At 36.3% G+C, this 127,923-nt stretch overlaps 6 protein-coding genes across 9 annotated transcripts; 4 read left to right on the forward strand and 2 right to left on the reverse strand.

Moving 5' to 3' along the window:
• Window positions 1-9,553: 9,553 nt before the first annotated feature.
• On the reverse strand, window positions 9,554-54,981 carry LOC129360692 (polycomb group RING finger protein 3). Its single transcript, XM_055031052.1, has 10 exons — window positions 54,896-54,981; window positions 36,622-36,731; window positions 34,391-34,508; window positions 31,171-31,267; window positions 25,872-25,927; window positions 25,550-25,657; window positions 21,919-22,007; window positions 17,953-18,090; window positions 16,531-16,611; window positions 9,554-15,950 (listed from the first exon to the last, which is right to left on the reverse strand). The coding sequence occupies exons 2-10, from the start codon at window positions 36,634-36,636 to the stop codon at window positions 15,903-15,905; spliced, it is 750 nt and encodes a 249-aa protein (XP_054887027.1). The 5' UTR covers window positions 36,637-36,731; window positions 54,896-54,981; the 3' UTR covers window positions 9,554-15,902.
• A 1,136-nt stretch (window positions 54,982-56,117) lies between these two features.
• On the forward strand, window positions 56,118-67,956 carry LOC129360262 (solute carrier family 49 member A3-like). The gene is made up of 10 exons (XM_055030366.1): window positions 56,118-56,514; window positions 59,062-59,220; window positions 59,315-59,531; window positions 60,774-60,850; window positions 61,047-61,184; window positions 62,578-62,694; window positions 63,657-63,809; window positions 63,880-64,037; window positions 65,067-65,170; window positions 66,260-67,956. Exons 1-10 carry the CDS (start codon window positions 56,368-56,370, stop codon window positions 66,418-66,420), a joined length of 1,431 nt encoding a protein of 476 aa, XP_054886341.1. The 5' UTR covers window positions 56,118-56,367; the 3' UTR covers window positions 66,421-67,956.
• Window positions 67,957-68,935: 979 nt separating this feature from the next.
• LOC129360649 (nuclear cap-binding protein subunit 1) lies at window positions 68,936-78,704 on the reverse strand. Of its 2 annotated transcripts, none has more exons than XM_055030974.1 (23): window positions 78,478-78,704; window positions 77,066-77,154; window positions 76,837-76,937; window positions 76,598-76,754; window positions 76,408-76,515; window positions 76,014-76,135; window positions 75,837-75,906; window positions 74,895-75,110; window positions 74,727-74,824; window positions 74,122-74,185; window positions 73,927-74,037; window positions 73,565-73,629; window positions 73,016-73,078; window positions 72,848-72,922; window positions 72,604-72,704; window positions 72,376-72,498; window positions 72,027-72,129; window positions 71,379-71,472; window positions 71,197-71,300; window positions 71,002-71,119; window positions 70,683-70,826; window positions 69,668-69,781; window positions 68,936-69,502 (listed from the first exon to the last, which is right to left on the reverse strand). In XM_055030974.1, the coding sequence occupies exons 1-23, from the start codon at window positions 78,509-78,511 to the stop codon at window positions 69,389-69,391; spliced, it is 2,388 nt and encodes a 795-aa protein (XP_054886949.1). In that variant the 5' UTR covers window positions 78,512-78,704; the 3' UTR covers window positions 68,936-69,388. The 2 variants fall into 2 exon arrangements, with proteins under 2 accessions (XP_054886949.1, XP_054886948.1); XM_055030973.1 differs by having other exon boundaries at window positions 72,601-72,704.
• A 49-nt stretch (window positions 78,705-78,753) lies between these two features.
• Window positions 78,754-83,816, forward strand: LOC129360650 (thiosulfate sulfurtransferase/rhodanese-like domain-containing protein 2). Its single transcript, XM_055030975.1, has 9 exons — window positions 78,754-79,034; window positions 79,845-80,128; window positions 80,221-80,329; window positions 80,434-80,553; window positions 80,670-80,775; window positions 81,894-82,009; window positions 82,154-82,312; window positions 82,687-82,825; window positions 82,947-83,816. Exons 1-9 carry the CDS (start codon window positions 78,903-78,905, stop codon window positions 83,174-83,176), a joined length of 1,395 nt encoding a protein of 464 aa, XP_054886950.1. The 5' UTR covers window positions 78,754-78,902; the 3' UTR covers window positions 83,177-83,816.
• A 776-nt stretch (window positions 83,817-84,592) lies between these two features.
• On the forward strand, window positions 84,593-106,767 carry LOC129360462 (protein transport protein Sec24B-like). 3 transcript variants are annotated; one of them, XM_055030703.1, is made up of 24 exons: window positions 84,593-84,884; window positions 87,158-87,817; window positions 88,285-88,440; window positions 90,229-90,360; window positions 94,716-94,799; window positions 95,457-95,620; window positions 95,699-95,883; window positions 95,961-96,063; window positions 96,518-96,644; window positions 96,732-96,841; window positions 96,993-97,105; window positions 97,331-97,449; window positions 98,317-98,372; window positions 98,478-98,684; window positions 99,673-99,796; window positions 100,186-100,344; window positions 100,430-100,603; window positions 100,698-100,808; window positions 101,374-101,549; window positions 102,030-102,167; window positions 102,394-102,498; window positions 102,771-102,863; window positions 103,348-103,451; window positions 105,904-106,767. In XM_055030703.1, the coding sequence occupies exons 1-24, from the start codon at window positions 84,791-84,793 to the stop codon at window positions 106,016-106,018; spliced, it is 3,609 nt and encodes a 1,202-aa protein (XP_054886678.1). In that variant the 5' UTR covers window positions 84,593-84,790; the 3' UTR covers window positions 106,019-106,767. The 3 variants fall into 3 exon arrangements, with proteins under 3 accessions (XP_054886678.1, XP_054886679.1, XP_054886680.1); XM_055030704.1 differs by having other exon boundaries at window positions 96,521-96,644; XM_055030705.1 differs by lacking the exon at window positions 90,229-90,360.
• Window positions 106,768-116,213: 9,446 nt separating this feature from the next.
• Window positions 116,214-121,210, forward strand: LOC129360463 (homeodomain-only protein-like). The gene is made up of 2 exons (XM_055030707.1): window positions 116,214-116,555; window positions 120,540-121,210. The coding sequence occupies exons 1-2, from the start codon at window positions 116,409-116,411 to the stop codon at window positions 120,615-120,617; spliced, it is 225 nt and encodes a 74-aa protein (XP_054886682.1). The 5' UTR covers window positions 116,214-116,408; the 3' UTR covers window positions 120,618-121,210.
• The last annotated feature ends 6,713 nt before the right edge of the window (window positions 121,211-127,923 follow it).

A 127,923-nucleotide genomic window follows, 5' to 3' on the forward strand; every position in this document is an offset into this window, starting at 1 on the left:
TGACAATCAAAGTCTGTGTTTCCAGGCTGCGCTTGGTACTTCAGGGAGGTGATGCAACCATAAGGACTCACTGAGTCGACTGTGGATGCTGTCAACTTCTGAAGAAACGACCATGAAATCAGCGCTGTGCACGGCTTTTTGTTCTTTGCTCACCATGAAGAACATTTCCATTTTCTGCTGCATGAAACAAAACTGATTCTGATATTTGGGATTTTCTGGCAGCTTATTTAGACAGCTTACAAGAGGAATAAAAGTTTTGTTTGTTTCTTTCATAACATTTCTTTCCTGTGTAGTCTCTCTATAAGTCAGAGATTCAAAAATGCTGAAATTCAGCTTTTTGATAATTCAAAAGATGACACGGCAGCGAGGAACATGATGAGGTGAAAGCACAGCAGAGCAGAGCCTTAGAAAATAATACTTAAAAAATGAAATGCGGAGTAATTACCTCCCTGGCGTTTGTTTTTTAGGCTGTGCTGTAAATTAGTTTTGTTGGTTCACTGCTCATGGGAAAGTCCCATGAAGTAATTTAATTGAACTGCTGCTGGCTAATAACCAAGAAATAGTTTCTTTCTATGGTGCATCATCTTCTGATAGCTTTTTCTGTGTCTATTTTACACCAGAGTAACATTTAAGGATTTTAAAGACTATATAACAACTGCTACCAGGAAGAAATGACCTATTTGGTGTGATAATCTATTTATTAGATGCATCAACTGCAAATCAGACAATGGCATGTTTGCAATTTTATGTCTTTAGTACAGAAGCTAAGAGTAGACAAACTTTGTTTTGCCATGATAAACTTTTCATTATGAGAAGACCACCGGGAAAAAAAATATGCAAAAAGTGGAAAATTAGCTCATTATCTCAAGAAATCCATTGGGAAATTAACTCGTTATTTTGAGAAAACAGGAAATTAAGATGCTATTTAGAAAGAAAACATTTTGTTTTTGAGTCTGTATCTGGAGTAAACAGCCATTTTCTTCAGAAACCATCATGAAATTATCTTGTTATGTGAAAAAATCCACAAAACTTATCTGGAGAAAACATAAAATTAGGTCATTTTGTCAAGAAAACCATCAGATATTGAGAAATCCATTGGGAATAATTATATGCAGAAAACAGAAAACTAAGTATTTATCTTGAGAGAACTGTTATGAAATTAATTCATTAACTTTATAAAATGTGAATTTAAGGCATTAACTTGAGTAAACTATCTGGAAAAAGCTTGTGCTGAAAACATCCACTCTTGGCTTCTATAATTTAGTCATCTAGATACGGTGAAGATAACTTGCTAACGTTCAAATCAAGTATTAACTTGATTATTATTTCCAGCTATGCTAATCTACTAGGATTTTCACACAACCTTCTCAGAGCAGAAGGACACAGTGTACCATTCGTGTTAACTAGCAGAGAAAACTGAAGCTACAATTTAAACAGGCTCAGCAAAACTGAACAGCAACAGATGGGAAACATGTTGCCATGTTTGATGAAGCATCCTCTAATCGTCACGGCCTCCCTGAGTTTAGCTGCTGATTGTGTCTGTCTCATTACGACCACAGCTAACCCAGCCAGATTGCTGGGTTCTATTTTCAGGAATAATCAATGATCTTGCTTCAAAGTGCAGGCTTCTTGTGTGGGAAATGCTACAATGTTGAGGTTAGCATTTAGAAATTTGACCAGGATCCCACCCATGTTTGTCCAGTCAGCCAATCAGAGAGAATAAATCCAGCTGATGGAAAGCTTTGTCTGCTCCTCTGTTGTCATGGCTGCAGGCGTTTTGCTTCTGAGAGGTTTCACTCTGACATTTTGACATCCTGCAGAAACAGCAATATTTCTTTCTTTTTATCCAGTCAGCAATGTGCAGCTCTTTATGCCAAATGCACGGATTTTATTAGTTATATGTGTATCTTATTATTCTGCCACAATTATGGAGAAAAAAACACTAAATGTGGTTTTACAATAGCTGGAAAAGTTGTGGGAGAACAATTACTTAATTTTGCCTTTTTGAAAATCTTTTTCAGTGAAGAAAATTCTATGGAATTGCATTTTTATAGAGTGCTTTAACTTTTTTTTACAAACATTTTAAAATATATTTATGTTTATGTTTGTAATATAGCAAAATGCAATTATAATCACTTGTGAATAAGTTTCTTCATGCAATCAGTCATTAGAAATCATGCTGTGCCTCACCCTCCGACCACTTCCTGTAGCCTTCTTTGTGGTTTCTGCCAGTAGTAACATCTGGTTGTCGATCATGTGACTTGAATGATGCAAAAAAGTGCTTCCTTTGCAGCTGAAAGCATTTTAATGAAAAATGTTTGTTGTTTTTTTTTTATTGCTGTGTTTTCATTAAACTAATTTATTATTGTAGTTCAAATTTGTGCATTTCTATGGCATTTAAATATATATTTTTTTTTTATTAGAAATGTTTTGGCTTCTTTGCTCCATTCCACATTGAGTCAAAGTTAGTTCCTAATATCTAGCAGTCAAACACAAGTCAACATTTACACTCATTTAAAAATGACTGCAAACAGATTTGCCATTATACAACTTTGAAAAGCAGAAGTTGAGGCTTCTCCACAACCAAAAAGAATACAACAAGTGGCATGATCCTAAAGAAGAACTAAAGAAGAGCTACTTGCTTCCCTAGTTTATCAGCATTCAGTCTTTCAGCTCTTGGTAAGAAATTAATTTTTTTCTCAGTTTTATCAAAAACATGACTCAGTTTACCAGAAAATCTAAAGTACATTGATTAGGATGCTTCTTGATAAATGGAGAATGACTATTTTAATTAGAGTTGTGGCTTTTATCATGGTTGGCTTTTCCATGATGTCAGGAATTCATCAATGCATTTAAACTGGTTTACTGTCAAAATGTCTTTGAATATATTGTAGAAAAGAACATTTAAACAAATGCAACAAGTGGGAGATTTTTTCTAGTAAATAACATTTTATAACACCAGAAAGTATGTTTAAAGTTTAAAGATTAGGAAAAGTTTTAGTTATAGTAGCTTCAGAAACTACTGTTATTATAGTTTTTCTTCTTCAAATTGCAGACAATTTTCTTCTGAGAATTGTAAATATTACATTTTCTTTTCTTTGGAAAAAGCAGCTGTCACAACAAGTGGCATAAAAACTGAAGGTTTCAATGAAACATCAACATTTTGCATGATTGATCATTTTTCTGTTGTGTTTGCTGAATCATACAAACACAGATAATCAAATTTTTCATGCAACGTAAACTTATTCCAGTAATTTCTTAAAAACTGGAGATTTACATCTGTATATTATGGATATTAAAATAACTTGAGTTGTTTGTTTGATCCTAACATATAGATTGGTGTTTATTCACTAAAATATGTAATTCCCTCCTCAATTTGAGAAAAAAAAGATGTTGACTTGAAGCTGTTAAGGGGAATCAAGTGATAAATGCTGTCATTTTCTGCCATTTTGAGACTGTAATTTAGGCTCTGAGTCACTGCTAAGAAAGAATTCAGCTCAGTCTCCCAACTTATGTCTGTTATGTGGTACAGCTAAAAACTGCTCATCAAAATGGCAGCAAAGATGAACGTTTGTTGGTCCAGGGTGCAAATCTAATTGGACTAAAGCAGAGATGAAGTGGGTCAGGTGAGGTCAAACAGTCAACCACAACTCAATGTTGGTACTCACACATGAAAATGGCTGCAAACCTGTGCATTTATACAACCGTACAACTTTGAAAAGCAGAAGTGGAGCCTCCTGAACAACCAAAAAGAATGGTTTCTGGATAGTATGTCCGCCATGGTACAGAACATGTAGCAGTAAAATCAGCCGACCAAACAACCTGGAGTGCCGATTGGTTACTGTGCCCATCAGTTGTGGCAGTCGGGACATTTTTGAATCTAGAAAATCAGCTCTTTTTCTAGAATAAGTTAAAAATCATCAACTTACTCCCAAAAAAACAGCTGAGTGTTTTCTTAAAGGCTTGGGCTGTTTTTAGAAACAGTTGGGAAAAAACCGGAAGTAAAAGAAAAATGTGCGAAATGTGAATTTAATTAATATGTCCGTTAATGGTACTTTAGAGGGAATTTGAGGTACCAATTCCTCAAAAGGTGTTGCCAAAAAGAGATTAAGTTTAATTTTTATAAAGTTTCCAGTGTTAGTGTTTTGAATAACAGAAAAGGAGGAAGTTCAAATTGTCTCTTGTGTCTATCAGGATGGGCAAGAATCCCCTACTCCAACATCTTTCTCCCCGGTTTCTCATCATACGGACAGACTAAGATTTAAAAAGGTGCGTCCAACGAAGCCAATAGTAGTCCAGATATTGAACCAATAGTAGTATGTAACAACTGTGATATAGCAACAAAGCCTCAGAGGCTTCATTAGATTCGTTGAGAGACTGACTGCTACTGGAGAACACTGAGTATTTTAGAATGGATGCAAATTTAATTTATGAAGGAAAGTTTGAGCAGTAGCAGAGGTCAAAGAGTGAAATCTCCTGGACTCCTGGGATGATGCATGAGCAGCAGAGACTTTGAGTGAAAATCCTGCTGTGTTGGTCAATGTCTCCTGCGTTCGGCGCCGTTAGAGGTTGGTTTGCTCATGTTCTGTCGACATCAGCCTCAGGGAAAATACTAATGTTTACACAGATTCACACAGCTTTGCTCCTGTGAACAACTCTGTGCTACTGATAATTGGTTCAAAGGCAAACAAAGCTATTCTTTCCTTCATAATATGTGTGTAATACATGTTTTTCATTGGGACTGAGGTCAACAGGATGTGGTCTGCCCCTCTAACTCTTATTACTTCCAGGTCAATGTTTTTCACCATCTGTAGTCTCTTAAGGATCAAAGCCAGTCGATTTTATATCTCTGCACGACAAGGTTATTATAGTTAACAAAAACAAACAAAATAACAAAATAGTTTCATTAGCTGAAATAAATCAAATGTATTTAAAATGTATACTGTCATCATACAAGTAATATTCTTCCTTTTTGTGTTTATTAATCTATTTATTAGCCTTTCAAACTGATGTAAAATTTATTTTCTTTTCCCCACACAAGCAGTTTACGTCTGCTGTCGGCAAATTACGACACTGCATAATCCGCCTGACTTATGCAGATTCATGGGGACAGAAAAAAATGGGAGAAAACACTATAATCAGTAAAACTACTACAAACTAGAACCAAGCAATATTTAACCAATAAAATATAGCCAACACATTGTAAAAACTAACTGTAATGAAAAACTCAAACCCGTCATAACCCTGCTGCACACAGCTGATTCTTCTGTTTGCATTTTTATAAGAATATTCTCAAAGTTTGAGAGGAAAAGTCTCATTTCTTAAGTTAAACTAATCTGATGAGTCACAGCATTACGTGGGAGTCTTTGTATGTTTTTTGTATGCAGCTGCATAACGTCAAGCTCGAGCTTCGTGAGCTAAACTGCAAATACAAGAAAAATGGTAATAAAACAGAAAAGCATGAATAAAGAAACCCTCAATAACAAACCTCTCCCACACACCTTCAGTGTCGTAGCCCTCTAAGGCTTTATTTTAGCTGACAGCCTAATAACTACAATGATCTAGTTTTCAAAATGACATATTTAACAAATGAAGATAAAAATGTCACATTCATAACAGATTGGGACTTATTTCTAAAGTTGTAATTTTATGACTTTATTCTCACAATTTATTTATCATTTTTATTTTCTTAGTGTGTCCCTAATACTTTTTGCAAGTTTCTACTAACAATATGATCAATTATCTTTTATTATGAGCTCTACGTGTTTGAGGTAGACACGCCATCACCCTAATCTTTAACTTCCCCCATAGATTTAATTGAAATTATATATATTTCACTTGAAAAAGCATTAAAAGATGTTTACATTATTCCAAAATCATGCTTGTAGGTTTAATTGTAAGATTTGTACTTCAAATGTGTTTTAAATCTGAAATTTTGGGGAAATTTGCATTCCTAGGCTGATATTAAACATTGTAAACAGAATAATCATCACATTCTACTTCTAGTCCTTTATGTGACCAAAGGTCTGTATCATTACTGTAGAAAATCTAATTTCCCTTTTAACTACTATTGGTTATCAAATCTTCACTAATATGATTCAATGGATTGTCAAGGGGAAACAAAGATCAAACAATAAAACTGAAACATGCACATAAATTTATGCAAAAATACATAAGACAATGCAATGAAAACATGCAATGCAGCCAAACTATGTGATAAATACACATGCAGAGGTGCACAGCAGTAGAATTTAGATTTAAGTTTTATTATCTCCACTCAAACCCGTCAAAGTCTATTATAAGTAGCAGGTTATTGGAAGGGAAGTAGACGATAAACCCAACGCTGAGACTCAGCAGGGGAAACATTTCAACTAGATTTTATGACCCAAAATTAAATGCAAAATGTCAAAATTACTCAAAAACTTACTTGCACACGTTATAAACTCCAACATTTGCTTTCATTGACTTTCCAATGTTTGAAATAACAATGGAAAGTCACTCAGTGTTGCTATTGTTACAATCACATACAAAATTCAAACCGTATATTTTTTAAATGACTAAAAGAAAAAAACTTCTTTTTGTTCTTCGAGCCTCCAGAAGAGCTTTCTCTGTATAAGAAAAGAAAGTATTTTTATTGCCACATTTTTGTCATGAGCTATTGACCTTTATTTCCCCGCTGCTTTCTCTGACCTGCAATACAGAGGAGTAATAACCTGAAGCAACGGTATCAGCAAACCCATGAAGGGTGTGGATTGGAAGTAAATGAAAAGAAATAAATAAGAAGAAACGCATCAATAAAAGTCAGGAGGTTTACACCTCTACCGCTCTGCAATGCTTTTCAGCTCTTCCTATAATTCAAAGGCCCCATTTGGAGGTAGAATATATTCTCAAAGGCTTAGACTCATTTACACGTAAATGTTTTTTTTTTTGTTTTTTTTTTTTTTTAACTCTCTATGCAAATATAATCCAGAGTCCAATCCTTCATCAGCTGGTCATGAACTTGTGAAATACAATCATATAGGAAAAATAAAATGCATCTATGTATAAATAAATACAATATGTAACAATGAAAAAAAAAAAATGAGTTATGTTCATGGCATAAAAAGACAGGACTGTCTTTTACAAAAAAAGTAATTTTGTAAAATAAATTTACAGTTATTAATACTTGCAAAAGTATTAATAAATCTTTCTTCCACATCAATGTGAATCAGCTCACATGACAAATATTATTTATTAAAGGTTTATATGTGAGCAACATGTTATTACTGCCAGGGCCACAAAGATGGCTTTTTATTCGTCAATACCCTGAACTGGTTTGAAATCACGCCGTTACATCATCCGAGCACCATTATTTCAGCATCACATGTTGATGAACAGCAGCGGATCTGATTCCTGTTGCCCCTGCTGTGTAATAACTACGCCATGTGGCAAAACACCAGCAACAAACACCAAAAACGCCAGCCCCTCTATCTGCACGGCCGACTTGGTTAATGAGCCGACAATGTGATTTTCCCTCTTCTCATTTTACACATCTGAACACGCCGCCCACAGAAGACGACTGAAATAGCTGCAATCTAATGGTCCTGAGAAAACAAACATCTCGCCGCTTCCCGTCGTTTCCTGAGAATAATTCCTCTACGAGCGACGATTGATAAAAACTGCAAAGGAGCAGTCTCTGATTTTAAATAATGTCTGTCTTTTCATGAGAAGGATCACTGGGACATTTGTAAAAATAAAAAGTGAAATATTTAAAACCTTAATAACACTTTTAAAGAAGACAAAAACAGCTTGATATTCTCCAAAGTGTAGTAAACCAGTTCTTACGACTAAGAACTTCCACAATTTATGGTAGGGTAGGTACAGTATACAAAACACGTTCATTACATTTTTTGCCCAAAATTATTCTTAGAACATGAGACTTTTGAGACTTTTCTGCTCAGTTCTGCCCATTTCAAGCTGCTTTAGGGCCTCGTGTCGCCATGCTCAACACTCACACGTAAAAATAACTGCAGACAATTATACAATCATACGTCTCTGAAAAGCAGAAGTGGAGCGTCCTGCACAACCAACAAGAATCTTGCAAGCGGTTTCTGGATGGTAAATCAACAACCAAACAGTAAAACCAGACAGTGGATCTCAGCTTGGGTTGCTAGGTGACGGGCTGGGCTCCGCCGGGGTTGCTAGGAAACGCGCAATGCCTCTTTGGGCTTTTGAAATGGCTAATTTTCCTGATCCCAAAAAACGTCAACATATTGCCAAAATGACAACTGGGTGTTTTTTTAAAGCACTTTGGGCTGTTCACAGAAGCAGCTGAGACCCAAGTGGAATTTTAAATCACTTTCTTTTACTTCCATAAGTAACTAATTGTTTGTATTGAAAGTTTTGCTGCATTTAAACACTTCTCTGCCATTTTTAAAGTGCTTCCCCTACATTGACTGAGTTGGCATTAGGTTTCTAACAATAAACTTCACCAATGTTTGTCTTTGCAGGATGAAGTCCAGCAGATGATGCAGCTGCAGTGTGAGCAGATGGAAACTGGAGGCTTTGCCACCAAACGCCTGACATTTAACATCTGTCGCTGTGCTGAAAGGCATCTGCTGGTGACAAATCCTTCTTTAGGCTGATAGTTTCTTTTTTTGGTAAAATAAAAACTTACTACCACTCAACAGTTGCCTAGTGGGAGTATGTTCACCATGATTTTATTCTGCATTGTAAGGAAGGATCATTCCTTCCTTATTCCGCCCTCTATTTATTTGGTATAAATACATTTATTTGGTATAAATAGAGGACGACACTTTGGAAGCACAAAAACTTTTTCAGTCAGATCCAGACTTAAATTTGGCTCATCAAAGCAAACTTACGTCAACATCATTTTAATTTAAAGCTATGTTGTGATAATTATATAATTTATTAAATACAGTAAATTTTATCCGGGTCACACTGTCAATAAAATGTGTTTTGAGATTTAAGTTTTCGCTTTAAGGGTCAGTGGAGTGTTTAAAAATTTCAGTCAGAGGTTTAAGAGGGTATCTAAAAATAAAATGTATTTCTGATATGTCAAAACTTTATCAAGGCTGGCAGGGGACAAGAGAGCAAGACTTTTAGTGGACAAAAATTCGGCTTTTCTGGAGACACTGAGCATCTTAAAGGAAATCTAATATGCATAATTCACATTTTTAAAATATTTTTTCTTCCATTTTGGTTTCTATTGCTTCTAAAACCAGCCCAAGAGCTTGGAAAAACACCCAGCTGTTTATTTTGGAAATAAATTAATGTTTAGAAAGTGAGTTGTTTCAAAGACCTTCAGAGTGTTAAGTCACACTGCACCGTTAACTAGCAACCCCAGGTGAGCTCCAGCATATTTGATTAGTTGGTTTTACTGCCGCATGTGCCGTACAACGAAGACACTATTGTTGACTTACAATTCATTTTTTTTTACATCATTACTGGTAAAATAAAAAAAAAAAAATTCCAAAACCCCCAAAATATCATCATAAAATCTGCAGCAGACATTTCCTATAACTATTTAATTAAGAAAATAAATCAGCAGATATACTTTTAAAAGGCATTTATTGATGAAATACACATTTATGATTTGACAAAAGCTTCTGTAGGTTTGTATGTAAGAAATTCCAGCCCAGTCCTAAACCGCGATACATTTTGTGTTTAAGTGTAAACCAGATCATAAAATGTGCAATAAATAATACAAGGACAAGGACACCAAATAAGTGCCTGAGTTAACCTGCAGGAGGAAAAGGAAACGAGAGTGAAATAAAATCCAGTCCAAATCCATGTTTGTGTATTGGGTGGATTAGTGTCAGATTTCCTGATCAGCGTGAGGAACCAGAAGGCATTTAGAGACCTGAGGAGCTGGCTGCAACAAACTAAACACAAAACAGACAATGGGGCTGAAACAGTCTGGAAAAGGTATATTGCACACTTTGTTTGCAAATAGAATAAACCACGTTCTTTTTCTGCGCTCACAAAGGGAAAATTTTGTTAACATTAAAACACTACGGGAAAATTCAGACGCAAAGAAACAAACTAAACATGTCAAGTTAGAAATTTCTCCTTCAGCAGAGAAAGATTTTAAAACGGATCAAATTTAGAAAAAAACCTCCAGATCTGGAAGGATTTTTGTGTAATTTGAAAACAACAAAACTGCTGCCTAATTCTCTTTTGACCAAGAATTTATAGTGATGTGAAAATGACAAATCTCAAAGATTTATTTTTTGACTTAAATGTTTCAGAAAATCTAACCAGTTTTAATATCTGACAAAAACATTATAGAAAATGCAGTTTTCAAATTATGATTTCCTTTATTGAGTTTATAAAGTATTAGGACCACACAAAGAAAATCATAACGAGAATTAAATATTTCAATTATAAAGTTTTAAGATCACAATAATAATGTAAAGAAAATGTACTAAAACTACAAGAATTCAAAATAATGTAAGAATAATGTCATAGTAATACAAGATTATTTTTATGAATTTATCTTTGAAATATTAAACTACTCTTAAAATATTACGACTTTATTCTCATTATTTCAATTTCACTCTTGTAATTTTAGTTTTTTATATATTCTTATTATGGTCCTAATATTCTGTCTTTTTTAAATAAATGTTAATGAATTATTGACCTAAAATAAGCTCATGCATCTTGCTGAAAAGTTATCTGTAAGTTAATTTTGTGTAATTTTAATCACACTAATATATAAAACCATTCAGTCTGTGACACAGCAGAAAGTCCAGATCGGAGTGACTGATTAAACAAAACAAAACAAAAAGGGGATTGGGGGAGAGGGAATGAGGGTGGAGTGTCCTAGTCAAAGTGTGGACTTCAAATGAACTGAAATATGGCAATGAGGCTAAATAAAATGATTTATGAAATGTAAGCTCGTAACTGCAATGCTTTCTGGTAATGAGGAAACTAAAGGTTTATGAGTCAGTCAGCTTTAGATAGGACTTTTAAAATAATACATCATAGTTTGAAAACTGATTTTCTCAGCAACAGCTAAACAAAACCTTCCACACTTTCAAAGTGGACACTTACTTAACAGCAGAGTCTGTTTAAGAGTTCAGTCTGCAGCCAGAATCATTGAGGAAATGTTGTTTAATGCAAGAGCGACAGCAGAATAACCTTATAGAAGACCTTTTATTAAACTGTTTATCTGCAGCTGAGCTTGCTCTGCCATGAACCTCTGACAAGCAGCATGTCTTAATGTTGGTCCCAATAAAGAGCTAAACATCGATCCGTTCCAGTGAGCTGGGAGTGAAAACCTTACTCAGCAGAATCCATAAAAAATAATAATTCAGAAAGTCTGGGCTATTAAAACCAGCAAGTTTCAATCTGACTGAGAGGCGCAAACATCTCACACCAAAGAACCCCATAATAAGTGTGATTTCGATTTGAGCCATGAAATTGGTGCCAGCACATCCAATTTCTCACCACTTTACTTTTAGTTCTCACAGAATCCACCTCATCGGGCCTCAACTTGTTTAAAATTCCCTTGGTTTTCAATTGCATCAGCTGGTAAAGCAGACAAATCAATAAGGAGGAACGAGGGAGGGGAACAGCACCTTTATCTGCACAGAGAGGCAGAACCGACGAGAAACGACACCAGAAACAAAAACCAACAGGCGACGTTTCGCACAGCGCCTTTTCGTCACGGACTGGATTTGTGCAGGAAAACTTGGAGATGAGGGAATGTTAGCACCTTAGAAAGCACCAGAGATGAAGTCTGACCGTCACTGCGAGGGAAAACTCCACCTTTTCCATCAGCAATGAACAAAAAAACTGTTTTTGTCCACAAATTATTTTTCAATCTACTGCATAATCTAAAGCTGTTTAGTCTTAAATATTTCAGATGCACCACATTGAAATAATTATTCCACCTGACAACCGTTAACTTCTCAAACTGAGTTCCCTCAATTACAGCAGAAACAGCAGGAATAAATGGGCAAGTGAGGCATTTGTGGTACATTATCACTGCATAAAGATAAAATTGACCCAAGTAGCTTTAGTCTACTTTCTAGCGCAAATATATGATGGTGTCCAAAAGCAACTATAGATAAAAAGACAGAAAGAGGGAAAAACGTTCCACCAAAAAACATTTTAAGATTACTACCAGAAGTTTTCTAGAAATAATTTGGAAATTTCTAAACTACAGAAGCTATATATGTACATATACATATAAATAGCAATTTTTTGTCTTTCAGAGCTCAGATATTTTCAGGTTTCTTCTAGAAAACTTTTGAAATTAATCTAAAAATTTCTGAATTTTTGGTTGGAAATTTATTCCTCCATTTTTCTATCTTTAACAGTTTTAAAATCTCTTAGTGTTCTTGTAATTAGAAAACTAAACTATAATAGTTTCACTTGAAACATGTGAAACATGGGAAAATGTCTTGTTACAGGTAAAATATTTAGTCATTATTGACCTGAAACAAACTCTTATATCTTAAATAGTTTTGTCTTATTTCAAGTGAGCCAAGATATTTGCACTAGAAAGTAGAAAGAAATAGTTGGTAATAATTTGTGTTCTTGCAGTGTTTGTGAGATTTTTCTTGTTTTCTAGTCACAGCAGCACCATGTTGGGTGTTTACAGCTTCTTCACCTGAAGAGCTGATGTACGTCAAAGAAAACAGAAAACGTTCAGCACAAACCAACAAAGACAAGCAGAAGCTGGAATAAACAAAACAAATATTTAAAACCCCACAGTCGACAAACTGAAGAGTTTTATCGTTTAACAAAATTAATGTGGAAATCAAGCAGCTGTGATGCAAAAAGTTTCAATTAAAATCAGGAAGAAAAAAGTGTTTTATCAAGAAAAAGAAAAATAGTCCTGTTAGCTCATTGTTTTAGGTTTTTAAGCCATTTTAAGAATAACTTTTTCTGATTAAATATATTCCTCCAAGTCTATTAAAAATATGTGAAACCTAATTTCATAACTGAGTTTCGCACAAAATAACATAAAATGTAAAGTTTGTCGCTGTTCTTAATCTTAATCAATTTTTCCAAAAAGTGAAAACAGTAAATAAAGAACCTTTAAATACAGAATTTTTACTGTTTTACTGATGTTATATTCTGTGTTCAGTAAAAAATCAGAACAGGTTTAAGAAGAAATTCCACAGAATATTATTGCTGGAGCAGCTTAAGAAATTAAATAAGTTTTCATGAGTTGTATATTAAAAAAGATCAGACAAAAGACATGAAAACATCAGCACAAATGTAATTAATCTAAAGTTACATAGATAGACTTATTTATTGAGATGCACCTGGACGGACATTAATGGAAAGTAAAGTGGAAGGAAAAAGTCTGGCAAGAAGATGCACATAAGGGCTATTTTTCAAAGTCAAAGCTCCTAAATATTGTTTAACAACATACTTTAATAACTATAATAATAAAAGTAAATTGATGCATTTCTAATAAAATGGCTTCACAGAAACCAAAAACAATGAGCAGCTATGCTGTCAGGGCTTTAATTCTGCAGGTGTTTCAGCTGCGTTTGTCTGGATTTGTTGCCACAGAGACACAGTGCATGTCAGTGAGTGGGATTATTATTGAAATAATAAAAATATATTCATTCATAAATGAATGAATATATCGCCACTTTCAAAAAGTGAAAATATTGTGCAAGTTGTAATCCTTAAAAAGAAATAGTTTCACTTCTGGAATGATTTTAAATAACGTTTCAGTTATTCCACATCATGAAGAAGCCTCTAAATAAAACGTTTCACATGTGAAAAGGTGACAGTTCTGCATTTGCTTGGGAAAAACAGAAAAGTAAGAAACTTTTCTAAGATCTGGGGATGTAAAAGAAGAGCTTTAGCAGATTTGCTGCATCACACAGTTAAGAACCGCATGTGGTTACAGAAGAAACCTCCTCAATAATACAAACGCACATTTAAAAAGCACCAAACGACCCAGCTGTGGTCATTTTATTCTCAATTTCAATATTAAAATGCTTTAAGTAACGCCTCAGCCCCTGCTAAACCTGAATTTGTGTTCTTGAACGTTGCCTGTCCTGCAAAAAACAAACTAAAAATAAAAAATCCGAATACAGAAACAAAAACTGAAATGACAAATACATTTTTCAGGAATGAACTTGAAGACTGTGCAGCTTCTTCAGCTGGGAGTGAGAATAAACAATGTGACAGCGAGAAGACCGTGTTTCTCATTTTAAATGCCTTTTCTCCAAATTTGTCCACAATTAAACATCATAAAGCTGCAAGTGGAGCTGATGAGTCCAGATTATAAAAATCCTTAGAACTGAAGTTTCTACAGAAGAGGATTAGGGACACTGAAAAAAACAAAAAATTATTTTGACTTTTCAAAATTGTGAATTTCTTTCCTCAAAATTTTTCCTTTTTTTCTTCAAAATCCCAATTTTAGTCTCCAATTTCTGACTTTAATCTCAGAATTTCAACTTTAATGTCATAATTGAGATTTTTTTACTTAGAATTCTGACTTTAATTTTATAATTTTGACTTTAACGTGAGACTTCTGACCTTTTCTTATCACTGACTTTAATCAAAAGTTACAAATATCTATTATTTTTTATCTATTTATGTAAAAAGTCAACCATCTGATATTTTTGACTTTCGTAGATTTTAGATTTTTTGATTCTTCTCTCAGATTTTTGACTTTTCTTTGAGCATGTTTTGGACTTCAATCTCATATTCCTGGCCTCTTTCTCAGAATTCTGACTTTTTCTCTGATTTTTTTCCTTTGGATTTCTGAATTCAATTTTCTGAGTTCATAAATCACAATGATTATATTTTATTATTATTATCCAGTGGCCCTAATCCTCCTCCATAAGTTTCTGCTGCTAAAAAAAGTGCAGGAACACGAGGACGGATATTAAGGACTGCTTAGAGTGAGGAAAACAAAATTTAAATGGCTTCAATCTGCCTAAACGACGATATCTTAAACGTCTTATTCTCTATATGAGCTTGAAGCTGGGGACAGTTTTCCTCCTTAAAGTCAATTCACATATTCAGAACCCACATAAATGGTTGCAGATTTGATATAAGCTGTTTTGTGTCTTTCTCAGACAACATAAAGATGCTTTCATATAATCTGATACTGATAGCAAGTCTGTCTTTATCACCATATAGATAGCACTTCAGGGATCCACTCTCTCTTTTCTATTTAACAGTCTAAAGTCTCTCTTCAATCTCTCTGTAATGACATTTTATGTACAATATCAGCATATCGAACATAAATTACTACATACAAAAAAAAAAGCCTATTCACAATTGACAATCATTAGAAATCCAAATCAGACATAATGGAAATAAAATAATAAAAAAAACAATTCAGAGGAAATTGATTTATCAGCTTAAAATTGATGGATGTTATATAACTTTTCCATAAACTTTCTGTGCTCCCAGAACATGTTGTGTTGTGAAAAGACGCCTTTTTATGTATATTCTTACTTATATATAAAAAAGACCTTCCTCTCCAGTCAGTCGTCGTCTGAGGAGGATGAAGCTCAAAAACATGTTCAGATGACTCCCGACATCTTGTTTGTGTGTAAACAGAGCACCAGTAGTGTCTTGGTTCATGTCTTTTCTGTACAAAAGTATAAATATATGCTTTTCTCTCCTTTTTTTTTTTCATTTTTCTCTTTTTGTTCACATATGTAGGATGTAGCAGACGAAGAAAAAGGTTGTTTTAGTTTGTAAAACCACGCCGGTGTTGCAGGTCCTGTGCCAGTTTTTGTCTCATTAGATGTCGAATTGCTGGCTTTTGTTGATGTCAGGTGTTTGCTTGGTATTGATCGTCTTTGCATAAATAATAATAAGAAAAAGAAAACAAAGAAGAAGAAAGTTTCACTGCGGCGAAGAAGCCAACCAAAAGGATCCAAATAAAACAACCATTGTGTCCGTTGTAGCTACAGCAGGTCCATCTTCGGTCTGTAATGGAGCAGGAGTGGAGATTTCTGGAATGGACAACAACATTTTGAAAGTTTTACCAAGTATTTTTTCCTAGTCTGTTGTTCAAATATCTTTGTGCAAAAAAGATAATCTGCCAGTTGATCTTATACTTTTTCAGCAAAACTATTATTATTTCCTTAAAACAAGCTCTCATATCTTGCTTAAAAGGCACTTTTGAGTTAGTTTTGTCTAATTTAAACAGTATCAAGATATTTGCTCTAGAAACCAAGCAAAAAATCTTGGTAAGATTTTGTGTTTTTGCAGTGCTGGACTCTCTTACGTTGTTGATCGTGTGACTAGTGCGACGCAAAAAAGTGTTGCAGTTTTGCCAAATGCACAAATTTTGATATAACCTTTTTTATCCTCTTCACAACTGTTGTTTCAATTAATCAAATTTATTTTCGTAACTCCAATCTGTGCAGTTATGTGGATTATGGAAACACAACTAGTGAAGGGAGACGAAACCAATTATTGATTAGAATAGTGTTTAGTTTGACAACATGCAACAGGATTAAGTCAATCAAAACATTTCATAACTCAGCTGGAATTCATGTTTATTTCCTCAAAACTGCCAGAATTAGTTACCTTAAATCTCCATCTTGTCACAACAACAAATTTCAAAGTGTGGTCCTTTCCCAGGATTTCCTCGTTGCATAAAATATCCAGCTGTGAAAAGAAGCAAAAAAAAAAATTATTTATTTACCAGAGAGATCGAAGGAGAAAAATAAAATGTTTTTTCCCCACAGAAAGCAGACTGGATGAGGATTTCTGCTGCTAGTTTTATCTGTGCACAATGATGATGATGATGAAGTTTGTGGTGAAATCTCAGTGAACGACAGAAGGAACCGGACGGCCGAGGTTCGATAGCGAACACGCGGCTGGCTCGATGAATCTATTCCCACCGTGAAGCAGTATTGATATTCTACAGAGCGCCGTCTGCAGGTCAATACTGAGACAGAGAGGGAGGCCGTGCGTCACAGCGGCACCTGCTGGTTCACTGCTGCACACTCATCAGGTCACAACAAAACTCAAAAATATAAGACATAAATCACTGTCATACTTATTCTGAAATACATATTTTAAATGCCTGCATCTCTTTATGTTGACTTGAAAATATAAAATTCTGATTTTAAAAATTGTTTTAGTAACAATGTAGAGAGTTTAAGCTATAAACTTCCCACAAATTACACAAATTAACAACAGCACGTCTCAACAAATGGTAATTGTTGTAATCAATATGGACTTCAAACTGTGTCTCAATATCTTACAATGATGACACAAATCATCTGGTAGGATTATTTTTGAGCATCTCCCTTCTTGGTTTCTATGTAAACTTTAACGTTCCTATTCTTCTTGAATTGTTAAGCATCAGACGTCCTGCAGATAAATTTAAACGGGTGTGTTTATGCTCTCGCTTTTAAAATCCGGAGTCGTTTCAAGCATCTTTTCACAGTCAGTGAAAGCCACAACAATAGCCGGAGGGGTAAAGCGCGGCCGACGCTTCAGAGCCGCGCGATGCAAGCCGACGATCTAATGGAGCCGACCCACTCATCTGTGTGACAGCCAAAATATTAAAAGACACGAAGGAAAAACGGGAAAAATAGGCAACGAGAAGGCGATTGTGGCGATTTCTCACAGCCATCTAAAAATCCATCTGTCAGAATATCGCCCACTCTTGCCTACCCCTGCTGCTCTGCACGGGGCGGAGAAGACAATAAATAGAAAAATTAGATATCATGGGGGCTTGTTTTCATGCAAATTATACCAAACACAAAGGGCACAAATGAGTCACAGCATAAAAAGGAAGAACGTTATTTTAATCATGTAAAACAATCATGATTAATCTCACGTTTTCCTTCTACTCAACTTTGCAATATACCGCTGTGTGTATCACAAAGACATATAATTTAGATTCTATGGAGAAGTGCAGAAATAAATAAGTATTTCAGTGATCTTGTGACTCGGTGAGACTCAGCCATCCAGCCTGAAGTGTGTTGCTTTCTGTACCTCGTTGAACGATGTCAGGTTAAGCTTTTTGGCGATGAACTTTTTGAGGTGGAGGACGGTGGCTTGTGCTGAGCAGCGGATCCATTTGCGTTTCAGACCTCGAAGTTTGCTGCTGTTGCACTCCAGGCAGATGCTGACCTTTTGGACAAAAGAAAAATCATGATTATAGGATCTGCGCCAACTCCACAGATATAAATGTTCAATCAATCAATTTACAGAAGTGCTAAAAGCGTTGCAGCATTGTGATCATTGCTTTCAGTACCTGTGGAAGTAGCACTGAAATAATCTGATAAATTATGACAAATCGATTGTTAATCAACTAACTTACTTATTGATTAGTCATTAACTAACGTACACTAAAATATCTAAAAAAGAACAAAAGTTATCGTTCCAGTACCATCATTACTGCACAACGGTGTAGATCTACTGTAGGCAGAATTTGCTTGTAGGACTGAAACGATTAATCGTTATTAATCAGAGTAATTAAAATAATTGTCAACTAATTTGATCATCATTAACTGGAGTATGCAAGAGAATACAGTCAAAGCAGTAATTAAGTATAAATAAATACATTATATTGCATTTTAGACAAAGAAGTGTATTTTTTATTTGCACATTTTACAGTATTTCTAATATTGTATACAAAAAGGCTTAAGTATTTAAAAATCCTCATGGTGCCATTTTTTATCTGATTCATCAATTAATCATCAGAAAATGGATTAATCGATTAATAAAATAACTAATTAACTTCGTTGCAGCGGATTCTCTATTCTGCTTTCATAAGCAAAGTTGGCGAAATCAGCGATGTTAATCTGCTATTGGCTTCCTGAATGTCACTGATTTTCCCTGCCACTGGCCTGTGAATTTGTTTTGCCCCCTCAGGTGAAACGGAGCGTGGTCAGAAACCATTATCATGACTGGGACTCACACATCAAGAGACAAAACAGGAGAGAAGCAAAGCTCTTCATGTGCGACTGTCCTTCTGTCTCTTTTTATTCCTCTTTTTGGAGATAGGAGGCGACAACAACCCCCCTGTTTAAACATCCTCAAATAAACAGTGGCAGTGCTTTGCCGAACAGTCTGCCCTTCAATAAGCAAAGACCAACATCTCAGTGTGTCTGGTTTCCAGTGGCGCTGGCAGTGAGGGGAAGCTCATAATGTAAAATAAAAGCCTTGCTGGTGATCAGGACTCTGCGGCGGCTCGGTGGCGGCCTGCGAGGCACTTTTATAACATTATAGTACATTACCGACGGGTCCGCGGAGCCAAGGAGGGCTCCTGCAGCTAAACACACAAATGCACTGATGCAAGAGAGAGGAGAGCAAAGAAAACACTGAGTGTGCTTTGTGAGGCGCGCATAAAAAGCTTCAGGCTCATTACAGAGCTGTTGCAGAGCTCTGACGCAACTTTTTCATGTTGAATATTTGCTCGAGCTTCGACTTTGGACAACCGAGGCCTCAAGTGGCGTCAATAAGAAAATTTACAGCTATTTTCTAAATACACAAATGCAATTCTTGACCTTAAATCTAAGCAATATCTGATTTCTTGAGTTTGTTTGTGTGTGAAGCTTTTGGTAAAGAAGTCTACTCAACTACTGAGTAACTGATCAAATTATCAATCTATTTTAAAAAATGTAAGTTACATCATCAGAAGGACTAAAATATAAAATTTTATGGAAATTTTGGTATTTTAAGGACCAAACTCAGTAATTTATGTAAGTAACAAAAAAAATAACAAAATAAGGCAAAAGAAAAATTTTTGAAATCATTTTTTTTCAATATAAAACTTTAACAACCTGCATCTGTGTGTCTTTTTATGATGAATTTTTGGTTAAAATATTTGTTTTTTATTGAGTGAATAGAAAATTCAGAAATTTTACTCATGTAAGAGTAGCGATAAAATTACTCAAAGAACAGTGAAGTAAAAATAGTCCTAAAAATTACTCCTGTAAATGTAACTGGTTACAGCCCAACTCTGGTCAGAGGTTTCATTAGTTTTCTCAGGCAGCGCCACAAGGTTACGCTCTGAAAGGTCGTCCAGGAGGCAGCTGGAGGTCGTCCATGCGTGGCGGCTCGCCTGTCGATTCTTACACCTGACTGAACCGGGAGAGGAAGAGGGATTCGTCTTCCTCATCCTACCTGCCCAGAAACGCTGCTGTGAATCTTCTGAAGCTTTTTCTAAACTCTTTCTGTGTTTTAAACTCGCAAAAATCTGAGTAAACAGAAACAAAATTACTATTTAATTCATAAAATGAAAAAAAATATGCACTGCTGGTGTTATAAAGGGGAAAATTTACATTTTGGACATTTTTTGTACTTCCACTTAAAAAAAAAAAAACTTTTGGCATCAAGTTCTTTGGTTACCTAGCAACTAAAGCCAAACCCTTCCCGTTGCCCAGCAACCCAGCACATTTGGTAAGCCGCTTTTGGAGATTTTGAAATATTCACATTTTAAAACCAATCCATGCATAAATTACTGTGCAGACATTTGAGGAATATAAAACCAACACAAAACCTGAAGCAGAACATTATCCAAACTGTAACTGACTATTTTCATTCCACTAATCAATTATTTCTTACATCAATACATTCAAATGTTATGATTTAGTTGAGCTCAGATCAGTTTTATGTACAAACTACATAATAAACTCTTCATAAGGTGTACATAAAAGTGATTTGAAATTAAAGAAAAACTGTGAATTAAAGCTGAAGGTCAGGAAGAATAATTAAAGCAGCTTTTATTTAATTATTGTGTTGAGCTAAAATGCCCTAAATAACAAAATGAAAGTAAATAAATGTGAAGTAATTAGCTAAATAAATACAATAATACTTGATTATGTTTTCATTTATGAGTTTGTCTACAGTCTTAAATGTAATTTTTTGGAGATATAATTTATAAAAATATACAGGACATATTGAGCTGATTTGATTTTGTGATGTTATGTATAACAAAGTGAAGGTAAAATTAGCTTGAACTTTTTAATCTCTAAGAACACTGTCGAGCTGAAAGGAATTGAAAGTAATCTTTTTCTCTTTTGATTTCTATATAGAAAGGTTCAAATTTACTGAAAAATAAACAGCAATGGTTTGTGAAAAAGTCTAAAATAAAGAAGCATTTGACACCCTTCTGTCTCTACAGGTAAAAAAAAATATTTCAACAGTCTGGATGAAACGTCGTTTAATGTCAGCTTTCATTTCTGTTTTCTCCTGAAAGCTCTAAAACACCTTCTCATCTTTTCCCATCACTCTCTTCCCCTTCCTCCAACATCATCGTTTTCTTCCGATACCCCTCTGCTCCTTCTTTCCTTTCTCCTCCTCCGACAAGCTTCAGTCACCGAGGCTGAAGCTGGGTGACTGAAGCTACTCTCAAACACAAAAATCCTGCAAATGAAATTCTGCAATTTCATGATCACCTCATCACCCTTGTTACTGTCAGCAGCCATTTTGGCCTCTCAATCCTGCAATTTCCTGCAATTTCTCCCTCTTTTATATGTCATCTTGTATTTCCCGGCTCTCTCCCTCTCCACCTCTCGGTGACATTTCACATCACTGCGTTCAGACTGCAGTATTAGCTATTCTGTGGGCATTTCTGCATCGCTGCTGAATTTACAGAAGGCCAAGATCTTCACCCACGTCAGGACAGAATACCCCTCCCACATCCAGGGGAGGGAGAGCTTCTTCGGAGATGAAGGGCTTGATTTTCACTGTTTTTTGGTATGAAAAAAAATTTCCGCCTGTGCATCAGTATGCAGGAGAGATGCTTCATGCTGCAGAGAGTCTGTATGGCAACAATGACAACTCAAATCTCCACAGTTTTTTAGCCTGACTGGTTGTGTTGTTCATGCCTTTAAGACTGTTACCAGAAATTGAAGTTTTGACAGGAAACAGAACCAATTTCTCCTTAAAAGTTAAAAAAATTATATATATATATATGTCCATTTGTTCAGAATGAATAAGCAGAATAATAACCTGCTCGTCACTGCGGTGATAGTCGTTGTCCTCCTCTGGCTTCTCCTCTCCGGCCTCCTTATTCGCTGTGTCTTCTAACTTTGTGTCGCCTGTTTGAGAAAAAGAAAAAACTATGATAATCTAAAAAAAATGATACATAAATGCAGATATAAAAAGTACAAATAAATGCAAAGTTTATGAGCCACAGGGTACTTCAACACATTTCATAATTATCCAGAGTTAAATTAATAGATTTTGCCTTTTTGTATTTAGTACAAGACATTAGTAGATATTTTTGAGGTCTGTCTTTAAATATATGAGGTTGATTGGAGATAGATGGATGGATAAGTAGGAGGAGGTTCTGGAAACTAGAACATTGCAACATTGGAGTGCCGCTCCAATGTTGCAATAATACATTAAAGGTTATAAGGCTGATTTTTGAATATGATATGCTGGAATGTACTTTAAGTTTTAATGTATCCAAAAGTTTTAATTTTCTGCATCCTATATTTAAATAAATATATAAATATCATTGAGATGGAAAAATGTAAGTTGGATCAGTTTTCAGTTGCTAGAATAGACAGGATCTGTTTCTTTTTGAGTCTGAATGATGAAGTTACTTTATCCTGGTGATGTCAATGTTGCCTCCTCACAACCTGACAAGACAGATGGCAAACAAACCATCCATCTCCAGCTTTTAATACAGTATATAATTCATTTGAGCTGAGGGGAAAGCCAACCAGAACAGGTTCAGTTGAAGGGCGCTCCCTCACCGCAGGAGAGAGTCCTCATCCATCTGATAAAAGCTCCACGAACAAGCAGCACCAGCTGATCAAGTTAGAGTACACATCTTTTATGAATTTTCCTGTTGCCTGTGATATTGTTGCAGTATTGAATTTTTAGCTGTAAAACTTGGTTATCGAAGTCTAAATTGCGTTGCGGTGACAGGAACAGCAGTGCAGATGGGTTTTGCTTTCCAGTAACCTTTAGAAACAAAGAAATTCAGTCTGTTCCAGGATTCAGCGGAGGTAATAACTGTGTTTATGTGAGTCTCAGACTGTAGATACGCTCTGTCCTCTGTGAGTATTTTCCGTCTGGGCCAACTGTCGCTATCCCTCTGAGGAACATTAAGCTTGTCCGGTGTTTGTCTCCAGCGTTAGCCTCACTTATTGCTCATCAGGAGGGCCATGCTTTAGTTAAAGTCTCATATCACGCCAATTCCTGCGTCTTGTGCTGTGTCTTTTCATCTCCCCTGTTACCGTCAGCTAATGATCTTCTGTCTTTTTTATGATTTATGGCACATCTTCCCAACGCTAAAGTCCCACAGGCGTGCACAATGACGTTTTCAGGCTAGCTTGTGAGAGATGGAGTGAGCCATCTGTGTGTGTTGGTGTGGGAGTTTAGATTGTCATGAAAGCAAAAGTGTACTCTGCAGACTCGATGCGTCCCCAAGTGACCCAGTCTTCTTGGGTTAAGTGCTCAGAAAAGCTGGTAATTTAGAAAAATGAGTCTGTGTGCCGGTGGAAACAGCTTTTGTTTTGGCTGGTGTCAAGCAGTCCTCCAGAACTTAGTGTTTCCATATGACAGCAAACAGATTTAACGCGTTAAAGGGGATTGATTATGAGAAAGTCATATTTGGACATTTTTATGCTTCCAGTTGGGTCGCAATGGCTTCTAAAATTAGCTGAAGCGCTTAAAAAGACCCACCCGCTCTTTGGTGTCTGGAAAATTAGTCGCTTCAAAAACCTCTTTATTATTAAGTCACAATCAACAGGAACTGAGCCGTTACCAGCAACCAAACCAGAGCTCCTGCACGTTTGGTTTTACTGCTGAACAATGGCTGCTGGAAAGGACAAGTGTTTTGTTGTTGACTTCCTGTTCATTAAAGCAGTGGCTGAATTGTTGCTGGTTGTGCAGGAGCTTCCACTTTTGCTTTTCAAAGATGTACGGTTGTATGATTGTGAATCTATTTGTGATCATTTTCATGTGTGAGTGTAAAAAAAAGTATTAGACCAGATATAAACAGTTGTGGTTCAAAGCTGTGGTCTTTTAACTTTTAAAAATCTTTCTAGTGGCAGCAATAAATGCAAAGTGAATGTAAATACAGTGATTAATAATTTTTTTTTACATTCTCTGAGGTTACAACAGATCAAATCAGAATGACATATTGATTTTAAAAGAAAACCTGTTCTAAACACTCATTAGCTAACGCAAATATCAGCAATCGGGGCAATTTATTTCAACCTGCTACGACTTCAAGTTCCTTTCAAACACTGAACTCTGCACGACTGCATAGTTTGAAAAATATCCTGCAAGATCTGAAAAATCAACTTAAAATTAACCCAGTGCTGCTAAATCAGATACTGGCCATATTTACATAAATCTACAGATATTATCACTGCCTGAGGCAGAGGAATAATATTTAAATTTTAATCTCCTGCATGCAGATGATGCTGGATTAAAGTCCAGAACTTCCTTTGTTTTAATTTTCTTTCTGAATGGGTTTCTCTACGTTCTCGCTTCAGCCACAAGTGACTTCGAGGAACAGAACCAGAGCAGTTCCTCTCCCATTTGAGCCTTAATTACCAAAATCAGAGAGGGGGATTAAGCGAACGATTAGGTCTGCCAGCATGACAGCCCTCTGGACACACATTCACACCAACATGCAGCAGAGAGCCGGTTTAGAAAAACGACTGTGCACAAAAACCAAACCATCAACTCACTCTGGTTGGCTAAATTGCCTTCATCTGTGCTGTTTAATGGCTTCTGCTGTTCCTCATGGTTGTGCTGCTAATGTTAGTCATTACTGGTTGAGGGGGGTTCATTCTTTACATAGGCTAATAAGAGCAGTGACACACTGCTGAGGTGAAAGACATTTAAAACCTTTAAACATTAAAACATGTAAAAACTATTTTTATTTTATTGCCCTGGGAGATTAAAGGGGTTTTCAAACATGTATGAAACAAGACATCACTTTAGGTGTTGTCTTCTCTCATGAAACATGTTGAATTTTCCATATTTGGCTTTTTCTGGTGCATGATTATGACAAATATGCCAAGTCAGTGATGTAAAACCTGAATTAAATGTGGCATGATGAATGTGGGACAAACAAGACACATATCCGATTTAGTACCACATCTGGATCTGGCTCAAATTGGATTTTTATTTGGGTGTCCTCCATTCATAAATATAGACAGATGATGTTTGGTGATGCATCTCCAAACTAAACAAGTTACCATTTCTGGTTTTGGTGCATTAAGTAAACAGAAAAGGAAGTGTCTGAATAGAAAAACCAGCAATTAGAACCATTCAGGAGAAAATGGTCTATTTCAATCATTGGCTGCCTGGATGGTGCAGCTTATTGTTGCTTTTGTTTGGAGACACATTGAAATTTATAAATTTTTCTTGCAATCCTACCTTTGCAATAAAAAAAAAATAATCAAAATGTTTAAGTGTTTGTCAGCCTAGATTGAAAAAAAGCAACTCCAGAATAAATACACAAAACCTTCAAAACTAGAAACAACCAACTCAATGCTGTTGCTGCTTTCAGTCCCCGTGGGGAAAAAGTTTAACAAATAGCAACTACATGAAATAGTGTGTGCAAAATGGTAGCTGTATTTCTGAAGCCTGTGCATAAAGGGTGTGTTTGTACCATTTCGCTGATCTAGATGAGTCTTCATGTTGCACAGCTCTCCTTTAATGTCCCCAGGCACCTCCATGCCCAGTTTCTGATAGAAATCCCTCTGCTTCTTTATCTCCGCTGCACAAGAGGCAAACACGACAAATAAAAGGGGATTTCTCAAGTGTCTGATTACATCTGTGGTAAAAGCTCCTCGGGTCTAGAAAACAATCCACAAATGAAGGATGAGCTGTAAAAGTGCGCGCATATTTTAACGTTGTAAAACCAGCCAGATAGAGATAAACAACATGGTTGAAGCTGAAAACCATTTCTGATAAAAGAGGGTGACTCTTACCCTCTTGAAGTCCCGGTACCAGCTTGTAGACGATGTCTTGCATTGTTCGGTCATGGCTAAAACAGATGAAGGAAATGGTTAGCAAACCTAACGCAAAGAACTGTACACAAAATATTAATCCAACATGTTTATTTCTACATTTCAGAACCACGATTAATCAGTCTCTAGTTAAAATTTAAAGTACCCTGCACTGCAAGGTGATTAATTCCCAAACACTTCCTTGGTATTTAGTTTGATGAACCAATAGATATTAGTATATAACTGTGAAGAAAAATATTTAAAAGATTTGTAAATAATCAATCTGTAAAAAATTGACACTTTTTGCCATTAAAGTTCACTCTCTTTATAGCAGCTGTAGCTCAGTCTGATTACAGTCTGATTTAGGTCTGAACTTTGACTGGGCCATTCTAACACATGAGAATGCACTGCAAAAACACAAAATTATATGAAGTATTTTGGTCCAGTCAGTTTTCATCAAAATAATTGATTATTGACTTTTAAAAAATCTAGAAACTAAACTTTGATTTTGTGTTTTTATAGTGCACAATTTTAAGACAGTTGGACAGGGAATAACATGTGGACATAGAGATATTACTCCACATCTAGAAAATAAATCTACTGGTTTTCTGTTTTTGCTCTAAATTTGTCACCTTAACTGGAATTTCTATTAACTCCTCTGAGATTCCTAAGAGGAGAAATGAGAGTAAAAGTACTTCTCACATAGAGAGCAGGCTTTTATTTTTTGAAACCATATGAAATGACTGTAGCTACAGGCATCACTCTTCCACCCACCAGTTGATTTATCCAGCATGTCAAACCAAAAATGCTCACCTCTTTGCCCTCCTGCATCTCTGTAAACTCTGGATCATAAAAAGCTTCAAACCTCAAGATGACATTTATGGAAAAATGTCCAAGGTGTTGTAACATTGACACTCTCTGAATTTGGTGTGGAGCATATGCTCTTCCCAGTCTGGCTGTGAAGTAGCCTTTTTTTTTTTCTTTCTGTGCTTGTGACACGGCGGCACAGTGGGGGCGGCCTGGGTCTGACGGTGCTTTTTGACACCTGGTTCTGACAGCCGGATAACGGACACGGCGTGTCGAGTTTGCAGCAGAGTTATGGAGGAAAGATCCAGAAAGCGTGGCATGTTTGTCAACGCTGCGGCACACTGAGGGTCAAAAGAAAATGAGCTGTGACCAGCAAAACAGTGACCCCTGCTGGACAAAAGATGGTAGCACTTCCAATTTTTTACTGGGAGCTGAAGAATTTACTCGTTGTTTTTCTCAGTTGCATTCAGAGTTTGGTAGTAACTAGATATATTTACTCAATTGCATTTATTTAGAAGTATTTTAAAAAGCTGTACTTTAACTGAATGAAAAACAAACACGTTTAAACCAAAAAAAAAAAAAAAAATCACCAGGCGCAAACCTGCAGTTTTTGTTAACTGAAACGTTAATAATTTTATAATAATAATACATTTTAAAATAAAACCTCAGTTGTATTTTAATTATTTGGATACATTTTTTTGCCTGATTTTGCTATTTCTTTGTTACTCATGTGAATTACTCTAATTTTTGTCCTTAAAATACAAAAATTGCACTTAATTTTACATTTGTTCTGTCTGATTGTGTAATTTTTAAGTATTAAAGGAGTGGTAATCTGATTAGTTCATCAATACTTGAGCACTTTTTTACCAAATACTTTTTTACTCTTGAGCAATTTCTTGGATGGCTACTTTTTACTTTTACTTGAGTGAAGATATTTTGAAGTAGTGTTTCTACCTACTTCTGTTTCTATTGGACTTTTTTTGGGTAAAATTTTATGTCCTATGTTTGAAAAACAGCAGATAAGAAAACAATAATTTCCTAATTCACTTGGAAATTCAGAAAAGTGTATAAACAGATTAATTTCTTAAAGCGAGATTCAGATATCCGTGTCAAGTTTGATCAACATACTGTAAATAAGCCGAAGAATTTTATTCACCATCTGTTTGACATGTTGGCTTTAAATCATTTGTGATGTTTGTTGTCAAGTGTAATTTCCAGCTATGTAAAATTTTCTGTGAAATAATGAAGCTGCAGCCAGCTCTGTTTATTTGATGATAACTGAAACTGCAATATTTTGTTTCTGCATTAATCACAAAAATAATACTGAAAAATCAATTCAGGAGCTTATTAAACCTTATTTCTGCCAAATACTGTTGTCACAAATTTATGTTAATAGTATTTTTTTTTAATATAAATGTAAATCAGTTGTAATAGGAATCATTAACTAGAATGAAAGTGACTTGAAAAAGAGCTATTAATCATAATAACCTGAGGTCCAAAACACAGAAATACAACCTCTACAAAAAAGTGAGAAACAAAGTATGGACTTACAGTAAATATAATTATATTAAATTTTTCTGAGAAAAAGCTCAGAAATGTGTTTTTCAGGAGTTTCCATTTAAGAACCAAACATGAAGTTTGGATGAGGATTAGTTTTCCTAAAGCTTCTGAAGCATCTATGTTGGTTCATTTCCTAAAGCATTTTGATTAAAAAGCATAAAATCTCTCAACAAGACATAAAGAAATGAAACTTATATTCAACAGCAGCGCTGCAACGCCTGTCTTTCTGCACCAGCTGTGCAGCTTTTGACAGAAACTACATTTCTAAAGTCATGAAGGATTAGTTTCTTAAAATGTGCATCGCTAAGTAGCAGAGGTTTCACCACTAAATACACTAAAACTCAGCCACACATCTAAACAGAAACAGATGAAACTGTTTGTGTTGAAAGTGATTTAAAAAAGGAGGTGAAGTTAACACCCAGTCTGATCAAACATGTTTTATTAGAGCAACACTGAGACCATCTGACCATCTAATGTTTTCCATTTGTCCCAGATTGATGGAAAACTACAACAAATAGCAAAAATTCAAAAAAAAGTAAAAGATACATTTTTAATTATTAGTATCATAAAATTGTATATGTAAGCAAGTTTAATCAAAAATTAAAACTTGATTATAAAAAGACAAATACTTTGTAAGAAAATTATATTGGGAGTATTTTTATCCTGATCACAAATTCAAACTCTCAACCTTCATTGTATAATTTTTGAATTGCAGTTGGGGGCCACACAGAATCCGTCCACGGGCCATAAAAGGCCCATGCGCCATGCTTTGGAAATCCCTGAGATAAATCAAATATAAGAAAACACATTGACAGTTTTGGGGATTTTAACTAAGGAAAATCTAAGAAAATGTTGCTGAAATATCATAAAACATGACAAAGGTGAATTGAAATAAGTATGTTAAAATTAAAAAGTCAAAAACGTCAAGCAGGTCAAGAGTTCACAAACAATAAGCTGAATCTCAGAAGGCCAGAGGTTATTTCTGCTGAGCGCATGCAGAGCTGACACAGAGCTGTGCGTCACTGCAACCACAGATTACAGATCAGACTAATCACGGAAATTATATTAGTGTTTCATTAGAATGCAAATCTGCACTCTGCCAGCTCTTTGTGAAAAAGTAATAAAGCTTTCAAATTTGGGCATTGTGCTGAAGTTTTCTCCCACTCCCTCTTTTCTTTTCATTTCCCCTCCAAGCGGTTAGACACTTGATCAATCCTTCAAAGCGCTCTTGATCAATAGCCCTCCAAGGTCCCTACGTGCCTTTTCTCCCATCCATTTCCAGTCCTTCCACTTAAACAATCAATAAAATTCTGCACAATTCATCTTGAATTGTAAAATTCAAGATTAATTCTAAGATAAATTATACATAGTGAATTATACATGACTTTATTGGAGTTCAAATCTTTAAAAGTGCTTTAAATGTTAAGAACAACACAATTAGCAATGATAAAATAAGCTATAAACATTACATTTTGTCAACTGCTATTATCAAAATGATCAAGTTGATTATAATCAAAAGGCATAAATGTAATTTTGATTTAAAGAATTAAAGAAACTGATAAAACAAAAGGTTGACTTCCTAAATGTCAATGAATCTTCCTTCAAATAGTTCAGAAAGAGCAATTCGTAATTCTAAATATAAATTAGAATAAATAAGTTAGACTGAATAGATCTGCTCTTATTGATCAGGAGCAATTTTACAATACCCAATAAAGAATTTGCAGGTCAGACAGAAGGTAAAAAACAAGTCGCAAAAAAAAAAGAAGAAAAAATCTAATTTAAAAATCTGAATTGAGCATTAATTCCTTTTAGAAGGAATTAATCATTAATGATTAACAGGATATTTCTTTCTATAACATAATCTGAACAACATCTGATTGGTTTAAGAAAAGTTCATCTACTGAGCGTTATGTTAAAGAACTTCACCAATAGGGGGCAGTGTAGAGCAAAACTAAAACCTGACAAAATAAGAGAAAACCAAATATCTGTTGTTCATATCGGCTCAGTTTAATTTATTGGACCAAAATTACAAATATCGGCCAATACCGATGTTAGTCCCGATATTTTGTACATCCCTAATATTAAATGGAGGTTACGTGTGAATGAAAAGCCAATAGCATTAAAATAAGTTTATCAAATACCTGGCTACATGTGGACAATAGGGATGCACCGATTGCAGCTTTTTGGCCGATCCTAGATTATCGATCTCTAAAAAGTCTGACATGCTGATTCCGATTTTGGCCAATACCGGGTTATTTTTGTTTGAAGGTCTCTGAGTTGCAACAGTGGGTTGACTATTCTTAATGCGAATGTGCAGAATGATCTGGTGGGGCAGTCTACAGTCAAACCTGACTCACAGGAGAGGACAGTGGTTGATTTTTATACCGTTGCTAAAGTAAATAATATCAGATACTTAATAGTCACTGAGTTTGTAAGTTAGTATGGAAGGAAGACTGAATACTACAGGAATCCCTTTTATAAAAGATTACAGTGAAACACTAGCTGCTTTGAAATAAAACATAACCGAATCACAGGCATTATGTCTCTGGTGTTTTACACACACGGTGTAATATTAACTGCAGAGCACTGAAGTGTTTATGTAGAGCGAGGTTGTGAATGAGTTGGGGTTAGATGCATCATCTATTAGAAAAACACACAGAGCGCCTCAGCAGCTCGAGGCCGTGCCGCTGCTCCCTGCAGCAGAGCTGGAATAAAATGGATCCATCGGCTCCTCAGTCCTCAGCAGTTTGTCAGGTTCGTGGCGGCGTGCTGCTGATTGCAGACTGTGTGTGTGTGTGTGTGTGTGTGTGTGTGTGTGTGTGTGTGTGTGTGTGTGTGTGTGTGTGTGTGTGTGTGTGTGTGTGTGTGTGTGTGTGTGTGTGTGTGTGCTGCTCTGCAGCGGTCCCCCACTCACCCAATGTACTGCAGTGGATGGCTCTGATGAATAACAATCCTACACGTGGGGCACGTGTTGTTCTCCTCCAGATACTTTACAAGGCAGCTTCTACAGACTGCAGACACACACAGCAGATAAAGTGTTACAACACAGTGTACATCCTCCATTACCCTGCTAGCTTCACTACCATGATGCCTTTCCTTTGGTTTTAAAAGTTGCAAACCTCAAACTCGTCCATGGTTCTGAAAGTAAACAACTAGCGTGAGTATGATTAAAAAAATAAATAACCCCCTACCCCCTGACATTTTGCTCTTTTTTAGGTAATCGTATGGCTCGTGTGACTCCATTCATAGTGCCACAAACACAAACATTGTTCATTTCAACTTCAAACACACTTCTTCAGGACAAAAATTAAACAAAAAAAATATGATTTATGTCACTAAGCTGTACACAATGAGGACTGTCGTTGCTTTGAGAACATTTTCAAGTGATGTAATGGTATGTTCTGGCCATAATAATGTAATAAAATATTCTCAGCGATAAACTTTAAATTCTAACAAATCCTTAACACTAGAACAGAAAAAAACAAATAAAATAAATTATAAAGTCTCTGTAAACAAAATTATCCTTCAAAAAAGGGACAGTTGAGGCCAAAGAACCAGACTGATGACTTCTTTCATCTCATTTTTGGCAAAAAGAGAGAAAAGACAAATCATTGAGCTTGTTTTAATTTATCTTATCAATTAATTTGTTGCTTATGCGATAGGTCTACACATGTAACTGCATTTGATCATATTGCAGAATTTACTGATATTTATTGACACTCTTGTGCAAACATAAAATGTCCAATAATACTGTCAGTTTTGTGTGAAATTCATGATTATGAAAATGATTAATCAAAATTCTTATCATGATAAGAAACTCTTCACACCTCTGCACACCCCAGTGTTTCTTTACTGAATGCTGCATTTTGTGTTGCTCGGGGACATGCAAGAGTCTCTTCAGTATTAAACACATCAGTGTAAAAGAAAAAAAGAAAGCCTCAATTAAAAAGAACCAAATGTGCCTTGTTTTATGATTCATCCGAAATCATAAAGCGACTTTGGATCAAGGTACAAATCCCCTCAAAATACATTCAGACTTCAGGGAATTTTACTTTCAACTACAGCCACCTTTTGTGGATACAATAAATGTGTTGTGGAATCCTGCGGTGTAATTTGCAGAACCCGTTGTGCCGCGAAATCCATCTCTTCTTGACATTTTTATTGCAGCAGAGCAGCTGTGCCGATGACGTGATGCGAAAGTCTTTGTTGTCTCGGCTCTCCGACGGTGGAGCCCCCTTTTTTCCAGACTGAGAAGCAAAAGTCGAAGCCTCACGTCTGGATGCTTCATGTTTGAAGTGACCAAGAAGACTCCCATCTGTGGTGATAGGGCTCCTTCTAGTGGAGGCAAACTGAACTGAAGCATCTGGGTTTGTTTTATGAATTTAAACCAGGTTTCTTTGACCTTTTTGTTGTTCTTTCATGTTGCAAATATCATAAATGTTTTCCTTCAAGTGCTACCAGCAGCCTGCAGCTAAAAACAATCCAGAATTCCTTCAGGATAAGTATCAGCTTTGTGTCAGCGTGCTGTTGGCTACGCTTTCTGCACTGGCTCAGCTCTCATGTGAGCTTCAGACGGAAGATGAAGTAAACAGGACGCAGACTTGTAAACTCTGTGACCCCACAGGGATCCCTGAATTAAAAAGCAAGCTGGTTTCTTTTCAAAAAAGCACAGAGTGAACTGCAGAAGGCTTCATCTGAGCACGAACTAGAAAGAGTTCAACCAGAAACTGGATGATTTCATTTAAACAGAGTCGGCAGGCCAGCAGAGGCCTCACTGGCTACACAGGAAGTGTTGATGTGAAGCACTGAAGAGGAAGCTGGGCTTTAAAAATGATTTCACAAAATTACTACAAACTATAAAAACATGCACGCGAACTAATAAAGCACATGGAAAAGATTTCAAAAGACTTTTAAAAACACAACAGGAAAAATCAAGCATCTATGATGGAGAATTAGGACTGTTTTTTGGGAATTACAAGAATAAAATCATAATATTAGCAAAATAGAGATACAATATTACAAGAAGAAATTGTTTGAATGGGAAAAAAAAAAAGCTTTGATAGAGGATCAGTCGTAAGTAGTTTGTATAATTGTTTCAAATTCCTGCTGCTGATAATAATTTGATGCTGATTTGTCAAAAAATTAAATATTTCCTTATTTGTAAAACTGACATCAAAATATAACTTCACAAGATGTTTAACTTTCCTTATTTAGTCGTCATAAAATTTATACTTCATTCTGTTAATATTTTGATAAAACTATTCTCTTGTAATAAACACACTTTATCATTATTTTATATGATTTTAGATTGTGTGCTTCTATTTATTTGCATTTCTCCATTCTGTATTTGAAGTATTGTAATCTTTCTCTGGGAAATAATGATAGTTGTAATGATTGTTTTATTTATCATGATTCACAAACCTATTTATCTTCTTTGTATTGTGCATCATGATAGTGAATGTTTTTTGTAAAATCAATAAAAAATAAAACAATAAAACAAATAAAATACAGTTTTAAGATAATTTCTGTCATTTGTAATTTTCAGTGAGATGAAAAAAAATATTTAAAATCAGAATGAAGAACAATTTTCTACTTGAGCTATAATATTTTCATCTTGCATAAAACGCCATATGTTCCCTTCATCTTTATACCGCTTAGACTTTAATTCAACATTTTCTATTGTGTTTTAATGATGCAGCCTAAACATTAATCTCGACTAATGAAGATCTCTTCTGACTGATGCAGGGTAATTTTGTGTCAAACTCAAAGCCCTGATCCAACAAAATAGTAACAAACTGCAGAAAGCAGCAGATGGTGTAATTCGACTTTGCTGAACCCAGCTAATGAAGCACCTCAGTGTGAACGAGAGGCGACGTTATTTCCCCCCTTCTTGTGAGATATAATGTGCAGATTACACGCTCTGTGATCGTGTGTGCACACAATTACCTTAAGATGTTGACTTAGATCAGCGTTTAACGGGAAAATATCAATAAACTGCTTCAGTTTTCTGCTAAAAAAACGAGATGTTTATTTCTCTGATTGTGCTTTTTAGAATAAAAGAGAACAAAAAGGAGAAGGTAGAAAACAGGAAATAGGTCGAGACAGATGAAGACTGAGTGGGAGGAAGGACCTACAGGTGTGTAAGCACTCGGTGACGGTGGTGGCGTCGATCAGGTAGCCCTCACACAGGCGACATGTGATGTGGGCGTTGATGTGACACAGCTTTATCTTCCTCGTCAGCATGTCGGGGTTCTGGGGAGGAACAAGGACACAAAGAAACGGGCTGAAGATCAAAACAAGCATCACATGACGTTGGTTAGCTCTACCACAATGACACAAAACAACACTGCTCACATTGATGGCAATGAGGAAGATTAGATTACATTAGAATAATCATGTCTATAACTGGGAATAGAGGAGGAACTGTGGGGCTGTTTCTCTTGAAAGAGTGATGAAAATTCTGTTAGAGTGCATGGAACCATGAATTCTTTGAAATTATTCATCGTATTAATCGATTATTAAAATAATCGTCAACTAATTTAGTAATTGATTTATCATTCATTCATACAGACTCAAAAAAGCCCATTTGCTAAAAGACAAAAACTAAACTCATTTGAAGGCGTTTGTCCCATTACATCTGGTGTAAGACTAACTCAGCTTTTCAGAAAAACATGGTGGAGGCAGAGTGATGGTTTCAGGCTGCTGCAGGACATTGACAACTACGATGAGCAAATCCTGAGCTACAATGTCCAACTATTTTCAGCATGGCCTAGTCAAAGTCTGGCCCTACATCAAATTGAGATGCTGTGACATGATCTTAAATTTGTCATTTTGTTTGAAGAAATGATTTCAGTGCACTTAAGTTTAAATTTAGCCAAAGTACACCAGGAGGTTTACTGCTGAATTACTCATAAAAACGCAAAAATGAAGGTTTCAGTGAGGCCTAGTCAAAGATTGCCAGTAATCCAGTTAGAAAACAGTAAGATCTGTCTCTGAAAAGGGAAAATAAACTCGATCTGCAAGATAATTTGAAATAATCACTTCAGTTTTTCATTTTCCTCAATCCAAGTTTGTTTCATGAACTTTTTTTAAAGATAAATGACCTGACAGCTTCTTAGAAATGAAGAGCTGCTGGATCTGCTCTGAGGGTAATTGGTTAATACTTTGTAAGCCTCTCTGACTAAACTCTCACGAGTTGGATATTACTGCAGCTTTTTATATTAGATCACAGAGCATCATTGTTTTCTGCGCCAACTTGCATCTTCGTTTATTCCCTGCTAATAACCTGCTGCTCCCTTCAATCCACCGCCAACCTGACAACATCAGCAAGGAGCCAGGAGAGTCATTTATCGCCGGCGGAAACAACTCATTACCGATTTTTATCCACAAGTGAGCACAGCTGCTGTGCAGCAACACAGATGAACGCGCTGCGACTCGCCGCTCTGAGGGCGAATCACGCTCGACAGAGAGGAAGCTCCAGTTGAGTTGAGCAACAGCATGAGACACTGTGGTTTCATTGTTAACTAATCCCTGGGAGTTTACTCATAGAAACTGAGAGCACGTGCGAATGGTCACAGCATCTATTAGATCAGGGTGTCCAAAGTGTGGCTCGAGGGCCATTTGTGGCCCCTGGACTTATCTTGTGCGGCCTCCCACTGCAATTCAAAAATTATACAAATTTGGCCCGAAGATACAGACAGGCGTTTATTTTGCAATCATGGTAAAAAATTATTACCAGTATAATTTTCTTACACAAGAAGCTACAACACAAAACATTCATAATTTTTCGTCTTTTTATAATCAAGAGTTACGAACAGGTCAAAGTTTCCTGAAAAGCCAAATTTGCTGCATCCAAGACAGCTTTTATTTTCTTTTAAACTTAGCTAAATTTAAACAGAGTCCCGAATCCTGTTCTTATTATTATATTACTTATTACTCATAGTTCGTCTCGCTCCTATTGAGTAAATCTTTTAATTGTGTAGAAAATGTTTCTGGCGCTTATTTCTGTGATTTGTTTACCTAATTTTACATCCAGCTGACCAACAGATGCAACCAGGCGATCTGGTGTGAACTGAGCAGCGTGGATTGCTCATCTAATGGCGGGTTATGCTCAGTGAATCAGACTCTGAGAAACCGAGCATCCATTATTTAGAGGCTGAAACATCTCCGGCAATCCTCCTCAACTACAAGAACTGTGCAGACGTCCAGAAGGCAAGACGAGGAGAAAGATCCGTCTTTGGAAGCTTTCAGCTCAAAACGCAAAAGAGAAACCTTTAGCTTTTGAGTTAGATCATGTTTCAAGTCCATTTAAGAGTGTTTTCCTAAAGCAGGAGGTAAAAACATTGAAGAAGAGAGCAGATCTTACCCCTAATACCGCCATGTGTCGACTGTGGGTGGAGCAGCAGCCACGTCTCTTCCTGCAGTTGTGCGGCCGACGGCGTTAGCTGCTCATCATGGAGTGCCTCTCATCAAAGCCTGGAAACGAGCAGAATAACTAAGCTTTAACAAGAATTTGCAGAGGAGCTGTTAAATGATGAGGTGATGGTAAAGGGATAAATGAGGAGGAAAACAAGGCAAAGTCACAGAGTTTGGTGGTTTTCTGCTTTTATATTTACAGAATCACACCTGAAAAGTGATGGAACAAATTTTTATTACATTTGTACAAATACCGCTATCAGGAAAAATGTCAAATAAACACTTTAGCATGTAGCATTCTTAGATGCTGAGGAACTGAGAACGAATAGGAAGCCTAAAAGTAAACTATGGTGATGAAAAATCCAACCTTTAGTACATTTGGAAAGGAAGGAGAAAAGCCCAAGAGGAAGTTGTAATTATGAGTTATAAAATTATGATTATAAGAATAAGTCATAATTACATGGTTTAAAATAAAAACTAAAAGAATGAGACTAACAATTTTGAGTTTTAAAGACAGAATTACAAATTTCAAGTCTTAAAAGTTGTAATTTCAAACTGCACAGGTGTTGACACATAAAACTGATGATTATGACTTTTGCACATAATGTTTAACGAGGTGAAAACACTGTAGCACTTTATAAAGCTGATGTTTTGTTAAACCACAGCAATGTTGACCTCTCGCTATTGATCTGTTAATTTTTTAATTCACACCATAATTTCAAACTTTCTGCATTGACATATGTTTAAAAAGTAATTTAGAAAAATTAAGACAGAAAGGTAGAAAATGGAAAAAAGTAAAACTTTATAGGGCCCTAATTACTGGGTTTTTCAGCAAAATAATGAATCGAAATTAGGAGAGCATTTATCTATTTGCACAATTTATCTGCCAGTTGATTTATTGGTGCCAATGTCCTTAATTTTGGGAAAAGGTGATCGGCCATTACTTCCATGTGAAGCTGATCTTATCCACTATCTACCTCAACAAAGATCTAAAAGTCAACCACTGTCTGCTTCTGCTCTCCCATGAGAAAGATTTGACGTTATCAACTGTTATCAACTCTGAGACTTGCAATATTTAGCAACATTTCAGACAAAAAAATTGGTCTTGGTCTAAATTGGAATCTGCAAGTCAGACTTTTTAAAGATCGGTAATTGTGATCAGCCAGAACACTGCAATCAGTGCACCCCTATCCAAAATACATAAAAATTTTAAAAAGTAATCATCATTTTAAGGATATTTCATACTTCTTTAATAAGATTGCGACAGACGAGCATGTGGTCTTCATTTCTCTTTCCATAAAATCTGGACTTCATGTAAACCGTCTAGCCTTTTCTCACAGTTGTTACCCACCTGTAATAAACATGCGTTTAATACCTGACGAACCTTTAGTAACACTTTTACATTACGTCTGCCTCAAACCAACTCGCTGACAAATAAAACAGCTGTGTATGCAGCGATTTCCTTTTGGAATATGTTGCCTTCTGAAATTACACTGATGGCTAATTCCGTAAACTTAAAAGAACATTTAACATTGAATTGATGGAAAGTTCAAATTTATACTTATAGTTTCTTATCGTTTGTTGTACTTATATTTGATTTTAATTTAGTCCTGTTTTGATCAAAATAGTTTTTGTTGCCTTTTTGTAATATCTGTAAGTTGAAGTGGTTGATTTTGAATTTTGTGTTATTGTGTCTGCGTTTTTTGTTTGTAAAGGAATTTATATTGTGATATTTGGTGTGGACATTAAGGTAGAGACTAATGGGGATCCTCAAAGAAAAAAATAAACTGTCAAATTCACTAAAGTTTGTGAGTTCAGCAGAGAAAGACAATGACTTTGAACCAAGTCCAGCCGTCCTGTCCTGCTGAATCCGCCCTCTGCTGAAGGACAGAAGATGTCCAGCACAGCATTGACTAGTTATGCCATCACAAGGCATGATTCATCGCTTAATCGTAGGAGTCGACCTCTCTAGTCACGATGAGAGGGGAAATCTGAAGCGAAGAACACCCACTGATCCTTCATCCTCCTCCACACGCATTAGAAAAAGAAAGTCTTTAAAGTGTCCGGCGCGCCGGCCGGTCTCTGCCAGCTCATCAGACCGTGAAATTATCCCGGTTAGTCGGCCGAGATGAAACGCATAGAGGGCTGCTGAGGACACGCACACACTGTACTGCTGCCGGTCACAGCGCCTTAACTCGGATGTTACTGTAACTTTACACCTGCAGTGTCCCTGTGATGTAATGCGGTCAAGCTGCGGTCAAACAGAGCACCTCTGACTTATTCAAATCGATGCTTTTGTTATTTAGCTCATTAAAAAGTCAAATCAGATGAAAAATAGCAGCATGATTCAGGAGACAAACGGAAAACAGAAAATCAACCCTGCTAAATTTAAATTTGTAATTTAATCTAACAACTACAGGTTTATAACAACACATGAACTTATGCTTAAGCGTTAGAATCAGTCAGTCCAGTACAGAAAAACCAAGCTGAATTGACTCAAAACGTTTCTTTTTTCAAACACTGACATAAATGTACTGAATTATAAATTTATTTAATAACTGCACTAGTACAGTACACTTAAAATACACCAACAGCTTCACAAGCTAGCTAATGTAAAAACAACACAACTTTAATTTGTTCAGTCATTGCAATTATTAGAACAATTGTCAATGCAAAATAAATAAACAACAGGTTTACTGTCTTGGTCAAACGTGAAGATAAACTTCTTACAAAAGGTTCAGACTGAAGAGACATAATCACTGATAAACTATCTAAAAACTTTTTTCAATATCAGGACCAATTCAGATATTAATTTCAGATCGGTCCACCTTTACTCTCTACCAGAGGTTTATTCTCTCTCTTATAACTTCAGAGACCTTCCACCACATATACTGAATATGTACAGATACAAATGTTTCTATTGGTTATTCAGACCATAAATCGATTATTTGATTAAAAAAAATAAATAAATAAATAACAAAAACAATTGGCATATTTGCCTGATTTTTCATTGAACCATTTAAGCTTATTTTATACCAAGTTAGAAATACATTAAAATATACATAAACAAAATCATTGAAACATTTTATCCCGTTTGTGTACACTTGACGAAAGAGTTTAATATCAAATGGAAAAGGATCTGACAGCAATAAATATAAATTGTAAAGAAACTCAGAGATTCTTGAGATGTGGGTTGGTGTAAAACCTTAGACATGAATCTGGTTATAAAAAAGGTGAAAATGAGTGAAAGATTAAAGTAAACTGCTCTTGATGTGCTGTAGTGATTCGTAATGGAGTTAATCACCGTCTTTCATCCTCCCACTGAAACCTGTCCAACTGTTTGCCTCAAAAAAAAAAAGAAAAATTAAACTATTTTACATCCCTGAAACCAGTCACTCCGGTTTCAGAAGCCACAGAGCCTCGTCACAGAGCTGCGTTTCTTCGATAGTCAAATTCCACCCAAACATTTACAGTTCAGGTGATTAAAAATTAAACCTTACAGTAAAGATTGTAGAAATCTGAATAATCTAAAGATGGCTTCAGACTGGAGTCAATACTGGTGCTGGTAGAGCTCAGTGATGCATTTTTTTTAATCATATTATATCACTGAATCCAGAGCATGTTGTACGGATCACAGGAACAATCTTTTATTGGTTTAGACCATTTTTTGATGGACTCCAGTTTGTTTAAATAGATGATGATACTCTCATGTGCTCAGTAAATTCTAATTTTATTACAATAAAATATAGAAATATTAAACAGCATGAAATACATTTCCTTTGTTGTGTTGATCATACTCCACTAGTAGTGAGGTGAAACCCCGGTGGTGTATTATTTCACTAAACAGTATACCTTAAAATCCATATCAAAGTTTTATTTTACAAATTATCCTAAAAATGATTAAGAAAAACTACTTTATTAAAAAGTCTGATGCAATATAGTGTGTAAAAAAAAAGTCAGCTGATCCAAAATTTTGCACCTCCATCATATTTGCCCAACTTTAGCTCCTGTTGAATCCAAAATATCAAGTTGCTTTTATAAAACGACCAAACTCAATGAGTATATTCCACTGCATGTTGGTGCCAAAGCACTGAAAACTGCAGGTTTATTTGTGACAAATCTGACCCTTTAGAGTCCAATATTATCTTTGAAATCAATCACCATATCAATCTGATTTTCACATTACAATAAAACTGGTGAAAATACAAGCAAACTGCAAAATTAGGCCAACAAACATTGAATTAATGCCAAAAACTGATTAAAATATCATAAATGATGTTTAGGATTTGCATCAAAGCAATTTGGATCACTTGTGTTAAATGAAAACAATTAGATTAAGAGGAGACATCTTAAAAGTCTTGATTTAATTTTCGGCTGATTTAATTGTCAGTGCTCTAGTTAAGCGGTTTCAAAGTGGAGCCAAGTGGCCTGTTAAAGGAGAAGAGCAGCGCAGGAAGACATTTAAAAAAAGTTTCGTAAAATAAGATGTTTTACTGACTGACAGGAGAAAATTAAGCTAAGTTATAGTTTAACAAAGAATTTAATCAAACTATTCAAGTAAAATTGTTTGATTAAATTATTCATCAAAATTATTAATTGGAAATGTTTTAAATTAAAAAGTTTTGAATCAAATTTAAAAAAAATCACAAATTAGATTATAAAATTAAGAATTATTCAAATATTTGTAAAGTGACCAAACATCTTAGAGAGGTCTTGTCTGTTAACATCTTTTCATAATATTTTAACCGTATTTGAATAGACAATGTTACTTCATTGTCTAATAATTAAGATACTTTACTGAACAACAGAAGAAATGGATTCTTCTAAATCCTCCCAAAAACAAACCTAAATGTATCAGAACAATAAAGACGCTGCAGTTTAAAAGTCTACCATGGTTTATGTTATGCATGTAGTGTTATGAAAAAAGATGAATTATGCTCAAGCAAAGGTTTTGTAATTTCTTCCCATCATTGAGTCACTCCTCCAAGTGTTTCTCTAAGTATTCAACAGAAAATTTTGCAACAACAAAGACTGAAACAGTTGCTACCCTGAACGCCTCAGAAAAACTACAGCTTGTCATTTGACTAATTTATGTCTAAAATGGTACAGAAACGTCTTTAAATCTAACAACATTTGCACTCAATCATTTACTGGACTACAAGTCCCAAAAGGTGTTAAGCACACACAGAATAGACAGACAAACACTTCGGCTCCACAAAGAGCCACTGTTGGGCCACTGGAGTGTTTGGATCCAGCATAAATTGGCCGCCAGCTGGAGCGACGGACAGCGAAGGGCTGCATCAGCGCCCGGAGCCAGGAGGAGAGGCCTCTGCTTGTTGTGGAAACTTTGGCTTCATTTCAAAACACACAGCCCAGGACCACACACACAAACACTCAAACCCAAACTTAGAGTCCACTGAAAAACACGAGAACCGCCCACAGATTCCCTCACACTTTCCCCGTCACACACACAGTTATTGTTGCTGCTTAATTCTTTCTGATGGCCCTCAATCCCCCCCAGCACGACTCTGTGCCTGGGGAAATCATTCAGACAATAGAGGCGATCCAAACAGAACCAGACTGCAGCCAGCCAGGAGGCTGGAAGAGCTGCCAAGAGGCAACGGCGCTGGAATAATCGAGCTTTGAGTCGAGGCGGAGCAGTTTTTCAAGCTGAAGTGTCATTTATCCCGAAGAGAAAAGGAAGATAACTTAAAACAGAAACTGCTTCTGAAGGACTCCAACATAAATATTTAACTCCACTGGTAAAAACAATGCAGAATTGCTACAATATCAGAGGTTATATCGCCAACAGTGTTGGGTCACACAAAAAATCATTGAATTTAAGTGTAATTTAGGGCACAGATGAAAACAATTAAGCAGACAAACAGAGAGGTCAGATGTGTTTCCTTTGAATGATTAAGATCTTTAGTCTGGTGTTTTGGTCTCAACTTGCCTTTTTTGAAGGACCATTTTGTTTACAGAGCACCAGACTTCAGTTTTATCATCCAGTTATTGGTAGAAAGAAAGAAAAAAGAAAAACAAATCATTATTAAATCAAATTATCGCAGTATTTTGAATTTATCATACTATTAATTGATTTATTGCTTATTGCAACAGGCCTATAGGCATGCATATATGTGCATAACCCATCACAGTCCAAAAATACAAACACAAAAAAACATACATTTATGAACTTATTTGAGACAAAAAAACATTACAAAACATCTTTCTGCAACATTTCCAACTGTGGAGTTACAACATCACAACTAACTTGTGTGGCCTGACTAAATATATCTGCTACAGTCATGTGTGCCTGCAGTTAAATTGGTCCCTGAGGGGGAATTGGGTAGATTACTGCAGTAAGACCATCTCTGCCTTCATGTATAAAGCGGTAAATGATTCCCTTTAAAAACGGCTTACACAAAAATGAAACAGTTCCAGTACTCTAAGAGGCTTTGCACAAATATTTCCTCCTAAGTGGCATGTGTCATTAGAGGCAGCAAATGAGCTGGTTATGCGGACTCTTGGAGAAACCAAACACAGAAGCAATGTTCCTGCTGTGGAGACACACGGCGAGGCAAACGAGGAGAAACATCACACAATAAACCAACAACCAGGGAATTTCCAGTAACAAATACATTAGTTAACATGGGATTTATCCTCTTTTTAGAACCGAAATATTAGAAAGAGGAGATTATTTTTCAGAAACAAGATATTACCTTTATTCTGGGCTGAATGTTGGGCTGTTAAGCAATAAATCAATTAAACGCATGATAAATTAAAACAAACTCAATAATTTACAGTTGTGATTTATTATTTTTCTCAAATTCCAATTTTTTCAGCCAAAACAAAAATGATTTGTGACACTGAATCAGATACATATCCGATTACTTTCAAAGAACTATTACGGTTCAGTATTAGTGAATTTAGCTGTTCCCAAAACTTTTCCATGGAACTAAATTCCAATTTGTTCAGATTTTTTTTCGTAAAGCATATCTATAAGATCCCAAAGAAAATGCAGCTCAGGAAGCTGAAACACCTTGATGCAAAGCTATTTGACAGATTTGGCTGGGATTTACAGACCAGCCAATCCCAGAGGGGCATTCATTTTCCTTGGCTCTGATTGGCTGCAACCCCAAATAGCCGAGATGACATCAGCTAGTAGAGCTAAGATTATTTCTACTGTGTTTATGAAAACATATTAAGATATACTTGGTGTTTGAACTTGGTGTTTGACAGCTTCATGCTTTTTCAGAGGATTTCCAAAGTATTCATGGATTTCAACTATCTGTGGGCGTTTGCAATCCCCAACTGGGCACTCACTGTAGTTTTAGGCAAGTTGAGTGGGATCAAATGCAGGTGTGTCAAAAATTGCATTTTTTAAAACACACTTTACGATGTTTATGTCTTCATTTTACATTTGTTTACTGGAGCTTTCCAGTATTTCAAAAATGTTTTTTTTAAAATCACAGGTTGGTTTTTAGGGTGTCCTAATTGTTCACAGTTGTGTCAAACTGGTGGAGATTCGACTTCATTGTTATGTTGGTTTGATGATAACAGCAGTTTTCTGGGTCAACCACACCCACTGACAGCAGCAGTTTTCTAACTGATTTCTTCTGAATCACCTTGTTGTAACCAAAGAGAACAATGTATAAAATGATCCAAAAGATTAACAGGAACAACAACTAATAAATCAAGATTTCTTATTGAGTGTTTCAGGATTGCAACTTACAATTATCAATTATGCTATTGATTTATTCTGACGATTAAATACTAAAAAATTGACACATTTTTACAAATTAAAATTTTTTTTTAACTACAATAAAAGAAATACATTAAAAGATGAAAATAAAATGTTTTACAGGCATAAATATAAAAAATCTGAAGAAAGAAACTGCTACTTGAGTTGTTTTAGCTAAAACATATATACAGACATTTATCTTAAATGTAAAATGTATGTATATTTATATATTTTGCCCCAATTAAATCAGCTTTGGTTTAATTACAGTTCTAAATGTGTTTTATTCAGTAAACAAGCTTTTTTAAGGTTGTTTAGTGATTACTCAATTAGCTGACAATTATTTCAATAATTGAGAAAATTTATCATGATAAAGTCATATTTCAAGTGACACCAACTGATTTAAAACAGTTTAATTATTTGAAAATCTGTTCTAGCACAAGACTGATAAAATTAACTAAAGAGCAGCTTGAAAGAGTGAATGAACCAAGGTCGACTGCATTACTGAACTCCACACAGCAATTTATGTTGAGTGGATCAAATGGAAGATTATTAGAAAATTCAACACACCCATCAGAAAATGTTTTGATCTTTCATAACTTAAGTCTTGGGTCTGTCCATTGTGACAACTCCAAAACAACTTCTCAAAGAAGTAATCCAGAAACCATCTTCAACCCTTTTCCGATTAGTGATTATTAATTCACAACTGCAAATCACATCAGGGAGCCAATAGATACTCCTTCTATTGCTTTAATGGACACTAAATCTGTCAAACTGAAGAACAAAGCAGACATAAACAGGAAGCATCTGTATTTGGGACAATTTAGAGACAAACTTGACGCAGGATATTAAGGGTTTTTAAGAAAAGCTGCAACACAGGGGAGTTAAAACAACAGTATTTACAGAAGTTGCCACATGAATGAAATGACTGTGGTTCAAAGGTCAGAATCTCCCACTCTGACCCCTAACACAAACACACACTTCAGTAACAGATTCTTGCGTTTGACTTGGTTTCTAAAGTAAGATTAAGTGTGATATGACGGTTCGTCTCTGGCTGGTAGATGACGTTCCATCATCTACAAATGGGAGAATTGTGTATCATCACATAGGAGTTCAATTACAAACAAGAGAAGCAATAACCAGTTTAAACAGACAGCCATAATAAAGTTCAAAGATTAAGGCTGTGACTATCAGTTATCAGCAGAGGTATCAGTCTGTCTTTAGTTTTGCAGGCTTTAACAGCAGAATTACATTTCACATCTGTCAGGACTCAAATGTCAAACTTCACTTAATGCGTCTGTCGGCAGGTCACAGTGAGAGATGTCAGCACTTAGCCAACCTGAGAGCTGACAGGCTCCAGGAGTCCTCTTCCTCCCACTTACTCTCCCACAGCCTCACTTTTACATCTTTCAAACATTATTTCACTAAATCTACTTTTCTGTCGTTTCCACATATTCCCTGTTTCTTCTGAAATCATCAGCTGCTATTGTACAGTCAACCGACTGCCAAACGTGAGTTAATAAATCTCATACTGAATGTTTCAATCGATAAGCTGGAAAGTTTTCTACATTAAATTATAACTTTCATAAAGATATTTACTTCCACAGGTAAAAAGAAAGCTTGACATTAGTAAGAATTGAATATAAAGGCCACTGAAGGACTGCCAGACTTATTGAAAGTAATGAAAACAAAATTAAATTGGGAGACTGATGATTGTCTACATTTTACAATCGCAGGTGAAAAATAAAGTATAATCCCCTTCCGGTTAAAGAGTTTTATATGTTGTGACACAATAAAAATGCCCTGATGCTTATGAGATTCTAAAATTATTTATTTTTAATCCTAAACACAAACATCAAGTGCCAAATTTAATTGATTGCACGATTATTCTCACTCCATAAAAACTAAAGCTTTGACTATTTGTTACTCTAAAGCATAAAGGCATTTCTCAACATTATGTTAAAGCGAAGAGACATCATTAAAAATTTGAGAAAAGCAACCATTTCTGCCCATCAATCTGAGAGGTTATGGGGGCAATAAGGTCTTTAAAAACCATAATTCTGCAGCGATAATAGATTATTCACACGTATGGAAACCTTTTTAGGCAGGTGCTAAGCGTCCCAAGAGTGGATGACCCAGCAAATTCACCCCAAGACCAGAACATTGCTGCAAAATTTAAAAAGCTCCATTTCAGACTTTACAGGCCTTAATCAGTGGTTTTAAATGTTAAATGGCGCGCTGATTGGACAGGTTCCTGTCCGATTACCAGTCTTTAAAAAGCCTGACCTGCTGATTCAGATGTTAGTTTGTTCTGATTTAGTTTTGTCTGAAAAGCATCTAGACAGAACAACAAAGTAGCTGAGCTGGTGGTACAATATTCACTATTATAAAAATCTGTTGATCAGTCATTAGAGGCAGCTCTAATACAAATAAGTAGCAAATTAGCCATCCAATTATCCAGGATAGGGCTTACATTTTGCCCCAATTAATTATTACAATATATAATATAATATTACAGGCCATCTCCAACCAGATTAATACATTTTCACATTTTGTTGGGGATCATCACACAAGACATTAAAGCATCACAATGAAACTTGTGGCTTCGACTGCTGCTAGTTAGTTGCAGCTTGGGTTTCCAGAAGGAACGAAAGATGACAGACGAGGCACGGACAATATGTAAATACTGCAAGTTGTTCAAATCCTAAAGCAGTCAGAAAGCATTGCTATAGCAACTGATTACTGGTTGTTAAGGGTTACGTTGAGCTTTCATAATCCCAGTTTTGGTAACTGGAAATGGTAAATGTTGTACTGAAAGACCAGTAATATTTGGTCTCAAGTGAACAAAAAGGTTGAGTCTATGAGAAAAAAAACTTCTCATGAACTAACAATTGCATCTTGTCTTATAAGATTTACGTACCGTTACATGTTGTGTAGTGCAGAATACTATGACCAGGAAGAGTCAAAGTCTGAACCAAGAGATAAAGACTAAACAAAAAGGTGCCAGAAAAAATCATTTCAAGTTGAATCTGAATGATCAAGATTTCAAGAACAATGTCCTTTGGTCAGATCAGTCAGTCTAGAGGTTTGGTGATTAGCGCTGAACATTTTTGGAGCATTTGAGCCAGTTGTAAGGTACGGTGGTGGAGATGTGATGATTTGGAACCTGGGTATGTTGCAATCATTAATGCAACACTATTCTGAATTAACTTTGAAGACATCAGTCCTAAAGAAATGGGTAAAAAAAAAAAATGGTGCAACCTTTCATGGGGTGTTTTCTTTTTTTGTTTTTTAAGTCACAGATTTTTACATTTGTCCTTTTTAAATAAATAAGTGTTGATTCTGGAGAGACTGAAGAGAACTGACTGTTCAGAAAACCAAACACATTCTTCAATTAAAAAGTTCACCAGGTCAAATTGACTCATCTTTGACATCAACAATAATGATATCAGAGAACCAGATGAGTTTAATCCAGCTAAACTCTACTTGGACACGAATACAGGTTATTCTGAAGCATCAGTGAGGAATAACACACTTATTAGTCCTGTGTGTTAGAAATTATGTCTGTTTTGCAGGATTACTGCAGTTCTCATGGAAGATACAGAAAATCACTGCATCAAACAAACTTAATTTCAGACCAAACAATCAGTAAAATTCCTGTTTCCATTACGCAGATTAAACTGAAATATTGAGGTAAGCAGGGTTCAGTGAAACGTCTATTGTTCTCATTTTCTCAGCTTTAACCACAAGCGTCTGATAGAGTAACCCGCAAGGTCTTAGATGACAGTTATTAGCCATTTACCGTACAGATGGTCTGCAGTACAAGGCGGGTAACCGATTAATTCCTCATTTGGCACACTGACATTCATTTCCCAAAGCTTTTAATAAGCTGACAAAGATACTAAAAGCTGTGAGGTTTCTTGTTCTTGATGCGATGCAGACCATTGCTGACCCTCCACTGTTTTATCTCCAACAGCTGAGAGAAAAGGGAGAGAAAATCTTGTTCCCTGTTGCTATTTTACAGAGAACTGTACAGGGTGAACAATGCAAATAATTTCCAACAACAGACAAATGAAGTGGTTGGATGCGAAAGAGATCAATAGTGTTTAGAGTCTATGGTGTCTGTCAGTGTTTATAATGTTAACACAAATGAAGAAAGTCAGTGTTGGAATTCACCCAACCTGTTGGCAAGCAGCTATTTCAGATGTTGACACACCAAGAAATGGAATCAGATGGAGCACAAGCACGGACTTGAGTTTCAGAGGAGGATAACATTCACGCAACCAGGACAAGGATGGTCATGTTTAGTTACCTCTAAGCACCTGCAGGTAGGCCTGTCACAATAACAGATTTTGCTGAGCGATTAATTGTCTCAAGTCATTGCGATAAGCAATAATATTGTTTGAAGACCTTTTTACACGGATTTAATGGAAATTACATAATAATACATGTGATTTCCTGTCAAAGATAGATACACTTAATTTTCAAAAGAACACTTAACACTGGAACTGATAAACAAAATAAACAAAACAACCAAAAACAAAAATAAAACGGATTCTCAGTCTCCATTAACAAAAAATGTACTTGTATAAAAACTAAACAACATAAAGGCAAAGTGGAAATAAATACTGCATTCAACCAAAAGAGTGCAAATTATGAAGTCTGTATACTATATTGCCCTTCAGTAATCATTAGATTTAAATAGAGCAGTCGGGCACATCTGACTGCCTGATGCAATAATTCACACAACACAATTTTTTGCCCCGAACGACAATCTTAGAACGTTAAAACGTACTAAGATTGTCCCTTGTGTGGTGTGTTACGGTACATCGTCGTGGCCTCTCCTCTCTAAATCACGGGTTTTCTCCGACTGGGCGCGTTAATGCAGCCTGTTGAATGTGGCAGGTAGCCAATCAGAAAGCGTGGATTCAGAAGACATAGGAGATGATATGTGGAAACAACATGAATGTTTAGTCAACATTTCATGCAAAGAAAATATAAATAAGGCGATAAACCCAGTAACTTTTCAGCTGTTCTTTGTTAAAGTGACCTAAATAAGTTATAATGATTTTCCTTCAGTCAGAAGTGACACTAGCCACATGCATTGCAGGTAGATTATGATAAAGCATTGATTGATGCCTGGTTTTAAAATGAGTTAACTGGACTTATTATTTTGTGTCCATTGTTGGACACCACACGGTTCGATCAAACCGTTGTACCTAGGATTTCTGTCGGCTAGTGTGTGGTCTCTCAGGTTTTGAAAATGGGGCGGCAATCAGCCGACAACTCTTCGATCGTGTAGTGCGCGCTGGGCATTACACTAAGGAAATGAGGAAGGGAGGGTCAGTGGAGAGCACCAGAGTTGAGCTTTTTTTCATTCAGTGTCATTAACAGAAAGAGGAAAAAGGCAGAAGAAACAATAAAGCAGACAATAGAAATGAGGCCAACAGTTTTAATTTATTGTGCGATTAATTGATTTATTGTTTATCGCGACAGGCCTATCTGCAGGTAGATTCATTTACCTAAACTAAGAGCTTTGACAGCTTTCTTTACCAGTTTATTAATGGTACAGATCCAATGACTGATAATGTCTGGTTCACATGGCGATTTTCTGTTGAGTTTCAAAGCATAAGAGACCTCACACAATTAAAAAAAATAATAATAATCTAAATGTTTCCCCAGTGTATTATAAGCCTGGTGGATCACCAGACTTTACTTGCACTCCCACCAGTCTAAGCTTTGTGTATTTATTGAATGGGTGTTTCATACACCAACAACGGGGTCTGCAATAAATCAGTAAATTAAAAAGAGTTCAATCATTTTATATGCATAATTTATCAGGGTTTTTTTTTTTGTCTTTTCTCACTCTCTTTCTGTCAAAAATAGATGATAAAAGTCTGCTGCTTTGACCTCAAATAACCCTTTAAAAAAAAGACAATTTTGTTTACAGCGACTCTATAATTCCCTTTATTTGTTATTTTGTTTCTTTTGAATATCTAAAATTATTGGTCTTTACTGGTCAACATGTTAACAGCTTTAGCAAATAAAGTGAGAAGTCACTGATAAAAGAAAAAAATCACTTTAATCATGATGAACATCTGAAATACAAAAACATATATTTATTTTAATTTCCTAGTTATATTTTAAAATTTTATGTCAATTTTGAACATTTTTTAACTGAAAAACACAATAGGCCTCTGGTTGACTACCCTACAGATTTAGAAAGTTTTGTGGGGGAAACCCTGTCCAGGTATCATAAGTTTGGTTCTACACACAAACAGATTTCACTCATGAACATTCAGATGTCAGATATCTGGCAAAACCTCTGGCGCTCAAATGGGACCTCCGAGTATAAAACATGGCTGACAAAGAAGAAGCAAGAAGCAATAACAATTGCTTCCACTATTTAGTGGTTGTTGTGTCTTCTGTATTTTGGATTCCCCTCCATGTTTCTGTCTGCTTCTAGAAAACCCCAAACGGTGGGATATCAGGCCAAGAGATTCCAACATGTTGAATATCCCCAGTTGAGGTCGGAGCGTTCCCAACGTCCTTCCAAGCATAACAGATTATTTGGAAGCACCACACACGGTAGGAATACCTCCTAAGATTATCTTTAGAGCCATCATGATAGTCAGACTGTCCTTATGATTGCTAGAAGGGGAAGACTGGGTCACAATATTCTTGCTTTGTAAACCAGGCTTAATTTAGCTACATTTCTGTAAGCAACTGTCAACATAATTTGTCCAAAAAACATAAATTACATACAACACAACATAATATAAAGGTTCACCAAATAATCTTTTGATATGTGAAAATATTTCCATCCTGTCAAGTCTCTCCCATTTGGTCACATAAGCAAAAACTTCAATGTAAATTTTAGCAATTTTATGTGACAGTTGAATCAGAAGTAGTACATTTTTGTGATGTAGAAGGAAATAAATGTCTGAAACATATACTTCAGTGATCAAGAATAAAAAATGTTTCATGTAGTCTCAAAGCTAACAACAAAGACATGCAAAAAAACTGTCAGGTATAATTTACTGTCCTTTCTGTCATCTATTACACTGTTTAGCATTTCTCTTTTCAGCATTTTATGATATTTCACCACATAAAAAGACTCAGTTCCCTTATAAGTCAGCAGAATGAAAACGCGTGAGTCCAAAAGTCACATGGACGTGCAAGCAGGTTTTCTAATGTTTCCCTCAATTAGAAAAGAAAGAACTTTGTTGGTGTGGCTGGTGTTGTGACCAGCAGGTCATTTCCAAACAAAGCAGCCCTAAATGCATCCATGTTTGTTGTAGTCATGTAACAGAAGGCTGCAGGGCTTTTCTCTGTAACAAAAACTACCGTAGTGTGTGAGACTGATGCATTACTCAGGTTCATAAAAGCATACATTCCTGCTAAGTTCCACTGCAACATAAGAAAAATTGCATTTTATATTTAACAATTTCTGCTTTCATCTTCCACCCACATTAGTACAATATAGAATTAGCACTTCTATATAAAAGTCAAGATGTGATTTCTTCCTACATTCTCAGAAATATTTAGTTGAAAACTAGCTTTACTTGCAATTGGGGGATCCTCTACAGTTGCTTAGTGCTCATTTAGGGAGCTGTCTGATCTCATTTCCTGTCCAAGAAAAAGACAAATCCATCTTCCGGCGCTTCAGTTTCTATTGAGTTTTCTCATTATCAAGCAGTGCTGAGTCTTAAGAGACCATATCCTGCTCGCCTGTCATGCAGTTTTATCAGGCTGCCCAGAGGGACCATTAACATTGTTTTACCAGACAGAGAGGCATGTTTTCTGGTAGGATAGATGATTCTTAGGTCATTTGTAATCATTACACACTGATTAACATGCAGACATAATGCTAGAACATCAAAAAATGATGATTGGGACATGATATCTCAGGGCAATGTGGATGTTTTAACACAAAATAGGCATCAAATCTGACTAATGCTGATTCTTAAATAGGAGGTGCTGGCTTATTTAACTCATAACAAATGATAATTTAAGTTTTGAGCCTGTGGTTATGCTACTGTCCAGGTTTTGTTCAGAGACTGGTCGGCTATAAGATTGTGCTTTAAATTGATCAATCAATCTACATCCCAGCTTTTGAAGACCTGATTGTTTGATGTTTTACACCTGATAGTCCAGGAAACTCACTTAGTTAGAAACCAAAGTTGCATTATTTGCTACAGCGCTGTGTGAAAGCGGGTTTGCTTTGTCGATCTGAAAAGCAATTTGCGGTGGCGCTGCACAAAGAACCACTGAAGGAAACGACATAAAAACCTCTGAAGAAGACATTAGCGCAACTTTCTACTTTGCAAAACACAAATGGAATAGCTCAGACTTTAGTAGCATCCATTCCTCCTGCTAGTGCTAAATTAGCATGTTTGTTTTGGTGGTTTTACCCATAACGCCCTCCGTTATAGTACGGTCCTGTCCAATGTTTTCATGTGGTCCACAGTTCCCTTTTCAGAGATCGAGTCATTCACACCTCGACAAATGAACCAGACTTTCCAGACAAACGAAGTAGAGTTTGATTAAAGCAGACTAAACAAGGCTGGTATGAAAGAACCCGAAAATAAAATCTTTTGGCAAAGTTAGACTTTTCAGATTGACAAATTAAACTTAAATACAAGGTCCAATTTACTGTTCACCTATGGTTGACAAAGATAAAAACACAAGCCTTAAGACTCAAACTGACCAGAATTTATTTGTAGTCACCCTGACATTCCAAGTTTCTGACCTTAGTTGGAGGTGCCTCAGTCTCTAATCAAAGGGTGAAGTATATTTTCATACACAAAGTGACTTTAGGAAAACTGCCATCATATATCTTCTTCAAGTTAACTACAGTGAACCTCAGAGCAAGCATCTGGCTACACCATAAGGTAACATTGATGTGCACTGAGTCAGGAAAGATGAGTTTGTCCCATAGTTTGAATGATGTGCAGTTGTCTCTTTAACTAGTTTAAAACCAAAAACTGTCAGAGGTTTTTATTGCTTGACACATTGTTGTAACTGTAACAAACGTAATTTATCAGTATTGTTGTGTTAGTATTACTTTCTTGGATCTTGTACTCCTTTTATCTTAGCCAGGATGTCCTTGTTAAAGAGATTAACAATCTCAGTGGGTATATGTCCAGGAGAAATATCCATAGGAGTCCAGCAGCAGTCCTCCAGGGTCTGGATCTCCTTGTTTTTGATGTGTCTCTGCTCCAGAACCACTGCTTTAAATAGTCTAACAACATCCTCAGCATGTCATAAAGTTCTGCAGAAACTAACAAAAGACAAACTATCATTTGATCCAGATGTGTTGAAGCAGAGAAAGAACTGAAACATGTAGCATACCAGCCCTGGAAGACTTGACTCTGGTCTAATCGAACGCTGTTTTTTCCCCCTCAAAGCGAGGAGAAAATGTCAATGTTCATGTCAAAAACTTGTATGCTTTTCAAGATTCAAACATTGGGTCTTGTTATGAATTTATTGCAGATGATAGAAAATATGCCAAATCAAAAAAAAAAAGTTTGAGAAAATGGATGGAAACTTCATTTAGAGGTTAAGAAAAAGGAATAGACTCTGGAAATTCAAGTTCAAATAATATAAAATACTTTGATGTAACAGGGAACCAGTAAGTACCACATACTTCTCACATTTTCCTCTTCATATTCAAGTGCAAAATACAACACAGCTTTGAGATTCTTCTAGAAATCTATAGACATGTGAATGATTTGAGGCTTGAGGCACTGGTTGCAAAAGTCCAAGAAATGGAAAAGTTTATCCTTCAGGCTAATTCCTCATTAGCTCCAAATGACTCCATCGCACACAGAGAAAGCTGTGTTTGTACCAAGGTGACAATTTATCTACATCTCTTCTCAGAAAACTGCACAGACTTGTTGGTTGCTCTCTGCACGCCTTCCTCCCCACAATGTCAGTCTGCTCTCGCTGCTGCTGCAGCCTGGAGAGGGACGACAACCACCCACAAGACAAGGTACAAATATATGCACCAACTTCTGATTTAAACCAAACCCCAAGGCAGCTCTTCCTCCACATGTTAGCCTGAACTTTGGACATTGGGGGAGAAAGAGGTTAGCTTAATGGAGGAGCATGAGCTTTCAAGAACATTCCATCTTAATAGGAACCAAGAACTGGTGCTTGGTCAGGATCGGCATTTAAACACAACCAGAACCACAGGAGGCTCCACTCAGACCGGGCTAACGGTGGCCAGCCCGGTTAGCGTTACAGCCGTCTGAACGGCACACTTTTTCTCTTATTAACCCCCCCACTACCACCTCATCCCCGGTGTGCAACTGCAGGGCCCGGCGCCGCCATACACCACCACACAGGCGTATAAAACAACACGTACAGCATGCTCGGGAGCGGACGGAGACGGGGAGCGAACCGGTACCGTGAAACCGAAGAGCGAGTCACAGAGGACGGGGACACGTTGACCAGGGGGAGGGGGAGAAGTGGGCGAACTAACCTGTTTGAGAGCCGCACAGTCCGCTGGATGTTTGGGTTGAATCCGAGTTAAATCCACTATCAGTGTAACAAAGAGACGAAAATCACCGAGTGGTGGCGGAACAGGCCGAAAAGCTGGGGAGAAAAGTTGAGCATGCGCAGACTGTGCGACGGGAGGGCGAGCGTGTTCAAGTGTTTTGGAATTTTTTTAATTGATCAGCTAAATGAAGGATTAATTATTAAATTAGCATATTTTTCCGACATAAACAACTTAACAAGACTTCATATTTTATAGTTTTCAAGTTATTTTGAATTTTTTGACAAAATTATTTCTGTGGATTTAAATTTTGTATTTGACCCGCATACAAAAAAAAAAAAAAAAACATACATTTTTTGTTGTATGTATTTATTTACAGAACATTTGTTTTGCATAATTGAATGCAGTCACCTTACTCACTAGAAATTTAATTGTGGGCTAATGGGGGAATGCTCATCTTAATTTTACCAGTTGACATCTTCATTATTTATTTAATACAGTTTCAGTTTTGTTAAATTTTATTTTTGTTTGTTTTTCCATTTACACAAATGCATTGCTGTATAGATTTAATCAAAATTTTATGTGTCTCTCAATCAGCTTCTTACCAGGAATATATTAGGCAATACGTGATGACAGACTAAATATGGTAATAACATCCTAAAATATTTTATAAACAAGTTATGCTTTAAATACAGAATATTGCTAAACACACACACACACACACACACACACACACACACACACACACACACACACACACACACACATGTCCTTCACAAAGACGTTTCATTGACTTTCATCCATTGTTTATTCATTTAAAGCAACCATTACCACTTTGTACTTAACCCCAAACCTAAACTCAATTCACACTTTATCCCTAAACGTAAACCTCAACCCAGAAAGAACAAGTCGTCTTCACCTTTGTGATAACAAATGGAACCGAATTCTATATAGAACATGTAAAACTTAACAAGACTTAACAAGACTGATTTTGACTGTCAAAGTTCAAACTATTTTATTAAAGAATATATTTAATAAAAAGAAACAAAATAACATCTATAAAAATGTGTCGTTTCTCTCACTACAATTGCATGTCTCAATCCTGAAATGAATTAAATTGTGGAAATTTTCAGATTATCGTTAAACTACAGAGTGACCCTTCGTTCTTTTAGACGATCTTTGTGCAGTACAATGACGTTCCCTGATTGTTGAAGCGATATTATGTTTTCCTTCTTTTCCAGCTGTCAAACCGGCGTCTCGTTGTGAGTTAAAATGTCTTTAAAGTTTATCAGAAAACCGCAGAACTGATCTTTACTTTCTTGCTCTTCGGACATTTACGGACATGTTGACAAAGATCAACAGGTTAAACTTTGGGATATGTCCCAAACATCGCGTTCGTAGCTAGCTAGCATAAAAAAACTAATCAATAATAAGGTAATATAACTCTGTAAGTCGTCATGGACGAGACGACCAGCGACATTCGGACCGTTTACGGGGCTGTTTCTGGGAATCCAGAACCGACCAGGCTGCTGAGTTTTAAAGTTTACAAGAGGAGGTGGTTTGTGCTGCTGGTGCTGTGTCTGCTGAACTGCTCCAACGCCACGGTGAGTCATTTCATCCACGGTTTTATGACTTTCTATGGAGGAAAACTTTGTCAAATTCAGGCTTGTATGGAACCATAGTTGTGTCAATAATACTTATTGTAGTAGTTGTGATAATGCTGAATATTACTGAGAATTACTTAAGGTTGAGGGGTTTATATGTTGAACAAAAAAAAATAGTTACTGTGTAATAATATTTTTATGCAACATTTTAAATCCAGATCCAATCACAATGCTGCTTCATTGATTAAGACTTTGATCAAGTTTTAGAGGCATACATTAAAATGATCAAATTTTCTTTGTCATTTTCTTTGTCACTCTTTACCCATCAAAGAGTGTAAGAGATTCAATAGTGCAGTCCATTTGTAGTTCCAGTCAGGAAAATTAAATAGAACGTTCTTCTTAACATCGTTTTAAGCTTTACTTTTCATAATAATACACCACTTTTAATTTGTTTAGTTTAGAGCTACATGTAACGTAAACTTTAAGTGCACTTTTACAACAATGTCTTGTAAAATACATGTTTCCAACACAGCGTACTGTTGTTGAGGGGCAGCCATTTTGACAGTCGGTCTTGTAAGTCGTAACTGGGTGAGTCATTTCTCCCACTTTCCCAGTAGAAAATCTGACTTCTCGGGACATTCCTGTTGATTTTTCTGACTGGGAAATGAAAATTTCTCAGTTCTGATTACAATTGGAAAACACACCATTTCAGCTTGTTAAGGTTCTTTAAACATTTTTTCACTACAATCTATCATTTACAATTCAGTATTGCCTCAATGGACAGTGATTTAAAAAACAAAGTGGATATATAAAGCTGTGATGTTAAATACCAGATGGTCGAAAACTTGGGTGGATAAAGGTAGCCAAGGCTACAGTGTGCATTGAAACAGTGTCTTCAGTCAGAGGCTTTTTCAAATTTGCTGTAATACAAACTGCTACAGGACACCCTTCTTGCCCATAGCTGACTCCATCTAAAATAACTCTGGAAAATCTGAATTAATTTTAATGAATTTTTTTTACTGTTAAACTTTGCCATTATTTTCTACCGATACAGACATCGTAGAGGCAAATTCATTGACTTACTGTGACATGTGGTTCCTTCTAGTGTTTGCATAACTTGATATCACTCCCAGGGGACATTGTCTTTGTGAAGCTGAGTGTGCCTGGAGGCAAGTGTGCCGCTCTCAGTCACACAATCTGAGCCCCTCCCTCACATATCTGAAGCCCCGGCGGGATTTGTGCTTGCGTTGGGAGTTATTGTTTCCAGGGAGCTGGTGTTTTCGCTCACAAAAGAAGCTCAGCTGGAGGAGAGGCATTCATGATGTGGCAAATAACAGCTGAAGAGCCAGTTAGACATTAATCAGTGTGACATTAAGAGTCCCATAGGGGTCAGGATTTATAAAAACCTGCAGGCCCACAGGTAGGGTCACTCATAGGAAGTGTATTATTGCCCATGATGAATGCCATTGAAAAGAATGCTTGATTAAGGATCAATCTGGATATTATTGTGTTTTATGGTTGTATTTGTAAGATTTCAATAGGATTGTAACAAAACATGAAAAATGAGCTGCAAGATGATTCCTAAAACACTGAGGAAACAAAGCAAAGTGTCAAAAAGTAAAAACCCCTCAGAAACCTTTCACCCTGCTGTGAACAATGGTGACATTGTTTGTCCAAATCTGCTTACAAACGAGTTCATTGTACCCAGAATAGACAAGTGCGGGTTCTTCTTTTGTTGTCTCAGTGTTAAGCAGGTGAACCCCACAGTACCTTGCAAAAGTTTTCCCATAATTATAAAGTTTTATGTATTTTATTGAGTTTTTATGCAACAGACCAACACCAGGGGAAGAAAAACAATGAAAATGCTTCTCAAATTTAACCCTGATAAAATGCATTTGGGGCTGAAACAATCAACTAATTTAGTAATCAATTAGTCATTTAGATTATATAGACTCAAAAAACGGCATTTTCTGAAACAACAACATAAATAAAGGAGTTTCTAAGTTCAAACTGTACAAAAAATATCTACATTTTGCATTTAAGATGGAAAAAAAATCCACATTTTTGTAAAAAGGTTTAAACCAGAACTCCTCAAATTACATAGTTTTAGTTTCACCTGATTTCTTATGTAAAAAAAGACAAACGTTATAAAAAACACTCAGATCAGCCCCACACTGTACTGATGTCAAGTAAAGTAGAAAGGTCTCACCTTTTCACATGCTGATGTATTTTTTTTTCTTTGCTACAAATGATCGAGTGTTCATTAAAGAAATGCTGTGTTATTACCAGTTAGGAAATTAAATGTTTTTTTTATTTAAAAAATGAATTATTTGTTTATTTGCACTTCTATATATTTTTAATATTTCATTAAATAATCTTAAGTGTTAAAGTATCTGCTTAATTATAAGAATTGATAGAATGATTTATTACTAAAATAATAATTAAGCTGCTCTCCTAAATTACTCCAAAAAAAAATAACATCACATGTATTTTATCAGTCAAGTATTCTCATCAAAATATCTAATAAAATGCTTTATTTCCTCTTAGATATGGCTTACCTTTGCACCAGTTGCAGACCAGTCAGGCCAGTACCTAAAGGTCAGTCTGGAGGACATTAACTGGTTGTCACTGGTTTTCATGGTGGTTGCCATACCGCTCAGTTTCGGGACCACCTGGATGTTGGATACCCTCGGTTTACGGATCACGGTAGGAGTGTAGAGAACATTTCTGAAAAATTAAGAAGAAGCTAAGACGAGCTTTTTAATCTGCTGCGGCCCTTTGACCTTTGACATCTCTACAGCTCATCCTGGGATCCTGGCTGAACATGCTTGGAGCTCTGCTGCGTTTCCTCGGCACACTGCCGCCGGCTCGATTTGAGCTCCAGTTTCCAGCAGTGATGCTGGGTCAGACGCTCGGCGCCCTCGCCCAGCCCCTCATCGTCTTCACCCCCACCAAACTGGCCGCCCTCTGGTTCCCCGACAGCCAGCGAGCTACAGCCAACATGATCGCCTCCATGTGTAAGGAACTCCTATATGTAAAGCTTATGATCATTTACTTTGGAATTTACTGTGTACGGCTCCAAGAGAGCAAAACAAACAGCATAAGACATGGGTAGACTGTGCCTGAGGCAGCATCATAAAGTCTAAGGAACACACCAGACAGCTCAGGGGAAAAGTTATGGAGAATTTTAAACCAGGATTCGGCTTTGAACATCTCTGTTTAATATGTGAATAATTTTGCAAGCCATTGAAAAAAATAAAAACTAAATATTGAGCTTGTTGAATTCTCTAGCTGTAAAATATGTCAGAATAATTGGCAGCATAATTGCTTATTTGAGCAATTGTTGTCTTCAGCTGTAGATCTGACTCACTAAAAGTTAAAGAGCAGCGATCTGTCCGTACTGGAAACTGGACAATAGGTAAATTATGTAAATGTTGATGCTTTTATTAGATTTTGGTCCATTTATACATCTATCAGTCTGTCCAATTAGCCTGGAAATTAGAAGATTACCATTTTGAAATACTGGAACCAGTAATAAAAACCAGCCCAAATTGAAGGTTAAAGACACAACAGGATTAAAGCAATACTTGATCTGGAGCAACAGTTTTAAAACTCCAACATAATGAGAAATCTATCAAATCCAATTACAACAAAATACAGGCTACACCAAACTGTGTCAGCTTTCACTAGTGTTTAATTTTCCCCGAAGGACTAAAATGAAAGTATTAGTTCAGGATTTGGTAATCTTTCATTCTGAAAATATCCACAGTCTCCAAATTATAATAAAAAAAGAAAAATACAACAATATTCCTGTTGCTTTCAGAGTCATTATTTGTGTAAATGTACTACAATTATTACACCAGAAACCTAAAAAAATGATTAAACTTGCATTGGTTATGATCAGTTTAAAGGTATTTCAATAACCATCAGAGGAGTTTATGTTTGGAAAATAAGAAAATAATCTAAAACCATGTGTCTCTTTTCTCCTGGGTGAAAAGGGGAACTGGGTCAGTTTCAACATGTGATTAAAACTTAAAGGAAGTCACCCATGTCCTCCATTTCTCGCAGAAATAAAAACACAAAGTCTTCAAAAAAATAAGCAAAAATCTGTTTGGTAAAATAAGCAGATGTTGAGAGGATAATTGTTTAGGGAAAGATTTATTTCTCTGACATGCAAATGTTTTGATTCAGTCACTCAGACGTTGAAACTGGGAACAGAAACTGGTAAACTGGCTGCTCATTCTGCTCTCACTCCTCAGCGAATCCCCTGGGCATTTTGCTCGCCAACATTATTTCTCCTGTGATCGCCAAAACATCGACTCAAATCCCAAAACTGGTGAGTTTAAGTCATCAAATAACCAAATTCCCCAGTCCGTTCAGACAAATTATTTTGGGAATCATGTTTAACAGTATTCTTCTCACGTTACTAGAAATATGATTGTTCCATCTGCTAATGATGATGAATTGTTTTTTATTTGCCATATTTTGGCCCATTCATCACCACATTATGTGTGATTATTGCCCTCCTCTAGCTGCTGGCCTATGCTGTCCCAGCATGCATCACCTGTCTCCTAGCAACAGTGGGGATACGGAGCGGCAAACCCCCAGCGCCACCGTCAGCCGGCGCCGAGACCTCCGGATCAGAGCCGTTCATTCAGGGTCTGAAACTGGTAAAAATGCAGACAAATGAACCACAGAGAGCAAAGGCAGAAATGTAAAGCAGCATCAAGCTGATTTTTAGATTAAAATTAGAAAAACAACAAAATAATTGTCCAAATTTCCCTTTAAACTCTGATCCTTAAGTTTATTATTGGAAAAAAATAGCATCTTAATTCACTTTGAACTTTAAAAGTAGATGTTTCAATAAACAGAAGTATTACAAATGTTGGAAAGTCGAACACAAAGAAAACATCTACAGTTTCTACTGTTGCACAAAGCTGAGTCACTTATCATCTGATTTCATTTCCAGATGAAATCAGATGATAAGTGAAATGTGTTTAACCTGCTCTTTTCTTTCATTAAGACCTTGAAACCTCAACCTCTCCAACCTACCAATGTCCTGGAAAAATGAAAAGCTGGAAGAGGACGGCTGAACATAAAGACGACTCTCTGTTTTCTGCTCGTCAAAGTTAAATCTTTCCTTCAGCAGAAATTTGAAAAGAAATTTCTCAGCAGAATCAAACCTCTAATTTAATTAATTTCCCTAAAACCGAGGTTTTCAAGCTGCAAACTTATAGATATCAATATGATTACTGAAGAAGTCAAAGACCTCTAATAATCTCTCTTTTACCAGTTTGGCTTGTCTTAAACAAAAAAGCCATTTTACGCCTACAAATGTTTAATTTTGACCCTAACACGCTTTGATTTAAGATTAAAATGTTATGACTGCACTAATTTCATAAAAAGAGATTTATAAATGAATAGTTTTTCATCACCAATACATGCAAACATAAATAAACTGAATTTAAAGTTCAAAAAGAAATTGACATCAGAACAAATGAGAGAAAACCAATAAATGAAACACAGTTAAGTGCAGAGAACAAAGGTGTTCAGTGAGCTGCCTGACTGAAATTTAATTTTAACACTGAATCCATTAAACCTTATAAACTGTAGCATCTGAACATTCAAAACTTGTTTAAAATGTAAATTTATTGTAGAAAATTATCTGACATTTAAAATATCTCCCCTTGCTGGACTAAAACATTTTATCTTTGTAGATCATAATGCAAGTGAATCTGAATGAATTAGGTTCATATTTAAATGTTCTTTTATTTCAGTAACTCACTGAGTGAAATAGATTAATCTAGACAGATGTTTTCAAGCATTTATTTCTTTTAATTATAATTTTTTTACTTCCAACAAATTAAAACACAATATTGAAGATTAAAATAAAAAAAACAAACAAACATAGAAATGTGGAGTTAATGGAAAGTGTGTTTAATACCTACTTAAAGGTTATTATTGTTGTTGTTTTAAAGAGGTACAAATAATATTTTCTAAAAAGTGTTCATTAATAAAAATGATTAGTAACTGCTAAAGTCCTTTGCCGTTCTTCTTCTGCAGTTACTGAAGAACAAACCGTACCTCATCCTGCTGCTGTGCTTCGGCTCCGGCATCGCTGTCTTCACCTGCTTCTCCACGCTGCTGGACCAGATCCTGTGTGTGAAGGGATACAGCAACGTAAGAACACATTCAAGCTACAGATGTTTTATCATTCTATGCACAGTAGTAGAAGGTCTGTTTTGGCAAAACTGTGTAAAACTTTGTCTTTTTGAGCATTGATATGATACAGTGCTATTTTGATAATGATAAAAGTGATAAAAAGAACAATTTATTACTTCTTTTTTAGGGTTGCAGGAGTCGTAGCGACAAAAACACGAATACTGCTCCTAAAAAGGATATTTATTTGTAATATTCTTCTTCAGGAAACCAGTCAAAGAAGTTTGATTAAGCTGCACACAGGAACTACTTTTAATTTATTGATTTCATTGAACAAGTAGTGGAAAAGTAAAAAATTGCAAAAAAATCTGAAAAGTGCAAAACCATTAAGCACCATGTTGGTAATTATTCTTTGCCAAATCAACTCAGACCAGCTTCACTGCCCCTGCTGAAGAACACCATGTTGCTTCCACTGCCGTGTTTCACCACTCAGGGAGTTTTCAACTGCACAAAAGTTCTGTTTTTTCACTGAGTCAACTTAATAATATAACCACTTTTTACAGATATTTTTTCATCTTATATCCATATTTTTTGTAGTTCTGAGTTAATTACTGCTCTGAGTTTGACGTTCCTTTAGCGATTTGCCTTATTTTGCATCTATATACTCCAATTAATGATTGATCAATTACTAAATTACTTGATGATTATTTTAATTAATTTAATTAATAATTTCAGCCCTAGTTTTCTGCATCCACTGTATGAATTGTAGAAAACCTTAAAAGAACGACTTTCTTTCAATAGTGACTTTCTTCTTCCATTAAGGCCAAATTTTCCCAAAGTATTTTACACTTTCCTTCCTTTCACAATTACACATTACTTTGTGCATAAATCAGACTAAATGTCAAAGGTTAAACAGTTTCCAAACCTCTGCATCGCAGTGCTGTCAGCAGCAATATTCAGGTTGTGAAATCTGACCTCTGCAGGACTTCGCTGGCCTTTGCGGCGCTCTTTTCATCGTCTTCGGCATCGTTGGCGCCGGTGCCGTCGGCGTCTACGTGGACAAGACGAAGAAGTTCACCGAGGTCACAAAGATCGGCCTGAGCCTCTCCACTCTGACGTGCATCGCCTTCTCAGTGGTGAGAAACTGAATGAAGAAAACTCCCGGTAGAGTGAACTCAGATGTGATGATATTTGTTTGCGTCTCAGGTGAGTCTGATGCCTCACCAGAAGGTCGCTGTCGCAGCCGTCTGCTCTCTCTTTGGCTTCTTCGGATTCTCCATCTACCCTGTGGCCATGGAGCTGTCTGTGGAGAGTTCGTACCCGGTCGGAGAGGCCACCTCGGCTGGGCTCATCTTTGTTTCAGGGTATCAAAACGCTTTGCATGATGGGACATGGCTGAAGCCTTTAAACGTTTAAGGTTGTTGCACATTTAAGGTTACTGAAAAAAAAGAGAAATAATGTTTCTACAAACACTAAATCTTATCAAGTATTTTTGGTTTTAGTTTTATTTTTAAGATAAAAGTAACTTGCAAGTAAACCTTATAACGAGATGTAGGAGCTTGTTATAAGTCAATCATTCTGAAGTACTGATGAAAAGTGCTGGTTCCATTGGCAGATGGAACCAGCTTAAAGCATGACATTTTTCTCAAATTATAAATGAAATACTCTGCTTCTTTTTCATCAATATTAACTAATTATTAACTTAGAACAAGCTCCTATATCTTGTTAAAAAGTTAGTTGTAAATTTATTTTACCTTATTTCAAGTGTACAGATATTTGCTCTAGAAACTAGAACAAGAATAGAATAGAAAATCATTTATTGCCATTTGCACATAAACATTATATTGGATTTTCTCAAGGATTATCAATGTTTATTAAAGGATAAAAATAACAAGTAAAATAAAATGGACACACAGAAAACAAACAACATTCGTTTAAAAAAATACTTTAGGCTTCCACGTATAAATAAACAAATAGTAACTAATATATTGAACATTAAAATGATTTAATTGTACTTTGTCCTCCTGACACCTTTAATGTCCTGAGCCACTAAAGTAACTTATACCAAGTTAGACATTATGTAGTTATAATGTGATTTATACCATATTAACCAGAAAATAGAGTTTTATTTATTTATTCAATTATTTATATCCAGATCAAATGTCTCTTTCTGTCATCCTGCATAAACCTGAATTCACTTTAGCTTCTTAATCCATTTGGTTGAAATGATACAGCATCAGGTGTTTAACATCTGGTTTATCTGGATAGGATTTAAGAAACTAAATACAAAATGATAAATTATACAACTTTATTTTGTTTTATTGAAATGAACCCTGATTAGTGTCTGTGAGTTTTGTATTGAGGTGAAAGTGATTCTTGTTTTCTTCTTGCAGGCAGGTGCAGTCGGTTGTTTACATCATCCTGCTGCAGGCTGTGACCAAACCCATCACCGAATCTCCGCTCTCCACCTGCGGAGACGCAGTGCTGAGCTGGAAAGGTTGGTCACATGATGCCACACCTGTTTCACTTTGTTCAGAGTAAAGCTTCACTCAAAGTAGGATTCAAACGCAAGGATGTTTACAACTACATTCTGAAATTTAAATGTATTTAAATGGTACATTCTGCTGGAAAATACATATAAATCCATATAACTTCCCAATAAATATAGTAAAACAAACATATGAACAACAGTTATTCAATATAAAATTATTAAATATTCATAAGATGTTACCAGAAAGTACAAATTTATTGGAAACTCTGGCAAAAATGTGTAAAAATCCTTAAGATATATAAATCTTTCTTGCAACAGCAACATAATGTTGCACTAAAAATTACAAAATAAAGTCTAATCTAGGAGATGGGCAATATGGAGTTAGAATTTTATTAACGTGTTTGGGTTACTATTGTGATAACAATAAAAATAATGATTAAACAACAATGTATAATTTATTTTTGTAGCTGTATGGCAGAGCTTTCATAGCACTGCAAATGCAATTGCTGTTCTTGACAAATATGCTCATTTGAACAAGTTTATTCACGACGTCACTTATTTACAAAAATTGTGATTTATATAATTGAATCATATTTTTAAATTACTGATATTGATTGATGCTCTCATGCAACAAAACATAAAGAAAATCTTAAAAATAAATTTTAGACTTCTTTTTTATTTTTATTTGACGTCATTAATAGAAATTTATCGACAACCATAAATCAAAATTCTTATGATAAGATGTTTTTTACAATAACGATGAACCTCTGGTCTAATCTTTGAATTAAATGACTCTTTTCTTCTCAAAAAAAGCCAAATTGAAATCAATCATTTTAATTATGCAATTTGACAAATTGCAATGTTTTCACATTGTGACTTTATGATGTTTTTGTGATGTAAAGCACTTTGAGCTGCATTGTTGCTAAAATTTGCAATACAAATAAACTTTACTCAATGTTTTTTCAGAAATCCAGTGTTTAAATAACAAACCATCTAAAGAATAAAAAATAACAGTAGGGAAGTGTTTAATATTTAATTACTTAATCCTTTTTTAATTTTATTTTTTCATGAAATGTTTGCTCCTCCTCTCTTCAGTGCCCATGATGGTGATGGCAGGACTGTCCAGTGTTTTCACCTGCTGCTTCCTCGTCTTCTTCCAAACCCGCTACAGACGGCTGGAGGCGGAAAAACAAGCTGCTTACGAGACCAGAGAGAATAACGACACAACCACTTCCTACCAAATAGTCGAGAACTGAAGGAAATGGAAACAAAAGACAGTTACGGGTTGGATCCGGCCTCTAAGTGTTATGCCTGTCGAATCCAGATATCCCTGTGCAATATGATTCTCTGATAATGATTCTTAAAAGAGAACCAGGAACAATTTATTCATGCTTTCTATTGCTTCAAAAGAGAAAAGAAGTCATTTGCAATTTCTTGCACTATAAAACAAACAAATCTTACCATTTGAAATGAGATAAAACTTAACTTACATGTAACTTTTAAGTAAATAATTCCTTAATATGGTCAAAAAAGTACTGGCAGATTATTTCGGTTATTACAAGACAATTTTCATAAGTTACAAATGAATTAATCTGCAAATAAAATTATTCATTTTTCATCAATATTAAGGATTTATTTGCTTAAAACAAACTCTTATATCTTGATGAAAAGTTTTGCTTATCTACGATATTTGCATTAGAAACTAGTCCAAAAATATTTGGTAATATTTAGTGTTTTTGCATCCTGGAGCATTTTAGTTGTGTTTTACTCTTGTTATAATTAATGAACATAATTGAAATACTAAACTGCAAATTTTGTACAATAATTTAATCACTACTGTCTCTGTTTTCATCCTGTGTTTGTTTTGGCTTCCCTCACATTGAACTAAGACCATCCAGGGTCTGATGTGAAGGAAGCCTTTGCTAATAACTCTTCCAGGTAGGTATGCACAACATGTTTCATATTTTAAACTTGTCATGGAGAGAAAACTCTCACCAGGTTTACTGATGGAAGAAATTAGGGTACTTTTTAACATAGATGAAATACCTCATTGATTATGTGCTGAAGTAGAAAAACAAAAAAGGATTAGAAACACTTGAAGGGTTGTTGCACTAAACTAAACCTGCCCAGGGAAACAACCCTTAACAACATTCTTAACTGTTCTCATGTAATTTAAACATGTAAAAAAATGTGTTGCCATCTCAGAGCTTAAAAAAAATACGAAAATACATTTGACTAGCTTTGGTTAACTTAGCATCATGGTAAACAAATAAAACGTTTGTCCTGTTTGTCAATATTTGATGTTAAAATCCAACTGAGCATTAGTGTATCAATTAAAATGTAAAATGTAACGGTTTTATAACCACTTAATAAAAATGTTTCTTTTGGATTTTAAAAATCCACGAAATCCACAAACTCCATTGTTTGTGGAGGTTTTTTTTTCCACTTTTTTCTCAGCTTGAAATTTGTTTCGATTGGATAAAAATAGGGGAATTTTTATGCATTTTAGTATATTTTTTTTTCCTGAGTTATAATTTTAAATCTGACAACTGTACGTAAATATGTATTTCACGTGAATGTCATGTTTTATTGTATGTTTTAAACAAAGGACATTTGAATCAGGTATTTTCAATGTCTACCTGAAAACTGGAGTGGCTCATCTTTTTTTATAGAAGATCTTTGTACGGTACAGCGACAGTTTGATTGTTCGCCAAGTTTTCCTTTCTGTATATTTTTGTAATATGAGATGAGGTTTTCTTACTGAAACTTTAATAAAGCCTTTCCGAGTCCTCGCCAGCATGATTTCATCCACAACGGTGTAAATCCGGACCTTTGTAATCAAAAAAAGCCAATTATTTCAGCCTGATTTTCGCTTTTATTCAAAACATTTGAGGAATTAACAACTTTCTTTCTCATGTTATTAGAAATCAGAGCTGAACTTTTATCATCCCACATACTAATGATGATGAATTGACTTTGATTAAAAACGTTTTGGCTCATTTATCACATTAGATGTGATTATTACCATCTCCTCGCTTCTGACCTGCGCTATCCCAGCATGCATCACCCGTTTCCTAGCAACAGCGGGGATGAAACGCCTCGAACCAGAGCCGTTAGTGAAGGGAATCAGATGGAGCCCAAAGCTATAATAATATATATATTATATATATAACATATAAAACTCAGACTAAAAGCTATAGTCTGAGTTTTTTGTTTTTTTTTTTACCTCTGAACTGTTACATTTAACGAGATTAATCATAAATAGGAAAAAATATAAATAATTTATCTCCAAAATGCGACTCTGCTGTCCTTCTAATAGACACGTAATAAAATTTTATTTAGCTTTCTAACGAAAAAATAAGAACATTTTTGGCTTTTTACACCTTTTGTCTTTGTTTGTGAAACGTTTAAATTTTTGCAATCAACAGAAACGCATCAACTGCTCTAGATTTGGACAATGGAAACATTAAAAAGGTTTTTCTGGAATATTTAACGTTTCAAGTTAAATATATGTAAAACCACCACTAGTTGGATGTTTGTCTACAACTGCAGACAAGCATTAGATTTTTCATAGTTGGGTTCTTTCTAGTCTGTGCCAGACTTCTTAACTTCGCTGGACATTTTATTTTAAGGTCAAACACAAGAAATGGTGTTTAATTTTCCCACCTTCTTTATTTCAGATATCGTTTTTAGAATGAATTTGTTTTTGAATTACAGGTCTTGCAGCACCTAGTTTCTATTTAACAATGAAGACACAAAGCAGCAGGTGGATAAAGACTTTGGAGAATTTTATTTACTTCCTAATTCCACAGAAGACAAATATAAAAAAGTAGATCATTCTCTGGATTCGGTCGTCTCTCCTGCATACGTTTCTACCACTCTGTCTGAACCCAGACAGTTCATGTAGTTTTAAAAAATATCCATTCAATAAGAACACGAGCAGGAGATAAAAGTCAACTAAACCCAAAAAGCATGAAAAACAAGAAAATAAAAATGACCGTTACTGTAAACTAATGAATGAGTCCAGCTGGATTCATATTCTGAGAAATGTATTCAGCTATGGCTGCATGTGACTGACCACATTGGCACCGAACACAAAACGGATAAATAAAAATTTAAAAAAAACATCTGAAGAGATTCTTGATGCAAGAGCTAGTAGTTCCTAACGCTTTACTGTTTCACATTAAGCGTGAACAAAGAATTTCCTCAGGTAGTCGTTTTCTCTCAGAGCTGCAGCGCACAGAACTGCTGGTAGACGGCCAGGATGTGATGGTCAAGCTCAGCAGTGAACAGCAGGTTCTCCAGAGTTCCCATATACTGCTGGATGGTTCCATGATGCTGCAGGACAAAACATGAAGTCAGATCAAAATCCCGGTAAGGCATTTTAAATGTCTGTTTTATAATAAAGGATGGAACTACTGGAAAAACTGAATGTTAAAATGATACCAAACACGTGGAAGATTTATTCTTCTAACTATGTAATAAGTGGAAAGTGATGTTTACCATGAGGAAGACCTGCTGCAGCCGCTCGATGCAGTTTTTATACCAGGGTGTGCTGATGTCGACGCTGCCTGTCTCGCAGCGAACCAGATGCTCCGTCAGCAGCATGATGAAGCGCTAGGAGAGAGACAGACAATCCTTAACATATTCTGCACTATTTTCATATCAGCTTTATCATTAAAAAACTAATTTTTTTTGGTATTTTGTCAAATTGAAGTCATAAAAATGTCTTGATATGATATGTAGTCACTATTCCTATGGAAAGTCACACTAATTCCAACTAAACTAGAAGTGTAAATAATTAATTTTTCCAATTTCAAATTGTGACGTGGAAACTTAGAAAGTTACATTTACGAGATTTGCAGGTGATTTATCTGCTAATTAACTACCTAATATTAGTTAGTTCTACAATTTTATGGCAAACTGTAAAATTAGGGCTTGAACATATAAAACTAAGTCTTAATGACTACAAATATCTCAACTACATTTTTAAAAATATATATTGTACAGAAGATTGATTTCAAGTAAGTTTTCATCCACATGAACCCACACAAATCCACCACTTACTATGGTTTTAATCATGCCAGACCCATAAGCGTCAGTGTAGCGCAATTATTATCACAGCCAATCAAATTGCTTCAAAACAAGCACAACTTCCTATTAGGAAGTAAACATGGTGCGAGGACGTTTATTTGTGTGGACAGGTTGATGTGTTGATGTGTTTTTAAATAGCATTGAATATAAAGTTAACAAAACAAGATGATGTCCACTGGGAGTTGTATCAAAGCACTGTTATTTGTCGCGCGAGACGCTAAATCTCCATTTTTCCAAGGTCACACGCAAACATAATTAGAGAGCTCTCCTCACATCTCCATTTTGGTTGGAGTTTTTGTGAATAATTTTGGTGGTATAAAACAGTTTTGGTGTGGATGAAAGGGCACAACATATCAGAATGTGTTTGTTTTCCCAGATATTTACCAGTGGACCAGGCTTTGGAAATGTTTTTGAGCAGCCATACCTGGAAGATGACAAGGAAGAGGTTTTTCTGCTCGCTCTGAGCTGACTCCACCTTCTCCTGCAGCCTCTCAATCTGCTCCTCCAGCTGACCCTCCTCGTCCTCCTCGCTGTTCTTCTCCATGTCCTCGTCGTCCCCGCTGTCCCTCTGTCAGGACACGGACAGACAGAGTTTAAGGTCATGAACGTCAGTTGTGCATTTTTACTTTTTTATCTTTAAGGTTCTGACAAATCTGTCTAAATGTAGTCACATTTGTTGGGTTATGTTTAAATAGTCCACAGCAACAAAGTTTAATAATAAATAAAAAAAGACGTGGGGTTACCCTCTTGTGCTGCTGTTTCTCCAGCTTATCTTTAGCTTCCTCCAGCTCCTTCTGGATCTTCTGCACGTGTTTATTCATCTTTCGGATGGTTGAGTGCAGAATCTCCCAGATGAAAAGTCTAAATGAGTTAAAAGTATTTTAGATTATAGATGAAAAGAGAAAGATCTTTATTAAAAACGATGGTGTGTATGTCACCTGGTGAATTCGTGAGCCATGTCCTGAGAGAAGAGCCAGTTGGCGACAGCGGCACAATCCACGATCTGCGTCCGAATCATTTTATCCACCAACACGGCGATCATCTGAAACACAAACGTCTTTTCCCGTTACGTTCTGGTTCCAGCACATACATCCCTCGTCTCCATTTGAGCCGTTTTTACCTGAGGGTGGTTCCTCCACACCTCATAAACCACTTTCAGGATGTGCAGCTTCCCGTCGTCACTTTCCGTCAGGTTTTTAAGGATCTCGTGGAATCTGGAAGGATTCAACACAGCGAAATCTGCAGGATTCATTGACTGGTCATTATGCACGTTTAGATATCTACAACAATCATCAGGACTTGTTAGACTCCTCATATTGCACATCCTAGAGCTGAGCGATATAGTTTAAAAATAAAGTTAGATTTCTTCATACCGCTTCTGATTTTAAATACTTTTTCCTCCATTTTTTAAAACAGAAACTGCAAATGACAGACATTTAGAAAAAGCGGCTTTTATTCCAATCATCTTTGATAACGTCGTCATGAAACCGCTCAGTTCATATAGTTCTTCCTTATGTTAAAAAATGAAGTATTTCTATCATGTATTGTGTGTAAAAATTTTCCATCTGCTAAACCTTCAAAAACCAAAACTTTGATTTTTTAAAAATAAAAATCTATTTATTGCCCAACTTTAGCACAATGCAAAACTAAAATCTGGTTTCAGAAATCCCCATTTGACTTCACTCCAGACAACGCCACATTCCCAACTCAACATCAATCATGTCGTTTTCATGTTTTGACAAATGGCGTATCGCAGTTGGAGACCTACTTGCCGAGCGCGCTGAAGGAATGGCTGAAGGACTTCGCTGCCAGATGGAGAAGAGTCTGAAGAAACACATCTATCTTCAGTGGGTTGAAGCTTTCACCCTCATCTGCATCAGCACAACAGAAAAAAGAAGACGTGACCGAAAATACAGAGAAATAATTAGCAGCAGGATGGAAAGCAAACAAACTAAAGTTTACAAGTAATGAAACATGCTGTGCCGATACAACACTAAAGAGATGATCTTACAAACTGAGAGAAGGAGGACTTAGTGACAGAAGAGAAAAGCCTTACTACCAAACTGTTACAAAAAGTACAATCTGCTCTCAAACGACGAATAAAACCTCAGACAAACCATCATCATCCTCCTGGTTTGGGTTGGGGACTTCTTTGAGGATGGCGAGGATTTCCTCATTGGACGCTCGGTTCTTTATGGCGTTGGAAACTGTAATGGAAACTGGGTAACCTGGCAATGAGGCTGTGAGGAAAGAAAGAAGTAAATATTACATTTTGTTATTTCAGTCCAGTTTGTATTATTCTGAGGCAGGTAATGACATAGAACAGTGGAAGGGAGTCTTACTACCATTCTCGTCTCCATATTTGAAAGAAAAGAGGGGCTCAGCAGGGATGAGGGCGGAGAAAGTTGGAGGGACAATGTCCACGATCCTCTGATGGTATGAAAGTCTGTAATTAAAGCAACAAAATATGGATATTACACTGTAAACAAGATTTACACAACAAACAGTACATTAGAATGAATGTTTTCCTTCAGTTTCGTGTTAATTCATATTGATTATCTCCAACTGAGATGTGGAAATGTTTTATACCTCATCGATTTCTCCAGAACCTCTTTGACAAACTTGGGTTTTGGTTTCTCTAAATCCAATGTCAAACAGTCTGCCCTTTACAGATGAAACATGGACAAGATTAAACTAAACTCTGAGTTACTTTGTTTTTAAAAAAAAGATTACATGTCTCTGCCACACATCGCTCACCAGTCATCCCAGCTCCATCGAAACTGGAAGTTGCTCAAATGATGGGAAAACCAGTTGATGAATCTACAAGAAGAAATAGAGAAATTGGGTTATTTTGTTAGATTTATCAAAACAGATCTTTTTTATAAATGAGATCTTAAGAGGATCATATTTGCTATGAAAATGATCTGATGTGACGACCAGAGGACTTGGCCAATCACAGAAGCCTAAACAGCATCTCTATGCTGAACAGCAACACAGACATTTACAGCTCTAATGGTCCAAAGATATTCCATGAATGATCAGGGATTCCTGAAACATTTAAAAGTTTAAAGGGTTTAATAGCATTTTGCACCAATCTGATGGTTGAATAACCTAAATAACAGATTACAAACAATAAATATCTCTGTTGTTGAGCTCATGTCTATTTATTCAATAATTTAGCAGCAAAATCAGATTTTGAATTGAAAATGTTGCTTTTTTAAATACAATTAATTAAATTATAGACCCCATAATTAACTCAATTAGAATGTTTAATCAAGTGAAACCACTAGCATGAAGTATTATTACCTGTCTATGCAGGTGGTGTTCATTGTGTCCAGCCTCATGTAAAGCATCTCGGTGGCCTGGGCCAGCTGTCAGGCAGATGTAAAGGTAAACAACAGCAGCAGTCTGGTTTCTCAATGAATGTATGTAAAGTTCTCATTATGCAACTCCTGAAACAAAATGACAAATACAAGTTTCTATCCACTAAATGCAACAGAATTAACTCTGAATGCCACTCAAACCATCAATTATTCCTCTAAAAAGGAGAAAAAAAAACAACAACTTTGTGCCGTTATAAGAGACTTGAGACTCATGCTGGATGACCGCGATTCTCAATTATTGTTAATGTCTCCATTTTTTCTCGCCATGGAAACAGTAAAAGATACAACTTGAGGGAGTGACCCTGGCTGCAGCTTGCAGAGCTCGATGAGAAGTGTAGTGTACATGACGTCAATGTGGGGCGGTAATGGGAGCTGGAAAAGTTCTCCAAAGATCACCTGAAACAAAGAAAACTCAACTGGTAAATCACAAGGTTTTGATTGTTCCACTTTGTGTGGAAGAATCATGAAAGAGAGAAATACCTCCACGATGTGGTAGTTCAGTGGGATCTTGTTTTTTCCTGGGTAACTGAGCAACTGGGCAGCACTGGGCAGGAGAAAACAGCAGCACAGCTTTAGTGTTTTTGTTCAGAGCAATACACATCACAATAAATTTTGCTAGACAATAAATTGTCCCAGAAATTATTGCAACAAACACCAATATTACCATTTTCAAACAGTTTTCAATAATATTAATAATAATAATAATACACAATAACGTGTATAAAGCGCTCAAAGATAAAAACATATTTCTAAAGCGTATTTAACACAGAAAACTTTAAATAAAAAATCAAAAAACTAATGAAAATAATTAAAACAGATTATGAAGTCTCTGTACCCAATTTTTTTCCCACAAAATAATAATCACTCAGCTTTCCCAGGGAAAACAGGCAATAGTGGCAGGTAGAACAGACTGACGACTTTCTACTAGGTTCAAATGTTTTTCAACATTAAAGGGGAGAATCTCTTTGATGATTGTTGTTCAAATGGAAATTATGGCACTCATTTTAATTTATTATATGGTTAATTTATTGCTTATTGTGGCAGGATAGCTGCTATGTAACTATTTCCTCATGCACTCCACCCACCATGTTTTCCTCTCTCTCCAGTGGGTTTTGATAATACAGTGCAGGTTTTCTTCAATCACAAACCGCTCCACAGAATGGCTGCCCGGCATGACGGGACCCTACGGAGAAAAAATTAAAATAAAGCCTCTGAAGCTAAACTTATCTGTCCTTCAGAAGAGATGGACGAACCTCTGGGGCGTCGGTGTAGTCGAACATGCGGAAGATGACCCGGGGGATAGGGTACTGGGCGTCAGGCATGTGTCCCGGCGGGGTGAACGGGGGCAGGTTGTGCTGTAGCGCCTCACAGAGAACGCTGTCGAAAGCGATGTACGGACGAAGGATGTGGCGCTCCTGCCAGCGGTCTTTCTTCAGCTTCTGAATCTGGGCCCACAGACAGTCCAGATACTGACAAGAACAGGAGGAAAGGTTATTCTAACTGCATACAAGGAACAGGAAAGAAAAACAACATCACTACTATTTAACAATATTCACTGTCAGGTAATATTTTTAAAAATTAATTTGGAATCAATACCAAAAATGGTCAAGTCAGCAGTCTTCCACATTAGCATGTAGCCCACAATGTAGCCATCAGATTTTCATACGCGTTTAGATACATAATACTGAATTTTCTGAGTAACTGAATGTTGAATTCTCATTAGTTGTCCCAAAGTAAACAAAATAAAATCATTTGGAGTATCTGTGTATGAAATTAATTGATTTACATAAAGTTCCTTTTACTGATTTCTTTTCCAGGAATTGATTTCAATTTCTCTCTCCAGATCATCACTTGCTGTACTAAGCATTTAGACTTTTTACAAGCAATCATTAAATAAAACTAACCTCACATCAGTCCTTTACCTGTCCTGCAGTCTGCAGCTCAGTGAGGGAATACAGTATTCAGATTGTCTTAGTCAGGAGGACTCTGTATGTAAAATATATGCCTCAATAAGCAATGTATGCTTCAGGCTTTTATTGTGAAGGTTTGCAGGATGTTGAAACAAATAGTTTTAAAGTTGTTCTTTTGTGTTGTTTAAAATTTTTATCAGTAATCATTAGAAATTGAGACTTTTATCTCTAGCATGTTTGCCAACTGACACAAGAGCACATCACTCCGGATAGCAGCACTCTCACCTCTTCCTGTGGATGAGGTTTCTCTGCCGTCCACACCTGCAGCATAGGAACATGAGTCTTCACTCTCCTCCTAAATATATGCAGGGAACAGTGTGGGACAGTGTGAGAGTACAAAAAAAAAAATAGAAAACCAGATCAGAAAAAGCATGAAAAAAAATCTAAATATGGGAAACACACTTGAGGTAGCCTTCAATCTGACTGAGGAGTCGGTCCATTTCAACGTCCTTCTTCTCATAAAGCTCCTTCCCAACCCAGGGAAGACAGGACAGAACGACATACACAAACCAGTCCGATCGAACCTGTGGAAGGAAATGAAACCAGTTTAAAAATCCTGGAAAGGAAAAAGGAGCACAACACAGCAGGGTCACAGCAGCAGCTACTTATAATCTGTTCACAATCAGAACCGCAAAACATTTATACAAAAATTTTATTTGAATATTTTAGATGTTTATTAAACAAAAACTAAATAAAATTTATTCACATTTGTCATGAAAAATTTGTTATTTTTCATGACAAATTTTTAAAATGCAATAATATGAAATACAAAGTTATCCACATATTTACACTTTACCTGTGGCACGTCTTCCTCTTGGGTAACACTAACAAAATTTTCAAACATTACCACCATAGATGGAGCGGCGATGACATGGCAGTTAACCAAATCAGACAGAAAGCGCACCTGAAAAAGGGAAGTAAATAAATTATCTTTAAAAAAACTGATGTGGTGTTCAATTTTATTTTAATGATAAAAGTCAAAGTACCAGGTAAACTGCTTCATTATACAGGTTGTTTTTTAAAGTCTCCTTCAGCTGCCTGATCATCGCCTCCACAAACTCGCCACCAAAGTTGTAGTTTCTGGCATTGAGGAGACCGACTAAAGTCGTGTAGACGGTGAGCTTCTCTGGCAGCAGGCGAGCGCTGTTGACAGATGGCACATCAGTGAAACAACCGTCTAAAACTAACTATACTCAACAAAGACAAATAACGTTCACAAACTTACACAGCACATAAAATACGCAGGATTTTGTTTTTGTAGTTGGGAAGGTCAGCCTCCAGGACGCCTGCGAGGCCCTCCAGGTTGCTCTCGAGGGAAGAGGTGCTCTAAAGACATAAAAAAAAAAACCATGTTTTCATATTTAATATAGCAGAAAAACAATGACACAGAACTGGAATCACATTTTATATGTTCATGTGATAAAGGCTAAAAATATGTCGAGAAGCCCTCTTACTTTTTCTCCTACGCGACATATCAAAGACTCCAGACGATCTTCAATTTCAATGGGCTCAGATGTTCTTCTCCTCTTATGAGCTTGACCTCCTGGTATGTCAAAGCAATCCAAAGGAAAAACTATTATTCGTTAATTTGACAAGCAGTAGATATGTGTTCACATCTCAACTGAATTTTTCTCACAAATCAAATGATAATCAAAAAGATTGCGTTTAGTTAAACTGGGCAAACATCAGTAATTGAATTATTTCTATATTCAATTCCCACATATTTATGTGGGGAACATATATTGTAGTGTTCCTTAGTAAATATTTCCTGGGGTTTTGTGTGATTATATTGTGCCTATTTCCTTGACTGCCATGTGGCTACATTGGCTGCTTCAGGGCATAACCTTAGGCATACCTGAAGAATCTTACAAACTAATAATGTCTCTGAAAAACTCTTGATTCTTAAGTTCCTTGAATAGTTTAGCAGATTGTCAATAACTCTGCACTGCCACACATCAAAATATAAATCAATGTATAGAAAATACATTAGATATTTCATAAAATTCAGACTTTTATCTATTAGATACAGATAAAAAGTAACATTTGCAACACTTATTTTGCTGTCATTATTTTTTTTAAAATAAATGTTAGAAATACTATTTTAGTTGAGACTCTTAATAGTGTCTATGTTTCAATGTTTTGCAAATTTGTTTTAGATTTTATCTTATTTAAAACACTTTGTGTTCAGCTTGTGCATGTAAGCACTTAAAAACTAAGTCTTGAACCTCAATCAAAGTTGTGCAGATGTACGTAAATAAGTACAATTTAAACGCAATTTCTAAAAAATATTAACAACTTTTTCGAATAACTGCTTAAACGATGTCTAGGCTTTTAACGAAGTATTTTTTTATGTACTTATATTGTGATGTGCCAGAACAGCAGACAATGAGTTATTTGAGCAACTTCCGAATATTGTTTCATTCACTGAAACTATGAGGAAATGATACATTTAACACAAACAAGCATTTCATAGTATTAACAATTTAGCTAACATTAATGTGTATGATTTTGTACTGAAAAATCTTTTGTTTTTGAACCATTTGAATTTTTGACTAGACATCAAATCACACAAAAAATCTGATTAGTTGCCGCCCCCATATTAATTACAGCTATTTCAGCAGTTAGCTGGCTAACGGTCAGAGAACCAGTTAAATCCGCCGCGGCTCTTAGTATGACCTAGCAACTCGTAATTCAATACCACTAAGTAGACAAACTAATATTTGTTTAAATGCGTTTTAATTGTGCGATATATCAATCAAAACCCATAAATAAAATCACATGACATGTAACCCTGCAGCATGCGTGAATGAAGCGAAAACGCGCTAACGTTATTAGCCTAACGTCTGCATTTAACGTCCAGACTTACCGTCGTTCTCATCGCTATGTCGCCTCCTTGACATTATGTGTAATACCTATTATAAAGGCAAAAATACACGACGGAAAACGGCGATAATAAACAAACAGAAAGTCGGTTAAACAAGCTGCTTTTCTGCTGGTTCAGCTCGATGCTAACGCAGCAGGGCAATAACAGCGGTCTGATTCGAGTGAAGCACATCCGGGATTTTCCGGGTTCAAACGGAACGTCCACTGTCTTTTGTCGTCCGACCTACAAATTGGCACGTTTGTAATAAATGTGTCCTCTGTCATCTTTTGGGATGCCATAATAATAATAATAATAATAATAATATAACATATTTAAATTACGATTATTTAAAAATGTTGATTTTTTAAATAACAATAAATGTTATTTAGTCTTGTCCTGAAGCTGTTTTTAAAGACCAAGAAACAACAATGGCGGCAGTGGAAACATCTTGCTCAGAGTTCCTGAACTGGGAGGTTGAAAGTTCAGTTTGCAACGAATTAAAACAAGAGAAACAGCTGTCTGCCTCGCAAAGAAGATGCTACAGCCTCTGTAGGAGGAAGGTGAGAATATACTGTATTCAGCTTCTTGGTGTTATTTGTTGAAACTGTTTCTAGTTATTCCTCCTATTTAAGAATGATAAAGGAAAACTTCCAGATAACTCTTGACACATTTCTTTAAGATCTGAAGTGGAATTTATCAACACATTGAAATGTTTGATTTTGAGGAGCTTTAATTTTGAAACTCCGCATAGATCTCGATGAGTTTTAGACATAAAACAGCGACAAATATTAGAATAATATTTTATCTTCATATTAGCGGACATTAAAATGTAGCTGTAAAAATACAGCTTTTACTTTGAAAGATCTCGCAAACTTGTGCTAAATCTTCAAATAACCTTATAGGCAATACATTATTGTGTACCCAATTTTGGACGCATTTATCCCAAATTTTGTTAAGTAAAATTAGTGACTTCTCTAGTGTATAAATGTGAATATTAGACTATACTGTCTAAAAATAATTTGCTATTGAAAAAATATCAAATAAAAAATCAATAACGTTAATAACCTGTGATATGCATTTAATGTTCAGTCTTTCAACATTTGGTCCAGATGTTGGAGAATTATCGACAGGCTTAAACTCATGCATTTAATTGATATACTTATTCAGATCTTTTAAAATGTATAAAATTGTTTTGTTTGTTTTTATTATAATTAACTTTTTTTTTTTAAAAAAAAAAGGCAAAAAAACACACATTTGGATCACTGTAAAACTTTTACCCCTGACTCCAGATCAGCTGCTTAACCACACTGATCTTCTAGGATTACATTTTTAAAAACATTTCCTATGTCACATTTTTCTCTCCTTCGCAGTCGTTTGCCACCTTCGTAGCATCCGTGCAGAATGGTTATCAAGATAAAGAAAACGCGTCCTGGTGCTGCTGTGGCCAAACCTTCAGCGAACACTCTGCCATCCATAAACATGTGGCTAAAAGTCATAATTCTGATATACAGCAGCTCACTGAAGCCGCGTATGAACATTTACTAAAACAGCTGGAACAAGAGGCTGAGCCGCTAAAGGAATGCAAAGTTGAAGTAGCGGACATTTCTGTATGGATACCAGATATCAGCCACCTCTCTGAGGAGAACGTGATAAAGTAAGCGAATATTAGATATTCTCCTGTTTGCTACAGTTTTAACGCTCTCTGTCATTTTAGATTTTATCTGTTTATCTCTTGTTTACATATAGCGGCCCTGGAAAGGTTCTTCTTTATTATCATTACTGTCAGCTGGATGATCCCCATGTTATCTGTGCTTGGCAGAAAGCTTTATGTGAAAAGCTTCACTTAACAGGCAAGGTGAATGAACTCTATCACTGTACTGCTGAATGTTGAAATACTGGAAAAAGGGAAATACTTCATAAAATTAAACTTTTTTTAAATGTATTGGCCATCTTCTTCAGATAAGGGTGGCAGCAGAAGGTATTAATGGGACAGTTGGAGGTACCAATGCGGCCACTGATATTTATGTCAGTGCAATGCTCTCACATCCTGCCTTCCAGATTGAAAAAGAAGATTTTAAGGTCAGAAGCAGATGGAAAAGCAGTTGTATTTTGCGACTTTGTTTTGCCAATTAAACTTCTAGCCTGGTAAATTAGTAGAAATATTTGTAATATTTCTCTCCTTGACGTTTGTCTAGACCAGCGATGGAGGTGCTGAGTGTTTTACAGACTTGAAGGTTGGAGTCTTTAAGGAGATTGTCCCAATGGGAGTTGATCCTGATGCTGTGTCCTACAAGCTGGCAGGTACTGAAACATTCTACTAATTTCACTTCTATAATTCTGCTGCTGCTATATATAAACTATAATAATCGTAGGAAACTCTACTGTTCATTAGAGTGGCTTTTTCATTGTCAGCTTTTACAACTCAAATTTAAACTTTATCAATAGTTAGTTTTACTGTTGATATACATTTTTATAATACAATTATTTCCAGTACTTTAAAATACTGGTGTGATAAATAACACATTCATTATTTCTTAAAGAAAGTAGCCAGACTTTTTTTAATCATTGATGTGATTTAATCAATATTTCTTCCAGGTTTCTGAATATGTGTCAAAGTTTATCTTTGGACATTAGCTGCATAAAATAATTTATAGATACACAAATTTTATTAGTATTTTTTTAGTTATTATTATTATTTTCTTTTTTTTCTCATGTGTACCTATTGATGTCTTTAATAAAGTTGATGATGATGATGACATCATTGTTTTCTGACAAGTTTTCTATAAATGTTATTAAATTATAAATTATTCAAGTCTGAAAAACTGACTAACTCAAGGGCCTAACCATGTTTTTCTGATCATAACAATCTTGCAAATAACTTTATTTTGCATCATAAAACTTTTTACCAGCTGCAGCGCATTAAATTGTTTTTCATGCCAACAAAGAGAATGGTAAGCTCAAATGCTGACAAATATGGTAACAGCTTGCAGCGAGTGAGTGAGTTACAACCTGAGGGTAATAAAAAATGTTGAAAGGCTGATGAATCTTTACATTTTTTCAGTTGGAAAAAACCCTTTATTTTAGGAAAGAGGATGAAAAAGAGTGAAAATAGAACCGGCCTGTTTGTTATTTAAGCATTTCAAATTCTCATTAATATAATGTTTTTTATTGCCGTTTCTTTGCCAGTTTCACTTATGTGCTTTCTTATCAGTTGGAACATAATAATTGGTTCTTGGCTACGTTTTCTCTTACGTGTGGAAAGAACACTTATTCATCCCTGGAATTTATGTCTACTTTTATGCCCGAATAATTCAAACTTGAAGGTTAATTGTAATATCAAACAAAGAAATTTCTGAAAATAGTTAAGTTACTGAATGGAAGATTGGTAAAAACTGCTAAATGTCTGTTTGGCCTCCCAGGAACTCATCTGGACCCTGAAGAGTTTCATAAGGAAGTGGAAGCTCTTTTGGCAAACGGAGATTCTAGCGACGACACTATCCTCCTCGACTGCCGCAACTTTTACGAGAGCAAAATTGTAAGTATTGATAGTTATAATTGCAAGGCATACTGAGCAAAAAATTAGTTGAAAACAATAAAGTATGTGCGGTTGTTCTGGTTGTTAAATCTGCAAGATGTAGAAGTAAGGCTTGTGAATTATTTAAATTTTTCTTTCCCTCAGGGCCAGTTCACTCAGTGTCTGGCCCCAAACATCCGTAAGTTCAGTTATTTCCCAGACTACATCGACCAGAACCTGGAGCTGTTCCGGAACAAAAAGGTTCTGATGTACTGCACAGGAGGGATTCGCTGTGAACGTGGATCTGCCTACCTCCGCTCTAAAGTAAGCCAAATCTTAGTTTTAAAACTTCCCTTTGGAGTTTTATTTATTGTTTTTGGTTGCTGTGTTTAATTTTGGATATGTCTCCCAGTGTTAAGTATTTGTTTGAGATGATTAACTTTCATTATTATGCCATTATCAATGTATTACTTGAAAATAATCTGAAAATAATATCACTTATTAAAATAATTACTGGGACAATTTATTGTCCAGCAAAATTTGTTATCATGCAGATTTGGTGCTAACTCCCATTAAGCTCATCATTCTCCTTTACAGAAGGTGTTTAGTGATAATGTATTTAGTAGAAATGTATGTTTTAAACATTCTCCATGTTTTATAAAACATTTTTGTTCTTATCTAACCTGTAAATGTTGCAGGATGTGTGTAAAGAGGTTTACCAGCTGAAAGGGGGAATCCATAAGTACTTGGAGCGTTTCCCTGAAGGTTTTTATCGAGGGAAACTTTTCGTGTTCGATGAACGCTACACCATCTCCTCCAACAATGATGTCATCGCAGGTTGGACTGTTAATTAAACTACATTACCTTTACCTTAAGTGCAAACTTAAAGAAAAGCTTGTACTGTCAGGAAGTTATTCATTTTCCATTGGAGTTCTTTAATCTTGGTGTCTCTAATCAGATTGCAGGTATTGCGGCCTTCCATGGGACCAGTATGAGCTTTGCAGCACCCAGTTCTGCTGCCAGTTGGTGTTGTCCTGTCCCAGCTGCAGAAAGAAAGGTTGCACCGCCTGCTGCCCATCCTGCCAAAGGAAAGGAGAGACTCAAGACAAGGAGGCCTTTGATGTTCAGCAACCCAAAGAAGAGTGCGAGTGCACCGACACACGGGCCAGAATCCCTCAGGATGTTTAACAACATAAGATCTGGATTTAAAGTGTCTTAAATAATTAATGGAATGAGCAAATTTATTTTAAAAAAATTTATAGCAATGTTGAAAATGAAATAAGAAACAACTAAATATATCAATTACTGAAACCTTTTAATTAAAATATAATGAGAAGTCATAAAAGTACCTCCTGGATCTATGAATTGTATCCTTATTTTATGATGTAAATATTCAGAATGTACAGACAGTAATTAAAAATTTTCAGATGTGTTTTGTTTTGTTTCCCCCATTAAGTTTTTATATTGCAGCTCCAAACTCTGGATAAACAATATTTAAGTACAAACCAGTAATTGATGAGGCTCATTAACCAAAAATATGCAGAATATTTCACATGCACTGTGTGTAATGCAAGCCTTGCGATGCTTATTGTGTCAGTTAGAGAAGCTGCATGTGTTTCATATACAAACCACAACCACGAATGCATGATAGCTGTATGCAGCTATTTGGTTTTTTAAAAAACCAAATTAAGTAAGGGATACATTTTTTATTGAAATGTTGAACTTAATTTTGCATATTTTGTATTGTCAACTTAAATTGGAGGAATTAGATGACCTTTCTAATCATCTAATTCCAACTAGTACTAAAATAAACTGACATGTTGATTTCAATAAACTAAAGGTGGTTGAACTTTTTGAAATGCAAAACAATAACAGTTGGTTACCGTTTGTGTTTTTCTTTTAGGAGAAAAAAGACATTGTTGAAATAGAAAACAATGTTGAAGTAGAAATAGCAATTGCATTTTATTCAGATAAAAAGCAATTGCTACAAATATTTCTGTTTCAGTATTGAACCAAAACTCAGAGTAGAGAAGAAGTCCATTATTTACAAAACAGATTTGTTTTAAACCTTTAATTTTAATTATTGTCTCAGACTTATCATTTCTGTAACTATCAGAACAGCTTCAGCAGCCACAAGAATTACATCCATTAAATTTACAACCTTTGAGATGAAAATGTGTTTTGTTTAATATTTTTAAACGTTGAAACTGCAAAAATTATGACACAAAACTGCAGCCCCACCATAATGCGAAACCCCCCAAAATGATTCAAAAGCATTTCATAGAGACGTGTGTGCTTCCTTTAGTTGTCCAGATTTAGACAGCTGGTGCACATCTTATGTTAAAAGATGCACCTGCTGGTAATTATACACTCCTTTTTTTCCTGGAAATTAATTTGCATATCAAGACTTATGAAACTATTTATTAAAAATTCATGGGATAGTGTACATGAAAAAAAGTTGCTAACATGGTCTAATTTCGTGGATATTTTAACGCTACTATGTTCAAATGTTTTATTAAACATAATTAGTGAATGAATCACCAACCTGTTATGTGAAAAAATAATCACTTGCATAGCAACTCCAGCAGAGGGAGTGACATGAACGCTCGCAGGTGTCAGCTAATCTCCTAAGCATCTCACTAGTTGAGCGGACCTCCCTGGCTTTGCTGCCCGGGTCTTCAACGACCATCAGCGGCTGCCGCTTCTGTCGCGGGTGGGGGGTACCCAGGCTTCGGGACACGGACGCTCATGTGTGTTCACTCATCCTTGTGTTTCCGGACGTGAGAACGGGAGCACCGCGCGATGTCTGCGTCGGGGTTCACAAACCTCGACAGTTCTGCGGGCTACAACCAGAACCCAACGCCGAACGGTGGAGCTGCGCCCCCCTGTCAGAACGGTAACAGGCCAGGAGGATCGATTAGCCAGCCTGCCGCTGTTAGCATGCTAACGCCGTGGAGGCTTGTTTTTTGTACTCTGCTTTCTGTTTCTTCGTTTGGCGTTTTATTTCGCCACTGTTATTTTGAACGGATTTAATTTGACTTAACAGAGGAAACCCTATTTTTTTATTTGTGAGAAGTGATGATTCAATCTCGCGGTAAAGCTAAGTGCTAAGACCTGCTAGCTCGAAGCTAATGCAGTCCAATGGAGATAACGGGCTTGAAGTTAGCCAAGTGTTAGCAAGTGAGACAGATTGTGCGCAATCATTTCACACTTAATGGCAAAAGTTCCGAAAACAACTATTAATTTAAAATTGCAGGTACGAGTAGCTTTTACATTTATTTTTATGTTGTCTGATGAACGAGTATTTAAAATGCGACAAGCCCTGACTGTACAATATGTAAAATTGTTTAGCAGATATAAGAAAATGAGGAAAAACTTTTACTAATTTTACAGAACAATCGCTGTGCAGTGTTTACAGATTGTCATTAAAGTTTTCCTACCTAATCCCTAGGATAGTATGTACTTTAATTTTATGGCTTCATCTTTTATTAAAAATATGAAAGATAAAGAAAGTTTGATACTTTTGAGTTAAATTGATTTTTGTATTCCTTTTTCTGATAAAATAATAAACTCTGCTACCCACAAGACAATACAGTGTCATTAGGTTTGAAGTTTACAAACAAAAGTAACAAAGTATTAAGGAGCAAAAAATAGGTAAAGAAAAATATAAAATCTTAGAGGGCCTTATGTAAGATAAAACAGTGACAGATGGTGAAATGTCTGTGCAAGAGAAACAGTGATACTGTTCATAAATATGTCTGTTTATTAACGGCTGTGTAACATTTTACATTTTGGGATATGATCAAGCAGCTTTTATAGTTTTACATTAGCTTGTTCTTAACAGTGTAAATATAGATGGGATATGAAATGAGAGTATTAACCACGGCTATACATATGAAAAATAAATGCAGAGTGCTTATATTTATTGTAAATTATAGTTTCAGTTTTTAGTATAATTGAATTTATTGTTTAGATCAGACTTGTTGGTGTACAGCAGGCTTCGTAAGATCTTCCTGGTAGTACTGATGTGTGCAGTCTGGTGCTTCCAAGTGCTGCAACCTGAGTACAGGTGATTTTATTTTATGTTTGTTCACTTGGGACGGCAGTTGGAGTGCTTTCCTGTATGATGTAGTCTAGCTGAGGATCTGTGATTAGACGCTGAGGGATGTGAGCGTACTCACACTTGAGAACCTGTGAAAGGGTACCAACATCTCTTGTCGGAGTCGGGGCTTTCCTCAGGGTTATTCAGAAATAAATCATTAATTTGAGCTTTCTTCCTCTCTGTTTGTGGTAGTTGCACTGCTGGTAATCTGATGCTGTATTATCTGCCCAGTCTTTATTCTGCTTTCTCTAGTTTGTTTGTGATTTTTGAAATTTCTGATGTTTTTAAGGAAAGACTTGGCACCAGTAAACAGACCACAGATTTATCTTGAGTTTTCAGCTATAATTATTTAAGTTTCATATTATCTTAAGTAGTGAGATAATATCTCACTTCTGATCTGTAGTGAGACAGATAAGAAGTGAAATAAATTATGAGTCATCTTTACAGTCATCAATTATAAGACAAGCACTAAACATTACATTTTGTCAAATGCCATAATCAAAATACACATAAAATATGCTACTCAATGTTCTACTTACTATAAATTAAAAGCGACTCCAAACAGGTGGATTTTTAATATTTATTTAAAGAAACTTAGTGTTTCAGCAGTTTGCAGTTTTATGGAAGTTGAGAAGTGAATGAAAGCTGAATGCTGCTTTTTCATGTTTAGTTCTGGGGATGCAAAGTAGACCTCAGTGGTCTGAAAGGTTGATACAATAGTTTTTAATGTACTGTGGTGCTAAACTGTTCAGTGATTTATAAACTAAGAACAGTTTTTTAAAGTCTGTTCTCTGAGCTACAAAGAGCCAGAGTAAGGAGTTCAGAACTGCTATATCCTCCTGGTTTTTGTGAGAATGCAGACAGCAGTCAATTTTAACTAAATACAAAAGCATGGAGGAGTTTCTCAAGATCTTGCTGAGTCATTAGTCATTTAATCCTAGAAATGTTCTTCAGGCGATAAAAGGCTGACTTTGTAACTGTCTTTATGTGACTCTGAAGGCTCATTCAGATTTCAGGCCTGAAATGTAGACTGCCTCTTTTTTGACATCTATTCTCTTTCTCTACAGGTCCACTACCAACCCACCCATCGATGTACCCTCATGCAGGTTACTATGGCATCCCGCCTCCACAGCAGAGCTACTCCTCCATCCCTAGCCACGCCACTTCCGCTCCCAGCAAAGCATCAATCACAAGCAGTGCCCACAGTCAGAACTACTACCAAAACAACCACCAACATCAGCAGCAGCAAACACAACTCCCTCAGCATCAAGTAGCACCGTCTCCATACTCTGCTCCACCTCCCGCTCAGCCGTATCTCCCATCTTTAGCACCCCCACCTTCAAATGCCCAGTTCAGCCAACAGGCGTTCCAGCAGCAGCAAACACTGTACACCACTCCAGGGCCCTACTATGGTCAACAAGCATATAGAGCGTCTCCAGCACAGCCCCGTCATCATTACCATCAGCAGCAGCAGCAGCATCCTAGTTTGGTTTCATCGCCAGCTGGCATTCCCGTCTACCCAGATGTTTCATACCCATCTGGCCCAGCGAGCAGCCAGTATGTTCCCCACACTTCCTCCAACACTTCCGCACCTGGAGTCATGTCCACCCAGATGGGTGCGCCCTTGCATCAGTTCAGCGCTCTGCCTCCAGCCTCAACGGCAGTGCAGCCAGGGTACGGCACGGGGCAACAAATGGCAGCGACAGTGAATGGCAAAGGAAGCACAGGTATACCAGGGAGAAAGTTTGATCATGTGGGTTGTTGTTGTTTTTCTTTGCCAATTGACATGACGCCATGGCAATGTGGAAAAAACATGTTTTTATGAAGGTTACATACTGAGCTTTAATATTTATTTTTTGTTTATTAAATAACTTGGCACAATGCTAAAGTGTTTGGTTTTGCTTATAATTGCATGTGAACATTTACCATTTTACTTAATTTTTTTCACCAAATCTCTTTGACTGCAACAAATTTGTCACAGGTAAAGTGGGTTCAGTTCCTCCAGGTTAAGGGTGTTTCATTTTGGATCAAATTGTGACCCCTGATTGGTCAGTTGTTGCCAAACCCACTCAATTGATTGACAGATGGTGTCTTGCCAATTTACAACTCCTATCTAATTCTAGTTTCCAAACTTTAATGGTTCTGTCTTAGTTTAGTCATCCTATAACAATATTATTTGTTTTTCTGTGATAAGCTGCTGTCCAAAACAACATCCACCAACACTATGACCAAAGCCACAACTACAACTCCTACAGTGGGGTGACACAAAGCAGCGGAGGTGCGGATGGAAACCGCCCGCCCTCAGAAACCCCCTCCGCTTCGGTCCATTCCTCCCCAAGCCACCACCAAGGTAAATAAATGCTTATTTTTCTGTTTTATATTGAAAAATGGTAGACGTCTGCCTCTTTATTTACAAAAGTGCAAAGATGGAGCTTCACAAACAAGATGCATGTTTGTGTTTAAAGATCTTTTGCTCACAGACCAGATTACGCATCGTATCATTTCTTTCTATCTTCTGGTAGGTCTGAACAATAAATCGATTAATCAGATTTTTGGTGTTTTGAAGATTTAATTTGTTAAAACTCAAGATTTTCTGATCTGGTAAAAAAAAAAAAAATCTGTCTTAATTTTAATGTCTCAGAAACTGGCGTTATAGTTTTGTTTCTTTTAGCTCAGCTCTGACAGTGAAACTTGCGTGGAACTAAGCAAGCGTGGAAGGGTTGTGAAAGGTTTAGATGGTCACAGCTGCACTTCCAATTCAGCACACATGAAATTGCTGTGCACACCAAACACTGTCAGATGTGCAGGTGTCTGAACCTCGATGCAAATCTTTAGGGTCAGAAATGTGCTGCCAGTTTCTGATCCATAGTTTTCTTTGCTGATGCTATCAGAAGTACAGCAGAAAACCTGCACCAGTTGCACTTGTATTTTCTTTTTTAAGTTTCTGAGAACCCACCTGCACAGCCTCAGACTTTAGAAAGAGAGCTGTTTATTTGTACAAACATTTCAGTTTGTTTCAGTAGTACAGTTTGTGTACAGTCATGTATTTGGATATCAAATTGAGTTCTGTTTTTTTTATTGCATATTTTCACCACTCTTCTTTAATTTGGGAGGTTTCCTGTCAGCTTCACTCCAACAGTGATATCTGAGCTGTTCTTTATGCTTAATGTTAGCATGGTTCCACATTATTTGTCTGTTTTAGATCATAGTTTTCTTCTGATTCAAACTATCAGCTTTAGAAAATTGGATAAAAGGATAAGGCATACATGGGAGCCACTTGTTGATGTTTTCCTCTTGCTTGTGTTATATAAAGAAAACTAATAAATGTTTTTCATCTGTGATTTTTGAATTGTATTTTGCCTCATTGTATTTTGCAAAATGACATTCTTTTAATTGTCATTTTGCCAATCTGTTAACTGGTTTTGTTGGGCTGGACAATAAATCAATAACAATTCATATTCCAATAGACACGTGATCATTATCAATAGACAATACATCAAATAGAATATTCAATCTTTAAATTATTCACAGAACTCCGATCCTTAACAGCTCAGCATTCTGGGGGATGTGGGGGAAAAAAATGAGTGGAATCAACAGACTTACTCATGCTGTGGTTACCTAGCACAACCTGTAGATTAACTGCTGCAGCAGCAGCTGAATGTTTCACTGTCGCTGATTACTGCTAAAAAAAAACAAAAAAACAAGGCCATGGAGTGAAAACTGTGGATAAAGCAGAAGTTTAAAATTATTTCAGATATTTAAAACAAATACATTTAAATATCAATATATATATATGTACATATATCAACTGATATGATTCGCTTTTACTGCGTTAAGATTTTCAGCCGCATTGTCCAGCCCTCGATATATAAGCAAAAAAGGTCGACTTCAGTTTGTTTTAGAAGTTCTGAGATGATATTATTTAGGAAAAAAACATCATTGAATGGTTTGGTTTTAATTCTTCTAAAGGTAAAAGCAGTTCTGTTCCATACTGAAGGAAAACAGACTGAGGGGAAATGTAGATAGACATTACACACTCACACACTCACACACACACACACACTCCGAGCCCCTCTGCTGTTAGTCGCTCAGTCCTGATAGTTTTCTGATGATCCTCTCCCGATCCCCCTTCCAACAGGCCTGCGGTACGGATATGTTGCTAATAGTGGAGCTAGCTCAGCCTCTGCCACCACCTCAGGCGCAGCTGCAGCCCCCTCGTCATCCAGCACTGATGATGATGAGGAGGAGGAGGATGAGGATGAGGAAGCAGGTCTGCTTTAGATTTTACCTCCAAACTTCACCCCTCTCCCACCTGTTTCTGCTTTTTTCATCCACATAAGCTCCTGCAGCTCCTTTAAGCATCAACATTAACTGAAATGTCCTGTCCTGTGCACGGTTCTGTTCCTGTTGAGTAAATTATCTTATTCAAACAAATCCCCTTTAATCAGTTTACTGACTAATCAGATCCCTCCTTCTTCGTCTAAAGCAACATTTCTCATACTTTATCTGGATGTCTTGTTTTTTTTTCTTTTAGAAAAATCACAAACAAATTAAAATCTGTAATTTTGATGCTGTTGGGATGTAAAGATTTAGATTGGGTCAAAACGATGAATCAGAATAAATCATTTATTGTAATTATTGTCCAATAATTTAGTAATCTATTGTTAAGTAGAGTACAGACTTTAAAAAGTTTTTTGCTGAAAGAACAACAAACTCAGAACAGGAATTACGCCAAAAAATATCTACATTTAGGATATAGAAAATAATTCTGTAAATTATGTTTAGCCCAGATATTCTGAAGTGATAGTTTTAGCTGTAGCTTAACCTGATTTACATTCTATAAAAAAAAATAAAACTCGTAGTATGGATGATTTTCAGCACAGTGTTGATCTTCCAGCAAAAATGTTTGAGATTTTCACATATATCAAAATATCAAACAAATGCTCAAACACACTAAGGGAATGATAATGCTATTGCATGTTAGGCAATAAAATATTTGTTTTCTTATTTTACAAAGGAGTTGAATTATTTATTTGAATCTTTTATCTAAAAGATAAAGACTAAAATTATTGTTAATTGTGGCACTCAACAAAACAGGTGCAACTTTTTCTTTGTTTTCTTTTTCTTAGTGCATCCCTAAGACGCACTGGAAAACTAACTATTTAGTCTACTAGTGTTTTCAGTGAGCTCTAGGCATGAGCTGCATCGTTTTGCTTTATATATGCAGAATGTTCACAGCTTATAGGCAACAGTTGACCTCTGAACTAACAGTGCTTTGCATCATTCATGGTTGACTGGAAATGCGGTTTAAATGCCGTTGCTGCCACAGCAATCCTTCATTTTAATGTTTTCCATTTATGCTCAAATGTCATTTGGATTTGAAATGCAAACAATTAACTTAGGCTAGAAATAAGTCGATAGTTTTTCTGTAATTTCCATAATGTTGTGTATTTGCATCGTTATCCAGAACTGAGTTATATTAAAAAAAAATTGCTTTTTTTTAAAAAAGGGAATAAGAAAGTGATTTTTATTCTGGTGCTTGAGTTGTCCTAGACCATTAATGATTTTCTCAATATTTGATTTGGGAATCTATTACTTTTATGAAAATAATGACATTTTCATATTAATACAATATTTAATCTGAAATCCACGAGATTGCAAATCCTAAAATCAGTACCAACATATTACATTTAAGAAATAATGTTGTATTCCTGAATTTGTGCATGTTAGGGACGTAAATGGTGCCGTTAGTCGGTCTTCATGGTGTTCTGCCTGTAACGACTCCTCTGGAGCTTTATCAGCCAGAGGTTTACATGTGTTTAAATATAGCCTCTCTCTCAGCTTGTTTACGGATCCTCACTGGAGAGTCTGGATATCAGGCACTAGCATGTCCCTTAGAAAAAGCTTGTTTTAGCTTTCTGTTTGTCCCGTATGATTTCCTCAGATCTTCTTGGTGCAACACACTTTGTCTCTTTGTGCAAAACATTAATTTATCTCTAAATTAAGATAAACAGATTGGAAAATATTCTGCTATATCAATATTATTTTATAATTTATTACTATAATATTATTTATTTTAAAACGGCTCTCTGCAGAAAATATTGAAATTGTTGATTTGTGCTAAATTATAGAGAAAATATTTTGTCTTTATTTTGAGGGAGTTTAGACAACTTCTTTTGTGAAGTTGGTACAAAATATACAAAAATTATCTTATATTCTTTGTGATTTGTTTGCTAAAATAGTTTCAGAGTTCGTAAAATGAAATAAAATCTATTCAGAAGTGTTTCTATTAACTTTTGGTTGGAAAATTAATTTCTCTAAAGTTGTTTAAACATTGACTCTCAGAGGCCAAGGTAAAAAAAAAACAATAATTGACTTCCTAAAATAATGACATAAGTAAATTATATGCTTCAGATTTTTTCACTTACTTGCATGTTAAAAACCAAATCCAGTGTTTCTTTTTTGCAAAATCTGCATACTATATACATATAATTTTTCTTTTATTAATCTGCTTTAGCACATGTTGCTTCTTGCATTCCAGATTCTGTGAATCTTCCTTTTCTTCTCAGCACTGATGACAAGATCAGTGTAACTTTTAGAAGCACATCAAACACTTTGAAAAGTGTTTTTATCATGAATAATCTGTGATGGAACCAGAATGATGTGAAGTCATGCTACAAGAGAGGAGATGTGCCACCGAGCTGAACGTTGTAGGAAGAGGTGTAACAAGTGTCTCTGAGAATGCTTAGCGGTCCGCCTCTCTCAGAGCTCATAATCCCGGCGTCTGCTGCTCAGATTTACTGCTAGATAATTGGATCCAGTTCTGTCCAATGAGCTCCCAGCATCAGGCCTGCTGTGTGTTGGTTTGCTGCTGATCTCTCCCTTTGACCCACATGGATTAATGGCTTCATTCAAATATTCTGTCCACCTAATCCTTATGGAAATCCTGCCCAGAGTTGGACATGCGTTGGAGGAACGTGTGTACTCTGTTTGCACTCAATAAAATTATATTTAAGCATTTTGTCCTCTATAAATATTAAAGTGAAGGACAAAAAGAAAGGGGATTTTTCAGTTATAATTTCTGGTAAACAAGGTAGGCTCAATCTGTTTTACTTTTGGCAAAATCTTCAAATATTTAATATTTAGCATGCTGCACAATATTAAACAATAAAAAACATACACTTGCTTTCTCCACATCATTAATTCTTTAAATCATGGACATTTCACCATAAGTGTTTCACACTTTGCCGTAATGTGAAGCTTGCATATTTGTAGCCAAGAGGACTGATGCACAAACGATAAACAGCTGAATGGACCAATTTGCACGAATCTAATGGTTGAATAGCCTGAATAACAGATTAAAAACAATGAACATATTTGTTATTGAGCTAATATGTCTATTTGTTCAATAACTTTGTTCAACAAAAATGTTAAATTAAAAAATGTTTACTTTAGGGTTTTCAATTAAAATGCAAATAATTACTGACAAACCCTTCAATTAACTTGATTAAAAATTATAATAAGGCTCATAACTAAAATTTGATTGGATTAAGAACTTTATTGTCCATGTCTGACTTTTCTGTTTTTTAATCCAGAAAAATGACTTCATCATCACTACAAACTGCATAAAAAGCCCTGGATGTCTGGAGTGGATGTCTAATCCACTTCCATGTTTCATCTAATTACTAAATTAATTTAACTGAATTAAAGTACCAGTACACAAAAAACATAATCCGAAGACATTCTACAACACAGAAATGGGTTAAATTCACATCCAGAAATGAATAACAGGATTCAGAAACTTTCCCAAGTCTTCCCAAAAACGCACAAAAAAAAAACACTATGAAAAAGTTAAATGGCACCACTTATTCTCAATACATTTAAATGATCAGTGTAAAGCTTTTCTGTAAAATAACGGCGCGAATCGAGTTTGATTTTCATTCTTCTTTCAAAAATCGGCGTCTAATTGTGATTTCTATAAGCCAATCAGAAACTCGTCTGCGTTCACTCGTCATAGTTTGTCAATAATGAGTCAAACTCACTGCGGATTATTATTTTTCTGTTTTTTAAGGAGATTAAACCATAAAAAGTGGTGTCACTATAAAAAACAATGTTTTTATTGTTTTTATTAGCTTCTTTTAGCACCTTACAGGGATTAACTTGGGTTTCTGAGTGTGGTACAGTTTGGCTCAGAACGTTCTGGTGCTGGTAGAAACCTCTGTTTCTCTCTCAACTTTACTTTTTTCCAATCCTCTGAAGCTTTTGCTTCACACAAAACAACATCAGCACAACGACTCCTTCAGGACTTAAAGACAAGCTTTCATGTTTGCTTCAAGCTGCTCCTCTGGCTCTTCTGACCCTGTTTTTCAGAGGCCTGAGGGAGTTAAAGTATTGCATTCACCAAACAAAAATTCACACTTTGATTTTTTTTTTATTTTCTATTTTTGCTTCCCATTGACTTTTATTTGCCTCTACCTGCTACTGACACTTGGATTTAATGTCTTGTTTTAACCGTGTTTTGTTCTCTGTCACCCCAGTATTCTTGGTCCCTCTTGGGTAATATTTATACAAATGTTTAAATCCTTCCTGCCTGTTTTTTTTTTTTTTTTTTTTTGTCTCTCTCAGGCGGCGACACTTCCTCCTCCAGTACCGGCAGCGCCTCTCCAGTTCCCAACAACTATGATTCCCTCGAAGGCGGCAGCTGTCCAGGTACAACATCAAACTGCATTTCAATTTACTTTAAAATTACACAAATTGGAATTGTGAAAATAAGTTTGCTCAATTGACACAATGTAGAAAAAAGTCATGTTTTTGTGCTTGAGTGAAGTGGATTTTCACCTGCATTAAAATTATTTTATTATTTCACAAAATTTTTTTGTATCAAACGAGTCACATGATCAACAACCAGCTAGAAGATGACAGGAAGTTGAAGGATAATGATGGTGCATCGTGTTTTTTAATGATTCACTATGTGAACAAAGATAATTTCTTGTTTAATGGAAACATCGCAAATAAGAGATCCTGTTTTTTTTTTCAACTTGAGCAAAATATGAACGAGATGAATACATAAACTGAAAACTGGAGAATACACAGTTTATGATTATTATTAAACAGAATTTCTGAGTTTTGTATAATTTTTGTCCATGCAGGTTAACTTTCTAAGCTTATTAGGGATGCACAGATATAAAAATGTAGGCCGTTAAGTAGTCGTGAAGGAGCAGGTTGAATGAGTTGCATGGTAATTTTTTTTTTAAATTAAATTAAACATCCCACCTTCCTAAAGTGGTATAGTTAAAGTAAAATACCAAAACACTGAGACGTTCCTGTTTTAATTATGATATTGATGCTGAAATGTCTTTTGCACAGATTCCATGCCGCCCTCCAGCAACATGACCAATCAGGCTCCGCCCTTTGGTAGCTATGGTTACCACAGCATGCAATCGGCCTATCAGCACGGACCGGCCTCCCACCCTGATGCTTCCCCGTCCCACAGCATGTACAGTCAGCCGGGTTACCAGCAGTACTCCCAGGTGACAGAAGAGAACTGCTGTGCAGAAAGGAACATCTTTCTAATTTTTTTATTTTCCTAACCATTTCTTCTTCTGCAGCCTTTCCCCAACCTGTCCCAGCTCTCTGCAGCTCTGGGAGGGTTGAGCGGCGTCCCAGAGCTGGAGATGGAGGCCCTCCGGCCGGTCAACCTGCTGCAGGAGAGGAACCTGCTCCCTTCCAGGCCCTTGGAGGCTCCGGAGCCGAACCTCAGCCCCGATCTGAAGAAGGTCAACTGCAGCCCACAGTAAGTTGGTCACATGCCGTCATTGTTCAACACTTTTTCTTATTATTATCCTGATTGTCTGTTCCTCTGATCTCCAGAACATTCAGGTGCACCTTGACAAGCATCCCTCAAACCCAGGCGCTACTCAACAAGGCCCGCCTCCCTCTGGGCCTCCTCCTTCACCCCTTCAGAGATTTACAGGTAGCCGCTCTTACTCAGAGCCAGGAAGTAATTAGTTACATTTACTCTGTTGCATTTACTAACACCTTTTTTTTTTTTCCTTAGAAAATGTACTTTTTACTTTTTATTTTATTATGAAGTATTGCTACTCATACTGGATTTTCTACACACTGAATGAAAAACAAACACATTTCAATCAAAAACTAACCAGACACAGACACACACCTGCAGTTTTTGTTAAAGTTTTAAAGTGAAAGAAACTGATTTGGAAAAGTAGTTCTATTGCCCAAAACAAATAAATGGGTCAAAGACTGTATGCATTCATCCACGTGAAAATAAAAGCCTGCTTTGTTCGTCTGCTCTTGCAGAAATAAAAGACTATTTTTCTAAAAGATACAAAATGGCGAAAACAACTTGAGAGGTCAGAACTTGAGCAGAAGGATGATTTTAACTCTTCCCCTGCTCCTCTCTGCAGCAGCTACCAGTGATAACATCTAACACAATAGTACGGTGTCGCTCGTGTCGGACGTACATCAACCCGTTCGTCACCTTCCTGGACCAGCGCCGGTGGAAGTGTAACCTCTGTTATCGAGTCAACGATGGTAGGAAACATTTAGGTACTGATTTCTTCATCCTTTTATAGAATTTGTTTAAAATCTAAAACTTTTCTTTTTTTATGTTTTGTTTAGTTCCAGATGAGTTTATGTACAACCCGGTAACAAGGTCATACGGAGAGCCTCACAAAAGGCCAGAGGTCCAAAACTCAACTGTGGAGTTCATCGCTTCCTCAGACTACATGGTAAAATTCTCCACAACTTCCTGTTATTGTAATGTGGTTGTTTGTCCACCAGAGGGAGGTGTTGTATTTTTCTTTAAATAACTTTGAAAACACAGAAGAATCTAAGCATTTGATGTGACAGCTTACTTTCTGTCTTTGTCCCTGATGTTAGCTGCGACCCCCACAGCCGGCGGTCTACCTGTTTGTGCTCGACGTGTCTCACAACGCCGTGGAGGCAGGATACCTGAAGTACTTCTGTGAATCACTTCTGGAGAACCTGGACAAGTGAGTTTGGACAACTAAATGAAAGCATAGTTTGAAAACTGCATTTTCCTTTGACTCAGGTTATTTTTGTGTTCTGTTAAAAACATTACATTACATAAAGTGGCTGGTGTGAATCCACCCTCACCATAGAAAACTCATATTGGAGTATTTTTTTTTCCTGAACATTTGTTTTGTTGACATTTTCCCGCCTAAACAATCACTGATGGATGCTGTTTTGCATTTCAGGTTGCCAGGAGACGCGCGCACCAAGGTGGGTTTCCTCACCTTTGACAACACCGTCCATTTTTACAACCTCCAGGAGGGACTGTCTCAGCCTCAGATGCTGGTGGTGTCGGACATCGACGGTATGTCTCTTCACTCCCATTAGAAAAGAAACATGGGAAAACTCTGCTTTAACCATTGGTTGGTTTTGTATAATTAGTACAAATACTTGTCTTTATTTCTAAAATATTGTTAATAATTTCATTTGATTTGATGAGAAAATTGTATGTTGAATTTAGTGAATTAAATTAATAAAGACCAAAAGTTCCATGCTTATTTATGTAATAATTTCATTAAAATATATTTTATACATATTAAATATTTTAGATGTATATTAAAATAATTAACTTTATTATATATTTATGTTATAAATAAATGCATACATATTTCAATACTTTTATAAAATTCTGAATTAAATAATTGGATCATGGTAAAATAATCAGACTTTCAAAAACTACTTTGATTTTTTAAAGTATTTTTTATATAATGATCCTTTCAGTACTATGTTGCAGCAGATAAGAAATTCATTTTTTTGACCTTTTATAAAATTAACTGGACGGGTCTAATGGCTTCTAACAAGGTGATTTGTCTCCAGGCAAGTTGCTGTGAAAATAACTAAATGTTTAGGTTTATTTATTAAGATATAACAACATTTTAAATTAATCTTTAATGTTTTTCTGTTATTCCATCGGTTCAAAGTATTTAAATGTATTTTAGATATCTGGACTTTTTCTTTAGAAAGAAAAAAAAATGACTCATTTTGTGGAATTTAAATTGTATCATGCAGTTTGAGGTAAAAGTTAAATTACTACCAGTCAACTTCTCCTGGAAAGAGGAATGCGAGATCCAAGATTTGATTTAAGGAGAAGTTATAACATTTCCAGATGCTATTTTGTGAGAAATAATAGTAAAACTCTTTGCTTTTGATGTCACTATAACTGTTTTTGCAGATGTTTTTATACCATCACATGACAGTCTGATGGTGAACCTAAAGGAGAGTAAAGAGGTACTTGTCTTCATTTTCCTTCTAGCAGTGGCATAAAACATATGAACATTTTGACTAATGTTCACACCATATGTGAGGATGTTAAAATTGATTTTCCTTCCTCAGCTTGTGAAGGAGCTGTTGACGTCGCTACCGGCCATGTTTAGCCAGAGCAGAGAGACGCACAGCGCTCTCGGTTCCGCCCTACAGGCCGCCTTCAAGCTCATGTCGCCCACCGGCGGTCGCGTCACGGTGTTCCAGACTCAGCTTCCGACTCTGGGACCAGGAAAGCTGCAGTCAAGAGAAGATCCGAACCAGCGATCCAGCACCAAGGTTCATAGATTTTGATTATGGGGGAGTTTGGAAAAGTTTCTGGAATCAAAAGGTCTGATGTGGTGGAGACTCTGGCAAGATTTGAAGTGCTAAGAAACAACTGAATGACCTTAATGAAGGCTGCATTAATCTACAAATGAAGCGGTTAATCAGCACTTCAAGTGTGGCTGGAGACTTCTCCATAGAGTTTGGATCCTGTCAGTTTTGGCTCAAAACATTTTTCACGTCCAAAAATGGCTTTGTCCTTCCATTACAAATGTGTGCAAAACTACGACAGTATTCCACTAATGTAAAAGAAACTAAATTTGGCAGTTTCCATTAATCAAGAGTCACTATTAAAAGCATGTGAATAATTACTAAAAAACATGCTATGTCATGATACAACAGCTGCTTCCTGTTGTCTTCTTCATGGTTTGAACTGTGGCATCATCCAGTTTGTGATGCAAAAAATGTGAAACCTTATCCTAGTGACAAAGCTTTTGATCAAAAAACAATTTTCTTTCTTTCTTTCTTTCTTTTTTTTTCCAAAATTGCCGTGTTTCCATTAAGCAAATTTAGAAATGCAGTTATGTATTGTCATTAATTTAGCCTCGTCTTAACTACATACAGTCTTAAATTCCTGTATCTAAAATGAATTTCCTGTATTTAAAATTCATTAAAAACAACATAAGTTCACTGAATGTCTGAAATTTTGTCAAGGCAGGACTTTTTAATCTCATAAGTTTATTTTTCTTCTGGAACTTTCTGTCTATCAAATAATTGAGTTGTGCCCAGATGTCTTTATTGAGTTCTGTAACTTGAGGCAGTTGAGGTTACCACTAACTGGCTGCTAACATACCCTTGTTAGCTAATTAGCTTTTTTTGGGTCTGTCATGGGAAAATCTTTTTCTGAAAATCTCAAATGGAAAAGCTAAATGAATTAATCTACTCTTTTTTTTTTTATCTCAAATTGTTCTAATTTTGTTTTACATTTTACTGATAACTTCAGGGAGCACAGCACCTGGGGCCTGCCACAGATTTCTATAAGAAGCTGGCGCTGGACTGCTCTGGGCAGCAGATTGGAGTGGATCTGTTCCTGCTCAGCTCACAGTACGCCGACCTTTCATCACTGGGTAAGAACAGGTTTGAAACTTCTGGGTTCTCATTCTTCTATAGGATAAAAGCTTTTGGATTTCCAATTATAAAGAAATTCAAATGTTCCTCCAGATCTAATTAACCTGAGCAATCAATTTATTTTTATTCTTGATCACTTTTTCGGAACTCTGTCGGGGTTGCTAGGTAACAGGCTTTAAGTGTTTGAAACTGCTCATCTTCCAGACGCCAAAAAACATTAATTTATTACCAAATAAGCAGCTGGGTGTTTTCTTTTTTTAAAGAAGTAGAAACTCAAATGAAAGTAGAAAATTTTGCATAACGAGTCTCTTTTAAATTTCCTCAGACATGAAGAATCTTTTTATTTTATTTTTTTTATTAATCCTTTTCACATTCATATTTTTTTCAGCGTGTGTCTCCAGGTACTCGGCGGGCAGCGTCTTTTACTACCCCTCCTTTCATTACATCCACAACCCGGCGCAGCTGGAGAAGTTTCAGAGAGACCTCGAGCGCTACCTCACCAGGAAGGTCGGCTTCGAGGCCGTCATGAGAATACGATGCACTAAAGGTATCCCCAACAAAATGTGACGCTAGTTTTACATTTTCAGATGTTACTGTGAAGCCATACTTAAACCTAAATAATGTGGTTTCAGGTTTATCCATCCACACGTTCCACGGTAACTTCTTTGTGCGCTCCACCGACCTGCTGTCGCTGGCTAATGTGAACCCAGATTCTGCCTTCGCTGTCCAGATGTCCATCGAAGACTCTCTTGCTGATTCGTCTCTGGCCTGTTTTCAGGCTGCTCTGCTCTACACGTCCAGTAAAGGTAAACCCAAATTCAGCACCTAATAAAGCTGATTATTTTCTGATACAATAAATAATAGAAATAAAAGTAATGTTTCTAATTTGTTGGTGTATAGGGAAAAGGCGGATCAGAGTCCACACTCTGTGTCTGCCGGTGGTCAGTCAGCTGAGCGACGTTTACGCCGGAGCTGATGTTCAGGCTATCACATGTCTGTTAGCCAACATGGGTGAGTTCACATCTTTTACCACTTTAATTTCCATTGTTTTACTGAAAATGATCTTATTTCTAAAGATTTTAGAAATGTATTCTTATCTGGGTCGATATGGCTGCTTGAATTTCAATGTTTGAAAAGTATTTTGATATTCAAACTGCATAAAATTATTTTTATTTCCTAAATGCCAGAAAACTTAGCAGAAACATTTTTTTACTTCTGAATATTTATTGTTTCTAATGGCTCAGTGTCTTTTTCATCAATAACTGAATAACTGTAACTGAAGTAAAGATTATTTTTAGAAGTTAAACAGTCATTTAAATTGTAGAATATTTTTTGTAAAATTTGTTAAACACCAACATTTGCTACATTTTAGTTCACATTGTTGAATTCTATCACAAGACATTATTAAAAACAGTAATAAATTATATGATCTGTATTGCATGTTTCATCTCCAAAGTGTGAAAACTTGCATTGGAATTGCTCAGATTTTGCAGTTTTTACGAACCCTGTTATCAGTCATTTTTATAGGTGTTTGTTCCCCTCCGGTTTTATAATTGATCTTTGCTGTGTGTTCCAGCCATCGATCGATCGATATCTTCCAGCCTGTCAGATGCTCGTGATGCTCTGGTGAACGCCGTCGTGGACTTTGTGAGCGCCTACAAAAGCAGCGTGTCGAACCTGCAGCAGTCAGGCGTCGTCGTTCCTGCAGCCATGCGACTTTTCCCACTCTATATCCTGGCTCTACTCAAACAGGTGGGAGTTAGAGCAGAAAAGATGAATCGTGATTAATCATGAGTAATTGATTTCTGAAGTAATTTATGAATCAGTTAATTATTAACTGGAAAATATAGACTCAGAAAAGGCAATTAGTTGGTAAAAAAACAAACATCTAGAGCAGTAATTAAGCAAAAAATATATATACATTTTGCATTTGAGAAAACACCTTTGTAAATATGTTCTCACCAGAACTCCTAAAGTGGGATAGTTTTAGCTTCCACTGGTTCAAAATGACTAAAGAGAAATGTTTTTCTTATTTAGGAATTAATTTAATTATTTATTTGTATCTTTTAATATTTTATAAAAAACTGATTTAAATTGTTAATGTGCCATTATTTTTATTCAATTAATTGTTTAAATGATTGATAGATTAATAAATTAAATATTACCTACATCGGAGAAATATTCCAACATTGGAGAAATGAATGGCTGAAGATATTTTCCGGTTTGTTCCAGAAAGCGCTGCGGACCGGAACGAGCACGCGGCTCGATGAGCGCATCTTCGCCATGTGTGAGTTCAAGACGCAGCCGCTGCCGCAGCTGATGCGAATGCTTCATCCTGACCTGTACCGGCTGGACAACATGTCTGACCAGGTGGGATGTTTAACTTAAACATATTCACATTTCGCCCTGTTTGAAAATTTGTATTCCCATGATTCAGGTTGTTTGCTACACTAGAAGTGGAAAGTTGACAAATTGTTAAAATCATGTTTTCACTCGGAGAAGTCAGTCTCTATTTTATATATTTGTCATTATGATTGTAGATTTGTAGTGTCTGTATTCTGTTACATTAAGTGAAGCCTTTTTGTGTGTCCTTTAGGGGGCGCTCCATCTGAATGACACTGTAGTTCCTCAGCCTCACCTGCTGCATCTTTCTGCTGAGAGGCTCAGCAGAGATGGAGCGTTCCTCATGGACTGTGGCAATGTAAGTAAAGGTTGTTTCTCTGTACAACAAATGGGAATCCACCTTCCCGAGTTGTATCTTTAACCACCTCACTTTTTGTTAGGTTCTCTAGATTTGTCTTTTCTAGTTTTTCTTATTTTCACATTTCTTGCTTGCACATATTTTATAAAGCCTGCAGAATGTGCCTTTTTTGTCAGATTAATTGTCAGAATAACCAATTAATTGATAACTTAACTGTGACATTGCAGTTATGATTATTTCTGATTCTTGTCGATGACTTCCTATCTCTCCAGGTGTTTTACCTGTGGATCAGCAAATGCTGCAATGAAATGTTTATCCGTGATGTTCTGGGCTGCTCCAGCTACGCTTCAATTCCCACCAACATGGTCAGTATGAGCTGAACAACAAAATACACACAAAAACTGCAGGATATTAGCATCGCATAAACTCTTTCTGCAGCTCACTGGTGCAAGTCATCATTTTTCTAAAATGACAAATTTGCTGTTTTTCTGTTTGCCTGGTAAAATAAAACAACTCATACAGCAAAACAGATTTGCTGGTGAAGCTTTTCAGATTTCTTTTTTCAAACTACCTAGAAAGTTCAAAAATCACTGCATGGTGGGTGTGATGGAAACACCCAGAATAAACAACAAATGTCAGCCTCTTGTTTGTGCTGCGTTTTTTATTTCTGTGACAATAGAGAGATTACTCCTAGCGCTACCTACACACCGCGCTTCCATCCACAGGAATGTGTCTGTTGACTCCATTGTGTAACTTGGATGACAGAGGGAATCTGCATTGTCTGAAACATAGTAAGAACAGTGTTGGCTGATGTTTTGGCTGTCCTCTTTCTGTCCCTGTCACGCTCAGAATCACATTCCTGAGCTGCAGACTCCTCTGTCGGAAAGAGTCAGAGCGTTTCTCGACTGGCTGCAGGACAACAGAGCGTTCAGCTCTCCGATCCACATCGTCAAGTAAGCAGAACCGGACTCACATCCCACTCTGTGCCTGATGCTTCTTTCTGAACAGTCCACCCCCCATAAATGAGGGAGTTTATCAAAAACTTTTTCCATTAAATGTGTTTTTATTTGGCTTTATTTCATTAGTTCAAACTGTATTTTGGAACACCTGTTGACAAAAGTGCAAAAGTATTCACACCTCTCACACGTCTTAAAGTTGAAAAACCTTAAGACATTAAAGTCTTAAAGTGTGTGACCCCCATACTGTATGGAACTACCTTCCAATGTAGGACTGAAACGATTAATCAATTATTAAAATAATCATCAATCAATATGGTGGTTGATCAATCGTTAACTTGATTATGCAGATTCAAAACAAGTCATTTGTTGAAAAACCATATGCAGAGCAATAAATAAACCAAAACTATATAAATATGTACATTTTACATTTAAGATAAAAACTATGTATTTCACCCAAAACTCCTCAAGTGGAATAGTTTTAACTTCATATTTACTAAGGAAATTACTTTTTTTGTGTTTAAAAAAAAAAGAATTTTCTTTATTTGAAGTTTTTAAAGTATTTCTAATATTGCATAATAAAAAAAAGGCTTATAAGAGGTTGTATAAAACAATCTGTATGACATGCCTTTTTTATATCTGATTTAGCGATTAATCATCAGAATTATCGATTAATCGATTACTAAAGTAATCATTGGTTTCAGCCGTATTTTGGTGCAGGACCAATGGGCCATCAGATTGAGTCGAGAGTTTCCTTATGTATTTATAAGTTCACTTCTGAAGTCAGTTGGACCTTTCAGAATCAGAGGAATCATGATTAATTATGCATGCCACACTTTGGAAGAAGGATTAAAATCTTGCGTCTCTTTGTCCACTTCCCAGTTATATGCCATCTGGTGTAGTGTATTGCACAAAACCGCTGTAAAATAACGAACTTTGGGATTTCAAAGTAGAAAATATAGAAAAATTTCACTTGCAAACCACAACAGAATTAAAATAAAATTAACATTTCAGAAACAAAGATATTACAGGAGGATGTTTTAACTAATGTAATAGTTCAAGATGATTTGCCTTCATGTTTCATAAAGCACTTTAGTGTAGATGCTATGAAATGAATCATAAAACATGTGAATTTGCCTTTCTACTAATAACTCCTAGTCTGTGGGAACTGAAATTAGAACTAGTTCTTGTGAAACATTAAATTGCTCAACTTTGTTCATCTGTTTGCTCACAGCGAAATTGCTTCATACATTAACGAAACCTGTCATACATACATGTTTTTAGGACCTAGTTTTTCAGGTTTTGTCTCGAAAGTAAAAATGAACATAGACTATGAAGCTTTGTTGTAAAAGTTGTTGTAATTGGATTCGGTTAGAAATGTTCAGCCTCATTTTATTATGATGAAACAACAGAACGGCAAACAGAAACCGGGTGGAGACGGTTTCTTGCAGAAGACACGGGTCTGAGGTCAACTGAAGACTATTTCCAGAGTAGAAACGCAGTGAGGTCACTGGTTGGGAGTCGCGGTAATGGCATCTACTGGGAACGCATTGTTTCAATTTCCTAAGCTGCTTGCGGTGCCGCATTGTTACTCAACCACATGTTTACGCCACTGATGTCAGGACGAATGGGCTGAGTGGTATTTCAATGGCCGCTTGTGTGGTGATGTGAAATGACAGCAAAGCTGACTTTCATTTCCCTAAAATTAATGTCCAAAAACAGATGGAGGCCCATTAAAACCACCTCAGATCTTCCTTTTGAAACAAAAGCATGTTTTTACTTTAGAAACCAGCAAATAAAGTAGAGAAGAAAAACGGACTGTGTGATCAAATCAGGAAGGATTTTTATTGCTGCAGCTTAAATTTAGGGGAAAATATTTCCCAGTACGTACAGTTGAAAAAAAAGTCCTATTATATGGATTATTTACATGAAATTATGTGTATCAGAAATATTTGACTCCTCTTTAACACTTGAAAAGGTCGAACTATACAACAAAATAGATCTATGTGTTTTAATCTGAGGTTTTCTGTAAAATTTAGCTTCAACACACATGGATGAACGTTGGTTTTCTGTCTGGGGAATCATTTCTCTGTGGAGTTGATTAAATGTCTTGTATCATTATTTGGTATTGGGCCTCTGTTTCATGTCATACCTATTCTAGAGCAAAGTAGGAAGTCATGATTACCTATTAAAGATTTTAAAGCACTCTGACCAATGCTTAAAAGGGTGAATTGATAAATATTCATTAATATTTTATCGTAAATATTCAGAATGCCAATAATTCTGCTATATGTTACTTTATTATTGTTTTTTTTTTTTAACTAAATGTAGTGCTGCAACCAATAATTACTTTCATGCCACATTTTACCAATTTTTCCTTTCAACCTTTTTATACAATATTGCAACAACGCATGCCAATAATTCTTTTTCATCTTTTTTTCTCTTGCAGAGACGACACATCAGCGAAGGTCACCTTGTTCCAGCACCTGGTGGAGGACCGGTCTGAGTCTGCGTCATCCTACCATGAGTTCCTCCAGCACATTCAGCAGCAAATGTCCAAGTAGGCTCCTGTATCGTCCAGAAAGACGTTCAGACGTTCCACAAACCGACGGGAGAAGAGACTCCGGCCTCGTTGAGTATGAACTAGTGCTAGGCCAGTTTTAGCCAGATGAGTTTCCTCTCCATCCTTCAGACGGACTCGGTGAATAAATCCATCATGGAAGTTTCTGAATCAAAAGTTTTAGCTGTCAGAAAGAGAAGTTTTAAGATGTTATACGAATTTGAATGAGCAACCGGGTGAAGATTGAGCTGGTTCAATCCAGAGAAAAGAAATCAAAGTCGAGCCATGAAGATGCCACTTCCTTACTTCAGTTTGTTTTTGTGAGCCTCACTTGTAGGTCGTGCTATTTTTTTTTTTTGTTTTTGTTTTTTTCTCTAGTTGAAATGTATCCTGAAACTCGCCTACTGTGTTCTACCTTTCCCCCGTTTTGAACACACTGGAGAACGTAGAACAAGAATCTGGCATGTGCTTAGAAATGCAAACGGCATGTCTTGGTTTTGTCTGCTGCTAGATGACGGCCATCTTGGGAACATGACTGGGTCGGATGTTTTGTTTTCCTTAAACTTTCCTCTCTGGTCCGCTGAGAGGACTTTGGATTCATCAACCACAATCTTCCAAACGTCTGCAATTTCCTTCTCATTGATTTTATTTTTTAAAGCGCTAAGATCGATATCCACTTTGTAACTACTGAAAAGAATCTTTTATGTGTGATAATTTATGAACCAGCTTATTAAATAAAAAGAAAAAAGTTGACTTAATGTGGAGTTTTTTTTTTTTAATTATTTAGGTTTTATCACTTAAAGTTGATCCCAGAATAAAGAAAACAGTTTTTCATTGACTTCTCTCTCATCTCATGAGTTAACTTAAATTTCTCAACATTTCTGAACTTCAGTTACTTTTTCCTCATTTTTCAAATTTTAGAAATCAGCTTAACTTAATCCAGTTGAGAATTTAAATGATTATAGCTGTTAATTGTGACATTATTGAGTATTGCATCCAATTTCCTGTAGCTGCGGTTGCTCGGCATCGTCTGGAGTTGCTAGGTAGCAGCGTAGCGCCCGCTGGATTTTGAAACGGCTAGTTTTCCAAAGAAAAGGGAACTTTTCATAACATGTCGCCTTTAAAAAGAAATTGAAGACTTTTCTTAATCTGCAGGAGCATCTGAACTCCCCAGATTTAATTGTCTTAATTTTACTCTTTGAAGTTTTAGCGACGCCCCGACAGCAAAATGTTTTGAACCAACTGTGACGAGAGGCTTCAAGGTAGCAATAAAGAAATTTTATGATCCAGCAGCAGCAGGTCAAACTCTTCATGGTGGAAGGGTTTCTGTTGCTCTGCTTCCGTTTTCATCAGTTTTCATCTTGTGGTTTAATATGAAACAGTTGGAAACCTTCAGCGTCTCCTGGGACTCAGGAGTTTAATGGATTCCAAACATTCATGTCTGAGGACTGCAGTACCTCACATGTTGCTCTTATATTGACATCCGTTGCTTTTGGAAGAAAGCAGAGCATTAAATGCAAATGAAATATGGAGCATTTTAGGGTGTCACCTTTTTGCTTAAATGCTGAAATCCTTTTAAAATGCAGAATTTTCTAGACTGCTGGAAATAATCATAATCATCACAAATATGTTTCATTTTTAATAAAAAAGTAAGAAATCCAGTCAAAACATGAGGGAAGGATGAATTTCTGTTGCTCCCTGATTGTTTTTGCAGAAGCCCCGTCTGAGAATCAGCTCTTGTTTCTGTAAGTGAGTGTGTTTTCTTCAGAAGGAGCTGCTAAGCGCTGTAAATATAAAAGTCTGCAGTAAACACACAAACAGATCTGGCTCCCATATGTCATGGAAAGCTGCTGCCTGGGAATCTCAAATATTTCCTCCAGTCACGCTTTCGGTGCCAGCCCCTGCAGAAGTGGCAGAAGGAAACATTTTGTGAGGGTGTGTGTTCATGTTTTATGAAATAAAATTCAGATGAACGTATCGGTAGATATGTTGAAGAGGAAAATCAGATCAGATCCAGTTGTCGGCTCATAATTTACTTTCTTCCAGATGTTTGTTGTGACATTCCAGCAGCCAAACTCGGCGTTCAAATGCATCAACAACTTGGTTTGAATCTCATTTTAAACAGCAAATAATTGAGAACTGTTCTTCCAGCTAAATTTAAACTGGTTTTTACTGGTCCAGCCGTAAACACACCCTTCACCCCAACTGATCCCTCCTCTGATCTGATCTGGGAAGTCACAGCTGTACATTCAGTCACTGCAAAAACAAACATAAACAGGATGCATTTCATTCAGTTCTACCTTCAATGTGCTTATTTACTTTAAAACTTTATTTAAATACTATAACTTATTTTAGATTTTAGCCATTTGTTTTAAAATAAAACAGAAATATAGCATCAAAATCCTGATTTCAGATGATTGTAATAGGAAAAGTTTTTATATTTGAAGACCTTTGTGACATTTTTTTAATGCAAAAACACTTGTGCGTTAACAGCTCTTTAATTGGTAAAAATAAATTGTCTGTACATGTTTTATGCAAACTTTTTAGGGTTTCTGAAGGCCTTTTCATTTTTATTCTTTGGACCTTTGATGTTTTTTTTTTTATTCATTCTCAGTCGAGTCTTTATATTTGACCAGGAGAGATTTCTTGTAAAACAAGCAAGCAACAAAAGGAGCCTTTGTTTTAGGGATTTTTAATGTGGAAAAAAAATATCTAAAAAATAAAACAAACAATAAGAACACAAAATACATTAAAAAAAACATGAAAAAGTTTAAAATTAAAACGTACAAAAACCAACTTTGTAAATGCAACACTGCTATTCTAACAAAAATTGATGGAAAGAGTATTCATTCATGTGACATAAAGTGAAAAAATCAACTGGAATGTACTCCGGATTTGGATTTTCCAATGGGAAACTGAGGCATCATTAATATTTCATCAACAGGATTGGATTCCCAAAGCATGTTCCTTAAAAATGTGCCTCCCATGTACATATCATCTGCTGCAAATAACCTTTTAGCCCCCATTCTTCTTCTTTTGGCCTCCTACTTCTTCATTTTTTACACACACAGCACAAATCTGACTACTAAAGAAATTTAAATACTCTGTGATTTGATTATATAAAGGTCTGAGACGTTGACCAGCAGTTCTGATTCGGTGCTGTAAAAATAAACTATGGTCCAAAAGGTGGATAAAACAGTTCCCATCCTGCACAGGACATTCTTGTCTGTCTTGACTCTGGGAGTGTGAGGAGATCATTTTTAGTTTTTTTTTTTTTTATTTTTTTTTTATGTATAGATATGTTAAAATTAAGACTTTCAGTATAAACAGTTAAAGAGGAAATCAAAGCAATTGAAGGACTAAATTCAGTCTCTCTGAAGTTGTTTTTCACACGGGTCAAGTTGAAGATCCTTCAGCTGAGGAATTTTTCTCAAAATAAACTCAGCTGGACTCCTTTTTTACTGAGAGTTGAAAAGCCTGGCGGTCAGAGGAGGCTGCCGTGTTTCTCTGTAAAGCTGAACAAACGAGTCTGTTTGTTCGTCACAAAGAGATGCTGACAGCTGGGGACATTCATTATGCTTTTGCAGACAGGTGTCAGGAAGCCAGGCTTTTGTCTGCACTAACGGAAATGTCAAACTATGTGCTTCAGCCACAAAAAGTGAACTCTGCTAATTGAATCTTCAGAATAAAGACAAAACACAAACCCTCATCAGTAAATCTTGGTGCTCAGTAGGAGCAGTGCAGGGTTAAAAACAAGGCACATGAAGTTCTTATCTGTCCACAAACTCAAATATTTTCCCTCTCCAACAACAAAATGAACTTCTCTCTCTATTTTGACTTCTGGCCTCAAGTATCTGAGGTATATCCGGTACAACAATACTTCATTGTTTGCTTACTGGACGAACATAGAAGCTGCTTTTTAGTCAAGCCAAGATTACAACCCCCCAAACATTGTCCCAGAGCCTCTGCAGACCAATTTAATTCATGGAGATCAGCTCACAGTGCTGCAGAAAGGATGTAAATACTAAAACAGTTGCCTTCAACGTCATTTGCTTTGTTTTATAACAGAGGGTCCAAAGTGGCTTAGTTTATGAGTACTTATAGGTGCCATTCATCAATATTGAAATAAAAACAACATCCATAATTTATTGTCTATCCAGCAATTATATTAGCTGCAATTTATATTTACAAAAATTACATTTAATTATTTCACAAATTGATCATTTTATGGTGTTCTTCATGTCTGTCAGCCTTGCAATTTAAAGTCAGTGGGCGGGGCTAACTCTGCTAAAGTCCAGATGATTGGTCTGAAGTTACCTTTCTGTCGGATCAACCAATCAGACGCTGATCTATTTACTCATTCAGAACGAGAGTTTGGTGAAAAACAAGAATCATCAAATAAAAACTCACAAAAGTATGTAACATTCTACGCAGAATGAAATGATTTAATATGTACATTTATTTAATCTAAAAATAAAATAAATGTTTGATTATTTTATTCAAAAATTTATTTGTTATACTGTATTTAGATATTTTGGAGTAACATTTTCATCTTTCACACTGGAAATATCAAGCATAATGCAATAAATGATCTTTTTTCTGGACTGGATTTTTATTTTATTTTATTCCTTTAGTGTAGTTCCTTTGGTGTTTTTTTATTTATTTATTATTATTAAAAAGAAACACCAAGCTTGATATTGGCTCTTCATCCAACAAATGTATTCAAGCAAGAGTAGCGAAAGACAAGCTAAAAAAGAAAAAAAAAACTGATGTGAAAGATGTGAAATATTACAAGAGATCAAATGGATAAAACTTAATCACTGTGAAGCTTTTTGGTAGCACTGAATTGTTTTTGATTCTGCTTTTTCAGGTCAGAGCTCAGGAAACTGGATTGGAGTCTTTTCATCTATCAGCCCTCAGCTGAGCTGTTTAGTAAAAATCGCTTGTGTTCGTTGTACTTGGCCCGCAGCATCAGTGGAGTTTTACTGCTTCCCAACAGTAGTTACCTTGTGAGGGGCCCCAGTGTTTGAAGTTAAACATGCAGAACCACAGCGTTGCGTAAGACAACCTGGCGTACAGATCCTGCAAGCTTTCTGGAGCCTCTGGGTTGGTTGGATCTCCAGACTGACTCAGTTTCCTGTGGACAAACTGTGGTTTCCCCTTCCTAACCGTCTTAAGAAACCCCTCAAAAGAGACTTGCATGACTTTCAGAAAGAGCGAAACAAAAACAGACTGAGGCTTTTTCTTTATCCATGTTCCTGTTGGAATGTTAGGGAGTTTTCTAACCCTAACCCTGGTAGATTCGGGTCGATTGAGAACCAAATTTGCAACATTTTCAGCTAATGCAGTTCGCTTTTTTACTGGACTTTGTGAAACAAACCAAACTAATGGAAAAGTAATAACAGGTGAGGTTCACCTCCTCACCTGTGGTGGCGCTGCACCAAGAAAGTCAAGAAGGAAACAACACAAACACTTGCGAAGATGACATGAGCAAAAAATGGAGCAGCATTAGTTTTTAGTGGTTGTAGGATTTCTCTTTTGTCTCAGGTAAAAGACCATGAGTCTTTTCTCCCTTTAGTGCTAGAATTTCGCATTTGTTTTGGTTACGCAGGGCATTTACCCACAATGCCCTGCATTGTCGTCCGCTTCCTGCTTTTGGAGCGGACTCCAGTCTGATTGGCGTTCACATCTGAACTGCACCAAGAAACTGAGCTTTGTAGGCAGAGCAGATTTAACTTTTTCGGTCCCTATCAGAGTTTGATTGCGCATTCACACTTCCCCAAATGAGAATCTCCCATTATGCTGTCCATATGTTTCAGATTTTTATATTTTAGTTGGCCTGCTAATTCTGTTTTGTCTATTATAAACTCGAATTGTGAAAGTCTGAATCTAATTCTCCACACATTCTTCAGACAGACTTCTAGAAACCTGAATCCAGTCAACTATATTCAAAATAAATCCCTCCTGCTTCGGACTGGATGCTGTAGCTTTAATATTTCCCTAATCCGCTGTTTGAAACAGTCTAATCGATGCATTGTTCACAACTAACAACCTAATATCCATGCAGTGATTGATCATAAACGGCCAGGAAGTCAGCAGACAAGTCTCTGCCTCTCCTGGATCACTTTGAATTAGATTCTTCATCCCCAGATGTTTCTGTTTAATGAAGGAGTGGCTCCCTTATGTAAGGGCCACGTGTTGAGCGCTAACCGTAGCCAGCAGCGAACTGCCTCCTCCAGGCGTCAGTAACGACCTGCTGCCTGTCTGTGATGAAAACAAGCCACTTTGATTTACAGGAGACCACAGATCTGTTTTTCCTGCTTCCAGCAGAGAGTATTAATAGAAAGCTTCTATATGTATCTGAGTTTTCTCAGATTTGTAGTCTCAAAAGGAGGATGAGGCTCCTTCTGGATGTTGAACTCAGTGATTGCTTTGGTACGATTCCAGGTTTCCTCCTTCCTTTTTACTAGGCTATTGCCTAAACATCCTTCTTTTGAATAGCAGCTTGATGTTGACAGGAAGACTGTAAATAGTCTGATACTCTATATCCTGATTTCATTCCTCCATGAATCACCATTGTGCAAATGTCTCGAGTCACACCCTCATTTCTGTACATTTTCTTTCGTCACAGCCAAACTTTCCTGTAGTCTAAGCTGGTCTTTCCTGTAGTCTAAGCTGGTCTTGATCAAAAGTTTTCATCCTTTCCGATTGTCTTTCCAAGTTTTCCCTTGCTGTTTTTCTCAGCTAAGGTTCTGTTTCGGGGCTTTACGGAATTTTTTTCTTCTTTCATAAAGACATGACTTTCTAATACTGATCATTTTTTAGGCCTAATACTTCTTCTTTTCACCTCTACACACAATAACCCTAACACACAATATCCTGATATGGAGTGTACAGAAACAGTGAAACAGCATCCTAAAAGCTCCCCAGTTAGAAACATTTGAAGATTTTCAGAAAGTTGAGTTTATTTGTGCAAGAACAAACGTGAGATATCAAAAGATACAGCTGGATAGTTTTCATAAATTGCCTTTTATGTATTTAAATCGTTCCTGTCTAGCAAATATCCAATAGAAGAGGGAAACAAAATTAACCCTTTTAAAAATGTTTTTATATGAACTTTGCTGTGACATAGTTTGAACAGGAGTGGGAGAAGAACTATGCCTTGGGGTTCACCTGGAGTAATGTCTCACCACATATAGTCGTACTCAATTAATTGGAGCATTTAAAATGTTTTTTAGTAAATCAATTGTGAAACACATTATATAGTTTAATTACACACATACTAATGTTTTCAAATCTTTCTTTCTGCTAAATAAGAAAGGGTGTGTTTCTTAAATAATTAGTCTTTTTTATTCACAGTAACTTCTATCAGCAGTTATCAGATGACATCACTTCTGTCCACCAATTAAAGAAACAATAAACTAAACATTAAATTTTAGCAAATACATAGTAGAGATTACTCAGTTTGATTAAATAAATTTCAATAAATTAATATTGTTTTTAAAACTAAAAGCTTGCTCATAAGATTTTTACACTGCGGCATTGAAACTGCAGCAAATTTGAAAGTTAAGCAGTTATATTAAATGCAAAATACAAGTTTTGCATGTCTTGTTTTCTGCTCTTACGGACACTTTTTCACTGACATCATGCTGTAATTGTGCATTAATGGATGTTTTATCATGACTCAGCAGTAAACAGCTGTGTGTGTAAATGGGAGCCAGTTCAAGATTCGCTCAGACGGTGAGAAACAACCGGAGCTCATGTCGAGACTTTGGCACTTCTGTCTGTCATTAGGTGGAAAAACAACTGTTTTACGAGCTGCTGTGTTAAAATTATCTGTCTGACTTGTATGCAGCAGTGATCCCATGTCCTGCAGCAGGAATGTTGCAGAGGGTCATCATGATTCAGACAGAGTCAGAAGTAAAGTTGGCTCATTGGGGGGCAAAAGACATTTAATCCCAATCTAACGGGTTAAAGAAGAAGCTTAAATGATGTCTAAATTAATTTTAGACCAATAAAATTTAGTCTGACTTTACTGACTGTGGTATGACTAAAAAAAAAAACCCAAAGTTATATACAAAGAAAATAAACTACAAATAAATTCAAACAAAAGAAGAATCATGTTACATTTATACGTCTGCGAAATATTAAGTTACATATAACTAATTAAAGGTTTCTATTCTGTCGAAGACCTTAAAATATGAAAAAAATAATCAAAGATTTGCATGATGCCAGTGGTATTCAAACCTTTTGTCTCTGGGGCCAAAACTGGCACATTTAAGCTACTGGCAGGCCACAAAATTTATGAAATAAAAAAAAAACACAAAAATTTGTTTACTGTGATTTTCTGCTCAACAATAAACTTTTTTTATTTATGAAATACATATGTCATGTTAAAAAAACAGACAATTTCAAATTGTTTTCTGTTTTGCTGGCACAGCTTTTACTATTCCCGACTTGTAACCAGGGGCCAAACAAAATCCTTTCAAAGGACACAAATGACCCCCGGACCACACGTTGGACACCCCTGCCCTGTGCTGTTTGAATTTGCCAACTTGTGCATATTGTGAGGACAAAAATGTTCTTTCTTTGTGTCATTAACAACAGTAAATATCACCATTCACAGAGTGAACTTTGGATTACAGTCAATTTTACTCTTTTATCACTCTGACTGCTCAGCAGCAGCCAATCAGCTGTCAAACAATCAAGTGAGCTGGAGCTTCTGGAGGACATTATGCTGCATTTACAGACCATAAACCAGCAACTTATCTACTCTCCCAACAGATGCAGCAGCAGGATGTTATCTTTCATAGAGGTTTTTAAGATAAAGTCACACATTTTATTTCTACTGCAGTGTTTTACGGCGGTATTTATCAAATTCAATCCAATATTTCTACTGTTTTCTGTTTTTTTGTTTTTTTACTCATATTTTTACTCATATATAAGTGGCTTGGAATATTAAATATAATAAATATTTGTTCATGCCTGATGAACTTGTTGCATCCACCTTTGCCTAATTCTTTCAAAATCCCTCTCTTCAAAGTACTGAGTAAAGTTAAAGTTTAGGTGTACCTTCCACCTTGAACCCTCAAATTAAAATGTGGCTATTGAGAAAGATTTCAAAGAGTCTTAAAGCTGAATTTGTTCAGGCGTGTCTCAGTTTGCAGCTCAAATCAGAATCAAGAGAGCGACATCAGTGTCCTAAAGAGGAAAATCAGACAGCATGGCTTTACAGTTGCTTAAAGTCAAGCATTTCCAGTGAGAGTACCCATAATTACAGGTCTAATCAAAGTCCAAAGATAGCATCACATGAAGCTGCATGTGTGCTCATGGCTGCATTTACTGAAACATGCAAAATCTAACAAACTCGCTGAGGTTGTTCTGTTGCTGCATATGTTGCTGCATATGTTGCTGCAATGCCTTTTGTCATTTTTTTATTGCTTCTCATCAACTTTTAACCCTGAAAAATTGATATTTTTAAATAAAAGGTGACCAAATTTAATACAAGTTCACAGTTATGAAACCAGAGAAGTTTATCACATGCTAGTTCAATAAATCTTTACCTGCAAGACAAAGAGGAACAATATTGCTCTTGATCATAAATGGAATCATTTCCTTGATTAACTTCTTTACAGCAGAACTAAAAAATATTCTTAAAAATTACTGTTCTTGACCTATGTCAAACAAATTTAGAAAAAAACCAAAGAAAACTAAATGAGAATACATATGTACATGTACAAATTCAAATTAATTTTGAAAAATATTTTTCAACATAAGAATCAGTCATTTTAGCTGCTGTACTTGTTGAGAAAGAAGTGAGAAGTTTACACTTTTTAAATGTCCATCCCTCTTACATAGTGAAACATAATATATATTATAAGATGTGAGGCTTTGTCATCTAAATGATGAATAAATACAATAACTTATTGTTGTGCTGCAACAAAGGGTTATAAAATAATTACTAAATTGCACTTCTGTTGAAACCATTTCTTATTTTAACTATATGCTTTTTGTGACTTTTTTACATAAATATTTAAAAGACTATTAAAAATATTTGCTTAACTTTATTTAATTTTTCTTTATAATATATGAAAAAAAAGTACAATGTTGTGTACTCTTCATCCTCCTCTTCCTCTGTGGGCGGGTTGCCTGGTGGGTTTGGCTTTATGACTCGCCTCCTCTGTTGTAAGTCTCACACTCTCACCATCCACTCCCACATCCACGCGCTGCTTCTCACCGAGCTGTCACTGGAAACGCCGCTCCGCTCTCCGCTCCGCGCTGCGCATCCTGCTGCGTCCTGCTGCGTGTCCTGCTGCGCTCACATCTGGTCCGGGACCGCAGCCTTTAAAAGCCGGTGCAGAACTGACCGGAGACCGCGAACCGGGAGTAGAAACATGGCTTCTGAAGATAAAGAGAGCTCTGTACTGTCCGATGACCAACTCCGAATACTGGAGGAAAACTTCAGAACCAACAGACATCCAGAGGGACCGAGCCTCATGCTGATCGCTGCAGAGGTCGGAGTGTCAGAGGAGGACGTAGAGGTGAGACTTACGTTTCTGCTTCAGTGCAAATTTATTATAATCTATTTGTTTAAACCGTATATGTCTCCATTTTATAACACCAGAATAAAAAAAGTGCTCCTGATTCATAAGGTGCCACTAAAAATAAAAATGCACTTTAAATGTCAATATTACAGTTTTCAGGTATCTTCAAATTCAATACGAACTGAAATGTTTAAAAGAGTTAATGCCACTATGTGATGTTGTTGAACTTTTGAAGTGAAGTCTATGAGCTTTCCGAGACAAGCATAATTTTATATAACAGCTTCACGTGAGAAGATTTGACTTTTGTTTTTCTTGTATAAATGATACTACAACACTTGCCAAGTTGATTTGTTTGGTCACAGCAGAGTTGAATATCCTGCTAAAGCACATTAATTTGCAGGGCGGATGCGTGTTCAAGGGGCTTGTGAAGCAGCATTAGCTGTCACTGAGGGCGTGTCTACAATGTTTTGGATGATTTCATGTTGACTTTCAGTCACAGGCCACTGCTGTGCTGACGTACATTAATCACACTGTAACTGTGCTGTTACTTAATGCTCCCTACAGCCAGATCAAAGTCCATTCATGATAAGAATAGTAACGTTTTCAGGGTTTTGAGCAGTTTAAACCCTGACATGCTCTGACGGAAATAGATGACCAGGCACAGATTTTTCTGTTCAATAGAGGAGTAGAATAAAAAATCAGCAGTGTCAAATTCATACTTTTCAAAACAGAGCAATTTATTCAAAGAATTAAACATTGTTTAAGTAGTTTGTTAGGCATTATCTCCTTCTCCAACATGCGAACCCTCCCACCTCTCTGAGAAATTCCTTCAGCTTTCTGTAAAGCCTTTGCATCCGTCTTATCAGCCGCCAGATGTGAAGTTTCCTCAGTTAGAGCACAAAGTGAAGAAAACCTCAGATGAATCACAGAATAAGTGTTGGCAATTCGCCTTCTCCTGTGGTGATCCGTCTGATTGAGCTGACCCAGGTTCAGGTGTGTTTCAGGCAAATTTCTGCCTGTGGTTGAAGAGGCACGACTCTGACATGGCAACTAAACGAGTGTTTCACCAAACAATCACTTGCATACGTCAGGCATCACGTCTTTGTACGATAACCCATCAAACCAGTTGCACCAGCTTTAGTTATGGTGCGGTTTGCATAAGGAGAAAGACAAACAAGCATATTTCAGGATGTTCTTATTTTTTTGTTCATTCAAAGTTCTGGAAAAAAACTTTACAATGGAGGAGCTACAGCTTGTTTTTCCACATCTGGTTTGGTCACAGTGTGCCCCCAAGATCAAATATCAGCCAACAGCTTAAGTTTAAATTCACATTTTCGCTTTTGTTTTGTTTGAATTCAAATTGTTTGAATGTCAACAATTTGTAAAAACAGCCCAAAAAAGCCTAAAAAAAAAAAACCCACCCAGCTGTTCTTTTTATAATAAGTGAATGTTTTTTGGTCCTGTTTTAAAAACCTCCCTATTTTTAAGTCACAATCAACGGACAACCCCAGTGGAGCTCAGCCCGTCACCTAACAACCAAGCAGAGCTTCAACAGAAATAGAATCACCATCTCTCTTTTTCCCCCAAAGAAAACATATTTTTTGTGCCAAAAAATTATGTAGGTTGTCCTTTTAGGAAGGTGGCAATATCCAAAATAAAAAACATCCAACAGCAATAATTAAAGTAAAAATCAAAACAAATGAAACCATAAATATAATCGTTAATGTAAACTGTGACCCACAGAGGGAGATCCCTCAGACCTCCATAAATAATGCACTTCCTCATGCCTTGAAGGAAGTCAGCTGCAGTGACTTAATTTGAATAAATGAGTTGAAAAAACACTGATTTAAACAGTTATGTGTTGCTGAGGCAGGAAACCTACTAGATTGGTTGAAAGAGTAAAAAATGTTTTCCCAGCTCTAACTAATCTTAATTTAGTCTTTTGCTGTTGTGAAGTATTTATGTGATGAAGTTAAACTTTTTCTAAAGTCATAAAAATAGGTAATTTAAGAAAAAAAAATACAGCTCTGTGACATATTTAGGAAAACACTAAAAAGAAAATATAAAGGTTTGTTTTGTTGCAGTTTTCTATTTTCTCTAATGAATCAATAAATTTAGGTAAGGAAGGATATGTCCATTATCCAATTACAATACGGTATCAGTGTTGCATAAATTAAAAGTCCAGCATCGATTAGTTGTGATCATTTTAAAAAAAGATAAATGTAGGTAAGGAAAAACTTTGAAAACAAAAACACACACAAAAAAATAACATGGAAAGCTTAAAACCACTAATACTACAGGGCCTAATCTTCAGCCTATTACATCAGAAACATTTAATTATGTGGCCATGGAGGCTTGTAATCCAACCCTTTCTGTGTTTCCATTCACTGTACACAAAGGTGGGAGGCTGAGCTGACGGGGAAGCCCGGTCCAGGCAGGATGATGTAAAGGTCTGGCCCCTCATCAAAAGACCTGACTTAACTCCTCTTTTCCTCCCACCGCCCCTCCTGTACAGGGTTTTGTGTTTGTTAACAAAGCAAGCATTTGGGGAAGGTTTAGCTGAAGGAACCCAACCCAGCCACCACTCCCATTTCACATTAATTATATTTACGTGTTCTGGCCTCTGTGGTGCATGTTTAAACTCCGGCACAAATCTTCTTGTTTGCTGCATCATTAGAGTTGACTTATGTAATTCAGTGCAAATCATGTAGAAAAAAAATTAAATAAGATTTAAAAAAATGCAAAAGAACTACTTGAAGGCTGAAGTTTGCTGCTGGAGTTTATAAAAAGTAAAGTAAAGTGCAAAGGCAGCAATTTGCACTTTAAAGAGGAGGGTTGCACAGTTGGAGACTATTTGTGAATTGCTTTGGGGGCTTGAGTTAGTGTTATTCCCAAGTGACTTTCAGAAGAGAACTTTGTGTGTTTTCAGTACAAAACGTGGAAAATGTCCCGCCTTTGAGACGCACAGCTCAACAACCAGTCTTCTGTCAGAGAGCTGTATCCCTTCTTTCCCCTCGGCGTTATCAAGATTACGTCAGCGGTGCTTTGAATCCCTTCACAACATGAACTGCAGAACAGCAATGCAGTAGGTCAAGGGCGCATGTTGAGGCTCTGCACAGTCATCCTCTGGTCAGAGTTTAATGGGGCACTTACTGGCTGAGTGGTCAGAGTGCAACAACTGCAACAACTGAGCAGATTGTGAGCTGATCGCAGCTCACAGTCTACAACCCATTTTAAATTCAACAAATGGAGCACCAGTGCAAGTGATTTTTAAATTTGAGTACATTTGTGAATATTAATGCTATGCTGATGAACTATCATCAAAAAATCAAACTGCTTCCTGTCAAACAAAACTATGCTAACATTAGCATACTAATACGATGCTATTTTTAGCATTAGCTGAATGGCAATTTTCAACAAACAATATTTTAAAATGAGTGTAAAAATGCAACGACTACAATGTTATCAGGCTATTTCTCATGTTAATGTACTCAGTTTGTTGTAGTTATGATATAACAATAAATACTAAACACAAACTGGCAATCAAAACCTTTTGTTTTATTTTCAATCAAGGCCAACCGTGTTCAAAATAAAAACAAATATTTTGCATCTTTAAGTTTCCTGTATAGTGTTTGCTTAGTTCATGTGACTTTCTTTAAGGGCTGAATCAGAAACAAACTGATTAGGTTTCCAGTTTGGGAATCGCATTCACCTTGTTCTCAGGTCTGATTTTTATTGTTTGCATTGATAAGCATCACGAAGCCTGTGGATGAATGTCACTTTAGAAAAAAACTAAATTTATTAGTTGGCAGCACACCAAGTCCAACTGTGTAACTATCATAACTGTCATGTCATTGCTATAGATTTCAGCGTGAAAAGTTACGTCATTGTTCTGGTTGTTCAGGCTCTGCAGCCTTAGCACCCTTGGAAAAAATCTGCAACCTGCTTTAACAACTTCCTCACTCTGTTTTTCTCCCACAGAAATGGTACAGGCTGCGCATGGCAAAGTGGAGGAAAGAGCAGGGTCTACCACCAACAATTGGATCAGTGTTGGACTGAGATTTTCTGATCTCCTTCTGATGCACAAACTCTTCTTAGCTGACCTTCCTCCTCAACGGGCTGACCAACCTTGTATCTTCGCCTCACCATTTGTCCATCCCTCCTTTTTGTATCTATGTCTTTGCAGAATATGAAGTTGTCGGTGTGCCATTGTAACTGCCTTGTTTACATAAATAAACCTGATGTTATTGTAAGTGGAAGGAATTTGCTTTTACATTTGACAGGATGCAGCAGGATTCTACAATAGAGGGAGGATGAAGTGCCTGCTTGTGTTTTTAGTTGGTCTCTGCAGTAAAAAGATGAAAGAGAATCACTGCTTTACAATAGATATGAAACATATGTGATTTAATCTGGTATGTTCCCCTGGAGACGGTGAAGGAAAGAATGGGTTTAACCAGTGCAGGTGATGTAATTTGTTCCCTTTATTCCCTAAAGCAAGCATCTCTGTCTTAATGTTGCACTACTTCTTCATATTTGCTATGTTTTGATTCCTTTTTTATTGCTGCTTTTTGTTTTTACTTTTGTACAGCACTTTGGTCAGCTGCTATATTGTATTTTAAGTACTTTAGAAATAAAGTATGGAAAAGTCTGAATACTGTGAAAAAGGACATGGAAATGTTCGTTCTATTTTTTTAATCATTCTGCCTATTTCGAGCTGCTTTTATTTAATTTTATTTACTCATGTATTTAACCGGGACAATGCACACAAACAGGACAGAACAAGTCTGTAACTGATGCTTTGCACCAAGATCATGTAGCTGCAGCTAACTCACAACCCCAGTCCTTGGTTGAACATTTCTATACCTGAAAATCAAAATACAATAAAATACATTATATCACTTTAAGTCCAAATAAGCTGCTGCTAGTCACATCACCCCAACGCAAGATTTACAATCACACCTGAAAATAACCACAATCAGATGATCAATTATACAATAACAGCTTTGAAAAGCAGAATAGAGCTTCCTGCACAATCAACAAGAATGCAGCCAAAACACAGTTTTCCAGCAGCCATTGTACAGTGAATACAAAGGTCAAACCAGCTGACCAAATGTTCTGGAGCTCAGTGTGGGTTGCTAGGTAACGGGCTGGGCTTTGCTGGGGTTGCTAGGTGACTGGCAGTCCCTGCTGATTTGTGACATTATATTTCAAAGAATTTTGAAACAATTAATTTCCCATATACCAAAAAGAAAAACATTAACTCATTGGCAAAAACACTGGGTGTTTTTAAAGTTTTTTAGCTGCTTTTAGTAGCAGTAGAAACTCAAATGTAAGTACAAAAGTGTGTGAAATTTTAAATTTTGCGTAAGAGGTCCCCTTTAAAGAGAAAATTTGAGGTTTCAAACGCAGACAATCCACTATAAAGCCTCGACTGTTCTGTCAACAGCCAGGAGGTGATGTAAGAGAGAATGATCTTTCCAGCGAACAAGCCTGGAGTAAAACAGAAAAACAAACACACACTCGCTGATCGTGGGAAACTGCTGAGCTTGAATAAAACAAATGACCAACATGTAACAGATCTGTTCACAGAGCAACTTTTTCAAAGGTGTTATGAGCTTATTAGTGTTCATCCGCTCTCATATTATTCAGGCTTTTACTCCTCATTTTGACTGCAGGCCCTCTTTGCTCATGCAGAACACACAGTGTGATATTTACTGAGCCCAGGGGATTTTTTCTCTTCAACCAAGTGTAAAAAAAAAAAGTCACACCCACTGAAGAACAAGCACATTTTATATTCCCAGCTGAAAACACACATTATTTATCTTAAGACCCCCCCACTCTGCTCTCTCATAAATCATAGATTTAATCTCTCAGTTTGTTGCTTAACATCACTAAATGCTTTCAGGGTTAAATGGAATATTTTTCTTCTGCGGTTGCCGCTAAATTCATCTTGTATTTGTTAATATGTTGTGCTTTTCAGTGACTTAGTTGATGCTATATGTTATATGTCATTGTGGTTTCTCTATTTTTTTCTCTCTACAGTTGAAGAAGCAAAGTTCCAGTTATTTTATTGTATTTTCTCCATCCTTTTTCTCCCTCTTCTATTCTTATCTGAAACACTTGTTTTCCCCCTCTCCTGTGGGGGCGCTGCAACCAAAAACTCCTGATGGAAATGACGTGAAAACTTTCCTACTTTGCAGAATGTAAACAAAAATGGAGATTTTAGCGGTTGTTGAATTTCTCTTTTGTCTTTGGTAAAACATCACAACACATTTCTCCCGCTAGTGCCAGACTCTCATGTTTGTTTTGGTTGTACTTACCCAGAATGCCCTGCGTCGTAGTTCTCTTCCTGCTTTTGGAGCGATCTCAGGACCGCTTGTTGTGCACATATGCATTTGGTTTCCAATAACTGCCCAAATAAACTGGACTTTTCAGGCAAATTAACCAGAGTTTCAATAAAGAGGACAAAACATGGCTGTGGATGTAACCTATTTGTTTTTGGTGTTTTTTTGCTTCACTTCCCTTTCTTTCTGTTTTAGTTGCTTTTTTCTCTTTTTACAGTTTCATTTGAAAAAAACCCAATGAAATTTATTGTAGAGTTATGTATATATATATATAGTAGAGCATTACAGAGAAAGCTGTAATACTCCACCTGTGAAGGTAAATATGTTAGGCTTCACCTTAACACTTAAGTTAAAAAAGAAATAAAGAAGAGCCTGATACAGTATGTCAGTAGCATGCTGCAGGTTTGGTGTACTGCATGTAATCAAATCAGTGAACACACACTATGGCCTGCTGATAAAAACTGCAGCTGCATTTTTCACAAGGAGCCACATATTTTGCTGTTGTGGAATTGAATGCATTAATTTCACCTTGTGTTTAAAGGAGTCGCCTCCTTTTCTATTTTCTCCTTTACAACATATTTCCAATCCGTTTCAGCCTCTCTTAAGTATTTTTTAAATGATTCAACACTCGCCGTTCCTCTGGTGTTCTCATGTCTATTACTGATCATGCTCTGTTTTTGTAGCGCCACTGTTTCCAAAACATTCATCATCGCACTTCTCTAAACTTTCCCTACCCCTCCTTTCAACTTTTCTTCAGACACATTAACATCTGGCAGGATAAAGTGTATTCATGTATTGGAAAGATCCATTCAGACCTAAATCCAATAGAAAATCTGTGGCAGAACTTGAATATTAATGTTCATAGATGCTCACGGTTCAACCTGGCTGAGCATGAGTCATTGAAATGGTGAAAAAATACACAAAATTTGTAGTTGTAATGTGACAAACTTGAAATGTTCAAGAAAGTTGCTGTAAATAGAATATTGATTTAGCAGGCAAATGTCCCTATGAATATTATAATGCAGTTAGCAAACAAGGCGCAACATGAAACTAACTTCCAGATTTACTCTCAAAGACAAATTTACCCAAAAGTAAAAGACTTAGATGTGATTGGTTGTTTAAAGTGGGAATGTTTAGAGCAGTCATTGTGTTTTGACAACCCCTTTTTAAATGTGTAAACACCAGAGGTCATAAAGCTGAGACAGATTTGGTCCAACATGTTAAAATATCCATGCAAGTTGATTAAGATGTGATGAGTGTGAACAGAATAGGAATGGATTGTTTTTGTCTGCTGCTAAGAGATTTCTGCAGAGTAGCAAGGAATCTACTGAATTCAGCCTGCGTCACCCTCTTTCCGCCTGACTTCACAGAAGAGACCGCTTTATACCCACACAGACTAAATTTAATCTGTGAATTTCCTGATTTCTCATCGAGTTATTTTCTGCAGCTGGTTGGGTTTCAGATCTCAACAAAGCTACTGTTCTGTTTTAGCTGAGCAGAGTTTGATTATAATAACCAGAAACTCAACAAACACAAACTGTATGATTGGTTTGTATGTTTATGCTAATGACTAAACCAGATATTTACATGCACTGAAAAAAAGGCAGAAAACTGACATTAAATCAGACCAAGTTCTTCTGTCAGTATGCTTTAGTTAGTTTTATAAATGCATGCTATTGTTCTAGTTAGTTCTAGTTTTTCCCCACTACTCACTATTTTTACTTATTTCAGTTAATAAAAATGTTTTCCCATTTTCAGTTTTTATTGTCTTGATTGCTCTTGTTAACTATAATAACTTTGTTTCTGTTTGGACATCAAAAATCTCAGTCCTGTGGAGAAACTATGGGAAGATCTGAAATCTGCTGAGAAAATGGACTCGGTTCCAGCAGTTCTGTCAGGAGGAGTGGACCAGAACTTCAGCAAACCACAGTGAGAAGTTTGTGTAAGGAAACCCAAAAGGTTTCACCCAAGTGAAAAAATCCTCTCACATTTAGTGAGTAGAAATAAAGTTAGCAACTTTAGCTAAGCTGCAACAAGAAAAGTTTTCAACATCAGACAGTGAGAAAGAAATACGATATTGTGTCTTTTCATTCAGTGTATGTAAAATGTTATGAATTAGCTGCTAACAACTCAGTTGTCACTTTTCCTACTTTATTTCATCAGCAGCAATCTCCCATCTACTGTGTTCAGAAATCTCCCCATAACATCCATCCCATGATTACTCTTCCTTATTTTACAGCACAAACAGTGGCTGATTGAAAAACCTCACTCGAGTTTAGAAGGTGAAACCCAGCAGATTTATTAGTCCACACTCACAGCAGCAGCAGCATCATGTGGAGCTGCTGCTGCCAGTTTCTCAGCGCTCTGGGAAAATTTACTGAAGGCCCTTTTGTTGGGAGAAAGTTCCTGTTTCTCCACCCTAACGGAGCTGATATGCCCTCAAATGTAGGGACTTATTTTCTCAAAAGCTCTGCTTTCTGGTGCACATCTATGTGATTCTGTATCAGAGTTTTCCTCATTTTTCACAATTAGAAAGATCAAAACTGCTTGTTCGATCTTCTAATCATTGTGTCATTTGTGCACAGCAAAAAAGTGTTTTCTTATTTCTTCCAACAAATTGCAAATATTTGCGTATGCAAATTTAATAATTGTATTATTCAATTTAAATCTAGATACCATCTGGCTTACTCAAGATGGCAATGAAAGAAAGATTGCTAAAACAGTTTTCAATAAAAATTAATTTTAGACATTTAAAAATGTAATTCAGAAATGACCAGAAAATATCTCCAGCAGCCCACACACACAGCTTTAAGAAAAAAAAATCTAAACAACTCTAGAAATTAAGAGCCTCAGTCAAGTTTCCAGCTTGGTGGTGACTGCAGCTACAACAACCTGGTAGTATTGATTTCATTTTGTTTGGCCTGGATAGTGAAAATGTTCTGGGTTTGTTGTTGTAATTGTAACATACAAGGTTTGTTGAATTATAAAGAAGGATAAAAACACAGTTAATTCATAAACAACTCTCTTATAAACTAGATATGGTGTAAATTGCAACTAATTTCAGTCATTTGAGTTTAATAGATTAACAAATATAGATCTAGTTTCTTCTGAGAATAATTCCATTTAGCAATTATAGATGAAATCAGACTGGTTTCTTTTTTCAAATTGTGCAGCCTCATTTTTACAGCTAAAAAAAGAGCAAACAAAAAACATAATGTAAAGCAACACAAACTGTTGCGCATTCGATCTAAACTAATTCACATGGAGAGAACCGCAGCGGCATTGTGCAAAGTCCGAAACACATGGTTTTAATAAAAACTCAGCAGCAGAGGGAAAACCAGGCGGATCTCTGCTGACAGCCTGCAGTGAGAGACGCGTTTTATTTATGAGGGGTTTGATTTCTCTGCAAGAATCTCAGAAATTAGATGAGGCAATATTTTTCAATAATGAAATTACAGCAATTCAATGTTTCATTCCCAGAAATGGATGCATGAGATTTATTGTGCGGGGATCTTTGCAAAACTCTAAAACTGTGCTACAGTTTAACTGTACAAACTATGGTTTCTGAATGGTAACAATAAAATGCTTGTTTTCTTCAGCAGCCTTTGTACACCTCACACAGTCGTACTCAATTTCCCTTTGGGATTAATGAAGTGGTTTTGAATTTGAATTTTGAAAACCAACTGAACAAATGTGGTAGAACTCAGCGTGGGTTGGGAGGTTTTTGAAGTGGCTCAGTTTCTAGTCATCAAAAAATATCAACTTACTGCCAGAAAATTGGTGGGTGTTTTATTTTTTTTTTAAGTGCTTGGGTTGTTTTTAGATGCAGCAAAGATCCAAATCTATGCATAAAACATAAAAAATGTGAATTTTGCATAAGTCCCCTTTAATCACAGTTAATGTAGGAATTTTAAAAAGGCGCATTACTTTTTCACATTTTTGTATCCTCTTGTATTTAACTTTATCCAATACTACCATTTGTTTGATTTTGGGAAACGCTGAAGTGTGATAAAAAAGCGAGAACAGAAGATGGCTGTCATCAGGTAAACACTTTCACAGTGATATATAACAAGAAATAAAGGCAAAACTCTGAAGAAACAAACAATTTGGGAACAATTTTAAGAAACAGAGAATTTTCTTAGTATTTCCATAGAAACTTATTGGTCTTTGCATCTCTCAGGCTGCACTCTGGCTCTTGTGGAGGAATGTAGTCTTTGTGAAGCTGCTTTGGTTCTGCCAGAGTCTCAACTCGAACACTTGCTGAAGCCTTTTTTGCTGCTCTTGAGACCTGTTTAAAATTTAGCATGAGTCAAAACAGACAAAAAAAAAAGAACATAAAAAATATACTTCTAGCTAATGATTAATAGAAATAATTTACCTGAAATCAGTCAACTGATTAAGTTGAGATTAAACTTCAGTTATAGTTAGCAAATAGCTTTGAGTTTGTTGGAAGTTTGTTGTTTAGAGCAGGGCCGGCCCAAACCTTTTTGGGGCCCTTAGAAGATTTTCATTTTGGGTCCCCCATAGCTGTATGTTGGTATGCTTGGAGGCTCGAAGCAGCCACTTAATATTTAAAAAGCTGAATGAGATGACACTTTACAGAGATTTTGACTCTTACAATCCAGATTGGTTCCTCGAAGCGCCCCAGCTGATAGCAGATGTTGCTCTGCTTCAGTTTGGGCAGCGACAACTGGGCGAGTCGCTGAGATATCCGAGCTGTTCTGGACGCTAAGGAGACGATGGAAGCAGCGCTCTGTCGGACAAAAATTGAGAAAGTTCTGTTTTTCTTTATGTAACAGATCCAAATGATAGAACAAAGCTAAGCAGCCTTAGCTTAGCAATTGTTCCATTAAAATTTCTCCAAACTGAATGTGAGGATTTCCAGCATCGTGCCTCCCTGTTGCTGCGGTAGTCAGGATGGGTCTGTTTGGGTTGTGAGAGCTGCAGCAATCGAGCCGTGATGATGACGTTTCTCACTCGGGGATCAACGTGCCAAATGGGACAGTTGTTCTCACACAGAG

Source organism: Poeciliopsis prolifica, unplaced genomic scaffold (genome assembly GCF_027474105.1).
Source record: "Poeciliopsis prolifica strain line A6 unplaced genomic scaffold, Auburn_PproV2 SCAFFOLD006, whole genome shotgun sequence".
NCBI lineage: Eukaryota > Metazoa > Chordata > Actinopteri > Cyprinodontiformes > Poeciliidae > Poeciliopsis > Poeciliopsis prolifica.

Coding starts and splice junctions, on each gene's coding strand:
- LOC129360649 (XM_055030973.1), bottom strand. CDS start 78,511: ATGTCAAGGAGGCGACATAGCGATGAGAACGACG. Junction 76,136..76,407: donor AAGAGGAAGACGTGCCACAG/GTAAAGTGTAAA, acceptor TTCCTTCCACAG/GTTCGATCGGACTGGTTTGT. Junction 74,825..74,894: donor ACTACACCGACGCCCCAGAG/GTTCGTCCATCT, acceptor TTTTCTCCGTAG/GGTCCCGTCATGCCGGGCAG.
- LOC129360692 (XM_055031052.1), bottom strand. Junction 25,928..31,170: donor CATCCACTGCAGTACATTGG/GTGAGTGGGGGA, acceptor CATCTGTTTTAG/CCATGACCGAACAATGCAAG. Junction 18,091..21,918: donor ATCACCGCAGTGACGAGCAG/GTTATTATTCTG, acceptor TTTGTCCAAAAG/GTCAGCATCTGCCTGGAGTG.
- LOC129360462 (XM_055030703.1), top strand. CDS start 84,791: ATGTCTGCGTCGGGGTTCACAAACCTCGACAGTTCTGCGGGCTACAAC. Junction 84,885..87,157: donor TGCGCCCCCCTGTCAGAACG/GTAACAGGCCAG, acceptor CTTTCTCTACAG/GTCCACTACCAACCCACCCA. Junction 98,373..98,477: donor ACCTAAAGGAGAGTAAAGAG/GTACTTGTCTTC, acceptor TTCCTTCCTCAG/CTTGTGAAGGAGCTGTTGAC.
- LOC129360650 (XM_055030975.1), top strand. CDS start 78,903: ATGGCGGCAGTGGAAACATCTTGCTCAGAGTTCCTGAACTGGGAGGTT. Junction 79,035..79,844: donor ACAGCCTCTGTAGGAGGAAG/GTGAGAATATAC, acceptor TCTCCTTCGCAG/TCGTTTGCCACCTTCGTAGC. Junction 80,554..80,669: donor TTGAAAAAGAAGATTTTAAG/GTCAGAAGCAGA, acceptor ACGTTTGTCTAG/ACCAGCGATGGAGGTGCTGA.
- LOC129360463 (XM_055030707.1), top strand. CDS start 116,409: ATGGCTTCTGAAGATAAAGAGAGCTCTGTACTGTCCGATGACCAACTC. Junction 116,556..120,539: donor TGTCAGAGGAGGACGTAGAG/GTGAGACTTACG, acceptor TTTCTCCCACAG/AAATGGTACAGGCTGCGCAT.
- LOC129360262 (XM_055030366.1), top strand. CDS start 56,368: ATGGACGAGACGACCAGCGACATTCGGACCGTTTACGGGGCTGTTTCT. Junction 56,515..59,061: donor TGAACTGCTCCAACGCCACG/GTGAGTCATTTC, acceptor ATTTCCTCTTAG/ATATGGCTTACCTTTGCACC. Junction 59,221..59,314: donor CCCTCGGTTTACGGATCACG/GTAGGAGTGTAG, acceptor ACATCTCTACAG/CTCATCCTGGGATCCTGGCT.